The sequence below is a fragment of the Tachyglossus aculeatus genome, chromosome 2 (assembly GCF_015852505.1).
Source record: "Tachyglossus aculeatus isolate mTacAcu1 chromosome 2, mTacAcu1.pri, whole genome shotgun sequence".
NCBI classification, from domain to species: domain Eukaryota; kingdom Metazoa; phylum Chordata; class Mammalia; order Monotremata; family Tachyglossidae; genus Tachyglossus; species Tachyglossus aculeatus.
In genome coordinates this window covers 75,684,784-75,825,521 of record NC_052067.1, presented here as the reverse complement: position 1 = coordinate 75,825,521, position 140,738 = coordinate 75,684,784, and the positions used below count along the sequence as shown (strand labels likewise).

At 42.2% G+C, this 140,738-nt stretch overlaps 2 protein-coding genes across 2 annotated transcripts; both read left to right on the top strand.

Moving 5' to 3' along the window:
* Window positions 1-16,331: 16,331 nt before the first annotated feature.
* On the top strand, window positions 16,332-18,380 carry GJE1 (gap junction protein epsilon 1). The gene is made up of 3 exons (XM_038759911.1): window positions 16,332-16,370; window positions 17,150-17,332; window positions 17,985-18,380. The coding sequence occupies exons 1-3, from the start codon at window positions 16,332-16,334 to the stop codon at window positions 18,378-18,380; spliced, it is 618 nt and encodes a 205-aa protein (XP_038615839.1).
* Window positions 18,381-36,920: 18,540 nt separating this feature from the next.
* VTA1 (vesicle trafficking 1) lies at window positions 36,921-138,382 on the top strand. Its single transcript, XM_038770523.1, has 8 exons — window positions 36,921-37,038; window positions 70,248-70,342; window positions 75,003-75,130; window positions 75,799-75,874; window positions 83,518-83,629; window positions 99,680-99,847; window positions 120,529-120,609; window positions 134,889-138,382. Exons 1-8 carry the CDS (start codon window positions 36,927-36,929, stop codon window positions 135,032-135,034), a joined length of 918 nt encoding a protein of 305 aa, XP_038626451.1. The 5' UTR covers window positions 36,921-36,926; the 3' UTR covers window positions 135,035-138,382.
* Window positions 138,383-140,738: the final 2,356 nt, after the last annotated feature.

The window sequence follows — 140,738 nt, the reverse complement described above, 5'->3', positions numbered from 1 at the left end:
AAAATGTAGAGACATTTTATTTTAATGGATAACTATCATGACTCTTATTTCAATGGTGAGCCTCATGCTTAACCAAAGAAACACTAGAATTTGCCCCTCCTTGTTGTTTCTCTGCAGCAGGAAACTGGCGGAGCGTCACCCGACAATGAATGTCTTTCAGGAGAAGAAAATGCAACAAGTTTTCAAATCCAGTGAATGAGACAAAGTTATGATCATTTGGGGACAAACTGGGTTCATTTTTCAGAATTTTTCAGTCATGATTCAACAAAGGGACGCGCAAGTTGGAAATTCACTGTACGGTAGGGATGGAATAAATCTCAGAAATCATTTAATGTGACTGCAGCGCTCCCCGCAAGGGGGACAGCAAGCTCACCCAGTCATTAAGCTGACATCCTTATTACAGACCTCTAGAATAAATCTGTCTGCACAAAGGATTTGACAGTTTAGCTTCCTGTGGTTCTCAGGCGCCACCTTCAGAATATTGGTCACATTTCTCAGTAAAAGACAAAAAAAGGTTTTCCAAGTATTTAAGAGATCAGAGAATCACAACAGAATAGCTCAGTGTGTTACATTTTTGTGCAGATGGATTTAACGGGTCTATAGAATTTTTTACTTAGATAAATTCTGTAGTTAGATAATGCTGTCCACCCAATCGTAGGCAGGTTAAACTACTTAATTCCAAAAATCCTATCAGAACTTACCTTACTGTAAGACTAGGTTTGATAATAATAATAGTAATTATAATGATGGCATTTGTTAACTGTTCTAAGCGCTGGGGAGGATACAAGGTGATCAGGTTGTCCCACTGGGTGCTCACAGTCTTAATCCCCATTTTACAGACAAGGTAATTTAGGCCCAGAGAAGTTAAGTCTCCCCCTCGTCCCCCTCTCCATCCCCCCATCATACCTCCTTCCCTTCCCCACAGCACCTGTATATACGTATATATGTTTGTACGTATTCATTACTCTATTTATTTATTTTACTTGTACATATCTATTCTATTTATTTTATTTTGTTAGTATGTTTGGTTTTGTTCTCTGTCTCCCCCTTTTAGACTGTGAGCCCACTGTTGGGTAGGTACTGTCTCTATATGTTGCCAATTTGTATTTCCCAAGTGCTTAGTACAGTGCTCTGCACACAGTAAGCGCTCAATAACTACGATTGATTGATTGATTGATTAAGTGACTTGCCCAAGGTCACACAGCTGACAATTGGCAGAGCCGGCATTTGAACCCATGACTTCTGACTCCCAAGCCCATGCTCTTTCCACTGAGCCATGCTGCTTCTCTATGTGTTGCCAACTTGTACTTCCCAAGCGCTTAGTACAGTGCTCTGCACACAGTAAGTGCTCAATAAATATGATTGATTGATTGATTGATAATGGAAAGAACCTGGGACCAGAGTCAGACGACCTGGGTTCTAGTCCTGGATCTGACAGTTGCCTGCTGTGCCACCTTGGGCAAGTCACTATGCTCGTTTGTGCCTCAGTTTCTTCATCTGTAAATGGGGATTCAATGCCTGTTCTCCCTCCTACCTAGACCTTGAGCCTCATTTGTGACAAGGACTGTGTCCCATTCAACTAACTTGTCTCTACCCCTGTACTTAGAACAGTGCTTGATACATAGAGCTTAACAAATATTAACAATATTTCTAAACTTTATGAGAAAATTATCTTATTGGAACAGATTTGGATATTAATAAAAAATCTGTGAAGTTGGAAGACTAATTTTCTCTACACTCTCTTCTAACCTCTAACTAAATTTTAGCCTCACAAAAATTGCACCACTTCCTTTCTGAAACTCATATTCATGAAAGATTTCATGAAAGGATCCCTTTCCTTGAACTGGATTTAAAAGCATATTTTTTTCATTAATTACATGTGGAAGTTTCAGAAATTCTTAGAAACACATGAATCACTGGTACGGATTGAACACATACTGTGTGCAGAGAACTGTAATTAGAGTTTGGGAGACACAATCCCTGCCCTCAAGGAGCTTACAATCTTCATGAGCGTGGCTCATGAAGCAGCGTGGCCCCATGGAAAGAGCCCGGGCTTGGGAGTCAGAGGTCATGAGTTCTAATCCCAGCTCCACCACTTGTCAGCTATGTGACTTTGGGCAAGTTACTTCACTTCTCTGGGCCTCAGTTTCCTCACCTGTAAAATGGGGATTAAGACTGTAAGCCCCACGTGGGACAACCTGATTACCTTGCATCCCCCCCAGCACTTAGAATAGTGCTTGGCACATAGTAAGTGCTTAGCAAATACCATCCTTATTATTACAACCTAGTGGGGGAAAGTATACAAAAATGTAATGTCATAAATTGTGACAGGCAATTTCATTTAACCAGCCCTTTGTTTGCCGTAGTGAAGAGTAATTATAGCTTTTAACAAGCACAACAGCATTTCTTGGACTGAAACCACAAGAAGTTGATCATTAGAAATCATTAGCAGTCCCCACCTTGGCCTTCAAACATTCCAGATCATTTGGTCAAGTGATCAGTTCTCTACCTCTGATCCCCTAGGCTGGTGTACAACCAATGGCATCGGGACAGAGTCGTGTTTATTGTTATGTGCATATTATTTTATGCATACTTATATATAGAAAATCACCTTTTTCTACATAACTCTGGGAATGGGGATTTCCAAAACCTCCCAAAGGCATAGTAATGGTATTTGTTGAGCATCTACTGAGTGCAGTGCATTGTACAAGATGCTTGGGAAACAGAACAGAAGCACAAGGCCTGCTTCCCACCCACAGGGAGTTTATTCTCTAATGAGGGAGACAAACAGAAATATTCACAGACAGTAACAACTTTCGCTATTTGATTATTTTAGCACACTTTATGCCACCCAGAGCTCTCTCCTTCAGTAACTTAAGCTCATTTCTTCCTGTTCTCCTCTGTGGAAATGAAGAACTGGTTAGCATCCTGCTCTTATAAAGACCCTTCATATACTTGAAGACAGTTAAGGCCTCACTCAACCTTCCCTTCCCTAGGCTGAAAACCCCCAATTCCTTTAATCTTACCTTAAAAGAGCTACGGCCAATGTTCCTACAATGCAGGGATGGGTTTTGGCATGATTCTGCATTAAGGAAAATGCATCTTTAGTATTCACCCCATGTCTTGCATTGAACAGATGGCCGCAATCATTTCTTCTGACATAGTGTCGTTCTGTACCCAGACAGATGCGCACTGTCAGAAAAACGTTCCTTAATTCTATCTAAAGCACATCATGAAAACACATTTCTGGCAAAACAAACTGCATAGTTTCACCCCATTAATCTTAATTAAAATTAATTTAATTTATAATTTATTTATCTGTGAACCCCTCCACAACCTTTTAAAATGTGATGATCAAAATGGGACACAATAATCTCAAGAATCTGACCTATGGAAAGAATATTGGAAGGATTGTTTCCTGAGTCTTGTTCCTTTAGATCCATTCCATTCATTGCTTTTCAATCTTTTTCACAGTCTTCTCCTCTGGCTCCCACCCTCCAAATGCTACTTATAATCCCCTGAGTTGAGTTTAATAGCAAGGTTACACGCTTGTGAGACAGGGAGAATGGTGGTGTTGTCTATAATGATGGGAAAGTCACGGGGAGAGCAGGTTCTGGATAGGAAGATGAGGAGTTCTGTTTTGGGAGAGTACAATGTAAGAGAATTGGGTTGTGGACGGGGAATGTGTCTGTTTATTGTTGTATTGTATGCTCTCAGGCACTTAGTACAATGCTGTAAGTGCTCAATAAATATGAATGAATGAATTGGTAAATGTTCCCTGACCACAAGGAGCTTACAGTCTAGAGGGAGAGACAGACATTAATATAAATAATGTAAAATATATAATTTAAAGATATGTACATAAATGGTGTGGAGTTTGGGGACGGGGTGAATAACAAATATCCAAGGGTCATAGATCTGAGTGTGTATATGACACAGAAGGGATAGGGAGCTAGAGAAAAGCGCTTAGAATGGTGTTTTGCACATAGTAAGTGCTTAATAAATGCCGTCAAAGAAAGAGGACTTAATCGGGGATGGCCTCTTGCACATAGTAAGCACTTAATAAATGCCATCAAAGAAAGAGGACTTAATCGGGGATGGCCTCTTGGCGGGGATGTGATTTTAATAAGGCTTAGAAGGTGGGAAGAGTTATCATCTGGTAAAAATGGAGTGGGAGGGAGTTCCAGACCAGAGGTAGAACATGGGCAAGAAGTTGGTGGTGAGATAGATGAGCTCAAAGTACAGCGAGAAAACTGGCACAAGAAGAGGTGCACAGCCTAAGCTATAATAGGAAATCAGTGAGATAAAGTAGGAGGGAAACAGCATGACCTAATAGATCGAGCATGGACCTGGGAGACAGAAGGACCTGGGTTCTAATCCCAGCTCAGCCAATTGTCTGCTGTATGACCTTGGGCAAGTTACTCAACTTCTCTGTACCTCAGTTACCTCATCTGTAAAATAAAGATTAAGACTGTGAGGTCTATGTAGGACAACCTGATTATCTTGTATCTACAGATACAGAGCCTGGTACATAGTAAGCACTTAAATGCCATAAAATAAAAGGAGGGAGCAAGCTGATTAAGTGCTTTAAAACCAATGGTAAGGAGTTTCTGTTTAATGCAAAGGTGGGTAGGAAACCACGGAAAGTTCTTGATGTGTGGGGAAACATGGACCGAACATTCTTAAGAAAGAGATCCAAGCAACACAATGGAGATTGGACTGGACTGGGGAGAGACAGGCGGAAGGGAGTTCAGTGTGAGGAGGTGGATTGCAGTTGTTAAGGTGGGATATGGTGTTGTAAAGGTAAAACCAAAAGGATTTGGAGACACTGAATATGTTCAATGAGAAAAGTGAGTCGAGGATAGTGCCAAGGTTAGGGGCTTGTGAGATCGGGAGGAGAATGGTACTGTCAACAGTGATGAGAAAGGCAAGGGAAGGAGAGAGTCTGGGTGTGGATATGAGGAGTTCTGCCTTGGACATGTTAAGTTTGAAGTGTCTTGAAGAGATGTCCTGAAGGGAGATGTCCAAAGACTGAAAGGTCGGGGCTAGAGAGATAGATTTGTGAGTCATCCACATAGCAATGGTATTTGTAGCCATGGGAATGAATGAATTCTACAAGGGAGTGAGTGTAGATGGAGATAGAAGGGGACCCAGAACTGAGCCTTGAGGAACTCCCACTTATCAGAGGTTGGGAGGCAGAACCTGCCAAAGAGAAGGGGAAGGAGTAATAATAAATAATGATGGCATTTGTTAAGCGCTTACTATGTGCCAGGCACTGTTCTAAGAGCTGGAGGGGATACAAGGTAATCAGGTTGTCCCACATGGGGCACACAGTCTTTATTCCCATTTTACAGATGAGGGAACTGAGGCCCAGAGAAGTGAAGTGACTTGCCCAAAGTCACACAGCTGACAAGTGGCGGAACCGGGATTAGAACCCATGACCTCTGAGTAGTCAGAGAGATAGGAAGAGAACCAGAAGAGGACACTTTTGCTGAAGTCTAGTTTGCAAAATGTTTCAAGGAGAAGGGGGTGGTCCACAATATTGAAGGCAGCTGAGATAGAGAGGAAGATTAGGATGCAGTAGATGATATCAGATTTGATTAAAAAGATGGTCACCAATAATAATAATACTATGATAGCATTTATTAAGTGCTTACTATATGCAAAGCACCATTCTAAGCGCTGGGGAGGTTACAAGGTGATCAGGTTGTCCCACGGGGGGCTCACAGTCTTCATTCCCATTTTTACAGTTGAGGTAACTGATGCCCAGAGAAGTTGAGTTTCTTGCCCAAAGTCACACAGCTGACAAGTGGCAGAGCCGGGATTTGACCCCATGACCTCTGACTCCAAAGCCCGGGCTCTTTCCACTGAGCCACGCTGCTTCTCCAATGACCACTGGTGACAGAGAGAGCAGTTTCCATGGAGGGAAGCTGGGGGGAAACAATATTGGATTGTACTCTCCCAAATGGTTAGTACAGTGCTCTGCACACAGTAAGTGCTCAATAAATATGACTGAATGAATGAATTAGAAGCGCTTGGGGGTCAAGGAGTGAATTGGAGAAGTGGAGGCAGTTGGGAAAAAACTTGCTCAGTGGTATAAAGGAGCTGGAGCAAAAACTGGAGGGTGTTTTGGGGTCCAAGGAGAGGGTTTTTTTTTCAGTGTAGAGGATATATGAGCATGTTTGAAAGGAATGGGGAAGAAGCTTTTGAAAAGCAAATGGTTGAAGATAACATTCAGGGAGAGGGATTCCCTCTGCAAGTGGGTGTCTGAGGATTGAGCAAAGGGGAGGGTCATCCCCCCAGTCTCACCCACTGAAGACCTGTGACTGCCTAGTGGGATCAGACCCCCCCACCCCTTTCCCTCTTCCCACCATGAATCCCAGGGCCTAGGACTGAATCGTGGGAGCAAACAATGACACCCTCATTCCCCGCCATCCTTGCCCATGGGATTTGCAACTGCATGAGGAAGGAATCACTTCCATCCCTCTGCACACGTGGACCCAAACCCCAACCAAAGAAGCTGGACAGAAACTCACCAAGAAGATAACAACATGCCAATGGTCACCCACCAACAACTAACAACTTGATAGCCCTTGCCCATTTACTCCAGAAAGACGATTTTAATGACTCGATGTATGGATCTGAAAGCTGGAAAATGAAAAAACGGGATAGAAAGAACATCAATTCTTTAGAAATGTGATGTTGGAGAAGGCTTTTGTGAATACTATCTACTGCCCGAAAAACAAACAAATGGATTTTAGAGCAAATTAAACCAAAGTGGTTTTTGGAAGGCCAAATGACTTGACATAGATTAGCATATTTTGGACACATAATCAGGAGGACTAATTCCCTGGAGAAGACACTAATGCTAGGAAAAGTCCAGGGAAAATGTGGAAGAGACAGACCAGCAGCTAGATGGATAAATACCATGACAACGCTAACGGAAGAACCTTTAGAAAGGTTGCGGATTATGGCAGAGGACAGGACGTTCTGGAGAAAGTACATCCATGGATTAGGTATGAATCGGAAATGACTAAATGGCACTTAATAATAATAAATCACAGCTCAGATCTTGTGGATTCGCAGGGTGCTGCTGAGTCGCAACCTACTAGAATGATCATTGACCACTGGACTGTATGTATCAACTGCTACAACTCCAGACTTTCTTTCACTTACTATTAAGTGCCTAGTATGTGTCAAGCACTGTTCTGAACCCTGGGGTAATTGCAAGTTAATCAGGTCCTACACAGGGATCACAGTTTAAGTAGGAAGGAGAACAGGTATTGAATGCCCATTTTTACAGATGAGGGCCGAGCGTTGTTGGTAGAAATTCCGACATCTCTCCGTCCTTGTCCACCTTAAATTAATTCTTACCAGCTTCAATTCAGCCCTCTCCTCTGCCCAACGACAATGCTTCTCCTTCCTAACTCACACCCACTGCCCCCTCCAGCTCTGTGAGAGATTTAGCTACCTCATTAAACCTCCGGTCCCCTCGCCCTCTCCATCTTTCCCCTAATGACCTGGCCACATACTTCATCACCAAAATTGAAGCTATCAAGCATGATCTTCCTAAAATCTCCCCACCTCCTCTTCAAACCCCCACCTCTTCCTTTGTTCTCTTCGACTCTCCCTATATTCTCTGCAATAACTCAAGAAGAGATCTCTTGCCTCCTCTCTACACCAAGCCCCTCCACCTGTACATCTGACCCACCCCTTTATACTTGTTTAAACTATTCGCTCCTTCTCTCCTTCCCTCCTTGACTGCCATCTTCAACCATTCACTTTCCAAAAGCTTCTTTCCACTGCTTTCAAACATGCTTATGTATCCCATATCCTCCCAATCTGTCTCATACCATTCTCCTCCAAATTTCTTGAGAGAGTTGTTTACACCTGCTGTCTCAACTTCTCTTCCTATTCTCTTCTTGTTACCCTCTAACCTGGCTTCTGCCCCCCTCACTCCATGGAAACAGCCCTCTCAGGTCACACAGCAGACAAGTGGAATAGCCAGGATTAGAACTCGGGTCCTATGACCCCCAGCCCCATCTCTTTCTACTAGACCACAATGTTTCTCAAACCACTGGAGGTTTTTAAAAATGGGGGGTTGTTAAACTGAGTTATTTTTAGAAAAATGATCCAGGTAGCAGAGTGAAGAATGAACTGGAGTGGGGAGAGACAGAAGGGAGGGAGGTCAGCAAGAAGGCTGATGCAGTAATAAAAGTGGGATAAGATAGGTGCTTGGATCAGCATTGTATTAGTTTGGATGGAGAGGAAAAGGAAGAATTTAATGATGTTGTGAAGGTATAAAGGAAAGGATCTGGTGACAAATTGAATACGTGGGTTGAATGAGAAATGAGTCAAGGATAATGCTAAGGTTATGGGTTTATGAGATAGAGAGGGTGGTGGTGCTGTCTACAGTGAAAGATAGGGGAAGAACAGGGCTTGGATAGGAAGATGAGAAATTCTGTATTGAACATGCTAAATTTGAGGTGTCAGGAAGACCTTCAAGTAGAGATGTCCTGAAGGCAAGAGGAAATGTCAAATTGCAGAGAAGGAGAGAGGTCAGGACTGGAGAGGTATATTTGGATATCATCCCGTCAATAGTTGTTAGTTGATAATTGAAACCATGGAAATGAATGATTTCTCCAAAGGAGTGAGAGTAGATGGAGAATAATTGTGTTTATACACCTTAGTATTTCTGACTTTGATTAATTCATACATTTATTCATCTATTTATCCTTTCATACTTTTGCTATCAATGAAAGACCACACAACAGACACACAACAAGGTCACACAGGTGACAAGTGGTGGAGCAGGGATTAGAACAGAGACAAAAAGACCTGGGTTCTAATTCCAGCTCCACTATTCATTCATTCATTCAATCATATTTATTGAGTGCTTGCTGTGTGCAGAGCTCTGTACTAAGTGCTTGGGAAGTACAAGTTGGCAACATATAGAGACAGTCCTTACCCAACAGCGGGCTCACAGTCCAGAAGAAAATAACAATGGCATTTATTAAGTGCTTACTATGTGCAAAACACTGTTCTAAATGCTAGGGAGGTTACAAGGTGATGAGGTTGTCCCAGGGGGGGCTCACAGTCTTCATCCCTATTTTACAGATGAGGGAATTGAGGCCCAGAGAATTTAAGTGATTTGCCCAAAGTTACACAGCTGACAATTACTTGTCTGCAGTGTGACCTTGGGCAAGTCATTTCACTTCTCTGTGCCTCAGTTACCTCATCTGTAAAAAGGGGATTGAGACTGTGAGCCCTATGCAGGATGCGGTCTGTATCCAACCTGATTAGTGTGTATCTACCCCAGCGCTTAGTACAGTGCCTGGCACAGAGTAAGCACTTAAAAAGTACCATTAAATTTTAAAAAAAGAAACAAAAGCTATCAACAACAAAACACCTGCAGCATTAACTGGTGGCTTATATTAGGCCTCCTCATTAGACTGAACACAGAATCCATGTCCTGGTCTCTTTTTCAATTTACTTGCCCAAATACCTAGTACACACAGTAGGTGTGTAATGAATAATTCTCTTGACTGATTGACTGAATTTTCCAAAGATTATCAGCTTGTGAGGAAACGCCCATTGTACATTTTTGGAAAAATGTTTGCAGAACATTGCAGATTGCATGATGCATTCCGAAAGCTCGTTCTGGTCCAGGCCACAGCCTTCACTGCAGGGATGGCAGAAGACAATTTTCTTTCATTTCCTGTGGGTAAGTAATCTCATGAGAGAAGAGAAAGCCCTACTCATACCAAATGATTAGTCGTACCATCATCAAACCTGCCACTATTAGTTTATAGGCCCGGTGGTTGAAGATACTGGATCTGTGATACAGGTTTTTCTGTGAAGAATGACTCAGGGGTCTGTGCGGTTTTAATCATCAATCTATGTTATTGCTGAAGCTTCATTCCAGCATCTGCTCTCCTCCCTGCCTGAGCTGGAAGTACAGTTGGAATTCCTGTAGATATGGCTTGATACGCCTCTGTAAAGGTCTCTTTAATAAGCTACTGCCATGAAAATTCCAGAGGTTGTAAGTCATTCTGGGTGATGGAGACCTTGAAATGAAGAGAAACTTAGCAAGCTGGTGATTTTCTCCAAGCTTACAAAGATATTTAAGTACGGTAAATTATGAACCCAGCTAGCTCTCCAGACTGCTTTATCTCAAAGACATTTATCCCAACTATCCTTCACAATAGGATCATAAAATGCAGGCAAGTGGCAAAACACCCAGGTTTCCTGACTCCTGGTTCTGTTGTTCTTTCCAATGGGCCGTGCACTTGCTATGCTAGAAATCAACTAAAAGAAAATGGACCACCCAGGTTCCTGCATTGCTATACTGTACTCTCCTAAGCACTTAATACAGTACTGTGTACACAGTGAGTGCTCAATAAATATGACTGATTGATTGTGATTAATTGATTGAATCAATCAATCAGTGGTATTTATTGAGTGATTATTATGTGCAAATCAATGTTCTAAGCACTTGGTAGAGTACAATATAACAAAGCCAATAGACACACCGATTTGACAGCATAAGACAAAAAAAGACACATTCCCTGCATATAATAATAATGGCATTTATTAAGTGCTTATAATTTGCAAAGCACTGTTCTAAGCGCTGGGGGGATACAAGGTGATCGGGTTGTCCCATGTGGGGCTCACAGTCTTAATCCCCATTTTACAGATGAGGTCACTGAGGCCCAGAGAAGTGAAGTGACTTGTCCAAAGTCACACAGCTGACAACTGGTGGAGCCAGGATTTGAACCCATGACCTCTGACTCCAAAGCCCGGGCTGTTTCCACCGAGCCATGCTGCTTCTCATATGTTAACAGGAATCAACTATACCATGCCAAATTCAAGGTTTAAGAAATCAAGAAAAACACCTGATTACGGTCTTTCGTAACTTAATTACCGCATTCAAATCCACACAGAAGTAATGAGAATACTAGAGTTTAGGTTAGCTTGATAAAGAGCCTTTTAAAATTCTGAATCTGCATCCAGTGGACCTGGGACAGATCTTTGGGGCTGCAAGCGTTTTCATTGGTGTAAAGGAACCCAAAGGTCTTGCTGAGGAGGAAGACGGAGAGGAGAGAGAGGGAGAGAGGGAGGAGAGGAGGGAGAGGGAGAAGGAGAGAGAGAGGGAGAGAAGGGAAGAGGGGAGGGAGAGGGAAACAGTGGGAGAGGGAGAAGGAGAGAGAGGGAGAGGAGGAAGAAGGAGAAGGAGAGGAGGGAGAGGGAGAAGGAGAGAGAAGGCAAGGAAGAAAGGGGAGAGGAGGGAGAGGGAGAAGGAGAGAGAGAGGAGGGAGAGGAGGGAGAGGGAGAAGGAGAGAGGAGGGAGAGGGAGAAGGAGAGAGAGAGGAGGGAGAGGGAGGAGAGAGAGAGGAGGGAGAGGAAGAAAGAGAGAGAGAGGGAGAGGGAGGAGAGAGAGAGGAGGGAGAGGAGGAAGAGGGAGAAAGAGAGAGAGGGCAAGGAAGAAAGAGGGAGAGGAGGGAGGGGGAGAAGGAGAGAGAGAGGAGGGAGAGGAGGGAGAGGGAGAAGGAGAGAGAGAGGAGGGAGAGGAGGGAGAGGGAGAAGGAGAGAGAGGAGGGAGAGGAGGGAGAGGGAGAAGGAGAGAGAGAGGAGGGAGAGGAGGGAGGGGGAGAAGGAGAGAGAGAGGAGGGAGAGGAGGGAGAGGGAGAAGGAGAGAGAGAGGAGGGAGAGGAGGGAGAGGGAGAAGGAGAGAGAGAGGAGGGAGAGGGAGGAGAGAGAGGAGGGAGAGGGAGAAGGAGAGAGAGAGGAGGGAGAGGGAGGAGGGAGAGGAGGGAGAGGAGGGAGAGGGAGAAGGAGAGGGCAGGGAAGAAAGAGGGAGAGGAGGGAGAAGGAGAAGAAGAGAGGAGGGAGAGGGAGAGAAGGGAAGAGGAGAGGGAGAGGGAAACTGGGAGATGGAGAAGGAGAGAGAGGGAGAGGAGGAAGAAGGAGAAGAAGAGGAGGGAGAAGGAGAGAGAGAGAGGAGGGAGAGGGAGAAGGAGAGAGAGGGAGAGAAGGGAAGAGGAGAGGGAGATGGAAACTGGGAGATGGAGAAGGAGAGAGAGGGCAAGGGAGAAAAAGGGAGGGAGAGGAGGGAGAGGGAGAAGAGAGAGGGAAAGAAGGGAGAGGGAGAAGGAGAGAGGGGGAGAGAAGGGAGAAAAAGGAGAAGGAGGAGAGAGGGAAAGGAGGGAGAGGGAGAAGGAGATAGAGGGAGAAAAGGAGAAGGAGGAGAGAGAGGGAAAGGAGGGAGAGGAGGGAGAAGGAGAGGGAGGAGGGTGATGATGGTGGTATTTGTTAAGCGCTTACTACGTGCCGAGAGAGAGAGGTCAGTTCTCCTGGAATCAGGCGTGGGAAGGGGCTATGGGGGAGGGGAGCGGGGGAGAGGCCACGTGGTGAGCCGGGAGCTAGGAAGGGACGGGAGGGATGCGACGGGGGCAGGGTGGTTGCAGGCCGAGCAGAGTGAGCCCCCATCGGCCCTTCCCCCCGCGCCCTGTCCCCGCCCGGCCCTGGGGGTCGCAGTGCCTGTGCCCAGGTGGTCCTGCCCACCTCCTCGCCTGGTGCGCACCCGCCCTCCCCTGGTAATGGGGGGCTAGGGGGAAGGGGCTGGGGGGCTAGTGGGGGGCTCTTTGGCTCGCCTCCTTCTGGGCTGTTCCCCAGGAGGCAAGGCAGAAGGGAGGAAGAAGAAGAAGAATAATCACAATGACATTTGTTAGGCGCTTACTATGTGCCAAGCACTGTTCTAAACACTGGGGTAGATACAAGGTAATCAGGTTGTCCCACGTGGGGCTCATAGTCTTAATCCTCATTTTCCAGATGAGGTCACCGAGGCACAGAGAATAATAATAACGATGATGATATTTGTGAAACGCTTACTGTGTGCCAAGCACCGTGACCTGCCCAAAGTCACACAGCTGATAAGTGGTGGAGTCAATCAATCAATCGTATTGACTGAGCGCTTACTGTGTGCAGAGTACTGTACTAAGCGTTTGGGAAGTACAAGCTGGCAACATATAGAGACGGTCCCTACCCAACAGTGGGCTCACAGTCTAGAAGGGGGAGATTAGTCGGGATTAGAACCCACGACCTCTGACTCCCAAGCCCGGGCTCTTTCCACTATGATGGTATTTGTTAAACGCTTACTATGTGCCAGGCATTGTTCTAAGCGCTGGGGGAGATACAAGGTTATCAGGTTGTCTCACGTGGGGCTCACAGTCTTCATCCCCATTTTACAGATGAGGTAACTGAGGCACAAAGAAGTGAAGTGACTTGCCCAAAGTCACACCAGTTGACAAATGGTAGAGTGGGATTAGAACCCACGACCTCTGAATCCCAAACCCGTGCTCTTACCACTATGACGGTATTAAGCACTTACTTTGTGCCAAGCACTGTTCTGAGCACTGGGGGAATTACAAGGTGATCAGGTTGCCCCACGTGGGACTCACAGTCTTAACCCCCATTTTGCAGATGAGGTCACTGAGGCACAGAGAAGTTAAGTGACTCACCCAAGGTCACACAGGTGACAAGTGGTGGAGTCAGAATTAGAACCCACGACCTCTGACTCCCAAGCCCGGGCTCTTTCCAATAAGCCATCGGATTCGAGGAAAGTCGATTCGCAACGGGGTACGCTCCCTTTCCCTGGGGGGGAAGGGATGAAGCCGTCTGGGATTCATTCCATTCATTCAATCAATCGTATTTATTGAGTGCTTACTGTGTGCAGAGCACTGTACTAAGCGCTTGGGAAGTACTAGTTGGCAACATATAGAGATGTTCCCTACCCAACAGCTGGCTCACAACCTAGAAGGGGGAGACAAACAAAACAAAACGCATTAACAAAATAAAATAAATAGAACAGTAAATATGTACAAGTAAAATAAATAGAGAAATAAACAAATAAATAGTCAACTGTGTGACTTTGGGCAAGTCACTTCATTCATTCAATTGTATTTATTGAGTGCTTACTGTGTGCAGAGCACTGTACCAAGTGCTTGGGAAGTACAAGTCGGCAACATATAGAGACGGTCCCTACCCAACAGCGGGCTCACAGTCTAGAAGGGGAAGACAGACAACAAAACGAAACACGTTAACAAAATACAATAAATAGAATAGTAAATATGTACAAGTAAAATAAATAGAGTAACAAATAAATAAATAAATAAATAGAGTCAGCTGTGTGACTTTGGGCAAGTCATTTCACTTCTCTGGGCCTCAGTTCCTTCATCTGGAAAATGGGGATGAATACTGTGAGCCCCCCGTGGGACAACCTGATCACCTAGTTACCTCCCCAGCGCTTAGAGCAGTGCTTTGTGTCTCTATATATTGCCAACTTGTACTTCCCAAGCGCTTAGTCCAGTGCTCTGCACACAGTAAGCACTCAATAAATACGATTGATTGATAGTAAGCTATTAATAAATGTCATCATCATTAAATACCATTATTATTATTATTATTATTATTATTATTGTACACCCTGAGATTTTTCAGTTTTCAGAGAAGACCACCCCCTCCACCTTTTCCCCTGCCATCCAGGGCCCAAGGGGGCTGCTTTCTGTTTTGTTTTGTTGTCTGTCTCCCCCTTCCAGACAGTGAGCCCGCTGTTGGGTAGGGACCGTCTCCAAATGCTGCCAACTTGCACTTCCCAAGTGATCTCTCTCTCTCTCTCTTTCTCTCTCTCTCTCTCTCTCTCTCTCTCTCTCTCGTATTTATTGAGCACTTACTGTGTGCAAAGCACTGTACTAAGTGCTTGGGAAGTACAAGTCGGCAGCAAATAGAGACGGTCCCTACCCAACAATGGGCTCACAGTCTAAACAGACAACAAAACAGAACAAGTAGTCAGGCAGCGTCTCCCAATTGCTCAGTACAGTGCTCTGTGCAGAGCAGAGTAAGCGCTCAATAAATACAGCTGATTGATCGATTGATTGACCCACCTCTGGGCTCCGGCTCTGGTGTTTCCTCCCCTTATTAATAATAATAATAATATTGGCATTTATTAAGTGCTTACTACAGGCCAGGCACTATACTAAGCACTGGGGGGAAGCAGCATGGCATAGTAGATAGAGCACAGGCCTGGCAGTCCGAAGGTCATGGGTCCCAGCTCTGCCACTTGTCTGTTGTGTGGCCTTGGGCAAGTCACTTAACTTCTCTGGGCCTCAGTTCCCTCATCTGTAAAGTGGAGATTAAGACTGTGAGCCCCACGTAGGACAGGGACCGTATCCAACCCTATTTGCTGGTATCCACCCCAGCATTTAGAATATTGCCTGGCACATAGTAAGTGCTTAACAAATACCACAATAATTACTTAATGTGGGACAGGGACTGTGTCCAACCGATCTGCTTGTATCCACTCCAGTACTTAGTACAGTGCCTGGTACACAGTAAGCACTCAACAAATACCATCATTGCTATCATTATTATTATTACAAGCAAATCGGGGTGGATACAGCCCCTGTCCTACGTGGGGCTCACAGTCTTAATTCTCACTCTATGGACGAGGGAACTGAGGCCCAGAGAAGTCGTGACTTTTTTATGGCATTTATTAAGCGCTTACTATGTGCAAAGCACTGTTCTAAGCACTGGGGCGGTTACAAGGTGAGCAGGTTGTCCCACGAGGGCTCACAGTCTTCATCCCCGTTTTACAGATGAGGTAACTGAGGCACAGAGAAGTTAAGCTACTTGCCCAAAGTCACACAGCTGACAATTGGCAGAGCCGGGATTTGAACCCATGACCTCTGACTCCAAAGCCCGTGGTCTTTCCACTGAGCCTTGTCCGAGGTCACACAGCAGGCCAGTGGCAGAGCCGGGATTCTCGTCCAGAGTGAGACGCAGAGCAAGGGCGGGGTGCGTCTCCGAAGACCCTGAGGATTAATTCAATAATGAATCATTCAACTGTATTTATTGAGCACTTACTGTTTGCAGAGGATGATTGCTTGTATCTGCTTGTATCGATCTGCTTGTGTCCACTCCAGCACTTAGTACAGTGCCTGGCACATAAATGCTTAACAATCATATTTATTGACTGCTTACTGTGTGCAAAGGATGATGGCAGGCCTCCAGGATGGGGTGGGAGGGGGACGGTTGTCCTGCTGTCCAGGCACATTTAGGGATTATGAGGCCGACCATGTGCCCTGGCTTTTTGTGGTGGCTGTTTTTTTTTTGTCCTGAGACTGGAAAGTTGATAGATGATTGTGGAGTGACAAGTGTTTTCTGCTGCAAGGGTCAGGAGAGAACAACAGTTTGTGTCTGGAGACCAGCAAATTGGCAAGGAAGGGCGGGTACTGATGCATAGTGGTACTAGGATAACTAACACCTCCCAGGATATGTCTCTAAATTACATCAAGAATTTCTATGAAGGATGTGTGAGTATCTTAGGGGTTGTCTCTATTTGTTGCCAAATTGTACTTTCCAAGCACTTAGTACAGTGCTCTGCATGCAGTAAGCGCTCAATAAATACGATTGAATGAAATAACGGAATACGATGAGTGGGCCGATCCGTGAATTTTATCGTATACATGAGTGAAGCCTTTTCTTCTTATATGGAGAATCAGTTATCTTAAAGATCCCCAAATCGTCCCATTTATTAATCTATGTGCCTAAGTGTTTTTTAATTGAACACGGAGATGAAATGGATATTTGAAGCTAGTTTGTTGTCTTGTAGCGTTAGAAACTAATCTAATTCCACGACAAAAATAGAAAGCTAGCAGTGGATTTCATATGTTAATAAAATAATAATTTAAAGCATAATGTACTCATGAAATGAAGATGGAATGGCTGTGTTTGGATAATTTAGAAGTTTGTTCTTGCTGATTTGGAAATGGAAATGGGGAATAATGGAGGGGTTTTTTAGGCTTTAGTTTGAAAAAAAAGTACTAATTGGATCATTGCCAGGGAACCCAGTGTTCATATCACAATAAAATACAATTCAAGGAAATGTCAATAATTTTAAAGTTATTTAAAACTGTGACTGTTTATCCTCTCTGCATATTACACTTTTTAAAGAGGGAAAGGGGGACTAAAGAAAGTATTTGAGTGGTAAACATTAAATATTTTGGTATGGCAACAATATTCTGTATGCTAATAAATGTTTTCCTGCTTTACATGCTGTCTGTCAAATTAAATCTTCCCGAAACTGTCACAGCTCAGACCACCTACAGTGATCGGTCAATTCCATACACTTTTCTTTGGATCAGTTCGAATGTTCTTCCTCGGGGTACTAGGCTTTGCAGTCTATGGGAATGAAGCCTTGCATTTCAGCTGTGATCCTGACAAGAGGGAAATCAATCTCTTCTGTTACAACCAGTTCAGACCAATAACTCCTCAGGTAAATCCTTTTTTCCCTTTTTTTCTTTTAAACCGCAATGAGGCCAAGAAAGAACCAGAAGCAGTAATGCATGTGATTTAAAATAAAGAAAATGCTCTACTGAATTATCTAGATATTATTTAGCTTTTTAAAAATATTTGGAGTTTAAGCAATTTTATCTAGCCTCCCAATAATTTTGTAGGCAATCCTAATCTGGGCAGAGAATAAGGTTGAAGCAATTTTTTGAAAAGGCATTGTGTAAATTATTTTATATTATAAACGTAAGATAAAGTTACATGCAAATATAGTGTGTGTTTCTTTGAAAGTCTGCCTGTTTCCTGTCTTTTAAAATTAACTGAGGACTACAAATTAAATGCGGCTGGGCACATAGTAAGCTCTTAACAAACACCATTATTATTATCAAAGTTGATTGATTTCAATATTTTCTTCTATAGTACCGAATCTTTGAGTTGCTTTATGACATTTACTTTAAAGGAAGATCCAATTAACTCCTACTAACTAGGGATAGATGAAGATAGGAGTGGAAAGACAAGGGAATGTCAAAAAAAATTGGACAATATTAAAAATATTATCCTCTCCTTGGAAACTCTGTGGAACAATATCAATGTTATTATGGGTGAATTTAGACTAAAAGTTGTTTCTAACATTTTAGGTATTCTGGGCTTTACAGCTAGTGACTGTTCTAGTTCCTGGAGCTGTGTTCCATCTCTGTGCTGCATGTAAAAGCATCGATCAAGAAAACATCCTTCAAAGGCCCATCTACACTGTCTTTTATATCGTTTCTGTTCTGTTGAGGATTATCCTCGAGGTAGTAGCATTTTGGCTTCAAAGTCATCTCTTTGGTTTTCAAGTAAAACCCCTTTATCAGTGTGACACTGGGTCACTTGACAAAACATTTAAGCTCACTAGATGTGTGGTACCAGCACACTTTGAAAAGACCATCTTCCTTATCGCTATGTACACTTTTACTGTGATTACTGTGTTACTGTGTGTGGCAGAAGTCTTTGAGATTTTATGTAGAAGGTTAAGCTTCTTAAGCAGACCATGACAGAAAGTTTGTTGATTATCACTATACTACGTCTCTCATTTTGACTGTTTAAGGGAAATCATATTTTGAAACAAAGATATACTTGGGTCCATAACTTTCAGGAGATACTTATCCTATGTGAATAGTTTATGTCTTTCTAATGCCAATAATTTGTGATGTAGCAATTCCTCTGAATGTAAAGATAAAGGACTTTCTGAGCTGGGACCCCATTCATTCATTCATTCATTCAATCGTATTTATTGAGTGCTTACTGTGTGCAGAGCACTGTACTAAGTGCTTGGGAAATACAAGTTGGCAACATATTGAGACGGTCCCTACCCAACCATGGGCTCACAGTCTAGAAGGGGGAGACAGACAACAAAACAAAGATGTGGTCAGGTGTCAAGCCATCAGAATAAATAGAATTAAAGTTAGATGCACATCATTGACAAAAATAATAGTAAATATGTACAAGTAAAATAAATAGAGTAATAAATCTGTACAAACATATATACAGGTGCTGTGGTGAGGGGAAGGAGGTAGGGACCTCATGTTAAATACGGACAAAATCCCATTGTGGACCTCCTTGGGAAATATATTTATTTTAATATCATACTAGACTGTGGGCTGACGAGGAAGGTGCTAACCATAGTTTTCCTTCCATTTGGTCTTTATATTTTTTTTTTCCCAGCCCATATGGCCTCCACAGCTGCTTCTCCAGTATACAGTGTCTGGTGTGATTGAATCCACAATTTGCTAAAAACAACCAGTTGTATTTATCGGGTGCCTACTGAATGTTAAGCAGTTGGGGGAGATCAACAGTAGCAAAACTCAAGGTTCCCCATCTTCAAGGAGTTTGCAATTTACAAGTATTGAAAGCAAGAGAAAGTAATAGTAACATTTACTGAATACCCATTTGATGCAGTACATATACTAGGCACTTGGCAAGTACAGAATAACAAAGTGACACATTCCCTACCTCAGAGAGCTTATACTCTAATGGGGAGACAAACATACAAATATTTACAAAAGTGATCAATTACATGAGTCCACAAACACATGTAAGTACAAAATATGTAAATAAGGAAGAATAGAGATTTAGCAAGGAGTAGTGTAACTTTTTCAGGATGAAATAGCTGAATAAATAACTGAATGTGTGAACGAATGAATAAATAACTACAAACATTAGTGTGCTAAGGAGAGAAACAATATAAGAGTGGGGGTTGGATTGACATGATTCATGTGTTCTGAATTAATCGAGGAAAACTTCTTGGAGGAGGTGGAATTTTAGGAACATGGGGAGAGCAAGAGGTCTGTGGATTTGGAGAGGGAGTTCCAGGCTGGGAGAAAACATGAGAGTTCAGAAACAGAAGAGTCAAGCATGAGGTTCACTGAGGGTGGGAAAAACAAAGTGCCAGCGGGGGTGTAGTGTATTAAGAGAACAGATAATTATGATGGATAAAACTAATGGAGAGCCTTAAAGTCTTAAAATCAATGCTAGATGAGATTGAAGATGGGTACCATTGGATCATTTAAAGAAGTGGAGAGATATGTGCGATCAGTGCTTCAAATAGATGAGTCACGCAGCAGCATGAAGGATGATCTGAAACATAGAGAAGCAGGGGGGTAGGGAGACCACTGAGGAGGCTGGAATACTATTTTTTTAAATGGTATATTTTAGGCACTTACTGATTGTCAGGCACTGTACTAAGAGAGCGGGGAAGATAGAAGCTAATCAGGTTGGACACAGTCCATGACCCATGCGGACTCACAGTCTTAATCCCCATTTTGCAGATGAAGTAATTGAGGCATAGAGAAGTTAAGTGACTTGCCCAGAGTCACAGAGCAGACAGGAGCTGGGACTAGAATCCAGGTCCTCTAAATCCCAGGCCCATGCTCTTTCCACGAGACCACACTGTATCTAGTATCTAGTACCTGTTAACTAGTATTTGTTAGCTAGGAAGTTATGGTATCTTTAAATGAAAAGGAACAGTCTTCATAAGCTAAGCCCTCTTCTTAGTTTTAAATCATAGATCATTAACTTTAATTTGTTTTTGTCTGACTGTACAGCACAATTACATGTCTATGTTAGAACTGGAGAGGCCTTATCTGCTCTATGGAGAATTGAAATGGGGTAATAGGAAAGAGGGAAGAAATATTTTAAAGACGTAATGAAACAAAATTGATTTGATGTAGCTGCAGAAGCTGGATGGTCAGCAGAAGCTGACCACACAATCACAGAGTCAGGATAACAGTCTAGAAGCAGAAGCTTTGGGAAGACCATGACACCAAATGAGATAAACAGAAATGCTGTCAGGCACTGTTGGTAACAAATGCAACAGTGCAACATTCACTCAGTAGTAGGTGTTGAATGTCTAAAGTGTACAAAGCATTGCACACAGTTCTTAAAAGAGTTCAATAAGAGGACAAGACAGTCTCTGTCCTTTAGAAATTTATAATCTAATGAGGAAGGTAGGAAAACATAAAATATATGCCTCCCCTTGGAAGCAGGAGGAAGCATATAGATATAGTCTGCATGCAAAAGCATTAAAAATGAAGGAACAAACAACAACAAAATACATGGATAAATGCATAAATAAACAAGTATGCAAATCAGTACAAGCAGGTTGAGGGATGGGGCTCTCTGTCCTGGTGGGAGGTTGGAGAGAGAGGGTCCTGTTTTCCATCTCCACCAGGCCACCTACCTCCCGCACAGCCACTGGGAACCTTAGTACTTCGGTGGAGTGAGAAATCAGAGCCGCATGCTCTCCCTATAATGACCAATTTAAAGACTTAGAAATTGGAATGTCAATCACATTCAAATTTTCAAAATTAAATGCTTTTCCTTTCTGCAATGTGAAACCTAAGATAAATTGTGTATTACCCATCCCCTCTGAACTGTGTTCAAGTTACCATACCAACAAGTTTGAATTGGTAAATAAGGGTAGCTTCTGATAAACGTTTTGTGACATTATGACTTTTCTCAAAGATGCTAATATTTCTCAATGTTATGAGTAAAGACATTTTGTTAGCAAAACAATCAGATCATTTGCCTGGAATTTTCAACACAGGCTGGAAAACATCTCGATTTATTGGTTGCTTTAATAGCATACGCATGTGCTGGTATCCAACTGTGCATTTTTTGTTATACTCTTCAAATATCCATCCAACCATCTACTTACTTAGGAATGTGCCTTTCCAATTAAATCACTCATCTCAGGTATGATTTCAATTTTCTGTACAAAAATAGGTCTTGTTTCAGTGCTTGTCATGAAGGGTAATTTGACTGTTCACATTAAATACAGCCCTGCTTAACTTTGTTGGGTTATATTGGATAGAAGAACTCTTGTTTCCTGTATGGAAAAATGACAATAAAAAATTTTAATTTGGTGTTTTCCCATTTTGCAATTTTCAAGCTAACCAAGAGTTATCTACTCTTGCTACTAAGTCACCAATGATCTTCCCTTTGATTTCCTGCTCAATCATCCCTTTGATCAAACTGCTATGATCAACTTCATACAACTAGTTTATAGTTACAGATCTTGCATTTCATTATTGCCCATCCTTCTTCTACCTGTCTGTCTAAATACAGAGTAAGCTACCACCGAGTGGTAATGCTTAATTATTATATTTTGTGTAACGTTTAGCAGATTGATGCTCTGGGTCTGGAGAGCATCCTCTGCAAGAAAGCATATCGATCAATGTTATTTTTTTGAGTGCTTACTGTATGCACAGCACTGTACTAAGCACTTGGGTCAGTACAGTACAACAGACCTAGTAGGCATGTTTCCCGTCCACCAGGAGTTTAAAATCTAGAAGGGGAGACAGACATTAAAATAAATTATGGATGTATACATAAGCACTAAGGGGCTGAAGGCAGGGTGAATATCAAGCATGTATTTCCATTTCCATCATCATCATCATCATCATCAATCGTATTTATTGAGCACTTACTGTGTGCAGAGCACTGTACTAAGCGCTTGGGAAGTACAAGTTGACAACATATAGAGACAGTCCCTACCCAACAGTGGGCTCACAGTCTAAAACCATTTCCAGTTTCCAGTTTCCTCACACAAATAATGGCACCTTGAATTTTATATTTAGATTGACTTATTCATATTAATATTGGCATTAATATTAATATTGCTTTCTGTGTGCCATGGACTGTACTAAATGCTGGGGTAGATAAAAAATAATCAGGTTGGACACAGTCTCTATCCCACAGAGGGTTCACAGTTTAAGTAGGAAGGAGTAGGATTTAATTCCCCTTTTGTAGAAAAAGAAACAGAGTAGTTAAGTGTTTTGTCCAAGGTCACATAGCAGACAAGTGGAGGAGCAGGATTAGAACCCAGGTCTTCTTGATTCCCAGACCCGTGTTCTTCTCATGATGCCACACTGCTTCCTAGAATTGAGGGCTGAATAGAAGGAGGAAGTTGGATAGAATGAGTGGTGTCGCCTCTTGATATTCAAAATGGCCCCTACCTTTATTGATTGTGATGTGCCACTTTTCCCCGCTCAGATTTCTGATTATCTTCACACACAAATGAAAAATTCAAATTTGTTTACACTACCGCAAATAGTGTACTGCCTAGTAAAATAATACTTTGCATTTTATAGTTTTCATAAATGCTCATTTATGCCCATCAGTAGTAGTAACTAATAGTAGTAACTAATTAATTAGTAGTAGTACTAATAACATCATGACTGATTTTTCTTGCCAAGCATTTCTTGCCAATGCTTCTCTAGCATCCATAAATCGAAATGATTCAAATATCATTTTCAGACTAAATTCATGTGAATTTAATAGTTTGATACATTTAAAAATAAATTAATATGTGATTAAATAAAGTTTTAGGTGTTCATTCAGAGTGTTCCTAATTTAGATTTGCATGATATTTGTGTTCTATTTCCTGCTAAACAACCCTATCTAATTATTTTCATTCATTATAAATTAGAAGCAGTGTGGCTCAGTGGAAAGAACCTGGGCTTCGAGGTCATGGGTTCAAACCCCGGCTCCGCCACCTGTCAGCTGTGTGACTTTGGGCAAGTCACTTAACTTCTCGGGGCCTCAGTTACCTCATCTGTAAAATGGGGGTTAAGACTGTGAGCCCCCCGTGGGACAACCTGATCACCTTGTAACCTCCCCAGCGCTTAGAACAGTGCTTTGCACATAGTAAGCGCTTAATAAAATGCTATCATTATTATTGTTATTATTATTATTCTCTGAGCCTCAGTTACCTCATCTGTAAAATGGGGATTAACACTGTGAGCCCTATGTGGAACAACCTGATCACCTCGTATCCCCCCAGCGCTTAGATCAGTGCTTGGCATATAGTATGCACTTAACAAATGCCATCAGTATCATTATTATTATTATTTTCTAAGCCTCAGTTCCCTCATCTGTAAAATGGGGTTAACACTGTGAGCCCCATGTGGAACAATCTGATCATCTCATATCCTCCCAGCGCTTAGAACAATGCTTGGCACGTAGTACGTGCTTAACAAATGCCATCATTATTGTCGTCGGACGACACGGTCTCTTCTGCTGCTCTCTGCAGTGCAGGCCTCTTCTTCTCCCACTCCCCCAGACTCACTGGAAAAGGAGGAGGTGTCGGTTTCCTTCTCGCCCCCCAATGTCGCTTTCGCACTATCCCTCCTCCCCCTTCCCTTTCCTTCCCCTCCTTTGAAGCCCACATTATTCGCCTCTACCACCCCCTCCAGATTCTTGTAGCCGTCATCTACCGCCCTCCGGGCCCCACTTCCAACTTCTTTAACGACTTTGACCCCTTCCTCACATTCCTTCTCTCCTTCTCCATGCCCACTCTGATCCTTGGAGACTTCAATATCCACATGGATATCCCTAACGACTCCTCTGCCGCCCGCCTTCTATCTCTCCTTGACGCTGCCAACCTCTTCCTCCACCCCACCTCACCCACTCACCAACTTGGTCATACCCTCGACCTCATCATCTCCTACCGCTGCACTGTGTCCACCCTCACCAACTCTGTGATCCCTCTCTCTGATCATAATCTTCTCACCTGCCTCCTCACTCACACTCCTTTCCCCTGTAAATCCGTATTACTCCCTCACAGAGATCTCCGCTCTCTGGACCCCACCCATCTTTCGGAACGCCTCACACCCCACCTCGCCGCCCTCTCCTCTCTACCCAGTCTTGATGATCAGATTACTGCTCTCAACTCTACCCTTTCTACTCAGCTAGACTCGCTCGCTCCCCTTTCCCTTCGCCGCTCTCGCACCACTAACCCACAGCCCTGGATCACTGCCACTGTCCTCCTCCTTCGCTCTTATGCTCGAGCTGCCGAACGCTGCTGGCGAAAGTCTAAACACCATGCCAACCTCGTTCACTTCAAGTTTATCCTTTCCTGCCTTAACTCAGCCCTCTCTTCTGCCAGACAAAACTATTTCTCCTCCCTTATTGACACCCATGCCCATCACCCCCGCCAGCTCTTCCTTACATTCAACTCCCTTCTCAGGCCCCCGGTTCCTCCCCCTCCTCCTTCCCTCACCCCCAACGATCTGGCCTCCTACTTCATTAACAAAATTAAATCCATCAGGTCCGACCTCCCCAAAGTCTCTTCCCCCCTTTCTCCAACCCCCCGGCTCTCAACATTCTCTGCTACTCTCCCATCCTTCCCAGTGGTATCCTCAGAGGAACTCTCCTCCCTCCTCTCAAGTGCTACTCCGGCCACCTGTGCTTCTGACCCCATTCCCTCTCATCTTATGAAATCTCTCGCTCCATCCCTTCTCCCCTCCTTAACTTCCATCTTCAACCGCTCACTCTCCACTGGTTCCTTCCCCTCTGCCTTCAAACATGCCCATGTCTCTCCCATCCTAAAAAAACCCTCTCTTGACCCCACCTCACCTTCTAGTTATCGTCCCATATCCCTCCTACCATTCCTTTCCAAACTCCTTGAACGAGTTGTCTACACGCGCTGCCTAGAATTCCTCAACAACAACTCTCTCCTCGACCCCCTCCAGTCTGGCTTCCGTCCCCTTCATTCCACGGAAACTGCGCTCTCAAAGGTCACCAATGACCTCCTGCTTGCCAAATCCAACGGCTCATACTCTGTCCTAATCCTCCTCGACCTCTCAGCTGCCTTTGACACTGTGGACCACCCCCTTCTCCTCAACACGTTATCTGACCTTGGCTTCACAGACTCCGTCCTCTCCTGGTTCTCCTCTTATCTCTCCGGTCGTTCTTTCTCAGTCTCTTTTGCAGGCTCCTCCTCCCCCTCCCATCCTCTTACTGTGGGAGTTCCCCAAGGTTCAGTGCTTGGTCCCCTTCTGTTCTCAATCTACACGCACTCCCTTGGTGACCTCATTCGCTCCCACGGCTTCAACTATCACCTCTACGCTGATGACACCCAGATCTACATCTCTGCCCCTGCTCTCTCCCCCTCCCTCCAGGCTCGCATCTCCTCCTGCCTTCAGGACATCTCCATCTGGATGTCCGCCCGCCACCTAAAGCTCAACATGTCGAAGACTGAGCTCCTTGTCTTCCCTCCCAAACCTTGTCCTCTCCCTGACTTTCCCATCTCTGTTGACGGCACTACCATCCTTCCTGTCTCACAAGCCCGCAACCTTGGTGTCATCCTCGACTCCGCTCTCTCATTCACCCCTCACATCCAAGCTGTCACCAAAACCTGCCGGTCTCAGCTCCGCAACATTGCCACGATTCGCCCTTGCCTCTCCATCCAAACTGCTACCCTGCTCGTTCAAGCTCTCATCCTATCCCGTCTGGACTACTGCACTAGCCTTCTCTCTGATCTCCCATCCTCGTGTCTCTCTCCACTTCAATCCATACTTCATGCTGCTGCCCGGATTATCTTTGTCCAGAAACGCTCTGGACATATCACTCCCCTCCTCAAAAACCTCCAATGGCTACCGATCAATCTGCGCATCAGGCAGAAACTCCTCACCCTGGGCTTCAAGGCTCTCCATCACCTCGCCCCCTCCTACCTCACCTCCCTTCTCTCCTTCTACTGCCCAGCCCGCACCCTCCGCTCCTCCACCGCTGATCTCCTCACCGTACCTCGCTCTCGCCTGTCCCGCCATCGACCCCCGGCCCACGTCATCCCCCGGGCCTGGAATGCCCTCCCTCTGCCCATCCGCCAAGCTAGCTCTCTTCCTCCCTTCAAGGCCCTGCTGAGAGCTCACCTCCTCCAGGAGGCCTTCCCAGATTGAGCCCCTTCTTTCTTCTCCCCCTCGTCCCCCTCTCCATCCCCCCGCCTTACCGCCTTCCCCTCCCCACAGCACCTGTATATATGTATATATGGTTGTACATATTTATTACTCTGTTTATTTATTTATTTATTTATTTTACTTGTACATTTCTATCCTACTTATTTTATTTTGTTGGTATGTTTGGTTCTGTTCTCTGTCTCCCCCTTTTAGACTGTGAGCCCACTATCGGGTAGGGACTGTCTCTATGTGATGCCAATTTGTATTTCCCAAGCGCTTAGTACAGTGCTCTGCACATAGTAAGCGCTCAATAAATACGATTGATTGATTGATTGATTGATTGATTATTATTACTTTCTGAGCCTCAGTTACCTCATCTGTAAAATGGGGATTAACACTGTGAGCCCCATGTGGAACAATCTGATCATCTCACATCCTCCCAGCGCTTAGAACAGTGCTTGGCACATAGCACGTGCTTAACAAATGCCATCAGTATTATTATCATTATTTTCTGAGCCTCAGTTACCTCATCTGTAAAATGGGGATTAACACTGTGAGCCCCATGTGGAACAATCTGATCATCTCACATCCTCCCAGCGCTTAGAACAGTGCTTGGCACATAGCACGGGCTTAACAAATGCCATCAGTATTATTATCATTATTTTCTGAGCCTCAGTTACCTCATCTGTAAAATGGGGATTAACACTGTGAGCCCCATGTGGAACAACCTGATCACCTCGTATCCCCCCAGCGCTTAGAACAGTGCTTGGCACATAGTACGTGCTTAACAAATGCCATCAGTATTATTATTATTATTTTCTGAGCCTCAGTTCCCTCATCTGTAAAATGGGGATTAACACTGTGAGCCCCATGTGGAACAACCTGATCACCTCGTTTCCCCCCAGCGCTTAGAACAGTGATTGGCACATAGTACGTGCTTAACAAATGCCATTATTATTATTATTATTATTATTATTATTATTATTATTCTCTGAGCCTCAGCTACCTCATCTGTAAAATGGGCAGTAACACTGTGAGCCCCATGTGGAACAATCTGATCACCTTGTATCCCCCCAGCGCTTAGAACAGTGCTTGGCACATAGTATGTGCTTAACAAATGCCATTATTATTATTTTTATTATTATGATTCTCTGAACTTGTTACCTCATCTGTAAAAAGGGGATTAACACTGTGAGCCCCATGTGGAACAACCTGATCGTCTTGTATCCCCCCTCAGTGCTTAGAACAGTCCTTCGCACATAGTAAGCGCTTAACAAGTGCCATCATTATTATTATTATTACTATTATCAGCACATAGAACAGTGCTTCGCACATAGTAAGTGCTTAACAAGTGCCATTATTATTATTATTATTACTATTATCAGCGCTTAGAACAGTGCTTCGCACATAGTAAGCGCTTAACAAGTCCCACCATCATTATTATTATTACTATCAGCGCATAAAACAGTGCTTCGCACATAGCAAGCGCCTAACAAGTGCCATCATTATTATTACTATTACTATTATCAGCGCTTAGAACAGTGCTCCGCACATAGTAAGCGCTTAACAAGTGCCATCATTATTATGATTACTATCAGCGCTTAGAACAGTGCTTCGCACATGGTAAGCGCTTAACAACTGCCATGATTATTATTATTGCTATCAGCACTTAAAACAGTGCTTCGCACATAGTAAGCGCTTAACAAGTGCCATTATTATTATTATTATTATTACTATTACCAGCGCTTAGAACAGTGCTTCGCACATAGTAAGCGCTTAACAAGTGCCATCATTATCATGATTACTATCAGCGCTTAAAACAGTGCTTCGCACATAGTAAGCGCCTAACAAGTGCCATCATTATTACTATTATTACTATTACCAGCGCTTAGAACGGTGCTTCGCACATAGTAAGCGCTTAACAAGTGCCATCATTATTATTATTACTTTCAGCGCTTAGAACGGTGCTTCGCACATAGTAAGCCCTTAACAAGTGCCATCATTATTATTATTACTATCAGCGCTTAGAACAGTGCTTCGCACATAGTAAGCGCTTAACAAGTGCCATTATTATTATTATTACTATTACCAGCGCTTAAAACAGTGCTTCGCACATAGTAAGCTCTTAACAAGTGCCATTATTATTATTATTATTATTATTATTATTATTATTATTACTATTACCAGCGCTTAGAACGGTGCTTCGCACATAGTAAGCACTTAAGTGCCATTATTATTATTATTACTATCAGCGCTTAGAACAGTGCTTCGCACATAGTAAGCGCTTAATAAGTGCCATTATTATTATTACTATTACCAGCGCTTAGAACAGTGCTTCGCACATAGTAAGCACTTAACAAGTGCCATCATTATTATTATTACTATTACCAGCGCTTAGAACAGTGCTTCGCACATAGTAAGCGCTTAACAAGTGCCATTATTATTATTATTACTATTACCAGCGCTTAAAACAGTGCTTCGCACATAGTAAGCTCTTAACAAGTGCCATTATTATTATTATTATTATTATTATTATTATTATTACTATTACCAGCGCTTAGAACAGTGCTTCGCACATAGTAAGCGCTTAACAAGTGCCATTATTATTACTATTACCAGCGCTTAGAACAGTGCTTCGCACATAGTAAGCGCTTAACAAGTGCCATTATTATTATTATTACTATTACCAGCGCTTAAAACAGTGCTTCGCACATAGTAAGCTCTTAACAAGTGCCATTATTATTATTATTATTATTATTATTATTATTACTATTACCAGCGCTTAGAACGGTGCTTCGCACATAGTAAGCACTTAACAAGTGCCATTATTATTATTATTACTATCAGCGCTTAGAACAGTGCTTCGCACATAGTAAGCGCTTAATAAGTGCCATTATTATTATTATTACTATTACCAGCGCTTAGAACAGTGCTTCGCACATAGTAAGCACTTAACAAGTGCCATTATTATTATTATTACTATCAGCGCTTAGAACAGTGCTTCGCACATAGTAAGCGCTTAACAAGTGCCATTATTATTATTATTACTATTACCAGCGCTTAAAACAGTGCTTCGCACATAGTAAGCTCTTAACAAGTGCCATTATTATTATTATTATTATTATTATTATTATTATTACTATTACCAGCGCTTAGAACAGTGCTTCGCACATAGTAAGCACTTAACAAGTGCCATTATTATTATTATTATTACTATCAGCGCTTAGAACAGTGCTTCGCACATAGTAAGCGCTTAATAAGTGCCATCATTATTATTATTACTATCAGCGCTTAGAACAGTGCTTCGCACATAGTAAGCGCTTAACAAGTGCCATTATTATTACTATTACCAGCGCTTAGAACAGTGCTTCGCACATAGTAAGCGCTTAACAAGTGCCATTATTATTATTATTACTATTACCAGCGCTTAAAACAGTGCTTCGCACATAGTAAGCTCTTAACAAGTGCCGTTATTATTATTATTATTATTATTATTATTATTACTATTACCAGCGCTTAGAACGGTGCTTCGCACATAGTAAGCGCTTAACAAGTGCCATTATTATTACTATTACCAGCGCTTAGAACAGTGCTTCGCACATAGTAAGCGCTTAACAAGTGCCATTATTATTATTATTACTATTACCAGCGCTTAAAACAGTGCTTCGCACATAGTAAGCTCTTAACAAGTGCCATTATTATTATTATTATTATTATTATTATTATTATTACTATTACCAGCGCTTAGAACGGTGCTTCGCACATAGTAAGCACTTAACAAGTGCCATTATTATTATTATTACTATCAGCGCTTAGAACAGTGCTTCGCACATAGTAAGCGCTTAATAAGTGCCATTATTATTATTATTACTATTACCAGCGCTTAGAACGGTGCTTCGCACATAGTAGGCACTTAACAAGTGCCATTATTATTATTATTACTATCAGCGCTTAGAACAGTGCTTCGCACATAGTAAGCGCTTAATAAGTGCCATTATTATTATTATTACTATTACCAGCGCTTAGAACAGTGCTTCGCACATAGTAAGCGCTTAACAAGTGCCATTATTATTACTATTACCAGCGCTTAGAACAGTGCTTCGCACATAGTAAGCGCTTAACAAGTGCCATTATTATTATTATTACTATTACCAGCGCTTAAAACAGTGCTTCGCACATAGTAAGCTCTTAACAAGTGCCATTATTATTATTATTATTATTATTATTATTATTATTATTACTATTACCAGCGCTTAGAACGGTGCTTCGCACATAGTAAGCACTTAACAAGTGCCATTATTATTATTATTACTATCAGCGCTTAGAACAGTGCTTCGCACATAGTAAGCGCTTAATAAGTGCCATCATTATTATTATTACTATCAGCGCTTAGAACAGTGCTTCGCACATAGTAAGCGCTTAACAAGTGCCATTATTATTACTATTACCAGCGCTTAGAACAGTGCTTCGCACATAGTAAGCGCTTAACAAGTGCCATTATTATTATTATTACTATTACCAGCGCTTAAAACAGTGCTTCGCACATAGTAAGCTCTTAACAAGTGCCGTTATTATTATTATTATTATTATTATTATTATTACTATTACCAGCGCTTAGAACGGTGCTTCGCACATAGTAAGCGCTTAACAAGTGCCATTATTATTACTATTACCAGCGCTTAGAACAGTGCTTCGCACATAGTAAGCGCTTAACAAGTGCCATTATTATTATTATTACTATTACCAGCGCTTAAAACAGTGCTTCGCACATAGTAAGCTCTTAACAAGTGCCATTATTATTATTATTATTATTATTATTATTATTATTATTATTACTATTACCAGCGCTTAGAACGGTGCTTCGCACATAGTAAGCACTTAACAAGTGCCATTATTATTATTATTACTATCAGCGCTTAGAACAGTGCTTCGCACATAGTAAGCGCTTAATAAGTGCCATTATTATTATTATTACTATTACCAGCGCTTAGAACGGTGCTTCGCACATAGTAAGCACTTAACAAGTGCCATCATTATTATTATTACTATCAGCGCTTAGAACAGTGCTTCGCACATAGTAAGCGCTTAATAAGTGCCATTATTATTATTATTACTATTACCAGCGCTTAGAACAGTGCTTCGCACATAGTAAGCGCTTAACAAGTGCCATTATTATTACTATTACCAGCGCTTAGAACAGTGCTTCGCACATAGTAAGCGCTTAACAAGTGCCATTATTATTATTATTACTATTACCAGCGCTTAAAACAGTGCTTCGCACATAGTAAGCTCTTAACAAGTGCCATTATTATTATTATTATTATTATTATTATTATTACTATTACCAGCGCTTAGAACGGTGCTTCGCACATAGTAAGCACTTAACAAGTGCCATCATTATTATTATTACTATCAGCGCTTAGAACAGTGCTTCGCACATAGTAAGCACTTAATAAGTGCCATTATTATTATTATTACTATTACCAGCGCTTAGAACAGTGCTTCGCACATAGTAAGCGCTTAAGTGCCATCATTATTATTACCATCAGTGCTTAGAACAGTGCTTCACACATAGTAAGCGCTTAACAAGTGCCATTATTATTATTATTTTTATTATTACTATTACCAGCGCTTAGAACAGTGCTTTTCACGTAGTAAGCGCTAAAGTGCCATCATCATTATTATCATTATTATTATCAGCGCTTAGAACAGTGCTTCGCACATAGTAAGCGCTTAACAAGTGCCATCATCATTATTATTACTATTACCAGCGCTTAGAACAGTGCTTCGCACATAGTAAGCCCTTAACAAGTGCCATCATTATTATTATTACTATCAGCGCTTAGAACAGTGCTTCGCACATAGTAAGCGCTTAATCAATCCATCAATCGTATTTATTGAGCGCTTACTGTGCGCAGAGCACTGTACTAAGCGCCTGGGAAGTCCAAGTTGGCAACATATAGAGACGGTCCCTACCCCGCAGTGGGCTCACAGTCTAGAAGACTGTCTAGACTGTCTAGAAGCGCTTAATAAGTGCCATCATTATGAGCCCACTGTTGGGTAGGGACTGTCTCTATATGTTGCCAACTTGCACTTCCCAAGCGCTTAGTACAGTGCTCTGCACACAGTAAGTGCTCAATAAATACGATTGATTGATTGATTGATTATTACTATCAGTGCTTTGCACATAGTAAGCGCTTAATAAATGTCATTATTATTATAGTAAGCGCCTAAGAAATGCCATTATTTATTTCTAGACTGTGAGCCCACTGTTGGGTAGGGACCGTCTCTATATGTTGCCAACTTGTACTTCCCAAGCGCTTAGTACAGTGCTCTGCACACAGTAAGCGCTCAATAAATACGATTGATTGATTGACTGATTATTACTATCAGTGCTCTGCACATAGTAAGCGCTTAGTAAATGTCATTATTATTATAGTAAGCACCTAATAAATGCTATTATTTATTTCTAGACTGTGAGCCCACCGTTGGTTAGGGACTGTCTCTATATGTTGCCAACTTGTATTTCCCAAGCACTTAGTACAGTGCTCTGCACACAGTAAGCGCCCAATAAATATGATTGATTGATTGATTATTACTATCAGTGCTTTGCACCTAGTAAGCGCTTAATAAATGTCGTTATTATTATAGTAAGCGCCTAATAAATGCTATTATATATTTCTAGACTGTGAGCCCACTGTTGGGTAGGGACTGTCTCTATATGTTGCCAACTTGTACTTCCCAAGCGCTTAGTACAGTGCTCTGCACATAGTAAGCACTCAATAAATATGATTGATTGATTGATTGATTATTACTATCAGTGCTTTGCACATAGTAAGCGCTTAATAAATGTCATTATTATTATAGTAAGCACCTAAGAAATGCCATTATTTATTTCTAGACTGTGAGCCCACTGTTGGGTAGGGACCGTCTCTACATGTTTCCAACTTGTACTTCCCAAGAGCTTAGTACAGTGCTCTGCACACAGTAAGCGCCCAATAAATATGATTGATTAATTGATTATTACTATCAGTGCTTCGCACATAGTAAGCGCTTAATACATGTCATTATTATTATAGTAATTGCCTAATAAAAGCTATTATTAATTTCTAGACTGTGAGCCCACTGTTGGGTAGGGACCGTCTCTATATGTTGCCAACTTGTACTTCCCAAGCGCTTAGTACAGTGCTCTGCACACAGTAAGTGCTCAATAAATACGATTGATTGATTATTACTATCAGTGCTTTGCACATAGTAGGCGCTTAATAAATGTCATTATTATTATAGTAAGCGCTTAATAAATGCTATTAATTATTTCTACACTGTGAGCCCACTGTTGGGTAGGGACCGTCTCTATATGTTGCCAACTTGTACTTCCCAAGTGCTTAGTACAGTGCTCTGCACACAGTAAGCGCTCAATAAATACGATTGATTGATTGATGGATTGATTATTACTATCAGTGCTTTGCACATAGTAAGCGCTTCACATAGTAAGCGCTTAATAAATGTCGTTATTATTATAGTAAGCGCCTAATAAATTATATTATTTATTTCTAGACTGAGAGCCCACTGTTGGGTAGGGACTGTCTCTGTATGTTGCCAACTTGTACTTCCCAAGCACTTAGTACAGTGCTCTGCACACAGTAAGTGCTCAATAACTACGATTGATTGATTGATTGATTGATTATTACTATCACTTAGTACAGTGCTCTGCACACAGTAAGCGCTCAATAAATACGATTGGTTGATTGATTATTATTATTATTATTATGAATGAATGAATGAATGGATGGAAGGATGGTTGGATGGATGGATGGATGGATGAGTGGATGGATGGATGGATGGATGGATGAATGGATGGATAGGGAAGCAGCGTGGCTCAGTGGAAAGAGCACGGGCTTTGGATTCAGAGGTCATGGGTTCGAATCCTGCCTCCGCCACATGTCTGCTGTGTGACCTTGGGCTAGTCACTTAACTTCTCTGAGGCTCAGTTACCTCATCTGTAAAATGGGGATGAAGACTGTGAGCCCCAACGTGGGACAACTTGATGATGATGATGGTATTTGTTAAGCGCTTACCATGTGCAAAGCACTGTTCTAAGCTCTGGGGAGTTTACAAGATGATCAGGTTGTCCCACAGGGGGCTCACAGTTTGAATCCCCATTTTACAGATGAGGTAACTGAGGCCCAGAGAAGTTAAGTGACTTGGCCAAAGTCACACAGCTGACAGTTGGCGGAGCCGGGATTTGAACCCATGACTTCAGACTCCAAAGCCCGGGCTCTTTCCCCTGAGCCACGCTGCTTCTCAACTTGATCAACTTGTATCTCCCCCCAGCGCTTAGAACAGTGCCCCGCACATAGTAAGCGCTTAATAAATGCCATTATTATTGTTATGGATAGATGGATGGAAGGATGGGCCCACGTCATCCCCCAGGCCTGGAATGCCCTCCCTCTGCCCATCCGCCAAGCTAGCTCTCTTCCTCCCTTCAAGGCCCTACTGAGAGCTCACCTCCTCCAGGAGGCCTTCCCAGACTGACCCCTTTCCTTCCTCTCCCCCTCGTCCCCCTCTCCATCCCCCCATCTTACCTCCTTCCCTTCCCCACAGCACCTGTATATATGTATATATGTTTGTACATATTTATTACTCTATTTATTTATCTATTTATTTTACTTGTACATATCTATTCTATTTATTTTAATTTGTTAGTATGTTTGTTTTTTTTCTCTGTCTCCCCCTTCTAGACTGTGAGCCCACTGTTGGGTAGGGACCGTCTCTATATGTTGCCAACTTGTACTTCCCAAGCGCTTAGTACAGTGCTTTGCGCACAGTAAGCGCTCAATAAATACGATTGATTGATTGGTAGGGACTGTCTCTATATGTTGCCAACTTGTACTTTCCAAGCGCTTAATTAATCAATCAATCAATCAATCGTATTTATGGAGCGCTTACTGTGTGCTGAGCAGAGCAGCAGAGCAGGGAGAGGAAAGAGCTTAGTACAGTGCTCTGCACACAGTAAGCGCTCAATAAATATGCACTGTTGGGTAGGGACTGTCTCTATATGTTGCCAACTTGTACTTCCCAAGCGCCTAGTACAGTGCTCTGCACACAGTAAGCGCTCAATAAATACGATTGATTGATTGATTGATTGATAGGGACTGTCTCTATATGTTGCCAACTTGTACTTCCCAAGCGCTTAATCAATCAATCAATCAATCAATCGTATTTATGGAGCGCTTACTGTGTACTTTCCAAGCGCTTAATTAATCAATCAATCAATCAATCGTATTTATGGAGCGCTTACTGTGTACTTTCCAAGCGCTTAATTAATCAATCAATCAATCAATCGTATCTATTGAGCGGTTATTGTGTGCTGAGTAGAGCAGCAGAGCAGGGAGAGGACAGAGCTTAGTACAGTGCTCTGCACACAGTAAGCGCTCAATAAATACGATTGACTGATTAATTGATTGATAGGGACTGTCTCTACATGTTGCCAACTTTACTTTCCAAGCGCTTAATCAATCAATCAATCAATCAATCAATCGTATTTATGGAGCGCTTACTGTGTACTTTCCAAGCGCTTAATCAATCAATCAATCAATCAATCAATCGCATTTATGGAGCGCTTACTGTGTACTTTCCAAGCGCTTAATTAATCAATCAACCAATCAATCGTATCTATTGAGCGCTTACTGTGTGCTGAGCAGGGCAGCGGAGCAGGGAGAGGACAGAGCTTAGTCCAGTGCTCCGCACACAGTAAGCGCTCAATAAATACGATTGATTGATTGATTGATTGATTAAGTGCTTGGGAAGTACAAGTGGGCTCACAGTCTAGAAGGGGGAGACAGAGAACAAAACCAAACACATTAACAAAATAAAATAAATAGAATAGATATGTACAAGTAAAATAAATAGAGTAATAAATATGTACAAACATATATACATATATACAGGTGCTGTGGGGAAGGGAAGGAGGTAAGATGGGGGGGATTGATTGATTGACTGATTATTATGAATGAATGGATGGATGAATGAATGAATGAATGAATGAATGAGGAAAAAGGATCCCAGGGGAGACACGTGGGAAACCTCTTCCCGCCCGCGTACGCTAGGGGGCGCTGTGGCTACAGCGGCGTTGTCGTGCCTGTCGGCGCCGCGCGCATGCGCACGCGCACGCTCTAGCGTCAGCCCACGCGCGCCCCCTCCTCCCTGACGTCATCACGTTCTCGGGCGTTTCTCCGGAGCCGCGCGCCCCGCTCCCGAAGGAAAGCGGTTGGCGGGGGCGCGCGGCTGCGTGCGCATGCGCGCGCGCCCCTTCCGGCGGAAGCGGAAGTGTGGCGGCGGTGGCGGTGGCGGCGTCGCGCGGGGATGGCGGCCCTGTCCCCCCTGCCTCCCCTGCCCCCGCAGTTCAGGAGCCTCCAGCACCATCTGAGGACGGGCCAGGAGCACGACAAGAGGGAGCCCGTCGTGGCCTATTACTGTGAGTCGTTCCCCCCCCAACCCCCGCCATTGCCCGGGACCGAGACCGGGGTCGTTCATGCCTTCCTATTGGTTGAGCGCTTACCTCAGTCATCCATCCATTCATTCATTCATTCGACCGTATTTATTGAGGGCTTCATTCGTTCGATCGTATTTGTTGAGCGCTTACCTCATTCGTCCATTCATTCATTCATTCGACCGTATTTATTGAGGGCTTCCTTCATTCATTCGATCGTATTCGTTGAGCGCTTACCTCATTCGTTCATTCATTCACTCATTCGACCGTATTTATTGAGGGCTTCATTCATTCGATCGTATTTGTTGAGCTCTTACCTCATTCGTTCATTCATTCATTCGACCGTATTTATTGAGGGCTTCATTCGTTCGATCGTATTGGTTGAGCGCTTACCTCAGTCATCCATTCATTCATTCATTCGACCGTATTTATTGACGGCTTCATTCATTCGATCGTATTTGATGAGTGTTTACCTCATTCGTCCATTCATTCATTCGTCCATTCATTCATTCATTCGACCGTATTTATTGAGGGCTTCATTCATTCGATCGTGTTTGTTGAGCGCTTACCTCATTCGTCCATTCATTCATTCATTCATTCGACCGTATTTATTGAGGGCTTCATTCGTTCGATCGTATTGGTTGAGCGCTTACCTCATTCGTCCATTCATTCATTCATTCGACCGTATTTATTGAGGGCTTCATTCGTTCGATCGTATTTGTTGAGCTCTTACCTCATTCATTCATTCATTCATTCGACCGTATTTATTGAGGGCTTCATTCGTTCGATCGTATTGGTTGAGCGCTTACCTCAGTCATCCATTCATTCATTCATTCGACCGTATTTATTGAGGGCTTCATTCATTCGATCGTATTTGATGAGTGTTTACCTCATTCGTCCATTCATTCATTCATTCGACCGTATTTATTGAGGGCTTCATTCGTTCGATCGTGTTTGTTGAGCGCTTACCTCAGTCGTCCATTCATTCATTCATTCGACAGTATTTATTGAGGGCTTCATTCATTCGATCGTATTGGTTGAGCGCTTACCTCAGTCATCCATTCATTCATTCATTCGACCGTATTTATTGAGGGCTTCATTCGTTCGATCGTGTTTGAGCGCTTACCTCATTCGTCCATTCATTCATTCATTCGACAGTATTTATTGAGGGCTTCATTCATTCGATCGTATTTGATGAGTGTTTACCTCATTCGTCCATTCATTCATTCATTCGACCGTATTTATTGAGGGCTTCATTCATTCGATCGTGTTTGTTGAGCGCTTACCTCATTCGTCCATTCATTCATTCATTCGACCGTATTTATTGAGGGCTTCATTCATTCGATCGTGTTTGTTGAGCGCTTACCTCATTCGTCCATTCATTCATTCATTCGACCGTATTTATTGAGGGTTTCCTTCATTCATTCGACCGTACTTGTTGAGCGCTTACTTCATCCGTTCATTCGATCGTATTTGTTGAGCGCTCACTTCATTCGATCGTATTTGTTGAGCGCCTCTTCATCCGTTCATTCGATCGTATTTGTTGAGCGCTTCTTCATTCATTCATTCGATCGTATTTGCTGAGCGCTTCTTCATTCATTCATTCGATCGTATTTGTTGAGGGGTTACTTCACTCATTCATTCGACCGTATTTACTGAGGGCTTACTTCACTCATTCATTCGACCGTATTTATTGAGGGCTTCATTCATTCGGTCGTATTGGTTGAGCGCTTACCTCATTCATTCATTCGACCGTATTTATTGAGCGCTTCATTCGTTCATTCGATCGGATTTGTTGAGCGCTCACTTCATTCGATTGCATTTGAGCGCTTCTTTATTCATTCATTCATTCGATCGTATTTATTGAGGGCTTCATCTGTTCATTCGATCGTATTTGTTGAGCGCTTCTTCATTCATTCATTCGATTGTATTTATTGAGGGCTTCCTTCCTTCATTCGACCGTATTTGTTGAGCGCTTACTTCATTCGTTCATTCGATCGTATTTGTTGAGCGCTCCCGTCATTCATTCGATCGTATTTGTTGAGCGCTTCTTCATTCATTCATTTGATCGTGTTTATTGAGGGCTTACTTCATTCGATCGTATTTGTTGAGGGCTTACTTCACTCATTCATTCGATCGTATTTGTTGAGGGCTTACTTCATTCATTCATTCGATCGCATTTGTTGAGGGCTTACTTCATTCATTCGATCGTATTTGTTGAGTGCTTACTTCATTCGTTCATTCGACCGTATTTGTTGAGCGCTCACTTCATTCGATCGTATTTGAGCGCTTCTTCATTCATTCATTCATTCATTCGATCGTATTTATTGAGGGCTTACTTCATTCGATCGTATTTGTTGAGTGCTTACCTCATTCATTCGATCGTATTTGTTGAGGGCTTACTTCATTCATTCGATCGTATTTGTTGAGGGCTTGCTTCATTCATTCATTCAATCGTATTTGTTGAGCGCTTACCTCATTCATTCATTCATTCATTCGACCGTATTTATTGAGGGCTTACTTCATTCGATCATATTTGTTGAGGGCTTACTTCATTCATTCAATCGTATTTGTTGAACTTTTTATTTATTCATACTATCATATTTGTTGAGCGCTTACTTCATTTGATCGTATTTATTGAGCGCTCACTTCATTCATTCGATCATATTTGTTGAGCACTTCATTCATTCATTCGATCGTATTTATTGAGGGCTTACTTCATTTGTTCATTCGATCGTATTTGTTGAGGGCTTACTTCATTCATTCACCTGATCGTGTTTGTTGAGCGCCCACTTTATTCATTCGTTCGTATTTGTTGAGCGCTTCTTCATTCATTCATTCATTCGATCGTATTTATTGAGGCTTACTTCATTCGATCGTATTAAGCGCTTCATTCGTTCATACGATCGTATTTATTGAGCACTTCATTTGATGGTATTTGATGAGTGCTTCTTCATTCATTTATTGGATCGTATTGAGCGCTTACTTCATTCGATCGTATTTGTTCAGCGCTTCATTCATTCATTCGATCGTATTTGTTGAGCGCTTACTTCATTCATTCAATCGTATTCGTTGAGCTTTTTATTCATTCATACTATCATATTTGTTGAGCGCTTACTTCATTCGATGGTATTGAGCGCTTCATTCATCGTATTTGTTGAGCGCTTCATTCATTCATTCGATCGTATTCATTGAGGGCTTACTTCATTCGTTCATTCGATCGTATTTGTTGAGGGCTTACTTCATTCATTCACCTGATCATTTTTGTTGAGCGCCCACTTCATTCATTCGGTCGTATTTGTTGAGCGCTTCTTCATTCATTCATTCATTTGATCGTATTTATTTAGGGCTTACTTCAATCGATCGTATTTGTTGAGCGCTTACTTCATTCATTCATACGATCGTATTTATTGAGCACTTCATTCATTTGATGGTATTTGATGAGCACTTCTTCATTCATTTATTCGATCGTATTGAGCGCTTACTTCATTCGATCGTATTTGTTCAGCGCTTCATTCGATCGGATTTGTTGAGCGCTTACTTCATACGATCGTATTTATTGAGCACTTCATTTGGTATTTGAGCGCTTTTTCATTCATTTATTCGATCGTATTGAGCACTTCATTCATTCGATCGTATTTGTTGAGCGCTTCATTCATTCAATCGTATTTGTTGAGCTTTTTATCATTCATACTATCATATTTGTTGAGCACTTCATTCGATCGTATTTATTGAGCACTCTCTTCATTCATTCTATCGTATTTGTTGAGTACTTCATTCCTTCATTCGGTCGTATTTATTGAGGGCTTACTTCATTCGTTCATTCGATCGTATTTGTTGAGGGCTTACTTCATTCATTCACCTGATTGTGTTTGTTGAGCGCCCACTTTATTCATTCGTTCGTATTTGTTGAGCGCTTCTTCATTCATTCATTCATTCGATCGTATTTATTGAGGGCTTACTTCATTCGATCGTATTTGAGCGCTTCATTCATTCATACGATCGTATTTATTGAGCACTTCATTTGATGGTATTTGAGCGCTTCTTCATTCATTTATTCGATCGTATTGAGCGCTTACTTCATTCGATCGTATTTGTTCAGCGCTTCATTCATTCATTCGATCGTATTTGTTGAGTGCTTACTTCATTCATTCAATCGTATTTGAGCTTTTTATTCATTCATACTATCATATTTGTTGAGCGCTTACTTCATTCGATCGTATTGAGCGCTTACTTCATTCGATCGTATTTGTTGAGGGCTTACTTCATTCATTCACCTGATCGTGTTTGTTGAGCGCCCACTTTATTCATTCGTTCATATTTGTTGAGCGCTTCTTCATTCATTCATTCATTCGATCGTATTTATTGAGGGCTTACTTCATTCGATCGTATTTGAGCGCTTCATTCATTCATATGATCGTATTTATTGAGCACTTCATTTGATGGTATTTGAGCGCTTCTTCATTCATTTATTCGATCGTATTGAGCGTTTACTTCATTCGATCGTATTTGTTCAGCGCTTCATTCATTCATTCGATCGTATTTGTTGAGCGCTTACTTCATTCATTCAATCGTATTTGTTGAGCTTTTTATTCATTCATACTATCATATTTGTTGAGCGCTTACTTCATTCGATCGTATTTGTTGAGCGCTTCTTCATTCATTCATTCGATCGTATTTATTGAGGGCTTACTTCATTCGTTCATTCGATCGTATTTGTTGAGGGCTTACTTCATTCGTTCATTCGATCGTATTTGTTGAGGGCTTACTTCATTCATTCACCTGATCATATTTGTTGAGCGCCCACTTCATTCAGTCGTATTTGTTGAGCGCTTCTTCATTCATTCATTCATTCGATCGTATTTATTGAGGGCTTATTTCAATCGATCGTATTTGTTGAGCGCTTACTTCATTCATTCATTCATACGATCATATTTATTGAGCACTTCATTCATTTGATGGTATTTGATGAGCACTTCTTCATTCATTTATTCGATCGTATTGAGCGCTTACTTCATTCGATCATATTTGTTCAGCGCTTCAGTCATTCATTCATTCGATCGTATTTGTTGAGCGCTTACTTCATTCATTCAGTCGTATTTGTTGAGCTTTTTATTCATTCATACTATCATATTTGAGCGTTTACTTCATTCGATCATATTTATTGAGCGCTTACTTCATTCATTCGATCGTATTTGTGAGCGCTTCTTCATTCGATCGTATTTATTGAGGGCTTACTTCATTCGTTCATTCGATCGTATTTGTTGAGGGCTTACTTCATTCATTCACTCGATCGTATTTGTTGAGCGCCGACTTCATTCGGTCGTATTTGATGAGCGCTTCTTCATCCATTCATTCGATCGTATTTATTGAGGGCTTACTTCATTCGATCGTATTTGTGAGCGCTTCTTCATTCGATCGTATTTATTGAGGGCTTACTTCATTCGTTCATTCGATCGTATTTGTTGAGGGCTTACTTCATTCATTCACTCGATCGTATTTGTTGAGCGCCGACTTCATTCGGTCGTATTTGATGAGCGCTTCTTCATCCATTCATTCGATCGTATTTATTGAGGGCTTACTTCATTCGATCGTATTTGTTGAGCGCTTACTTCATTCATACGATCGTATTTATTGAGCACTTCATTCATCTGATGGTATTTGATGAGCACTTCATTCATTTATTCGATCGTATTGAGCGCTTAGAGCATTGTACTGAGCACTTGGGAGAGTATAATTTCTTTTTTCTTTCTTTCAGTCGTGCTTGTTGAGCACTTACTCTATGCCGAACGCTGTATTTGTTAAGCACTGTACAGAGCACTGGGGTAGATACAAGATAAGTAGGTCAGACACAGTCCCTAGCCCTCTTAGGGCTCACAGTCTAAGTAGGAAAGAGAATAGCTCCTGGCTTCATCACTTGTCTGCTGCGTGACCTTGGTCAAGTCACTTAACTTCTCTGTTCCTCAGTTACCTCATCTGTCAAATGGGGATCGAGACTGTGAGCCCCACATGGGACAGGGACTGTGTCCAACCCAATTTGCTTGTATCCACCCCAGCGCCTAGTACAGTGCCAGGCATAAAGTAAGCGCTTAACAAATACCATAATCGTATTGTAATTCAATTGAGGTGGCAGATACGTTCTGTGCCCACAGTGACCTACTGTCTAGAGGGGGAAGGGAGACAAGCCAACTAGCATTAATTATATTTATAATTTCATGCTAATGAACCTTAAAATTAATTGTATTTATCGAGCACTTATTGTAAGCAAAACACTGTACTACGCATTTGGGAAGAAAAATATAATAAAGTTGGTAGACACAGTTCCTGTCCAAAACGTATAATTAAAAAAAATTTTCAAAATCTATTGTATTTTTCATTCAAATGGGTACTGTCTGGATGTGAAACTGTCTTCATCTCATCATTGACCAACTCAGTTAATGGAAATTGGAGGCATTAATCAATCAAATCATATTTATTGAGCGCTTAGTGTGTGCAGAGCACTGTACTAAGCGCTTGGGAAGTACAAGTTGGCAACATATAGAGACAGTCCCTATCCAACAGTGGGCTCATAGTCTAGAAGGGGGAGACAGAGAACAAAACCAAACATATTAACAAAATAAAATAAATAGAGTAGATATGTACAAGTAAAATAAATAAATAAATAGAGTAATAAATATGTACAAACATATATACATATATACAGGTGCTGTGGGGAAGGGAAGGAGGTAAGACGGGGGATGGAGGGAGGGCGATGGGGAGAGGAAGGAGGGGGCTCAGTCTGGGAAGGCGTCCTGGAGGAGGTGAGCTCTGTAGGGCCTTGAAGGGAGGAAGAGAGCTAGCTTGGCGGATGGACAGAGGGAGGGCATTCCAGGCCCGGGAGATGACATGGGCCGGGGGACGATGGCGGGACAGGTGAGAACGAGGTACGGTGAGGAGATTAGCAGCAGAGGAGTGGAGGGTGCAGGGTGGGCTGTAGAAGGAGAGAAGGGAGGTGAGGTAGGAGCGGGCGAGGTGATGGACAGCCTTGAAAAGCTCAGGGTGAGGAGTTTCTGCCTGATGCACAGATTGATTGGTAGCCACTGGAGATTTTTGAGGAGGGGAATAACATGCCCAGAGCGTTTCTGGACAAAGACAATCTGGGCAGCAGCATGAAGTATGGATTGAAGTGGGGAGAGACACGAGGATGGGAGATCAGAGAGAAGGCTGGTGCAGTAGTCCAGACGGGATAGGATGAGAGCTTGAACGAGCAGGGTAGCAGTTTGGATGGAGAGGAAAGGGCGAATCGTGGCAATGTTGCGGAGCTGAGACCGGCAGGTTTTGGTGATGGCTTGGATGTGAGGGGTGAATGAGAGAGCGGAGTCAAGGATGACACCAAGGTTGCGGGCTTTTGAGACTGGAAGAACGGTAGTGCCATCAACAGTGGTGGGAAAGTCAGGGAGAGGGCAGGGTTTGGGAGGGAAGACAAGGAGTTCAGTCTTGGACAGGTTGAGTTTTAGGCATTTTTTATGCAGGATTGTCCAGAGTGACAGCAAAGTTCTCACAAAGTGCTGTAGACTCTGAAGTGAGAAGATTGAGACTGCAGGAAAAGCTGTTTACTTCGGCATAGATCCCAGTACATTCTAGCTGGAAGATTTTCTCCTTTCCATCCCTAGGTACTGGCCTCTTTGGGCCAGGAGGAATCAATCAATCGTACTGCTTCCAGGAGGAAGCAGTGTGGTCTAGTGGAAAGAGCAAGGGTCTGAGAATCAGAGGACCTCGGTTCTAATCTAGACTCTAGCACTCATCTGCTTGGGCAAATCACTTAAATTCTCTGTGCCTCAGTTACTTCATGTAAAATTGGGATACAGTCCTGAACTCTCTCCTAATTAGGATTGTGAGCCCCTGTAGGACCTGATTTATCTTGTATGTAACCTAGTGCATAGCAAGCTACTTGGCACATAGTAAGTGCTTAACAAATACCATAATCATTATTATTCTGAGGAGGGGTCATGCTCCTTGTTACCTCTGATTCCCACAAATGCTCAATGCTTTGCCTAAATCCCAGCAAGATTTGGGGGCAAAAAACACATGCAAAGCTTTAAAGTTCAGCTAAGTACAGGCCCCACACTTTTCAGATTAGGTCTGGCCTTATAATGTTAACTTCTCCATTGTTCTAGGTCACTGATGGTTCTGGCAATTGAAGGTAAGGTTATTTTAGGAAAAACTTGTTTCACGTGGTAGACAGTGACTGGCGATTAAAGAGAGGGGAAGGATATGGTGAGGTAGGCCCATGCAGGGAAATAGTTTTGTTGCATCAAGGACAGCTTGAACAAACATTTGGAAATAAGATGTGGACTAAGCTTCAAAGGCTGCAAAAGGTGGGGTCTCAGCAGGAATGAAGGATGCTGCTTAGAGTGTACTGGGAATTAAGGGCTGATTATGGGGAGCTGGCAATTGTAGATTAAATTTGATCTGACAGGTGATGGACAGCCGTTGGGAGGATGTGAGCAGTTAAGAGATGTGGTTAAAGCTATGCTTCTATAGTTTTAGGCAGTTTCAGATCCTGGGTATAGAAAGCACTGGATGGATCGCTTCTAAAGAGATCACAAGACAACTGCATTAAAGAGTTCCTTATAAAAAAAGTTTACTAATTTCTTTAATGGGAGAATAAGATGATTTAGTGGGAATATTGCCCACTACACAATTATCGCTCAATTTTCTGGACTCAGACCAGAAAATTGAAAAAGGAAGCTACTATTCATAGCAAAGGGGGTGGATTTTGGGTTCCACTTCCTCCAATTGAGCAGTGAGCTTGAGCCAAGAGGCTCAGACTTTGGTGTGGCCATCATGGTGCTGAGCAAATCGGATTATTTCAAGTCCTGCTCTCTGTGCAAACCCCCCCAAAGCCATGACTAGTTGTGAAGACTGGAAAACCGTTGGTGTGGGTGGCACACCAATCATGGCAGGAAAAGTCCAAATAATCCACAAACTCTGTGAACCTAGGACTTAGAGTGGACCAAATTGTAGTACTGTTAGTAACAAAATGTTCTCTGCCAATTTTGTTTTATTGTACATGATTTGCATGTCATCCTTGAAAAGCTGCTCATTTTGGAGGGATTGGGTTTGCCGGCAGTAGAGGAGCTCGGAATGCAGTGAAATCAGGGGAATTACGGAGAAAGGAATGAAGAAAGATTATGGAGCAAAGTTTAGAAGACCATTAACCAAAATTTGGAAAAATTGATCAAAACTTGCATATTCATTGTATTTATTGAGCGCTTACTTGTGTGCAGAGCACTTGTTGCATATTAAACACTAAACAAAGGAAATGGCTGTAGTACAATTTAGGTCATGATTTTGGTGATGAAAAATTGACTATTTTGAGTTCCAGTGACTATTTAAGCTTGCCTCAGTTGTGACAGCAGTATATAGAAATGTATCCGAGTCCTTTCTATTTTTCTCCTGATTCCCTGTTCAAACAGCAGTCCTTGAGGATCAGACTTCATTTGAGAAGCTTGAGATACATTGACAAAGAAACCAGAATGTTCCTAGTAATGCTGTAGATTCATTGCCGGGATTTAAGATATGCTTCAAAAAACAGGAAAGACATCCTTTAGTTTCTGTTTTCCTCACATCACTGAAAAAACTGGATGCAAAGAAGATATTGGTGATTGAACTTTTTTAAGGCATAATATTAAGGAAAGTAATGGAACATTTATCATTATTATTAGTAGTAGTAATAATAGTGATATTTGTTAAGACTTACGATATCAATCACTGTACTAAGTGCTGGAGTAGATACAAGAAAATCAGGCCCTACACTTGGCTCAAAGGCTAGGTAGGAGGTAGAATAGGTATTGTCTCCATTTTGCAGGTGAGGGAACTCAGGCACAGAGAAATGAAGTGACTTCCCCAAGGTCACACAGCAGTAAAGTGGTGGAGACAGGGTTATAACCCAGGTCCTCTAACTCCCAAGCACGTGCTCTTTCCAACTGGCCTTGTTGTTTCTTAATATCTTCTATAGCCAGAAGAGTGTTTTGTAGCCCCTCAATTCATTTATGTGTACACTAAAGCCTAAAAGCATAAATACGAATTATGAAGAGCTTTTCTGAATTAGCAGTTTTTAAAAAATCTGTCTTGTTATTCAAGTTTAAGTATCTGTTCAATCCTTTTTAAAATTTGAACACTAAAGAAGAATCCCATTCATTAAAATTCTTTATACAAATACTGTACATAAATTGAATATGTGTGGAGGGAAAGAGGACCTGGGCCCACCTGTAGTTGCCACACCAAACTCAGCAACACCTCAGTTAGAGACTGGGAACGAGGATAGGGCTGGCAGCATTACCTGCGTACCAAGGACAAAAGGCAGACACAGAAACACACAGGAATCGGACTCAGTAACAGATGAGGTTTTTAAAAATAATCAAAGGAACAGCAGGCAAAAGTCACCGCTTCCCTACTTCAGGGGCCAGGTACAGCTTTCTGCTTGCTCTCCATCATTTACCTGTACCTTGCTCATCCCAGCCTGACCTGAACGTCTAGGTCATGGAGACCTTCAGAACTTTTAGAACAATGGAAAATTGCAAAAGTAAGCCTTCAGCATGTTCTTCTCCATAGCATCCACTCATCACCACATCCCCATTGTCTCCCACTGCAGCCCCAAACCACACACTTCCCGTACAATGCCTGTCAACAACTCACTCTTATCCAACCTAACCTTATCCCTCTCATCCTTCCCTCCGCACCGTGCAACCCGATAACACTAGATGCGGTTTGTGAAAACTCTGCTACACTGAGGCCAAAATTCCCCTTTGATCTTGACCTGTTCCTCACCATCACTGAAATCTGGTTCATTCTGGGTAATATTGTGTTCCCTGTTGCCCTCCGCCAAGGGGTCCTCACTTTCTCCCACTCTCCCCTAACTCATTGAAACAATCAATGACTTCTTCCCCATTGCCTTCAAACATGCCCACATCTTCCCCAACTTAAAAAAAATCCCTCCCTTGAACCCACAACCCCCTCCGGTTATCTCCCCATCTCAATCCTACCCTTTCTCTCCAAACTCCTTGAGCGAGTCATCTACACTCACTGCCTCGAATTCCCTTCCTCCAGCTCTCTCCTGGACTCCCTCCAATCTGGTTTCCACCCCTCATTCCACTGAAACCACCATCTCAGAGGTCACCAATGATCTCCTTGCCAAATCAAATGACTCCTACTCCTTCCTGATCTTTCTCGACCACTAAGCTGCTTTTGACACCGTGGACCATCCCCTTCTCAGTACGTTATCCAACTTGGGCTTCACTGACTCCGCTCTCTCCTGGGTCTCCTTCACAGGCTCCCCCTCCCCTAACTGTAGGGGGTCCCTCAAGGTTCAGTTCTTGGTCTCTTTCTATTCTCTATCTACACTTCTTCCCTTGGAGAACTCATTCTTTTATCATCTCTCTGTGGATGACACCCAAATCTGTATCTCCTCTCCTGTTCTCTCTCCCTCCCTCCCTCCAGGCTCATATCTCCTCCTGCCTTCAGGACATCTCTGCTTGGATGACCTCCCGCCACCCAAAACTAAACATGTCCAAGACAGAGCTCCTTATCTTCCCTCCCAAGCCCTGTCCTCTCCCAAACTTTGTGAACGGCACTGTGGATGGCACAACCATCCTTCTTGTCTCACAAGCCTTGGTGTTAATCTTGACTCCACTCTCTCATTCACCCCACGTATCCAAACCGTCACCAAATCCTGCTGGTCTCACCTTCACAACATGGCCAGGATCCACCCTTTCCTCTCCATCCAAACTGCTTCCACGTTAGTACAATCACTCATCCTGTCCCTGTATTACTGCATCAGCCTCCTTTCTGACCTCCCAACCTCCTGCCTCTCCCCACTTTAGTGCATGCTTCACTCTGCTGCCCAGATTATCTTTCTACATTTAGGGCATGCCACCTTCCTCCTCAAAAATCTCCAGGGGTTGCCTATCAACCTCCATGTCTAGCAAAAACGCCTCACTATTGGCTTTAAAGCTCTCCATCATCTTGATCCTTCTTACCTCACCTCACTTCTCTCCGTCTACATACCAAGCCACACAGTCCGTTCCCGTGGTGCTGACCTTCTCACTTTGCCTCCGTCTTGCCTGTCTCGCCGCCGACCCCTGGCCCACGACCTATCTCTGGCCTGGTACACCCTCCCTCCTCAAATCTGCCAATCACTCTTTCCCCCTTCCAAGCCCTATTGAAGGCACACCTCTTCCAAGAGGCCTTCCCAGACTAAGCCCCCTTTTCCTCAGCTCTCCCTCCCTTTCACATCACCTCAACTCTCTCTTTTTGCTCTCCCTGCCCTCCCCACAACACTTATATAAATATGTGTGTGTCTGTAATTCTATTTATATTGATGCTTCTTTACTTGTTTTGATTTCTGTCTTCCCCCCTCTAGGCTGTAAGCCCATTGTGGGCAGGGATTGTCTCTATTGCTGAATTGTACTTTCCAAGTGCTTGGTACAGTGGTCTACACACAGTAAGCATGTAATAAATATGATTGAATGAATGAATCGATGGTATTGAGTGCTCACCGTGTTCAGAGCATTGCACTAGGTGCTTGGGAGAGTACAGTACAACTGAGTTGGTAGATATGGTCCCTGCCCACAAGAAACTTACAGACAAGAGGCACCCACTCCAATTTAATAATAGTAATAATAACTGTGGTATTTGTTAAGCTCTTACTATGTACCAGGCACTGTTCTAAGCACTGGGGTAGAAACAAGATAATTGGGTTGGGCACAGTCCCTGTTCCATACGGGGCTCACTGTCTTAATCCCCATTTTACAGATGGAGGGAACTGAGGCACACAGAAGTGAAGTGACTTGCCCAAGGTCACACAGCAGACAAGTGGCAGGCCGGGATTTTACCAGTACAATTTCTAGTTGCAAGCATTTACTGCTACCCATTTCCTCTCCTCCCTACCATCTTACACCTATTACATACGGTAATGCTTGGTTGAGTACAGGGTAATGCTTGGTTGAGTACAGTATAGTGAGCAGTCATGATCCTTGCCCTCAAGGAGCTTACAGTGTAGCGGTAGTTGCAGATAGATTGGGGAAGGAATTGTGCTTTTGTATACACACACACACACACACACACACACACACACACACACACACACACACACACACACAATTGTGTGTGTGTGTGTGTGTGTGTGTGTGTGTGTGTGTGTGTGTTGTAGTGTTTAAGGGTATGAAGGATATATACAGAAATTCCAAGGGGGCTTGTCAGGTACCTAAGTGACTCATTAGTTCTGAAGTGGTACTTGCAGGGAATATAACATGAGGAGAACAGAGTTAAGATGCCCCTTCAGAATGGTTTCAAAGCTGGGACTTTGTGCCTGTGGTCTGGCAGATTTGACGTAGGAGGGAGTTTTCACTAGGATAAAGTCCTGAGCAAGAAGAAGTCAGAGGTGGGAGAAATGAGAATGAGGTGTGTGAGTAGGTTAAAGTGAGAGGAATGGAGAACATGGGCTGGATGAAATCTGAGAAGAGACTGGATAAATGGGATGACTGTATGGGGTGGAGGGAAATTGAAAGTTTTAGGGGAGTGGGGAAACAAGTGGAGAATAAGTTAGAAAAATGATTCAGGCATGGTTCAGAGCAAGGTGACTGGAGACCGGAGTCTGGAGGCAACATAAGTAGGCTGTTGTAGTAATCAAACCAGGATATGGCAGGACTGACCAGTATGGTGGCCATTTAAATAGGAGGGGAAGGAATCTGGGAATGAGAGCAGCATAGCGTAGTGGAAAGAGGATGAGCCTGGGAATCAGGAGACCTGGTTTTTAATCATGGCTCTGTGACATGCCTGCTGTATAATATTGGGCAAGTCGCTTAATTACCTTGTGCTTTAGTTTCCTGATCTATAAAATGGGAGCCCGTCCCGTTTTAAGACTCTAAGGTCCTTGTGGGCAGGGAACATGTCTCCCTACTCTGTTATATTGTACTCTCCCAAGTCCATAGTACATAATAAAGATCATTGATGTGAAGGAAAACCTGGCAGATTTAGTAACGGACTGTATATGGACATTGAAAGAGGGAGGAGTCGAGGATAATGCCATTTCTAACCTCATCAGATCCAAATACACCACACCATCACACACCCCTAACCTTGCCATCTCATCCACATCCTCCCACCCAGCAAAACTGGGCACGGGTACTGGGTGAGAGAAGGTGGTTGGCTCACCTTAAATCGTCAGTGGTGCTGCAACAATTGCTCAAAGCACATATCCTGCTGATGGCAAGGCTCACATTTCTTCTTTTAGCCATTGGTGTCAAAACAGTGCTCATCCAAATGGCCAGGGGCCAGGAAAAATGCACTATGGTATTTTCATGGATTGAGTGTGCCAGGGATGCTCTCCCAAGGACACTAACTCATGAATGCCATCTCACTGTTGGCAGCAAAAGCTTTGAATAGAAGGAAAACTACAGCTCTGGGTACAGTAGACACGTATTAGCAAACTACATTGGTTATTGCAGTGTGGAGATTCTCTGCTTCTACAGTGTTTTTTCGAAAGTCTAAATGAAATTTGTGCATTATCAGAAAATGTACAGTCTTGATGATGTACAGACTTGATTATCATGGCGGAGAAGCAGCGTGGCTCAGTGAAAAGAGCCCAGGCTTGGGAATCAGACGTCATGGGTTCTAATCCCGGCTCCACCACTTCTTAGCTATGTGACTTTGGGCAAGTCACTTAACTTCTCTGGACCTCAGTTCCCTCATCTATAAAATGGGGATTAAGACTGTGAGCCCCCCGTGGGACAACCTGATCACCTTGTAACCTCCCCAGTGCTTAGAACAGTGCTTTGCACATAGTAAGCACTTAATAAATGCTATCATTATTATTATCATCATCTTCACTATATCTTAGGTAATGTCACTGTCACCACCCAAAGATTTCCTTTAGGCCACAAAGAGCCAGACATAGGTGGAGATAGCTGTAGATGGAACAAAACAGAGAAACTGAGGTGTTCACAATAGCAAATGGCTGCAAGCATGTTTCAATACTGTGAACTTTCAAGGGTTCCTGCTAGTTTTATTAGCTCAGTGATAAAGAGGGGGAAGCTGCCAAAATATTGCTCTAGCTATATTCAACCATTGTAAAATTTTCCAGCTGAAGATCCATTACCAGAGGAAATTGGAAATTTACTTTTGGTTTGAAAAGATGTTATTCGTTTAACAAGTAGTGCCATTTTCAGCATCATTACTTTCATTATTACTGTTTTATGTCTGTATCTCTCAGGCCATGAAAGGCATTGAAAAGGATTGTGTAGTATTTTTAGGATCTTTCAATAATAGACATTATTCAGGAAGTACTTAAAATGAATCATAATTGTCAACCTTCATAATAATACCCTAGCTTTAATTTTCCTGTGTGCTCATTTGTTTTCCCATCTGGCCACTTTTCAACTATGCTTGATAACAGGATAAGCAAAGTGTAACTAGTGTAGTTTTTCCTTTTCAGAGTGTTGTAAGTAAAATGTGTTGACACCTTGTTTCCAGAATCAGGAATTTCAAGTAGCAGTATGCTGTTAAATGAAGCGGAAGAATCAACAATGTTGACAGTTGAAAAACTCATGCCAGTACAAAAGTTTTATGAAACTTTCCAGTGAGGAATTGAAATGTAACCTAAACATTAATTTTTATCAGAATTAAAATTCTTCAAGAAATCGATATGCCTAAGCATGCTTCTTGAACCATGACAATAAACAGTTACCATATTAGTGATTAGAAAGATGTAAGTTTTATGGTGTGAACCAATATGACTTTAAGGTAGGTGTTTAATCTTTCCACACCGTGGATTCTTTACTGAGCTTTTCCTATTTGCGTTACCTTGAGTAGTTTTAAATTATGTCCTCTAATTTGATATTTCCTGTGCCTTTCTGGAGGAGAATTATCTCTCCCTGGTTGTCACAGACCAAGCTGGTCCTTTTTTTTTAATGGTATTTAGGTGTTTACTGTGTGTCTAAGCTCTGGGGTAGGTACAAGTTAATGAGGTTGGACATAGTCCCTGTCCCTCACGGGGCTTAAAGTCCAAGTAGGTGGGAGAATAGGTATTTAAAAGTTAAGTGACTTGCTCAGGGTCACACAGCAAGCAGTTGGCAGAGCCAGGCTTAGAACCCAGGACCTCTGACCTCAGGCCTGTGCACTTTCCACTAGACCACACTGAACGCTTGACTTCCAAAAATCCCCAGCAGCATTTGAAGATCTATCACTGTGTGTTTACAGGCTCTCTTCACCTGATGTTACTTCTAGGTAATTTGGAATGGGCTATAGTAAACTGACTTGCTCATGCTTTTTTGGTATTTATTTTAATGCTATTAACTCAAGTTTTGAACCCTTTTAAACATAAATTTCATTGGTTTAATATTCTAGTATAATTGAAGTGGTAAAAAAAAAACCCTCAAAATGTCCTAATTTTATAAGTTTTTATGGGCTAATTCCAAAGCACTTCTTTGCATATATGGGGTCAAAAGTCATGTTAGTTTATTATTATAATAGTATTTAAGTGCTTACTATGTGCCAAGCACTGTTCTAAGCACTGGGGTGGGATACAAGGTAATCAGGTTGTCCCACATGGGGCTCACAGTCTTAATCCCCATTTTACCAATGAGGGAATTGAGGCTCAGAGAAGTTAGATGACTTCCCCAAAGTCACACAGCTGATAAGTGGCGGGGCCGGGATTAGAACCCATGACCTCAGACTCCCAAGCCTTTGATCTTTCCACTGATCCACGGTGCTTTATTCTGATACTGTAGCAATTCTTTTCCATTCTGTGGAAGAACTTTTCCATTGATAATACTGTTCTGGCTGTTTTCTTTAGTACTCAAACAGAATCTTTTCATTTCTATCGATTTCTGATTGTGGGCAGGAATGTGTTTATATTGTAATTTCCCAAGCACAAGCTCTGCACATACCTCTCAGTTAGTTCCATTGATGATGACTGATGATGGTTTCTGTGCCCTCTATGTTGAAAATACTAGCACTCTGTAGTAGCTCCACACTTTCTTTGATACATGACTGTTCTTAGAGCTTAGACATGGATTTCTATCGTACACAAGATTTCTTGCCCCTCTTGTATGGAAGAAATGTTTCCCTTCAGAAAGTTTGTAAACAATATAGCACAAATAATTAATCTGGATTGGTTGGGTCAGATCAGGGATGACTCGGGTGGGGGCTCATAGGAGGGAAATGCTGCTCTTCTTCATTCCCTTTACCCAGCCCTGTCATTCTCCCCCGTGATTTTGTGGGTTCTGGGTATGAGAGACACCATGGTGGGAGAGGGGTTTTTGGGTTTTTTGTTTTTTTCATGGAACAAAGTTGCACATTTGGAATCTGGGAATGGGGTTTGGGTGGTTGAGTAAGTATGGGTGGACCAAGAGGGCAGGGGGTGATGGACAAACTAAAATGAAATGTAAGAAAAAATCAAGCGTGCATTGCCACTGAATCTCCATGTCATCCACCCCTGAGACTTCAGCCAACAGACCCTACTTGTCTCTGACTGCTCTTTGGCAGATTTCAGTTATTAATGGGACACATTTAGTGCATTCTCTAATCATCTTGGTAGTTTTGAATGACATGAACACCTACATAATAGTGTTTGAATGGAGCAAATAATTTATTTTTATTTCCTGGCCTACTCCGGGAGTCAGTCGATGAATCAATAATATATATGGAGTGCCTACTGTCTGGAGGGCACTTCATCAAATTGTTGGAAGTATACAAGTGAGGTAAAAGACATAATCCCAACCTTCAAGGAACTTACAAACTAGCAACAGTTACAGTCACAAAATTATTAATAGTTAGAAAACGGATGGAAAAATGGATGTGATTAAGCGTGTAAATCTTTATTTTCAAAATGTTATGGGAAGCAGTGAATACATACATTTCGCTGAGATGATAGTAGGGAGGATATGATCTGAGGAGAAGAAAATTAGGAAGTGCCTCCAAGAGGAGGAAGGATTTCGGAGGACTTTAAAACTGGACATAGATATGAGAGTAATGGATTTTCTGGAAGAGGGAATTCCGGGCAGCAGGAAGGTGACTATAGGGCCCAAAGCCAGAGAGGTGAGAACAAGAGACTGTTCGCTTGGCAAGAGGGAGAGGAGTATAGCAGGTACAGAGGGCAGATACAGTAATGTAATTGGGAGAAGGCAAAAGTCTGAATCAGAGTATTGGAAAGATGGGATGGATGTGATACGTATTATGGAGGAAGAATTGGTAGCATTCAACAGTGAACCTAACAGGAAGGTTAAAAGTCTATATTATTAGTATTATTCTTAAGGAGTCATAGGTGATGCCACAGTTGCAGGCTTGCAGATGAGAGAATTGAGGTACCAGAGAACTTAAGTGACTTCCCCAGGGTCACACAACAGGCAAGTGGTGGAGCCAGAATGAGAACCCAGGTCCTCTGACACTTGTCTGCTGTTCAAGTCACTTAATTACTCTGCACCTCAGTTCCCTCTTTCTACTAGGCCTCGCTGCTGTTCCTTGAACATATGCAGAGAAGCAGCATGGCCTAGTGGAAGGAGCACAGGCTTGGGAGTCAGAGGCCCTGGGTTCTAATCCCAGTTGTATCACGTACCTGCTGTGTGCCTTTAGGCATGTCACAACTTCTGTGGGCCTCAGTTCCCTCATCTGCACAATGGAAATGCAATCAATACCTGTCCTCTCTGCTACTTTAACTGTGAGCCTCATGTGGGGCTTGATTAGCTTGTATCGATTCCAGTGTTTAGTACAGTGTTTTGCATATAGGAAGCACTTAACAAATACCACAGTTATTGCTTTTATTATATTTTCTGTCCAGATGTACCACAGAAGACCATGAGTGTTGGAACCATAATCATAAAATTTAAAGTAGGGTGGTTAAACCATACTTGTAACAACTTGCACTTCCCAAGCGCTTAGTACAGTGCTCTGCACACAGTAAGCGCTCAATAAATATGATTGAATGAATGCACAACTTATACCTTATCAACTCTATTGAACTCTCCCAAATGCTTAGTACAGTGCTCGGCCCACAGTAAGCACTCAATAAATCGGATTGATTGATTTGTTTTATAATTTTTAAGATCATAAATTGACTTCTGACTTAAAACCTTGTAGGTTATAGGCATCACATTGTTCACTATAGAGTTGGTTAATTATTAAGAGTACGTTGAGGGTAAACCGGTCAACCCTGATGTTACCCATTATGGTAGCTTTCTTATACCAGTAATGGCATATGTATTGTGTGTTAGAAATATCAATCAATCAATCGTATTTATTGAGTGCTTACTGCGTGCAGAGCACTGTAGTAAGTGCTTGGGAAGTACAAGTTGGCAACATATAGAGACAGTCCCTAGCCAACAGTGGGCTTACAGTCTAAAAATATCCATAAAGCATAAAGCATACGAGAAAAGCTAAATGGAAATGTTTAATAATAAGTTTGGTTCGAGAAAGTAAAATATTTCAGAAGTGGACATTTCTTTCAGGTTTTATTCAAATACCTTAATTTAAGAAGTACCCTCTAGAGGGCAACATTGTCAAATTAATGATGTTTAGTTTCTAATTAGGTTTTAGCTATTCAAGTAATTTTTAAAATGGTCTTGTATCATTTTATTAGGTGATGAATGTGGTATGTAAAGCAGCATTTTATTTCAGTAAAATTGAATTTTCCTCCTTTTATTTTTAGGAGTGTAGTGAGACAAGAGATTTAACGAATCATAGCACATCTTGGGTTCCTTCCCCTTCCTTTCAGTACATTAGGAAAGTGCTTACTGCTGATGCCAATTTCACTTTAAAAATATGCATATACTTAAAGGAAATCCGTGCTTCAGCCATGCAGTTTTCTTCAGTAGTTAATTGTCTGGCACGGAGAATGAAGGGAATTGATAAGATTTATTTTTATTTAGCCATGGGAGAGGAACCCAGGTGATTGTTTTGAAGAAAACAATCCTAAACTTTTTATCTTACTTTCTGATAGATAATGAAACCAGCATTTAAAGAAATTCAGGTGCTGAAGTTATTGTAGATATACCTAAGTAGCTTGTCTGTGGTTTGGGAGGTTGAAAAACCTGTAGTAGGAATGAATTGGGATGCCCCACAGAATTAAATATACTTTTTTAACACTTTCCTCTTGACTTAGTAAATTATGATTGTTACTGATTTTATTATATCCTGTTTATGACCCTCCTAGTATACTCTATTTGTCATGCCTTTTGGTAAGTTATACTATTTGGTGTGATAATAGAAATCAACAAGCTACCTATTTCCAGGTTTTTTGGTTGACTGTCAAACACTAATGAATTTCTAGTGTTGTACAGAAACAACATTGCAATTGGATAGTTTGTAGATCATTTTGAACTACCTTAGGGGGTAGTGGCACTTGAGCTCCCACTTGAGCTGATACTTCTGATAATAATTATTTTCATCAAAATTATAAAACATTTGTGTGCTTTCTCCATGTGAGACCCTTTATTGATGCTCTGTTTTTCTCAAGACAGGAATGCTTACCAAAATTATAAAACATACGTTTGCTTTCTCCATGTGAGACCATTTATTAGATAATAATAATAATAATGATGGGATTTGTTAAGCGCTTACTATGTGCAAAGCACTGTTCTAAGCACTGGGGAGGTTACAGAGTGATCAAGTTGTCCCACAGGGGGCTCACAGTATTAGTCCCCATTTTACAGATGAGGTAACTGAGGTACAGAGAAGTTAAGTGACTTGCCCAAAGTCACACAGCTGACAGTTGGCTGAGCCTGGATTTGAACCCATGATGATGTGATTTTCTCAAAACAATAAGATCCTTAGAGGTCTTCAATGTAAGTTGTGGGAAACAGAACACGTAGAATAATGCAAGTGGGTAAACTTAAACTTTATTTCTTTTTTGTGGTATTTGTTAAGCGCTATGTGCCGGGTACTGTTCTAAGTGATGGGATAGATACTAGCTAATTAGATTAGAGACAGTTCATGTCCCACGTAGGGCTCACAGACAGATGAGGTAACTGAGGCACAGGGAAGTTAAGTGACTTACCCAAAAACACACAGCAGACAAGTGGTGGAGCCGGGATAAGAACTCAGGTCCTTATGACTCCCGGGCCTGGGCTCTGTCCACTAGACCACATTGCTTCTCATATACATGTTTGTGTATATGTTTATATTACAACTATTTCTTATAAACTCATGATACATATAAGGTCTGTGAACCCCTAGTTGAGTAGGGACCATCTCTATATGTTGCCGATTTGTACTTTCCAAGCACTTAGTACAGTCCTCTGCACTCAGTAAGCGCTCAGTAAATACAATTGAATGAATAAGGTGAATGTCGGGTTAGGAATGGGGAAAAAGGAGACAGAATTAGGTAAGGTGGGATGGTGACTTGAAGCTTTGGAAAATAAATGGCACTACGAATAGAAGGTAAAGATAAAATCGTTTGGTAAGTTAAAGTATGATTCAGGGGAATTATTCTGTTTCTACAATTTTGGGTAAAATAAATTTACATTTGCAATTTTTCAGAGTTCTATTGTATATACGTATATTTGACATATAAATATATGTATAAGTATATTGTATATAAAACAAACCTGAAATTTAGCTGGCAGATCTATCCTAAACTTTATGCATCTGCATGACCAATATGTCTTAGCTCATACTACTCATTTCCAGCAGTGTAAACAATATAAATGGTTAAAGAACATTGAGCATCACCATTCCACATTGGTATACATAGAAAGTTAAGGCAGACTTGCTTAATTTAGGAAATCAAACTCCAGTGTCATTCTAAAACTTAACCATGTCCAAATACCAGTTGTGAGTTGAGAGCTCTAAGTTTGACCAAGATGATGACTCTCTTAGAAAGTAAGGTAATGACCATGAGTACCAATACAGATTCTTTTCAGATTGGGGGAAAGGAAATTTCCCAAACAAAAAACATACATTCCAGGTACTTGTCAACATACGTGTTGATTCTGTTAATGTCAGTGGAGATAAGCTAATTCATCTAATAAAATGTGCTAAATTGGTCTGGCAGTAGTGGCAGAATTAGGATGGCTTTGTAAATTGAGTAAAGTCCATTTCAACCCCAGAAATGTTAAGAAAAACACAAAAATGTTTAAAGTGGTTATTTGAATGGGGAAGGCTTGGGTTTATCTCTGTTGTTCAGAAAATCATTTTTGGGAAATTAGGCAAAGCCCCCAAATCCAGGCCAGTTATTCTGTAATGATGGGAGAAAATATGGGGAGACTATTACAGAAATGGGAGAGTATTTGGGAAATGGTTTGAAGTTGATAAGGGACGGGAGTACTGCTAGGACAAGAACAGGAAGTTTAGCTTGACCAGAAACATAATGTGAAGTGTAATGAGGTTTGGATTTCTATAATTCAACTTTTGCACTGTCCCTCCAGTGGTAGTAGTCATAGTGGTAGTAACTGATTTACTGAGCATCTGTTTGGTACAGTCCACTATATAATAATTATGATATTTGTTAAGCACTTACTAGGTGCCAAGCATTGTTCTAAGCACTGGAAGAGATATATAGGTAATCAAGTTGTCCCATGAGGGGCTCACAGTCTTAATCCCCATTTTACCGATGAGGTAACTGAAGCACAGAGAAGTTAAGTGGCATGCCCAGGGTCACCCAGCAGTCAGGTGGCAGAGCTGGAATTAGAACCCATGTCTTCTGAATCCCACGCCTGTGCTCTTTCCGCTGAACCACGCTGCTTCAGGAAGTACAGAATATAGAAGTGTCATATTCCCTGCCCACAAGGAGTTTACACTAATGGACAGGAGAACATTAAAAAAAACCCTACAACTAGAATGTGAGGATGTATATAGATAATTCATATTTGCTAAGTGAAACACTTGGCTAGATATCCGGACTCCTGCTCGCTTTGCTTTCTCCTTCCTTCTTCCTTCCTCTCTCCTTTCCCATCTCCTTCCCTCCTCCTTTCCTTTCTCCTTCCCTTCTCCTTCCCTCCTCCTTTCGATCTCCTTTCCTCCTCCTTTCCCATCTCCTTTCCTCCTCCTTTCCCATCTCCTTTCCTCCTTTCCCATCTCTTTTAGACAGTGAGCCCACTGTTGGGTAGGGACTGTCTCTATATGTTGCCAACTTGTACCTCCCAAGCGCTTAGTACAGTGCTCTGCACACAATAAGCACTCAATAAATACGATTGATGATGATGATGATGATGATATACCATTGCTGTATGCTCAAGGTCTTGATGCTTCAAATAAATGAATGTAAGACATATCCTCCAGAGGGCAATATTATAAAATTTATGCCATGACTGGTTTCTGATGGGATTTTAGCTGTTCAAATAATTTTAAAAATGATATTGCCCATTTTATATATGATGAATGTAGTATGTTTTATTCACCCCTAAAACATGGGGTTTTCATTCTTTCAAATTAAGGAAAATCAATACTGTGAACGTTCAATGTCCAGTGCCACATGTTTGTATGAGCATTTGCACAAGAAATGATCTCAGACAGCATGCATCCTGTATTGAGAGACAAAGCTCACATTGTAATCTGAGCTTTTTCTAAATTTTTAAAGCTCAATTTCAGATGTGCTCCTCCCCTGTACCCCCGCCCCTAGATGGAAAGCTCCTTTTGAACCATTGATTCATTCAGTCAGTCATATTCATTGAGCACTTACTGTGTGCAGAGCACTTTACTAAAAGCTTGGAAAGTACACAACAACATGCTCACTGTCTAGAAGGGAACAACAAAACAAAACAAATAGGCATCAATAGAATCAAAATAAATAAATAGAATTAAAGATATATGCACATCATTAATAAAATAGAATAATAAATGTGTACCTGTCTACGAACTCTTTTGTATTGAACCCTCCCAAACATGTAGTACAGTGCTGTGCACACAGTAAGAATTCAACAAATACCATTAACTGGATGAATGGGTTAGGTGGGGTTTTTTTGTATTCATTCTTTCAAGTGTATTTATTGAGTGCTTTCTGTATGCAGAGCATTGTGATAAGTGCTTGGGAAAGTACATTACAACAATAAACAGTGACATTCCGGGCTCACAATGAGCTTGGAGTCTAGAGACATCAATACAAATAAATAAAATTACAAGTGTTGTGGGGCTGGGGAGGGGGAGAACAAAGGGAGCAAATCAATTGATGCAGAAAGAAGTAGAAGAAAAAGAAATGTTTATGCCCGAACTGCCTCATATCAAATTGAACTTAATCCAAGTCATTTAGTTCTTTTTCAAACACTTAATCATTTAGTCTGTGTATATAAGTATACGTTGTATATCAGAATGATTCATTTATATTAATGTCTTTACCCCATGACTGTAAGCTCATTGTGGGCAAGGATTGTCTCTACCAACTCTCTTGTACTCGCCCAAGCACTTTAGAACAGTGCTCTGCATTCATTCATTCATTCAGATTAATTGAGCAATTTACTGTGTGCAGAGCACTGTACTAAGCACTTGGGAAGTTCAAAGTGGCAACATATAGAGACGGTCCCTACCCAACATGGGCTCACAGACCAACTAAGCCCTCAATAAATACAGTTGATTAATTGATTTACCACCTGGTAATCATAAAAGCAAGCACTTACAGGAGGAATTTCAGGAGAAAATATTTGCAAAATATATTTCTTGATCTGAATATGTTGTTTTCTGCTGTGTTATTTCTTCAAGTATTACTTCAAGCTTATCCTAGTTGAGCAAGTATTTTGTCATTTAGTTTAGTATTCATTTGGGGGCTAATTTTAATCATGCTTCTGTTTTAGCAAGTGACATCCTGAGATACCTGTAGTAAAGTGTTTTTTTTTTCTTGAAAGAAACAGGTTAATGAAGTTATAGTCAGCTACATCTCAATAACAGTTCAACACATTCTTACATTTAACAATACAAGCTGAAGCATAATTCTTATGTGGTGCTTTTAAAACTGCTCTTTTTACTAAATTAGAGGTGCAAACCATTTGTTAAGCTATAGAGTGATGGAAAAACCATGGTTTAACCTTGAAGTCTTTCAGCCTTGGATAGATTCCAATCTTTCAATTAAAGTATGGCTGCATAATGATATCCTTGTAATGAAAAGGCTATACATGCAGTCAGGAAATATGAGCAATAAAACTTCTCACTAACAACTGCATTTGAATTTAGGTACCAGTCATTTGTATTGAGAGGCTGCTTACAGGAGGATTTTTGTTTGCATGTACCTTGGGGAAACTTGTAATAATGGGGACATAAAAATACAGAACATTCAGTTTCCACCTCAAGAACTTAAAAAAATATTGTAAGCAGTAATGAAAATTAGATGAGAATAACATATTGGTAAAAAAAAACCCCATATAATTGCATAAATTGGGATTCTGGTAGTATTCTGTAATCTCTTGGAAAGATTCATCTTCTGACCATAACTAGTAAAGTACACCATAGTTTTGGAATAATGACAGCAGAAGTAATGACATTTATTAGGCACTTAAAATATGTGAAGCATTGCAGTAAACACTACAGAGAAATTCAGGTACAATTTGAACACGATCTCTGGCCCGAAGAGCACTCATAGTCTAGAGCAGGGGAGAACAGAATACAAGTATGCCATTGTTCTGCTAACTCTTTTGTACTTTCCTTAGGGCTTAGTACGGTGCTCTCTACAGAGTAAGGTCTCGATAAGTGCTACCGATCGATTGGGAAAGCAGCATGATCTAGTGGATAGAGCCCAGGCCTGAGAGTCAGAAGGACCTGGGTTCTAATCCTACCTCCGCCATTTGTCTGCTGTGTGACCTTGGGCAAGTCACTTCCCTGTGCCTCACTTACCTCATCTGTAAAATGGGGTTTAAGACTGTGAACCCTGTGTGGGACATAGACTGTGTCCAACCTGGCCAGCAGAGCTTAATACAGTGCCTGGCAGATGATAATTGCTTAACAAATACCATAAAAAAAAAGAATCATGACAAACTCAACAAAAGTAACATGAGCAAAAACAAGAGTTGTAGTATGAGACTACTTACAGAGGTTAGCTTTTTCACTCTTTGTTACTCCAGGCAAGGTCAGTGTTAGGGTAAACTGTCACAACAATCCTATTTGTTTAATTTTGTAAAGGTAGGAATGGAGCCGTGTTGGTGAGTAACATGGACAATTCTGAGAGCTTTGTAACCTCATTCCCTTCATTCTCCATTTTTTTTCTTTCAGCATTTTAATAAGCTATAATAGGCAGGACATTAGGGATGCTCAGTGTTAAGCAACAAAAGATGAACACCGTCCTTAGGGTTCCTAAATTACTCTAGTAGCAAGTTGTATGTTTTGTCTGGATCCATTGTAAAGTTGTAAAGTGTTAGCGTGACTATTGACAGCCTTCACAAATTCATGGGAGACCAAAGGTAACATCACCAGGTATGCTGGGTACTCTGCTTAACATAGTTTATTCTTTCATTCACTCAGTCGTATTTATTGAGTGCTTGTTGTGTTCAGAGCACTGTACTAAGTGCTTGGAAAGTACAGTTCGGCAACGGAGACAATCCCTACCCAACAATGGGCTCATAGTGTAGAAGGGGGGAGACAGACAACAAGCAAAACGAGTAGACAGGCATCAATAGCTTCAGTATAAATAAATAGAATTATAGCTATATGCACATCAGTAAAATAAATGGAATAATAAATATGTGCATATATACCCAAGTGCTGTGGGGCGGGGAGGGGGGTAGAACAGAGGGAGGGAGTAGGGGCGATGGGGAGGGGAGGAGGAGCAGAGGAAAAGGGAGGCTCAGTCTGGGAAGGCCTCCTGGAGGAGGTGAGCTCTCAGTAGGGCTTTGAAGGGGGGAAGTGTTGGTAGATGTGAGGAGGGAAGGCGTTCCAGACCAGAGGTAGGACATACAAAGAAGAAATCGTTTAAAGAAGTTGCAGTCTCTCACAAATTGCACACAACCTAGCAAAAACAATTAATAAATAGGATGAAGAAATGGCGAAATAAAGTATTCGAAGCAATATGTACAAAAGTGCAACAGGAAGAAGTGAGTAGAGAATTTGGTGTTGAAGTGCGGAGCTGATATTGTACTATCCCAAGTGCTTAGTACAGTGCTATGCATATAGCACTCAATAAATATAATTGGCTGACAGATATGATATACTGGTAGTGAGAAGAAGAAAAAATTACCATTTGATAAGGTGGGACTTCAGAATATTTTGAAGATGGGTAGAAGAATAATAATAATTATGGTATTAAGCGCTTACTATGAGCCCAAGCACTGTTCTAAGCGCTGGGATAGATACGTGGTAATGAGATTGTCCCATGTGGGACTCTCAGTCTTAACCCCTATTTTACAGATGAGGTAACTGAGGCACAGAGAAGTTAAGTGGATCACACAGTAGACAAGTGGCAGAGCCGGGATTCATTCATTCATTCAATCGTATTTATTGAGCGCTAGCTATGTGCAGAGCACTGTTATTAATGCACTTGGAAAGTACAATTCAGCAACAGAGACAATCCCTACCCAAGGGGTTCACAGTCTTAGAACCCACGTCCTCTTACTTCTAAGCCCGTGCTCTTTCCACTAAACCACACTGCTTGTCTGTGGTCTGGTGGATTTGAAGTGGGAGGGAGTTAAAGACAATAGGAAGACTGTAAGCCCAGAGTTGGAGGTGAGGAAATACAGAATGAGCTATGGTGGAGAGGTCAACTAGAGATTTAGTGCCAAATGGGTTTTAGAAGAAGAAAGCACAAGTAAAATGGAGAGAGTTAATTGAGTGCCTTAAATGTAATGAATGGTCAAGAGTTTCTGTTTGATGTGAACTTGAATGGATAACCGTCGCAAGCTTTAAGAACAAATGTTAAATGGCATTTTAGAATGATGACCTTAGCAGTAGAACAAAGATGGGCTGGAGGTAGGGAGATCAGTCCTCAGTCAATCTGGTTTTTGAGTAGTGGACCAAGATGGTGAGTGACTAGTTTGTAAACTCCTCCCCTAGACTGTAAGCTCCTTTTGGCCGGGGATCGTGTCTAACAATCCTGTTGTACTGTACTTTCTCTAGTTCCTGGTATGGTGCTCTACAACACAGTACGCTTGCAGTTAATACCATTGACTGATCGTCTCATCGGTCATCATTTTGGGAACTGGAAATTAACAATTACTTTGAAGTCATAGGGAAACTTATTCCACCGTGCACCCATATTTTTGAGGAGCATAGTGCAGTTGGATCTTGGGGGTATGCCTTACATATGAGAGGGACAAAGTCATAAAAAATTAGGTGTCCTGAAGCATTTTACCTAGAAATATGAATAATTAAGGGTAATAAATCCTATTCCTGACATTTTTACCCGTAGCAAAGAGCTATTTCTTGTAGCACTCTTAATGTTCTCTTATGTCGTCCTGTTCAGCTAATGTGCAAGAAGTCCTTGGATTTATGATACAATTCTTTCCCTAAAGGAAGGTTTTTATTTGAAACACATTATCCCATAGCAGTTTTGTAAATTTAGGTTACATCCCTGAGCCATTAAGCAGACAACATTGTTTCACAAAATGACTGACGGAGAAATCGAAATAAATCATGGTGTAGTGGAAAGAGTTTGGGCTTTGGAGTCCAAGGACCTGAGTTCTTGCTCCACCACTTGCCTGCTGTGTTGTCTCTGGCAAGTCACTTAACTTCTCTGTATCTCAACTGCAGAATGGGGACTCAAGACCTGTTCTCCTTCCTACTTAGACTTGGAGCCCCATGTGAGACAGGAACTCTGACCCGATTAACTTGTGTTTACTCCAGTACTTAGAACAATATTTGACACATAGATAGCATTTAACAAATGCCATTTTAAGAAACAAAAAAATTCTGGTGTATTACTCTGACACAAGAAGTGTGTGAACATCGTGTGTGGGGCGTGTTGGTGCCTACCTCACATCACCAGAGCTGAACTAATGAAGTCAAAGCAGGCTAAATATATAAATTTTCTATATTATTCCTTTCCCCCACCCCAACAGTGAAATTGTGGGCTGGACTTTGGACTCAGGTGGTTGGCAGGGATGAATTCCTTGCATAGGTTCTTGGAATTTTTGTTATGAAGCTGAGGCTTATCCATTGTTTTTGATGGGAAAATCCATCATCATAATATAAAGACATCTGTGCATGGAAGATTGGAATGCAATAGATCAAGGAGTATCTGGTCTAGTCTGATGTATGGTGTTTCTTAAGATCTTTTCCAGCTCTTAGTGGCTTTGCAGAATTTATCAACCTCATTCGACATCTCATTTGAAGTTGTATGCAGTAATATCCCCAACCAGTACTTATTGAACAGCTTACCCTGTGTGTGACGAGATTAGACACTGACATGATTTAATCTCTACTGTTTCAAATAGATTATGCCTTTAGCCGTCATTTCACCTGTACTGTTTAACTGAGTTCAGAGCTCTCCATTAGATTTTTGAGGCTAGGGACAATGACTTTTACTTTTATTGCATGCTAATGATACTCTGTATAATGGTGTGTGCACAGTCATTCAGTAAATACTAATGGAGAAATTCACATAATTTTGAAGTGCTATCATTATACATTACCAAAGTTATCTTAATTTGTGGATTGCAAGCCCTAGTAATTTATTAATTCTGGCAATCTAATATAATACATCTTGGCAACACTTGGAAAAAGTGAATAGTTGAAAGGCTGAAAGATCAGCTTTCATTTTAAATGACTTTCTCTGTTTGAAAACAGAACATTTTCTTTGTAAGAGCTGCAGTATTGGTTTACAATTGCAAATGCTCTTGACTTTTAAAAGTAATTAATATTTAGTAAAAGCTTTCATTAATGCACCGTACGCCAAATGCAGATGTTTTAAATTAGGTTCAGATGAAATGTTCTAAATTTTGGACTAAATTTTCATAATTTCTGTGAAAATAACCTAAGAAGTAGATAGATTTTTAGTTTGTAATTTTTTTCAAAAAACTTTAAAAATGGAGCCCTAAATGGTACTATGTTTTGGAGGAAATTTTTAGGCCCTTAACTAGATGCATTTGACAAACCAGCGTGGCTTAGTGGAAAGAACACGGACTTGGGAGTCAGTCAGTCAATCAATCAATCGTATTTATTGAGCGCTTACTGTGTGCAGAGCACTGTACTAAGCGCTTGGGAAGTACAAGTTGGCAACATATAGAGACGGTCCCTACCCAACAGTGGGCTCACAGTCTAGAAGGGGGAGACAGAGCAAAATCAAACATATTAACAAAATAAAATAAATAGAATAGATACCTACAAGTAAAATAGAGTAATAAATATGTACAAGCCTATATACATATATACAGGTGCTGTGGGGAAGGGAAGGAGGTAAGGCGGGGGGATGGAGGGGAGAGGAGGGGAAAAGGAAGGAGGGGGCTCAGTCTGGGTAGGCCTCCTGGAGGAGGTGAGCTCTCAGTAGGGCCCAGAAGGGAGGAAGAGAGCTAGCTTGGTGGACGGGCAGAGGGAGGGCATTCCAGGCCAGGGGGGTGACATGGGCCGGGGGTCGACGGCGGAACAGGCGAGAACGAGGCAGGGGGAGGAGATTAGCGGCAGAGGAGTGGAGGGTACGGGCTGGGCTGTAGAAGGAGAGAAGGGAGGTGAGGTGATGGACAGCCTTGAAGCCGAGGGTGAGGAGTTTTTGCCTGATGCGAAGGTTGGTTGGTAGCCACTGGAGAATTTTGAGGAGGGGAGTAGTTGACAGAGCCGGGACTAGAACTCAGGTCCTCTTATTCCCAGACCCAAGCTGTTTTCACTGGGCCATGCGACTTCTCAGTTAGAATTTCGGCAGGTTAGAAGTTGTACAGCAGGTAGAGATGGTGAGATCGATCATGTGGTCAAGTCGGTGAGTGGGTGAGGTGGGGTGGAGCAGGATGCCAGTGGAGTTGGAGGGAAAGAAAATGGGCAGCCTAAAGATGATCGAGAACAGTCATGTGGATGTTGAAGTCCCCAAAGGGTCAGTGTAGGTAGGGACAGAAAAAGAAGGAAACTGAGAGGTACAGGAATGGTTCAGAAAGTTAGAGGTGGGATCTGGAGGTGGGGTAAATAACGGCAACGAGTAACTAGAGTGGCAGATGATGTGGTCTACAAAGGTAGGAAAAGAAAGGGATTGGGGATGGGATTGTACAATAGTGACTTTGGGGAACAAGGAGGCCAACTCCTCCCATTTCCCAGTGAGAATTGGGGAGTGGGAGATGATGAGGCCCCCTTGGTAGTTTGGAGGGTGGGCTAAAATGAAATGCTAGATAAAGTTAGAAATTATTTGTCAGTTTCTTTTGGTCACAGTCATCCTTCCCAGACCTGAATTAATTGGTTTTTTTGATGACTTCATTTAAGCTTAAAATGGTTTTCACAAAAAATCTACATAGTTTCCTTTTTCTTGGCACTTAGACTGTTGTGTACTCTATATGCAGACTCTCCAGTTGTTTCTGATGAAAATTACAATGGAATTTTTGGCCTTTTCACATATATCAGGATGAAAATTTACTTAGATTTTTAGGTCCCCTACTGAGAGCTCACCTTCTCCAGGAGGCCTTCTCAGACTGAGCCCCCTTTTTCCTCTCCTCCTCCCTATCCCCACCGCCCTACCTCCTTCCCCTCCCCACATCACCTGGATATATTTGAACAGATTTATTACTCTATTTTACCTGTACATATATACTATTCTATTTATTTTGTTAATGATGTGCATATAGCTTTAATTCTATTTGTTCTGACGATTTTTGACACCGTATACATGTTTTGTTTTGTTGTCTGTCTCCCCCTTCTAGACTGTGGGCCTGTTGTTGGGTAGGGACCATCTCTATGTGTTGCCGACTTGTACTTTCCAAGCGCTTAGTACAGTGCTCTGCACACAGTAAGTGCTCAATAAATACGATTGAATGAATGAATGAATATAGTTATTTTAAGCCTTATGTGAAGTAGATTGGTGATTGTAAGTGTTATTATTCTAGTCCTAAACTGGAAAATGTTTACATTTTCAATATCAAATTTATAATGTGCATTCTTAGCTGGGAAGGAGGGAGGGAAAGGAAGGAAAAGAAAGAAGACAGAAAAGCAGAGTTCACCTTTTGGAAGTTCTCATCCTAACTACCAACCCAGAGTAGAGGTAGGAGGGTTAGCAACTGAAGCCTAGCAAAGACTGGCATGTCTCCTGCTATGCCATCTCCTGCTCTTTATTGGACAGAATGAGTGCACTTGAGCTTCTCCCAGACATTTCTGGTAGAATGGTATCCCTGTAGCACTGGTGGCCATGACAACTTCTGTCTGGAACAGTAGCCAGATTCCCATCTGTCTTGTGTCTGCCTCATTCATTCATTGTCGTATTTATTGAGCGCTTACTGTGTGCAGAGCACTGTACTAAGCACTTGGGAAGTACAAGTTTGAAGTACAAACAGGTACAAGCCTCATACCATATAGCACACTGGGAAGTGAATTTGTCGTTTACTTCCAGGCACAGTGGAACAAGCAACAAAAAGCAACAGGAAAGAAGATGGTTCCGAATTACTGGGTGATAAAAGCAAACAGATACAAAATGATGAAGAGGGCAATAACTGAAGTGCAGATAAAAAGTGAAAGCCAGGACCTTAAGCTATCTGTAAATGTTTTGTGGGTTTCAGCTAGTTACAGTTTGTTGTGATTCTGAACTAAGGTCTCAATTCCTTCTGTCGATATTCCTTGATTTTTCTCTTATCCTTTTTGTGGATGCCAACTTTTCTTTAGGGCATGGGGTGGGTTGAACAGAGTGTTCAGAATGGGTTTGGCAATGGGGGAGAGAGAAGAGGAAGAATGAAAACCCTTGCAAAATTTATCTCCACTCCCCATGACTCCTCTAAAATTTAAATCCATTTTAAATCTTCTTGCAGCCCTGCTTGGATTATGTCTTCATAGCCCCCAGTCGTTTAAATCATCACCTTTGGAAACCTTCATGTTAAATTTTAGCTAAGGTGCTTATGAAAATTCCACACTGGGACCTTGATTATCCCTACAGTTTAGTAGTTTCAGTTTAAGAAATGACATTTTTTGAAATATTTTTATGATTCGTTTCTCCTAATTTAGACTTTTACTATAGAAGTGAGCCCACTGTTGGGTAGGGACTGTCTCTATATGTTGCCAATTTGTACTTCCCAAGCGCTTAGTACAGTGCTCTGCACATAGTAAGCGCTCAATAAATACGATTGATGATGATGATGATGACGATGAAATGAAAATGCCCATTGCTCACAATGTTTTCTTCTCTTTTGCAGGTCGATTATATGCTATGCAAACAGGAATGAAGCTTGACAGTAAAACTCCAGAATGCCGCAAGTTTTTATCAAAACTTATGGATCAGCTAGAAGCTGTAAGTTCAAAACTGGTGCCTCATTTCAATTGATATTTAAAGCGCTATTTAGATGTAAACAACTTTAGTGTGAATCATTTGAAGATATTTTATGTCTTTGAGCCAGAATAGGAAGAAATAATCAACTGTGTCCTCTAGAACTGAGATACCTTAAACTTTTTTTCCTTCTGGGGCTTCCTAGAGGAGAGAAAAAAAAATAATCAGATACACTGCAAACATTCTCATATCCTGAAAGCCGTCTTATTTCTAAAAATATTACAAAAGGCAGAAAGTTCACTGTAGCTAGAATTTAAGTTCATTTTCTAATGTGAGCCTTCCTATAAGGAAATTAGTGTTAATGTTATTCACGCTTTCCAAAAATAAAATCTGAAGAAACTTAACTAAACACTAGATCCATTCTAAAACATTATTTTTTAGACATTCTAGAACAATGTTATTTCAAGGTTTCTCTCATAAACTTTGGGATCCATAATGGGGATGAACACACAACTTTTTTTCCTCTTCCAGGGGTAGTAGAAACCAGGTTCTTGTGCTAGAAAGAAGAGAAAGCCCTGGAAAATCATTGTTATCTCAGGTGCAGGGTTGAAAGGAATGTGGCGGATAGAGCTGGAGACAAGTGAATGGCTCAGTTATTCTTCCAAAGAAAATAGGTGCAAGCAATCAATCAGTGATATTTGAATGCTTACTGTGTGTAGAGTAGTGATTTTAAGCACTTGGGACAGTAGTCACTCAGTCTTGTCAGTGGTATTTATTGTGTACAGAGCACTGTACTAAGCGCTTGGGAGAGTACAGTAAAATAAAGATATATTTCCTGCCCACAGCGAGCTTGCAGTCTAGAGGGGGAGAACAGTTTAATAGAGTTGGGCGAAATTTTCCCTTCCCACAAGGAGCTTACAGTCTAGAGAGGGAGACAGCCATTAAAATAAATTACAGATCTGCACATAGGTGCTGAGGTTGGAGTAAATAAAGGGTACAGATCCAAGTGTAAGGATGATGCAGAAGGGAGAGGGAATAAGGGAAAATGAGGGCTGATTTGAGGAAGGCCCTTTGGAAGAGATCTTATTTTAATAAGGCTCTGAGGTGCGGAGAGTGATTGTCCAATGCGAAATGGGAGAGGCAGCAGATGGTCGAGGGGTTGTTGGTGAGATAGACAAGTTAGAGCAGTAAGGAAGCCTAAAGGAAAAGGAAAATGAGTGGTCATGCCACGACTTTTTCCTCTATTCCATGCTTAGCAGTTGTTGCCGATAAACGCAGTAGGAGTCCTGACTTAGTTGACATTTTTGATGAGTTGATTCCTGTCCAGGTCAAGAACAGGACCAAAGAACAATGACAGGGAGAACCAGGAAGGATGGGGACTTGCTGGGAGAAACCAGTAAAGCAGGGTTGAATGGGTTGCTACTTCTCTCAGAGCACCTTCAGCCTAAGGAGGAGAGTCCTTTTCTTCCTAGCCTTCTGTCACTGAGCATCAGAGCAGTGGTGATATCTATCAGTCACTCCAAGATCGAAGCTTTTTAAAAAAAATTCAGCCTAAGGCCTAGGTCCAGTTCCAGGCAAGGCCCTCTATGACTGTGCAAGTTGAAAAGTAATAAATTAAAATAAGGACAAATGCATGCAGCTGCGCTTTGAACTTAATACATGCCAAGTCTAGCTGAAAGTGAAGTTTTATGTTTCTTCAGTAATGGAACTTTACTAGTGGCTAATGCCTTTCTGGTAAAATAAGAAAAAAGAGCATCATTTTAATAGACGATTATACATTTTAATGTAAAAATCTAATGCCAAAAGGTACACTTCCAAAAGTTCCAACAGTTTGGTACTGTCTTGATAATGAACCAACAGCCATGTTTATGTGGTGGACAGAGCTAAGGATTGTGTGTGTAGTATGAAAAGTTGGTATGGACTGTGCTTTTGGCTTGCGTCTGTATGCTTTTTGCTTGACTGCCAGGCTTTCAGTGTTGCAGATGTCTAGCCTATGAGATTTCATTTTATGCATATACACCCTCTGAAAAAACAGTAGTATTCTAGGATTCAAAGCTTCCTTTCAAAGTCTTTTGGCAATATAGAAACTGTAAGCTAGTGTCATGTGTAGTTATTTCTGTTTTTTGTTCTATAGGGATAGCCCAAGATTTCCTTAAATTCAAACAGTAAGTCTATTCAGAAGACCTAAATCCACCTGTTGTAGCTGGAGCAGTGTTATTTATTTTAGTGATTTTATTAGGAAACCTGAGGCTTCCTGCAACATCTTTGAAAAGAGGTCTTTGAATTACTCTGCAGTGCTCAAACTATGCATTCCAACACATCTTCAGGCCTCTAAGCCATTTGAGGTAAAACTGAAATTCCTTTTTCACTAGAGCCTCACCTAAAATTAAGGCTAAAGAAAATGCTTTCTTTATATGTAGAAAAACCACATATTTACCACTAAGTTGTAATGATAATTTGACATGTACGTTGTAAGTTCAAAGTGCAGGCAACTAATGCTATTTGATATCTTGAAGTTTTTGTACATTTTACTTCTGAAGTTATTAAGAAACAAGCTCTTGCGTATATATATACACAAAAAGGCTTTCTGCCCGCACATGGAATCGGTATAAGGGGTCAGCAGAAAGAGAGAGACAGAGAGCAACAGAGAGAGAAAATGAAATGTGTTAGTGGGCTCATTACTGTGCGCAAACAGAAAGGAGGAGAGGCAACTATGTGGGCAAAAGGTCTGAGATTTAAAACCAAACTCCAAGTAAAGTAAAGAAACTACATTAGTCAGAAAACACTTCAGAGGACAAAATCATATCTGAATAAAAACCTTGTTACAGAGAAAAAGCCCTTAAAAGACCAGTCTGATGAGGAACTGGTAGCCACTTTGGAAAGGAAGTGAGATGAAAAGCAATTGTCAGGACACCGACAGTACCCATCAAGGCCATGGACTGGAAACTGTGGCCACTCGTGACTGTGAACTGGAAACTGTCTCCAGTGTGGACCAGGGACTGGAAACTGCTGGGTCTGCAGACTGCAGACCAGAAGCTGCCGTGACGAGGGACTAGAGGCTGAAAAATGCTGCCACGGGGGACTTGAATCTATCACCACTGTAGACAAGGAACTGAGAACTGCCACCATTCAGGACTGGATGCTAACACTATTTGGAATTGGGAACTGGAAACGGCCACCACTCAGGACGGCGGGTGCCATCACAGACCCAGGGACTGGAAACTGCCTCCACTCAGGACCGGGTACTGAAAGCTGCTGCCACTTGGAATGGAAGACTGAAAACCGCCGCCACTCGAGATCAGGGGCTGGAAACTGCCTCCACTGAGGAGTGGAGACTGGAGATTGCCACCATTTGGAACTGAGACTGGAAGCTACTCCCACTCGAGTCTGGAAGCTACCCCTCGAGACCAGCAAGTCAGTCAGACAGTCATATTTATTGAGCCCTTACCGTGTGCAGAGCATTGTACAAAGGACTTGGGAGAGTACGATACAATGATAAACAGATATGTTCCCTGCCCACAATGTGCTTACAGTAAAGGGGGCGACAGACATTAATATAAATAAATTACAGATATATACATAAGTGCTATGGGGCTGGGAGGGGGGTGAATAAAGGGAGCAAGTCAGGGTGATGCAGAAGGGAGTGGGGAAAAAAGGAAAGGAGGGCTTAGTCAGGGAAGGCCTCTTGGAGGAGATGGGCTCTCATTAAGGCTTTGAAGCGGGGAAGAGTTATTGTCTGTCGGATATGAGGAGGAAGGGCGTTTCAGGCCAGGGGCAGGACATGGGTGAGAGGTTGGTTGTGAGATGATGGAGATTGAGGTACAGTGAGAAGGTTAGCATTAGTATGCAGGCTGGAATATAGGACCAGCAACTGTAAGCTGTGGCCCCCAGGACTAGAGCTTGGAAACAGCCTCCATTCAAGTCGAGGACTGGAAACCATCACCACTCTGAACCGGAGACCTGGAAGCTGCTGTCACTTCAGACCAAGACTGGAAATTGGTGCCACTCAGGCCCAGGACTGGAAGCTGACTGGAAACTGAAAACTGTCATCACTTGGAACTGGAGACTAGAAGTTACTCACATTCAGGACCAGGGACTGGAAACGATCACCACTGGGGACGGAGGACCGTAAGCTGGAGCAGCCAGGACCGGAAATTGGAAGTGCCCTTTGTTAGAGCCATTGGACTAGAAACTACCACCACTTGGACCGGTAACTGGAAACCGCTACCTCTCGAGGCCAGAGACTGTAAGCTGTGGCCTCCTAGACTGGAGCCTGGATGCTGCTGCCGCTTGGGACATGTGGCCTTTGAGCACTGGAGCGTAGAAACTGGAAATTACTCCCACTTGGGATCGGGCCTGGAAAGTACCCCCAGTAGGGACCGGGGACTGTAAACCTATATCACCCCTATTCTGTCGCCTCATCCCCTTCCTTTCATACCTGCCTAAATTCCTCAAATGGTTGAGGAATGGTTGCTGCCTCTACTTCCACTCCTCCACCTCCCTTCTTGACTCACTACAGTCTGATTTCTGCCCCTTCATTCCACTGAAGCCTCTCTTTTCCAATATCCCAGTAATCTACTTCTTCTGTCTTAATCCTCTTTGACTTCTAGGCTGCCTTGGACACTGTGAACCACTGTTATCCCAGAAACACTAACTTAAAATAGTTACTTTTGCTTTATTTCAGCTTAAGAAGCAGTTGGGTGACAATGAAGCTATCACTCAGGAAATAGTTGGTTGTGCCCATTTGGAGACTTACGCTCTGAAGATGTTTCTGTATGCGGACAATGAAGATCGAGCTGGAAGATTTCATAAGTAAGTGAAAAGTCAAAGAAAAGTTACTTTATTTTATTTTGTAAGTTTGATTTTTTTTCGTTTGTCTTTGGGAGACAAGTATCCTTCTTATTAATGGACAGTAATTTCACATGTTAAAATGGATTCATCCCAAATACAGTATGTATCATTTTTATTAACATTTCCATATCATTTTCCCATGATAATAACGGTCCTTTCAAGGGAGTTTTGAAAACTACTGTTACGTTTATCAGAGCAATAGTTGAATTGCAAACCTTGGCATAGATTATCTCTTCTAAAGTAAAATGCTGTACCTAACAATTTTTACTAGCTGATTTTAGATTTTGTCATACAATCAAATTTGAAACCTTTATAGGAAATGTGTTCTGCCCTGGAAAAAATATATTTTACGTGACATTTGAATCTGTTTATTTTACTTTCCTAAGCACTTAGTAAAATGTTGTGCACACAGTAAGCACACATTGACATAAATGCCATTGATTGATTAATGAATTGCTATCATGTACATTTAAACTCTATCTTATCTGTACTCTAATTTTTGGGAAGGTGGAAGGCCTATATTTCAAAATTATTTTAATCAATTCAAATTTTAATATATTTTTGACATATTGCCCACTTAATCATTAACTTGTCAAGTTAAAAGCCAAATTAATGTTTGTTTCTTGCAGAAATATGATCAAGTCTTTCTATACTGCAAGTCTTCTAATAGATGTCTTAACAGTTTTTGGGGAACTCAGTGATGAAGTAAGTGTATGCCTATACAAAAAGTATGTTATTGCCGTGCCTTTTGGATTCGTTTTTCCGTTAGTTCATCTCTGTGTGTGTTATACGATAATGTGCCTCTTACAGAGGATTCAGAGGCATTAGTTCTGGGATGCTGATGACAGTGTTTAGTTACATGAAGGGAGTTCCAGGTTCGGGTTAGAAATTAACCTTAATCATCTATAGGTGTAGTGGTAGATTATGGCACTCTATTTTTAATTGATTCATAACCATTTTTGTCTTGTGTGTTCACTTCTTGAGTAGTCTCAAAATAGAGCATTCTTCTGCTTATGTTAAAGGTTTTCAATTTTATTTTATTTTTTTACTTTTATGTTTATATTGACTTGTTTCTCGGGGTAACTGGAAATTTATTTAATGTCATTTTTGACACACCGTACTGCGTTGTCGAACGTTGTTGCACAAAATAGGTTGAAAGGCAAATGGAGATTAATCTCTATTCTTCTGGAGTGACAGGATATATTCCAATTCCTCCTTGATTTCCCCAATCAAAATATCATCTCTACGCTGATGACACCCAAATCTACATCTCTGCCCCTGCTCTCTCTCCCTCCCTCCAGGCTCGCATCTCCTCCTGCCTTCAGGACATCTCCATCTGGATGTCTGCCCGCCATCTAAAACTCAGCATGTCCAAGACTGAACTCCTTATCTTCCCTCCCAAACCCTGCCCTCTCCCTGACTTTCCCATATTTTTGCACTACCGTCCTTCCCGTCTCACAAGCCCGCAACCTTGGTGTCATCCTCGACTCCACTCTCTCGTTCACCCCTCACATCCAATCCATCACTGAAACCTGCCGGTCTCAGCTCCGCAACATTGCCAAGATCCGCCCTTTCCTCTCCATCCAAACCGCTACCCTGCTCGTTCAGTCTCTCATCCTATCCCAACTGGATTACTGCATCAGCCTCCTCTCCGATCTCCCATCCTCCTGTCTCTCCGCACTTCAATCCATACTTCACGCCGCTGCCCGGATTGTCTTTGTGCAGAAACGCTCTGGACTGTTACTCCCCTCCTCAAAAATCTCCAGTGGCTACCAATCAACCTACGCATCAGGCAAAAACTCCTCACCCTCAGCTTCAAGGCTGTCCATCACCTTGCCCCCTCCTACCTCACCTCCCTTCTCTCCTTCTCCAGCCCAGCCCGCACCCTCCGCTCCTCTGCCGCTAATCTACTCACCGTGCCTCATTCTTGCCTGTCCCGCTGTCGACCCCCGGCCCACGCCATCCCCCTGGCCTGGGATGCCCTCCCTCCGCACATCTGCCAAGCTAGCTCTCTTCCTTCAAAGCCCTACTGAGAGATCACCTCCTCCAGGAGGCCTTCCCAGACTGAGCCTCCTCCTTCCTCTCCCCTTCCTCCCCATCCCCCCCGGCTTTCCTCCTTCCCCTCCCCACAGCACCTGTATATATGTATATATGTTTGTACGTATTTATTACTCTATTTTATTTGTACATATTTATTCTATTTATTTTATTTTGTTAATTTGTTTTGTTGTCTGTTTCCCCCTTCTAGACTGTGAGTCTGCTGTTGGGTAGGGACCATCTCTATATGTTGCCAACTTGTACTTCCCAAGCGCTTAGTACAGTGCTCTGCACACAGTAAGTGCTCAATAAATATGATTGAATGAATGAGTGAATGAATGAATATGTACTGTCTACTCTGTAGACCAGCATCTGGATTCATATTTTCGCCTGAACTTTCACCATGAAAACAGGCAAAGTGCAGAAGCCTCTTATAAAAACAAAGTAAAATGAAACAAGAGTTGAGATGCCTCCATCCATTTGCTTCCACATCTTCCTGTTCCCACCTGTAGCTCCAAAGAGTTAAAAGGAAGGAAAACAATATATGTGAGAGGAAGAAGATAGGAAACTAGGCGGTGGAGGAAGGAAAAAGAAAGGTCAGGATAAAGAAAATTAGAGAAGTGAGGAAAAAAAATATTTGAAGGAAATGAAGAAGGAAAGTTATTGTGGGCAAAAATCTATAGCGATTATTTGAATACTAGACAAAAGGAATCTGAGGGTCTTTTTAGTTAACTCTTCATTTCTGGCTTCCTCTTACTGAATTTTACAGACATAAAATTAGGATTCAGAAAGGTGAAATGAAAGTGCCATTTGTCTAAAGGATTTTAGAAATTACATATTTCCCAAATGTGTGACACCATTTTTGCATAAAATGGTAAAATTTTAATATTTGCCTGTTAGGATAGCAAATGATCATTTTTTCTCTGTATATTTTTTCAAATGTAATTGTTTAATGGAAGAACTGTTTTTGATTCTATAGTTATAAAGAATGTTCTATCAGTTAGTTGATTTATGCTCACATGGCAGACTTTCGAAAGTTTTGCAAACTTTCGAGCTGAAGACAAATTCTTGACAGTTTTTTAAGATGCTGGTAAATCTTTGTATTTAAAATAGTTTGCTCAAGTTCGTATCCAAAAATCAACCAATGCTGGCTTATTTTAGTAAGCAATCATGAGCACCAGTTGTCTGATTCGTGGTCGTATTGCAGTTAGGGAATAAGAGTGCTAGCATGCACTGTGAATAAGGCCTTCTACCTTTAAACCACCCACAGTTGCCCCTTCCCTTCACCATCAGGCCTAACATTTTGCCATATTGTAGGTAGTGGGAAGAGACCACGAGAACATGTCTTCCGAACCTGTAGAAAGTTAGGAAATCCATGGCTGTGGCTCCAGTGACTGTTGGACTCCCAACAGAACAGAACATTATCATGCAAGTAATATTTATCGAGCACCCCTTTAGTGCAGTTCACTGTACTAGTTGCTTGGGAAATAGAGAATAAACAATTGACAGGTTCCCTAAATGGGGATAAACATAAAAATATTTACAGCTGGAGTGGTCAAACTAGATAGTGGATAAAACATAAGCATGAATTTTGAGAGTGGGTATAAATAAGTTCATAAATACTAGGGATGGTTTGATGAGTTTATACGGAAAGTTAGGGAAGGCTTGTTGGAGGAGGTGGGGTTTTAAGGTGGGTTGAGCTGCTGACTGTTGGATTGAGGGAGAGATGGCGTTCCAAGCTGGGAAATAGCATGAGTGAAGAGGTGGAGGCCAGAGAAATTAGAGCGAGATAAATTTAGAAGGTTGGCTTGGCGTGAAGACAACAAGTTGCAGGGTTGCAGGTGAAGGGCAGATGGTAAGGTGCGTTGAGTAGGTGGGTAGCTTTGGAACCATGGTGAGGAAGTTTTTCAGTGATGAAAAGAGGAAGGCTGTGAGGGTTTTCAGGAGAGATGTGGGCCATGGGCAAGGTTTTGGAAGTTGAAGAAAATAAAAGGAGGTCACTCAATAAATGAAACAAGTTACTGGCGAAAAAGAAGAGATATTCAATTTCTGAGGCCCACCACTGGCTCTAGGGGCTATCTACTTTCCATAATTTTCCATCGAAGCCAATTATTTTCATCGATCCAGCACACATTTCTGGGAAAACAAGAAGGCCAAAGGTGAGAGTTGAAAGTATTCTTGCAGTTTCTGTTTCCCAGAAACAGACATCAGATTACCCAAAGGAAGGTCAGAGTTTCAAAAATATTGACCTCTCACAAACTTCCTCTTACTGTGTTTTTTCATATGTGATGTCTTGTTTCCAAGGAGAGGAAGCTGGAAAATCTGCCAGTGAGAGAGTTAAAACTTCTGTTTATCATTTTCAGAAGATTCTTGCTAAACACTAGTTCAAATGATAATAATTATGGTATTTATTAAGCACTTACTATGTACCAAGCACTGTACTAATCACTGGAGTAGATACAAGGTAATCAGTTTAAACATAGTAACTGTTCTTCGTGGGGCCCACAGTCCAAGTCGGAGGGAATCGAGCCGGGAGTTATCGTTACCCACCCCCCACCCCCCCCCGAAAAAAAGGGCACAACTTGAAATTAAAAGAAGATAATGTTGCTTTCCTTGTTCTATTGAAGAATCAGTTTATGCTCACTTATGAAAAGAGCACATTTTATGTTTTTTTTTTATTTCATTAAGAAACTACTAATGAAGTGACTGGACCAATTTTGTGAGTAATCTCTAAGTGCCACACTTGGTGCATTATTTTAAAATCATCATACTGGCAGCAGCCCTGGGAGGTTATCTAGTTACTGCCCAATTCCACAGAAGTAAAACCTTGCCCCAGGGGACCAGAAGGCATCCCAAAGGGCCAGACTGCAAGGCTTCTGAGCTCCCGCTTCTCTAGAGTTCTTAGGTTCCCAAGGGCAACTGGAATACTAGAATCATCCCAATCTTCCCGCTTGACGCCGCTGTAGCAAATCCTAGTCCCTGCAGCATTGAAGGGCAGGTAGACGCAGACCCTCCTCATTGTTAGACTCATTCATTCATTCAATCATATTTATTGAGTGCTTAGTGTGTGCAGAGCACTGTACTAAGCTCTTGGGAAGTACAAGTTGGCAACATATAGAGACGGTCCCTACCCAACAGCGGGCTCACAGTCTAGAAGGGGGAGACAGACAACAAAACAAAACATATTAACAAAATAAATAGAATAAATATGCACAAGTAAAATAGAGTAATAAATGTGTACAAACATATATACATATATATAGGTGCCGTGGGGAGGGGAAGGAGGTAAGGTGGGGGATGGGGAGGAGGAGAGGATAAAGGGGGGCTCAGAAGATCTCAGATAGGATGAAGAATTAGAATTAGTGGGCCTCATGTAAGCTTCAACATTTGTTGCTCAGCAAATGTAAAGTTGGTGTGTCCAGTATATTAAAAATAAAAAAGTTGTTTTGGACATTGCCTTACTGCTTCTGTTCAAGAGTTAAAGGTTGAAAAGCATTTTTATCTTAAAAATTGTTTACTGAACCATCTTATGAATTTCATACTACCTATCACATTGTTTAATTCATTTCCTCTACATTTGGCTTCTGAAATTAAGCACTTCCTCTTAGAGTTCCTGAACCCACTAAATTGTCTCCTACCTTTGTATGTGATCATGAAGTTCTTTGTATTTTTCCACCCCAAGCCATATCCCCATGTTTACTTGAGATGGAGATTAACCAAGTTCAAACTTGAGGGTTTTTTTATGCTGACAGATCATTCAAGGAAATCAAAACTGTAATCAAGTTCTAGTAGTCAGGAATATAGAGTAAACTAGCTATACTGAAGATTTTGTACCTTCTGTTTTTCAGGCTGTGGAAGTAGGGACATTTGCAACTGCTGAATAGAATATGCTTTGATTGATGGTCCAAGTCTCTGGATTTCCTGAGGTGCCACACATACAACTAGAATAAACCCAGAGCCTTGATTCACAGACCCAGCTCCCCATTCTTACCCTCTTCCCAACACGTGCATTTGTCTAGCAGTCAATCAACTAGCCAATCAATGGTAATTATTGAGCATTTCCAATTCAACAGACTTGGAAGATACGTTCCCTGCCCACAACAAGGTTATTCATTCATTCAGTCGTATTGAGCGCTTACTGTGTGCAGAGCACTGTACTAAGCGCTTGGGAAGTACAAGTCGGCAACATATAGAGACGGTCCCTACCCAACAACAGGCTCAGAGTCTAGAAAGGGGAGACAGAGAACAAAACAAATCAGGTCTTCTGATTGCCAGGCCCCGGACACTTATACAATAAAATAGTTCGATATTTCAATGACTTCCGTAACAATACTCTCTTTGAAAACACCTATCAAAGGCTTCTCTTTGAGGTAAATATTTTGACAAGATAATACTAGGGAGGGTTGCCAACTTTTCAATTTGAGGATGGGAAGTGTGGGTTTAAAATTGATGCACCAGAAACACAAGGCATTGATGGGGTGGGGAGAGGAGGAGGAAGAAGGAGAAGGGATGGGAGGTGAGGAGAAGGAAGAGGAGAAGGAGGAGTGGAAGGCCAGGATGAGGAAATGCTTTTCTTTTTTTTTTTTAACTTTTAAAATCTACAGCCAAAATAAACCAAAGAACAAAAATGAAAACCTAAATCCAAAGGTCTAAAAAGTTGTGGGATGATAGATGAAACAGACAACTTAAATGGTGATGGTGAAGGAAGTAGTTAAAAGGGATTTTCATGTAAAAAGTATTTAATTTGTTTTTATGAAAAACAATAAAGCCCACAAAATCAAATAGGATGCTACTTCCAATTCCTTGTGGGCAGAGATTGTGCCAACTCCTATTGCGTGGTCTTGTGGAGAGAGCCCAGTCTTGGGAGTCTGAAGGACCCCCCTTTTAGACTGTGAGCCCACTGTTGGGTAGGGACTGTCTCTATATGTTGCCAACTTGTACTTCCAAAGCGCTTAGTACAGTACTCTGCACACAGTAAGCGCTCAATAAATACGATTGATTGATTGATTGATTGATTGATTGGCTTCTAATCCCAGCTCCACCACATTCCTGCTGGGTGACCTTGGGCAAGTTACTTCACCTCACTGGGCCCCAGTTTCCTCAGTTGTAAAATGTGGATTTAGACTGCGAGCTCCATGTGGGACAGGGACCGTGTCCAATCTGAGTTGCTTGTATCCACCCCAGAACTTTGTACAGTGCCTGGCACACAGTAAGCACTTAATAAATACCACGATTATTATTATCATTATACTTAGTTCAGTTCTCTGCACATAGTAAATACTCAGTAAATACTATCGATTGACTACTGCACCTGTCAGACCCAGCCTTTCCAAAATTAATGCAGATTATATTTTTGACTTCAGGATGCGTGCATATTTATTACATAACCCTTTTAAAGCTGCATTTCTCCAGAGAGTGGGTTAAAACTGAGCTACTTAACATTGAGTATTTCTTAACAAGGACGACAGTGTGTTACGGTGGCAGAATAGACACGTTCAGAGCCTACTTCTTACAGTCTTACAGGGGGAGACAGCTTCCCTGAAAGCCCTCTCTATCCACAAGGGAGAATGATGATGAAGGAAGATTGCATTGGTGGTGTAAATCCTTGAGGTACCCAATTCACAGTGAGTGGCAATGTACCAGACGTTTACTATTTAAAGTGTTCAAGCCATCAGCTCTTAATAGAAGTGTCTCCTTGCTCTTTAAGGGGAAAATACAATTCTCTTGTCTTCCAACTACCTGAAATGGTTTTTTTTCCTTTATAGCTTGTCATAGTTTTTACATTCTGTTCCAATCGCACTTTGTGCAATACATGTATGATTTATTGAAGATATTATTTCAGTACTTCCAAATTTTCTATTTAATTTTGCAGCACAGCAGCACGTGATCTGATCTTTTTTCCTCCAACTCAAATTGCCCATGCCCATATGTACCAGGGTTGTTGGAGCAGGATTCCTTGAACTTTGTCCCTTCACATCATGTCACTGGTAGCCAGACAGGAGATGTAGGTGAAGATAAATACTGATTATCTGAATTAGGTGACTGCGTGATCGTTTATTGGTTTAATGTTGCAGAGGACTTCTGGGAGAAACTGTCCAGAACTACCGGGAAATTTGCGACTGATTCGGAATAGGGGACTCCAGCCAAGCCTCTTCCTCCTTGTGATCATATGTGGAAAAGCAAAATTGGCTTAATGCTTGTTTTAATGTATATTCCGTAAAATTTACAGAAAATCAAATGATTTCTTTGACTAGAAAATATTGGAAACGCTCTCATTTTTAGTGAGCCATACTCTATGTGTCTCTCTTCAGAATGTTAAACACAGAAAGTATGCCAGGTGGAAGGCAACCTATATTCATAACTGTCTGAAGAATGGAGAGACTCCTCAAGCTGGACCTATTGGAATGGAAGGAGAAGGTTCCGGTATGTATTTGTTTTTTCCAAATGAATCACACAGTTAACCCTCAATCATTTAAGCTGTTTTATCCAAGATTGCTTGAGCCCCCAGCCATACTTTGCTAGTCCATCAGAGCTGGAGCCATTTCAGAGGGATTTATCAAAGCCCAGAGTCTTTAGGGAATCAGTAATTGATCAGGAAAATTCTCTAGGTGAATGACAAGAAGAAACCTAATATTGAAAGATGAATATGCTCTAATATGAACTACTGTGTTCACAGTTTGGTCATCTCTTCTAAGGAAATGACTATCAATCAACGGCATTTATTAAGCACTTACTGTGTGCAGACCACTCTACTAAGCACTTGGGTGAGTACAGTACAGCTGAGTTGGTAGGCGTTAATTATTTATCAATATATTAATACATAAATTTGAATATTAATTGATTGCATTTATTGAGCATTTAGTGTCTGCAGAGCACTGTATTAAGCTCTCAGGAGAGAACAAATTAACAGAGTTGTTAGGAACTTCCAGACTAGAAAGGGACATTCACGTAAGTGCTGAGGGGCTGAGGGTGGGGTGAATATCAAGTGTTTAAAGGGTAAAGTGATGCAGAAGGGAGGAAGAGTTGCCAAAAGGAGAGCTTAATTGGGGAAGTCCTCTTCGAGGAGATGTAACCTTAATAAGACTGCAGACTGTAAGCCTGTTGTGGGCAGGGAATGTGCCTACCAATACTGTTATATTGTACTCGCCCAAGCACTTAAGACAGTGCTCTGCCCAAAGTAAGTGCTCAGTAAATACGATTTATTGATTAATATGGCCTTGAAGGTGGGGAGAGTGGTGTGGCCTATATGGAGTGGAAGGGAGTTCCAGGCCAGCGGGTAGACGTGGGAAAGGTGTTGGTGGTGATGTAGATGAGATGGAGGCACATTGAGCAAACTGGCGTGAAAAGAGATGGGGATTCAGGGAACAGGAGATTTGAGAAGGGATTTAAATACCCGAAGCAGCTCGTGGGGGCAGTGGGTATGGGACTCAGGATGGAGAAGTATTGTTGAGAAGAGGAGGGAGCAGAATTATGGCTGGTGAAAATGAATTTTAAGATAGATGAGATCAGCCGGGTTTCTGGACCTCTGCCAGCAACACTCAGCAGTTTGAGCCCAAGCGTGGAGAAAGCGGACTGAGGAAGTGATCGTGATTGTGGGTTAATTGTACGAGGTTACTGGAGGGACAGGGGAGAGAGGGAGCTGAGTTCAGTGGAAGGGGCTGTGTTGAGCGCTTCGATTTTTGCACCAAGAGATGGTAGTTTGGGTATGGAGATCAAATGGGGCTGATCGCTCTAGAATATTGGCTGGGGTCAAAGACTGCAGATCTCTGTTGGGGAACAGGACAGATCTGCGGTGAGTGGATGGGTAGGAGGTTGTGGTCTGATAAAGGGATTTCCAAGCCTCCAGTGGAAGTGCTTACTTAGACTATGAGCTCCACGTGGGACAGGGACTGTGTCCAATCTAATTATATTGTTATCTACCCCAGCGCTTAGTACAGTACCTAACACATAGTAAGCGCCTAACAACTACCCTTTAAAAAACTATTCCTTAGCCAATCCCTCTTTTGTGGGTTACTCCAATTCTAAAGCATGTCAGGGGACAGTTGTATATGGAGGACTCCCCAGGGGAAAATATTTATGGAAGTACAGGATGTAAGGCTAGTAGTTGGGATTTCAAACTAGAGAACCTTCACAATTCCCTTATCTCTAGACCGTAAGCTCATTGTGGGAAGGGAATGTGTCCATTTTAGTACAGCGCTCTGCACACAGTAAACACTCAATAAATACAATTGAATGAATGAATTCCTAACTTATCACTTTTTAAATTATCCTCATCTTTTGACTGTAAGCTCGCTGAGGGCAGGAATATTTCTGCCAACTCTTTTGTACTCGCAAGTGCGTAGTACAATGCTGTGCACACAGTAAGCACTCACGAAATACCATTGATGATGATAGTGGTGATGCAGTACCTACACCTCTACATGCATCTCTCTGCCCATCTCTATTTCCCATAGCATTTAAAGCCTGGCAGCATTGTATCCCACTGCTTTTCTTTCATCCGCTACATCTCATAGACATTAATTACATCAAGGCCCACACTAAATGCCTCTTATTCCAGTCATCTCCTTAGAGTTATAGGTTTTGACCATTAGTGCAAAAACAATTATATATTTTGGCTTTGATTTTACAAATTTCCATATTTGCTGCATTTCATGTTGATGGTCATTTAATTTGCCCTCATTTTAACTTCCTTCAGACCTCTCCAGCATACTCCCTTTGTTGATCCACCTGTTTTCCAGGGAATATATCAAACTAAGCTTCATGTTTTTCCCCAGTTATTAGTTGTATGCTCATTTTTTTACTCACTAATAATCCACTCCGCCTGAGTGGTTTTTTTGGTGCCATCTGTGATTTTGCTTGTATCAATTTTCAGGGTCGAGCTGACATTTAAAAATTTTTTTTTTTAAATCTGGAGTTCCTATATCGTGACCTTGGGCAGGTCACTTAACTTCTCTGAACCTTAAGTTCCTGATCTGTAAAATAGGGAGTAAATTCTTGTTCTCCCTTCCACCTAGACTGTGAGCCCCAGTGTAGGACAGGGACTATATCCAATCTGATTATCTTATATCTACCACAGAATTTAGCACAGTGGTTGGCATATAGTGAGCCTTTAACAAATTCTACAGTTATTTTCATGAATATTCCCCTCCCCACATCCCTGATTGCAGTTTCCATTAAAGGGAAGGTTGATAATTTGAGTCTCTGGATTTCATTATTTTTATCCAAATATCATTAAATGCCCATCTGGCGAAATGTACCCTATGCCAAGCACGTTAAATATATCTAGTCCCTTCTTGCTCTGAGGATAACCCATACAGGTTATATGAAAATTATAAAAATGGATTTGCACATCTGCACTGTGTTAAACACATATACTGACTATATTTGTTACACAGAGTAGCAAAAGTAAGTGTGTCCTGTGGTGAGTGAATGATGACGGTAAAATCATTGTAACATTATCAAAATTTATTTAGCACTGTTCTGATGCCACCATCCTAAACACTGTAGGGAATTAACCAGAAAGGGTAAGGTCTGATCCCTGCGCTCTAGGAACTTATCTAATATGAAATCAATTGATCATATTTATTAAGCTTACTTTGCCGAGCATTTTGCTAAATGCTTGGCAAAGTACAGTGTAACCGAGTTGATATTCACATTCTCTGCCCACAACAAGCTTACAGCCTAGAGTGGGAGACAGATTAATATAAATAAATTACAGATATATTTACAAATGTTCTGGGGCTGAGGGAGGGGTGAATAAAGGGAGCAAATCCAAGTGCAAGAGTAACACAGAAGTGAGTGGGGAAAAGAGGAAATAAAGGGAGGTCAGGGAAGGCCTCTTGGAAAAGATATGCCTTTATTAAGGCTTTGAAGGTGGGGAAAGTAAGATGAGGCAAGGTGATTGCTTTAAAGCCAACGATCAGGATTTTTTGTTTGATGCAGAAATGTATGGGCAACCAGTGGAGGTTCTTGAGGAGTGGGAAAACATGGACTGCATGTTTTTGAGAAAAATGACCCTAGAAGGAGAGTGAAATGTGGCCGGGAGAGGGGAGAGACAGGAGGCGGGGAGGACAGCAAGGAGGCTGTTACAGTAATAGAGGCAGGATAGGATAAGTGCTTGGATAAATCTGTAAACAGTTTGGATGGAAAGGAAAGTGTGGATTTTAACGATGTCGTGAAGGTGGAACCGGCAGGATTTAGTAATAAATTGAATTTGTGGGTTGAGTGAGAAAGATGAGTCGATAGTGCCAAGGTTATTTAGGCTTGTGAGAGAGGAAGGATGATGGGGCTGTCTACAGTGACGGAAAAGTCAGGAGGAGGACAGGGTTTTGTGGGAAGATGAGGAGTTCTGTTTTGGGCATGTTAAGTTTGAGGTGTTGGAGGGACATCCAAGTAGAGATGTCTTGAAGGCAGGAGAAAATGTTAGACTGCAGAGGAGGAGAGGGATCAGGACTGGAGATGTAGATTTGGGAATCATCCTCATAGAGATGGTAGTCGAAGCCATGGAAGCAATTAAGGTTTCCGTGGGAGTAGGTGTAGGTGGAAAATAGGAACCCAATACTGAACCCTGAGGGACTCCCAGATTTAGGGGATGGGAGAGAGAAGGAGCCGTAGAAGAGACTGAGAATGAGCAACCAAAGTGATAGGAGGAGAACCAGGAGAGGTCAGTGTCAGTGAAGCCAATGTTGGATAATGTTTCCAGGAGAAGGGAATGGTCAGCGGTGTCGAAGGCAGCTGAGAGGTCGAGGGGGAGTAGGATGGAGTAGAGGCCATTGGATTCGGCAAGAAGGAGATCATTTGTGACCTTTGAGAGGGCAGTTTCTGTGGAGTGAAGGGGACAGAAGCCAGATTGGAGAGGGTCAAGGAGAGAATTGGAGGAGAGGAATTTGAGACAGTGGGTGTAGACAACTCGCTCAAGGAGTTTGGAGAGGAATGGGAGGAGGGAAATGGGACATTAGCTGGAGGGAGCTGTGGGGTCAAGGGAGGGTTTTTTTAGAATAGGGGAGACGAGCATGTTTGAAAGCAGAGGTGAAGAATCCGTTGGAGAGGAAATAGTCGATGATGGCAGTCAGGAATGGAAGGGAGGGGGCAAGTGTTTTGATAAGGTGCAAAGGGATGTGGATGGATGCAGTTTGAAGGGGTGGATTTTGAGAAAAGGCAGATCTCTGAAGATACTGCTGGGAAGATGGGGGAGTTGAAGAAGTTGAGGAAAAATGACAGTCATAAGATCATTAAATTAGACAAGTTCAAGTGCCAGAAAAATTAAAAATACAAATAAAGAAATATGTACGTTCAAGTTTTATAGAAAAAGGGACATGGGTTCTGGGGCTTTTAAAAAGAATGACATCGTATATATGTTTATTATATTCTCTCTCCCCTCTACACTTTAAGCTTGTTGTTGGCAGAAACATGACTATTCAACTCTGTTGTATTGTACTCTCTCAAGTGCTTAGTACAGCGCTGTGCATACACTAAGCGCTCAATGAGTGCCATCGATGATGATGACATGAACAGAATGATGTTTAAGGGGCACAGGGGGGACGGGGAAAATAATGGATAGAGGAAGTGTTTTGACAAAGCAATTAATCAACCATATTTATTGAGCACTTGCTGTGTCCAAAACATTGTACTAAGTGCTTGGAAGAATGCAGTGTAACACGTTTCTTGCCCAAAGACATTCTGGATGGAAACAGTTGTGTTTGCAGTGGCAGGTACATAAGAACGTCTTGTGTAGGAAAGAGTGAACATGTTTTCTTGTTAGGGACAGGAAAGGCTGGAGGTAGTTCTAGAAAGAATGGTGGCAAGACAGCATTGAGGGACATTGAGAAGGAGATAAGACGGAGGCCACAGAAGGGAGGTGACTGAGGGAGAGATTTTATAAGTGTTACCTTGCAAATAGTAGCATTAAGCTCCTGAATTCTTCAGAATATACAGAGGTTAAATAGTTGGGGTTGAATTCTGTTTTGGAAATCAGGAAAATTGGAAGAAACTCAATTATATTGAAGATGAAAAGTCTTTTAAATAATTGCTTATACATCCTGTAAATTTTTTCATTCCTTACCTGCCACCAAGGTAAATTGATTTTATGTTAAAACTATAGAAACGAATGCATTTTTCTTCCTTTAAAAATAAATGAGATACGAAATTAAATAAACAAAATTAGTGCATTTAAACTTGAAAAAGTCAACCGTTCAAATCAGGAAATTCCAAAGATAAGGAAGGCTTCCTACAACAGTGCTAAAGGCAGAACGTAGCACACACGTATTGTTTCCTATTTCAGTCTTGTAGTTTTCAAATATTAGTTTATTTTGTTAACTTCATACCATTGAAATGTGATACAGATTACACTTTACATGGATATTGCCTGACCCCGAATTGTTCAAAGTTTGAATCCTGGTGTTCAGTCACTCTCATTTTAGTATTTCAGAACTATAATGAAAGGCTCAGCTCCCAAATTAGGAGGCAGTAGAGCTACAGTTGGGGTTTAGACAAAGGGTGTTCAGTATACCTGCTTGGGATCACCGACGTCTCAGGGAAGAGAACATTCCTATTCACCAATCCCTGAACGAGGATTACTTAGAATCTGAACCTGGTGGTGAGAAGAGGGGAGGAAAGGAAGTGGGTGCTGTAGGACCTAGCTTTGGGGAGCTCCAAACTACCTCAAGAGCCTTACCAAGGTCCTCACTGTCCCCTCCTTAAATATTCACTCCAGGTTGCCAGAAACCTCGGATGTCTGGCCAGGGATTTGTCCCTGAAGGATTTGGAGCCAGTTTAGCAATCTTCAGCCTGTCAGACCTTCCTCAGTCTCTCTTCTTCCAGCTTTTCCGTGCATTCACCCCACTCCAGAGATCAGGTCCCACCCTCATCTTCCTTTGCTTAACTTGGCTATTCTAATTGAACAATTTTATAGATTATGTACCTAGGTGCTGTGGGGCTGTTTGGTTTTGTTCTCTGTCTCCCCCTTTTAGACTGTGAGCCCACTGTTGGGTAGGGACTGTCTCTATGTGTTGCCAATTTGTACTTCCCAAGCGCTTAGTACAGTGCTCTGCACATAGTAAGCGCTCAATAAATACGATTGATGATGATGATGATGATGATTCAGTCAGTCGTATTTATTGAGTGCTTACTGTGTGCAGAGAACTGTACTAAGTGGGCCGACCCCCAGCCCACGTCATCCCCCTGGCCTGAAATGCCCTCCCTCCGCACATCCGCCAAGCTAGCTCCCCGGCTCCGCCACATGTCTGCTGTGTGACCTTGGGCAAGTCACTTCACTTCTCTCAGCCTCAGTTCCCTCATCTGTAAAATGGGGATTAAGACTGTGAACCCCGGCGTGGGATAACCTGATCATCTTGTATCCCCCCAGTGCTTAGAACAGTGCTTTGCACATAGTAAGCGCTTAACAAGTGCCATCATCATCATCATCTTCCTCCCTTCAAGGCCCTACTGAGAGCTCACTTCCTCCACGAGGCCTTCCCAGACTGAGCCCCCTCCTTCCTCTCCCCCTCCTCCCCCCTCCATCCCCCCCGCCTTACCTCCTTCCCTTCCCCACAGCACCTGTATATATGCATATATGTTTGTACATATTTATTACTCTATTTTACTTGTACATATTCTATTTATTTTATTTTGTTAATGTGTTTTGTTTTGTTCTCTGTCTCCCCCTTCTAGACTGTGAGCCCACTGTTGGGTAGGGACCGTCTCTATATGTTGCCAACTTGTACTTCCCAAGCGCTTAGTACAGTGCTCTGCACACAGTAAGCGCTCAATAAATATGATTGAATGAATGAATGAATGAATACTTGGAAAGTACAATTCAGCAACAAATAGAGACAGTCCGTACCCAACAACGGGCTCGCATGTGTACTTGGTGTTCTCCCAGCCCAATTCTTTTTATAGACTTGATGCTACCTCTGTAGAGATCAGGCCAATTTCCTTATTATTGCAGTATGGCCACAATGACCGTAAGTGACACCCTTCTGCATCATCCATGCAGCTGGACCTGTATCCTTTGGGGCACTTGGTATTCACCCCACCCTCAGCCCCACAGCACCTAGGTGCATAATCTATAAAACTGTTCAATTATATTAATGTCTGTCTCCTGCTCTAGATGCCTTGTGAGCAGGGGACACTTCTACCTACTCTGTTGTAGTGAATTCTCCCAAGAGCTTAGTACAGTGCTGTCGGGACTGTCTCTATATGTTGCCAGCTTGTACTTCCCAAGTGCTTAGTACAGTGCTCTGCACACAGTAAGCGCTCAGTAAATACGATTGATGATGATGATGATGCTGTCTGCACACAGGAAGCACTCAGTAAATACCATTGAGTGATTGATTGATTCATCATTGTGGCTGACTGTCTCATGAGGTATGTCTTCCCAAAGTCTTAAATACAATTTGTTAGGTCCATTCTAGGACCAACCCTCACATTGATGAGTCTTATAGGTACAGTAATAATAATGGCATTTATTAAGCGCTTTTTATGTGCAAAGCACTGTTCTAAGCGCTGGAGAGGTTCAAGGTGATCAGGTTGTCCCGGGGGGGGCTCACAGTCTTAATCCCCATTTTACAGGTGAGGTAATTGAGGCCCAGAAAAGTTGTTAAGTGACTTGCCCAAAGCCACACAATACTAGACCACGCTGCTTCTCGAGTAGCTAGGCCTTGTAGTCTAGCACTGTAGGTCCCACGGCAGCAAATTATCGTCGAGGGGCCGACCTCTCTAGGAAGGAATCTTCATCAACGCTTAGTATACCAACGGGGACGATTGTTCAATCTGGTTTTCGGGTAAATGGCAGAAGCCCTGGGGAGCGGGACGAGAATCATTTGTTTAAATTCGTATCTGGCCATGGATAAATGATTTTGAGGTCAAGGGAATGAATCTGTGAAGCTGGAGTAACAGGAATAAAAATCAGCAAATGCCCAACTTGTACTTCCCAAGCGCTTAGTACAGTGCTCTGAACACAGTAAGTGCTCAATAAATATGATTGAATGAATGAATGAATTATAGGATTATAATTTAAGGAGTCTTATGAAATTAATTTAGGGTGTTTAGTATCACAAAAAATAAAAAATTGAAATTCATATTGTCATTTTTAATTGATCAGATTTTAAAAATTCCATTTTCGTGCCAAGATGTAGCACAAAATGAAATGCATAAATTTTTAAGATATATCAGTGGATTAAGCATCATAATACTAATTCATTTGATGATTCTTTTAGCCTATAAAGTATGATATTATGAGATTCAGAATTAATTTGCCTCCATAATGGTATGTTTTCAGTTATAGAATTCTGCTGTCCTTGTACACAGGGAATGTGAACAACCAATTTTAAGTGTGTACTGTAGTGCTCTGTGCAAAGTAAGCACTCAATAAATACCATTAATTGATTTATTATACAAAAATTGGTGTAGAATAATAGTGCTAAATGTAAACCGGATTACGTGTTAATCGGATTAATAGGCTAAGCTATTTACAGTAATGTTCAGAGATACCCACGTAGGTAGTCCTTGATAAAAACAGGCTGCTTTCTTTCCATTGTTAACAAATACTGGTCTCTTAGAAGAAAATAAAGTGTATCTGATGTATACATAAAGGCCATCAGGTGTCACTACTGCTCAACATAAATATATCTTGTAGACTTTTATCTGGTAAATAGTGGAATGATCGCGTATAATAGTTGATTATATATTTCGTTATATGTTCAGTTGTTTATATGTTCATGTTTACTTGATAAAGAAGTTAGCTTTGATGTACAGTCTAGTGCAACACCCTGGCCACTCCTTAAATGCAAGGTACGTTATTAGATGCCGTGGAGCTTTATATTGTTTAGAAAAACACAGTCCAGCTCAGAACAGCTTGTTTTAGGAAGAAAATCAGACAGATTAGGGAATGAAAGAATGGAAATTGTATAGGCCATTTAGTACCCTACAGTCCATTATTGTTGCGATGTACCAAATAAAATCAAATGATTTAAAGGAGGTATTGTGCTTCCTTATGTACCGAACTTTAATGCCCGGGAGATATTGGCACTGGCATATCTGCCCCATAAATAAATACAAAAGCCTGTAATACTTGTCAAACTCATATTGTTGGCAGTGTTAGAAGAAGGGAAAAGAGTTCTGGTATTATAAAAACACAGTAACAAGGAGGCAAAGTGGTAACGTTCTGTAGTTCATAATGAAGATAGCATCAGCTCTGTTAATGGTACACATTTGATTTGCTGTTAGCAAGTGCATAAAATATTCCTTGGATAATATCATTAGGGAATGGAGTTTTGAAAATATGCATCTTGAAACAGCAGACTTTAAGCTCCCTTCTAGACAATAAGTTGTTTTTTTTTTAATGGTCTTTTTAAGAGCTCGCTTTGTGCCAGGCACTGTACTAAGCGCTGGGGTAGATATAAACTAATCAGCTTGGTCACAACTCGTGTCCCACCTGGGGCTTACAGTCTTAGTCCCCTTTATTACAGGTGAGGTAACTGAGGCATAGAGAAGTTGTGACTCTACCCGAGGTCACACAGTAGACAAGTTGGGGAGCCGGGATTAGAATCCAGGTCCTCTAACTCTAAAGCCTATGCTTCTCCCACTATCAATCAATCAATCAATCATGTTTATTGAGCACTTACTGTGTGCAGAGCACTGTACTAAGCGCTTGGGAAGTACAAGTTGGCAACATATAGAGACAGTCCCTGCCCAACAGTGGGCTCACATTCTAAAAGGGGGAGAGCACTAGGCCATGCTGATAACCAGCTTTTTTGTATTATACTTTCCCAAGCACTTAGTACAGTGCTCTGAACTCAGGAGGAGCTCAGTAATAATAATAATGATGGTATTTAAGTGCTTACTATGTGCAAAGCACTGCTCTAAGCGATGGGAATAAATACCATTGATTGATTGATAGTTCTCACCAAGCTCCAAAATCTCATTATATAAATGAACAAGTTAGTATTTCTGGATGGCTCAAAGATGCTATCAGAATGTGAGGGCCCTTCAGTCGATAGCGTCAGATCATCATCATCAATCGTATTTATTGAGCGCTCACTATGTGCAGAGCACTGTACTAAGCACTTGGGAAGTACAAATTGGCAACATGTAGAGATGGTCCCTACCCAACAGTGGGCTCACAGTTTAAAAGGGGGAGACAGAGAACAAAACCAAACATACTAACAAAATAAAATAAATAGAATAGATATGTACAAGTAAAATAAATTAGAGTAATAAGTATGTACAAACATATATACATAAATACAGGTGCTGTGGGGAAGGGAAGGAGGTAAGATGGGGGGATGGAGAGGGGGACGAGGGGGAGAGGAAGGAAGGGGCTCAGACTGGGAAGGCCTCCGGGAGGAGGTGAGCTCTCAGTAGGGCCTTGGTCAGATAAGACCATTTTGTCTAGAGTGAGCCAGGTTTTGGTGATGGGGAGGAATAATGACTGGGTTGGAACATGTTGAGAATGAAGGGGCATGTGACCATGAGGAAGCAGGGGCTAAACATGCTGCATTTAGATAGGGATGTGAGATAGGTGACGGTGAGTTGGTTGGGAGTGAGATGGTGGGCTGCATTTCTGGGAATGAGTGGTTTGGGGTGGCAGTGTGACAAGAAGGACAAGAGTATGGTGAGAAGCGGACGGAGTAAGGGAAATCATGGTTCAAATCCTGAAACCTCAGAGACCCCAGTTTCCCGTCCCTGGTCCGAGTGACCGCAGCTCTCGGTTCCTGGAGTAGAAGTATTTGTATACAGCAGCACTTGGTACAGTGCACTCTACTAGACATTTGGAAAATGCTGCATCAGTAAGTGGTCTGTTCACTGCCCTGGAGGAGCTTGCACTTTAATGGGGAAAACAAGCTTATACTGTGAGCCCACTGTTGGATAGGGACTGTCTCTATATGTTGCCAACTTGTACTTCCCAAGCGCTTAGTACAGTGCTCTGCACACAGTAAGCGCTCAATAAATACGATTGATGATGATGATGAAGCTTAGAAAATATTTATAGAAATGAATTTACAGTTTCTGTAGTCACGACAGGTACCGGTCTGCAGTTTCCCAACATCTTTAAGATCATGAGGTACCCTTTTGGTAATGAGTTTGAAGCAGTGGAAACTCACAGCGAGGTTACAAGGCCAGAGTCTGAGAAGCAGCATGTCCTAATGTGTTGCCAACTTGTGCTTCCCAAGCGCTTAGTACAGTGCTCTGCACACAGTAAGCGCTCAATAAATACGATTGATTGATTGATTGATTGATAGAGCACAGGCCTGGGGATCAGAAGGACCCAAGTTATAATCCAGGTTTGCAACATGTCTGCTGGGTGACCTTGGGCAAGTCACTTAACTTCTGTGTGCCTCAGTTACCTCATCTGGAAAATGGGGATTAAGACTGTGAGCCCCATGTAGGACAACCTGATTACTTTGTACCTCCCCCAGTGCTTAGAACAGTGCTTGGCACATAGTAAGCGCTTAACAAATACCAAAATTATAATTGTTATTATTGTTATTAGATGTGTTTCCTGCTCACAACGAGCCTAGAGCCTACAGGATTATATGGTTCTCTTTTATGTTGTCTGGTTCCACATATGGAAAGTTGAAGATCAGAGAGGCTCTGTGTGGTCCAAGGTCCAGACAGGGAGTGTGTGCAGATATACCGATCTCAAAAGTAGTAATCTTGGGCTTCTTTGGAAGGAGGCTAGGAGTCTTTGCAGAGAAGCAAGTGTTCGAAACAGGCCATGGAAAGAAGATGCCGTCATTATTCTTAATCACCTGCCTCTGAAAATTCAGAATATATTAATGTCAAATGAGATGAAAGGTTAGAATGCAGAATTTAGCCTCTGGTACAAGATAAAGTTAAAAAATAGCAGCTATGTATTTCTTAACACCAGAAAACAGTGTGGCCTAGTGGAAAGACCATGGGCCTGGGAATCAGAGGACCTAGTCTGTAATCCCAACTCCACCATTTACTTGTTGTAGGGCCTTGGACAAGTCACTTAACTTTTGTGCTTCAGTTACCTCATCTGGAAGATGGGGATTAAAACTGAGCCCAAGTGGGACAGGGACTACGTCCAAACCGAGATCAGTGCTTTGCACATAGTAAGCACTTAATAAACGCCATTATTAGTGGTATTATCTCAGATCTACCCCAGTGCTTAGTGCTGCCTGGCACAGGGTAAATTCTTGACAAATACCATTTAACAAACAAAAAAATGAACCCACCAGGGTTTCTCCCCTACCAAATTGTAAGCTCCTCTTGGGAGTAATGATAATGATGATATTTAAGTGCTTACTATGTGCAAATCACTGTTCGAGTAGGAATTGTGTAGCTGTTGCACTCTCCCAAGTCTTATACAGTGGTCCAGAGCACAGTAGATGTTCAGTAAGTGTAATTGATTGATTACAGTATATTTTACTGACAATGAGGAATCAACAATTTGAACCTGGTAGTTTACAAGGAGGCCTGATTTCCCTTCCTTTGCTCTTCTCCTTCTCATCTCTCTCTCCACCACCTCCCTGGTGCCATTGTCTTGTTTGTCTATTTAATCTTTCCGATTTCCCCTTGTTGCTGCCTCTTTCTCTGTGTCCTTCCCTATGCCTCTTTGTGTCCACCCACTTCTTTCTCTCCCCGTCCCTTTTTCCAAGCTTATCCAAGCCTTAGGAGACATGTGAACCACTTTGATCTTGAAGGGTCCTTTTCAGAGAAGAACCAGTCAGGGACAGCTCCGTCAGGAGCAGGAATAAGCCCAGGTTCCAAGGGTGCAAGATGTAGGGCACAGAGGTGTTGTTCTGCCACTCACAAGACGTACCACCAATGAATCAGATCTCAACAAAGTCACAAATGGAATAATTATTTGTTGCCTTGTGACCCACGGAAGCAAACACAAATTGTTTACCCTTAGGAAAAACCAACTCCAAATGTTATTTTTGTCTTATGAGAATAGTCAAAAATTTAAAGAAAGAAACATTAAAAATGGATACTCAAAAATGTGCCATCAAGGCTTCACGTAAAGGACACCTAGTCATCTGAAAATGTAAACCATCTAAGGTTTAAATATCTAAAAATGTTCTTTCTAGACATGTGCCAGCAGTATTAGAATTAGACACCATGCTGAAAAGGACAGAAAAAAGAGGAAAATTGTGGGGAAATTATTTCTTAAAAACCTGGAGGTTCCATTTCTGTTCCTAGATTCTCTGTTAGCTCTGTGTGACTGTGGCTCACTAACCTCATTCTGCTTTAGTTTCTTCCTTTTTGAAATGAAAACAACTGCCTTCCTTCAGCAAAACTGGCCTTAATTGGCATGTATTTGATAGAAAATCAATAGTTCACATATGGGGAGGAAAAAGGAAAGTGTAATAAATTGTAAATTCTAATAGTTGAAGTGTGGTACTCTTTGCAACCTCCAGGCACTTAAATGAAGACTGTAATTTGTCTACAAAGACCAAATGAATCTTAAATATTCCAGGTTTTTTTTTCTTGTATCTGAAGTTAGTTTTTGTGATTCCATGATGGAAAAGAGGAGGGGGTTAAAGAGTTTTAACCTCCTCACTGTACCTCGTTCTCGCCTGTCCCGCCGTCGACCCCCGGCCCACGTCCTCCCCCTGGCCTGGAATGCCCTCCCTCTGCCCATCTGCCAAGCTTGCTCTTTTCCTCCCTTCAAAGCCCGACTGAGAGCTCACCTCCTCCAAGAGGCCTTCCCAGACTGAGCCCCCTTTTACCTCTCCTCCACCCCATCCCCCCTGCCCTACTTCCTTCCCCTCCCCACAGCACCTGTATATGTATGTTTGTACAGATTTATTACTCTATTTTACTTGTACATATTTACTATTCTATTTATTTTGTTAACAATGTACATTTAGCTTTAATTCTATTTGTTCTGACGACTTGAAACCTGTCCACATGTTTTGTTGTCTGTCTCCCCCTTCTAGACTGTGAGCCTGTTGTTGGGGAGGGACTGTCTCTATGTGTTGCCAACTTGTACTTCCCAAGCGCTTAGTACAGTGCTTTGCAAACAGTAAACACTCAATAAATACAACTGAATGAATGAATTAAATGAAATGTAATGTAAATATTTTGAAAATACAAGATGTGAATGAATTAGAGATCAGAGAGCTCTGAGAAGAATCATCAGTCATTAATATTTTGTTTGTTTTTCACTGTATATATATAACAACATACTGATCTTTTCCTCTAGAATGAGACATTTTAGACTACTGGTTGAATTTTTAATTTAGTTCATTGTGAGTGTTGAGCCAAGTACTCAGCAATAATCCATTTATTTCAAAGTGAATCATCTTGAAACATATTTGCGAGATCTCTGCCTAATAAATACAGTCGGTTCTCATCCCTGCTTATAATTTATGTAGATGAACTTTTGTATGTGATTTTTTTTTCTTTTTGGATTCTAAAACCATAATTTGGGTGTATTCTGTAATTGCTTACCTCAGGCATTTAAGTATATTGAATAAAATAGGAGTTGGCTGCGTGTTCCTTTTACTTGTCCTCTCTGAAACTTTATGGATCTAAATGATTTTTCATGGTTTGCTGCCTGTATAATAGCTAATCATGGTGTCAGTTTATAAAGGAGCATTGTTACTGGTCTCAAAGATTACACCAAAGATTGTCACCTTTTAACTTCAAGCCTTTCCTTCCTTGTACTTATTTCTAACTTGTTTTTCTAATTGCCTTACAATGTTGGCTTCCTTACAGTTTTTAGTAATTATTAAACCTTAAAAGACATTTCTTGTAATTAAAGGAGAAATGTCTTATTCTAACCTCAAAAAACTGTATTCACTACGAAAATAGAAAATTAATCAGGTGTACTTTCTCCTGATGGCCTGTGTCAACAGCATGGCACTAATAAAAAAGAAAGAATAATCAGCAGTGTTCTTGTTATTTTACTCTCAGTGATTATAGAGCAAAACCTATTTCTTTCCTCAGCCTAAATAGAGCATTGATGAATTCAAGGTGGTTCATTTCAGGGCATTTAAGGCATTAAATGAAGTGTGATTTTATGTTCAGTTTTCAAAAAAAACTATGATTCTGTTGGATTGAAAATAAAAAGGTTGTTTTTTTTTAATTCCAAAATTGATGTTTTTGGAAAGTGCTTTAAAAAATTTCAAGTATATAGGCAGAGTTTCCAGGAAGGTGTTTTTTTTTAAGAAGTGGGTTTAAAAAACAAAACAAAACGAAACGTGGACAATCTACTGTAAAGGTGATAAGGTTCACTGTAGAATGTAAGGTCACTGTGGGCAGGGAATGTGTCTGCCAACTCTGTTATATTGTACTTTCCCAACTCTTAGTTCAGTGCTCTGCACGCAGTAAGCAGGCAGTAAATGTAGTTGATTGATTATGAAGGCAAAGCTTAAAATTGTCATCACCAAATACACTCTTCACTGGCTTTAATTTGAGGTATCTTCAGTCGGTATCGTAATGAGACTTTAGTTTTAATAGTATCGTAAAATTAAAATGCATTTGCACTCATTTTTATTTCAGACGATGAAAGTGAAGACGTAGGCACAGCCTCGCTACCCGCTCAGCCTCAGCCCTCATCTTCTTCCTATGATCCAGGCAGTATGCCATCAAGTCATTTCACTGGCATACAGATTCCTCCAGGTGCACATGCCCCAGCAAACACTCCAGCTGAAGTGCCTCACAACACAGGTACAAAATTAAAATGCCCCAAAGAATGTAGTTGTCTTTGTTGTAAGGTAATGCAATCAAGCTTTTAGTCCGATGGATGGGTTAATGCCTGAAATACTGAATCACAAGTAATGCAAGACAATGGAATGGGTGAGAAAGCTGAAAGTCACTTTGGGGTGAGTTTTCATAGGTGTCATTCAGTGCCAGTAGTCTGTGAGGCTCTATATCATCATCATCATCAATCGTATTTATTGAGCGCTTACTGTGTGCAGAGCACTGTACTAAGCGCTTGGGAAGTACAAATTGATCCAAAGGTGACTGCAGAGACAAATTTGGAAAGTCCACAGGCCGCGCGGAACAGTTTAACACTGCAGGATCTCCCTCTAGGCCGCAAGCTCGTTGTGGACAGGGAGTACATCTGTTCTATTGCCATACTGTACAATCAATCAGTCAATCGTATTTATTGAGCACTTACTGGGTGCAGAGCACTGTACTAAGTGCTTCCTTCCAGCACATGAGAACTGAGCCAGTTCTGAACATTGGAAGTCTTGTTATTGGAAATGCTAGCCAAATTCATCCCTTATTAATCATTACTTCTGTTAATCATCATCATCAATCGTATTTATTGAGCGCTTACTGTGTGCAGAGCACTGTACTAAGCGCTTGGGAAGTACAAGTTGGCAACATATAGAGACAGTCCCTACCCAACAGTGGGCTCACAGTCTAGAAGGGGGAGACAGAGAACAAAACCAAACATATTAACAAAATAAAATAAATAGAATAGATATGTACAGGTAAAATAAATAAATAGAGTAATAAATATGTACAAACATATATACATATATACAGGTGCTATGGGGAAGGGAAGGAGGTAAGATGGGGGGATGGAGAGGGAGAGGAGGGGGAGAATTAATTAATTAGAATTAGTTAATCTCTCCTACCATGTGGATGCAGCATTTATAATGAAATTATACAGGCTGAGATGGTATACCTAGTGTCAGAAATTTGGTTAGTGTTCTACCTTCAAACTTCTTCTGTTCAGTGAGATTTTTTTTCCACCCTTGGAAATTTGATCAAAAGATACTCTTTGCCAAAAGACGTTTCTAGCCCATTTGGGAAACTTTAACCCTGCGGTCTCTGGTTTTACCTGAAGCCCCCTTCCTCCCAGCCAGACACTTATCTGGGCCTCAGTTACCTCATCTGTAAAATGGGGATGACAACTGTGAGCCCCATGCGGGACAACCTGATCACCTTGTATCCCCCCAGTGCTTAGAACAGTGCTTTGCACATAGTAAGCGCTTAACAAATGCCATTATTATTATTATTATTATTATTCTCTGTGCCTCAGCTACCTCATCTGTAAAATGGGGATGAAGCCTGTGAACCCCCCGTGGGACAACCCGATCACCTTGTAACCACCCCAGCGCTTATAACAGTGCATTGCACATAGTAAGCACTTAAACGCCATCATCATCATCATCATAGAATCCAGGTCTCCTGGGCTGTTGTCCCATGTACCCTCCGCTTGGTCACGGAGTTTTCTCAGCATTCTGCAACCATCAAAAAGAACTGCATGAGTGCTTATTGTAATAATTGTGTAAATATCATTATTTTGAATTCTGGCAGTATCCATTGCCAGTTGCTTCTTCCCTGTAGTTATAAACACATCATAAAGATGATGATACATAAAAATAACTGCTGTAAACAACAAAAAAAGCAGATATGTGTCAGGTTTATAAAGGTGTTTGTTTTAAGTTAGCCATTCAAAATGGGTTCCAAAAATATATGAGTCTGCAGATATTTTCACCAACCCCACAGTGCCAGTGGTATTTCTTCCACACTTAGTAATGTCCACATTTTCACATTTCTAAAGTGATCACCACTCTAAGGGAACACAAGTGTGTGCTTGCGGCCAAGCTTCACCTAAGAATTCATCTATTAAGAAGCACCGTAGCCTAGTGAAAAGAGCTCAGGCCTAGGAGTCAGACCTGGATTCTAATCCTGGCTCTGCCACTTGTGTGCTTCATGACCTTGGGCAAGTCATTTCACTTCTCTGGGCCTCAGTTACCTCATCTGTAAAATTGGGATTAAGACTGTGAGCCCACTGTTGGGTAGGGACTGTCTCTATATGTTGCCAACTTGTACTTCCCAAGCGCTTAGTACAGTGCTCTGCACACAGTAAGCGCTCAATAAGTACGATTGATGATGATGACTGTGAGCCCCATGTGGGGACAGGGACTGTGGGCAATCTGATTAGCTAGTGCTGGAATGTAATAAGAATTTAACAAATTGTTATTATCTATAAAAATATAATCCTTCTCAGAAAACTAAACCCAAAGATAATTAAGCGGTGACAGCTTATACTCAGTTTCACTTAACCTGGCATCCTTTTAGCATCTTTTTTTTTTTACAGACTATTGACATGAGTCCATTTTCATGGCTACTTCTGAAATAGAAAATTGTCTGTAGCCTGTTTAAATTGCTGGAGGAACTGCTTTGCCCGGGCAGGTTTAGGCTTGGTCAGCTCATCAATTAGAAATTCCTTTCAGGATGCCAGTATCGCAAGAAATATACCCCAGATTTTGAAGCTTCTTGACATTGTAACCAATTTTGACTTAATTTTGTGGGTACACTCCCATGCCCCATTGAAAATGCTCAGTTCTTCATAAAAAGTGTGGTGACTTTTCATTAGTGAAAGAGCCTTTTTGTTTTTCTCCTTTGGCTAGGGGCAAAAAGTCTGTTACAAGCCTGTACTTTCTTCATGGGAATTTACACTACAGCAACAAAAAAGAGAGTGAATTTTGATGGCAGTTTTTTTCCCCCACTTGAGTAAAAAGCTGTGTCGTAATTGACAAAAACGTGAAGTGACTTTTGTTTATAAGTAGAGCAGATGTTTCCCCTCTTTCTCATTTTAAGAATGATTTACTTTCTCTCATATAAAAGTTCAGGATGCATTTTTATCAAAGGGAAATCCTTGAGATATCTGAAAAGAATAGAGTAGTAATATAAGGTTTCTTCTTCCACCACAAACGAAAAATGTTTGTGAGGGTAAAGAGATGTTAGACTATTTAAACAACTTTGCCACTCTGGTTGGTACTACAAGCCTACCTTAGAACTATCAGGAATTTAACAAGTTCTTTTTTAAAAAAAATCTGTATCTTTTATAAAAAAAAAAATGCTTTGGCACTTGCTACACCCTGAAAAAAAACTTAAGAAGGAAGCTCTCAACAGACTTTGCTTTATATGAAGCAGTAAATTTGTCAGCACAGACCACCTGCAATCAAGACCAAAGGCTTTGCTTGAAAGGGGGAACATAAATCAAGTAGTGACCCCAGATAACATATGCCTTCCCACTAATTGGCAGATTACTGTTTGGCACCGAGACAGGCTTTCATTTTGCAGGAATTTTGAATTTTTGTTTTTTGTTTTTTGTTTTTTTTTTTCATTTTGAGTCAAAGAGAAAATGTTTAAAGTGAATGCTCATCATTATTTTTTCATACCATTCTTTTAAAGAGCTTTGTATTTTTTTAATGGTACTTGTTAAGCACTCACTATGTGCCCTGCGCTGAACTAAGCACTGGGGTAGACGCAAGCTAATCCGCTTGGACACAGTCCATGTCCCAAGTGAGACTCACAGCTTTATTTCCCATTTTACAGATGAGGAAACTGAGGCACAGAGAAGCTAAGTATGGCATTTACCGAAGTTGTGTAAAAATCTAGTAGACTGCTATGAAGATTACAGTTATTACTTCGTAGCCACAGAATCACAGTTCAATATTGTAGCACCTATTTTTTAAAAGATATAATTTCCATTTTGTTAAATTTGCCAAATTTAATACATTTTCAGATCACTATCATTCTGAGTTTTTGAAATGTTGAAAGTTGTTAAAATAATAATAATAATAATAATAATAATAATAATGGCATTTGTTAAGCGCTTACTATGTGCCAAGCACTGTTCTAAGCACTGGGGATGTACAAGGTAATCAGGTTGTCCCACTTGCGGCTCAGTCTTCATCCCATTTTACAGATGAGGTAACTGAGGCACAGAGAAGTTAAGTGACTTGCCCAAAGTCACACAGCTGACAAGTGACAGAGCCAGGATTTGAACCCACGACCTCTGGCTCCCAAGCCCGTGCTCTTTCCACTGAGCCACGCTGCTTCTCTAAAAACCCATCAGGACAGTACGGAGCATGTAATGCTGTGAGTTTAAAAAGAGTGAAACCAATTTCTCAAAAGTTTGTATTCAAAAATATTGAACTATTTTTACGTTTTGTTGTTTCAGTGGCCCATCTCCTTAGTGCCTTGTGGGAAAGCCTTTAGTACAGTGCTCTGCACAGAGTAAGCGCTCAATAAATATGATTGATTGATCTACTGAAGAGTTGAGCTCAAAGTGGGGGAGAAATAGAGATGTTTGATAAATGTGAAAGAATAGGGAGCACATGAAAGCAAGGCTAAACTATGTTAAAAATGACATAGCAGGTTTTGGCTCTTTTGGAGCCCCTTAAATATAGAACTTTGCCCTGCATTGGGATTGACTCCTAATTATTTTTGATTGCATAGGCAGAATGAGATGAGAGATTTTTTTTTCCCCTTGAGTGGAAGACACAACAGGCTCGCCTTATTGATAGAAAGCCCATATTGTCAGAAGGAAGGTCAGTTTTCAGGGGTTGGGCCTGCCACTTAACTGTCAGGCAACACATGAAGAAGAAACAGAATTACAACCTTTGCAATGAACAGATTGGGGGTTGAGGTCAGCCCTTGGGCACACCCACCTCAGTCCCTCTGTGATGGCACTTACTACCTTCTTGAACAATTTGACCTGGAGAGTACTAGAATGGCAATCTAGGTCAGTAATAATAATAATAATGATAATAATAATAATAATAATAATGATAATGGCATTTGTTAAGTGCTTACTATGTGCAAAGCACTGTTCTAAGCGCTGGGGGGGATACAGGGTGATCAGGTTGTCCCACGTGGGGCTCACAGTCTTCATCCCCATTTTACAGATGACGTAACTGAGGCTCAGAGAAGTTAACTGACTTGCCCAAGGTCACACAGCGGACCTGGGAGTCACAAGGCTTGCTGCCCTTTGTCTGCTGCATAGGTTTAGGGCACGGGCCAGGGAGTCACAAGGTTTGCTACCATTTGTCTGCTGCATAGGGTTAGGGCACGGGCCAGGGAGTCACAAGGTTTGCTGCCATTTGTCTGCTGCATAGGGTTAGGGCACGGGCCAGGGAGTCACAAGGTTTGCTGCCATTTGTCTCATCCCCCTTGCCTGGAATGCCCTCCCTCTGCCCATCCACCAAGCTAGCTCTCTTCCTCCCTTCGGGGCCCTACTGAGAGCTCACCTCCTCTAGGAGGCCTTCCCAGACTGAGCCCCCTCCTTCCTCTCCCCCTCGTCCCCCTCTCCATCCCCCCGTCTTGCCTCCTTCCCTTCCCCACAGCACCTGTATATATGTATATATGTTTGTACATATTTATTACTCTATTTATTTTACTTGTACATATCTATTCTATTTATTTTATTTTGTTAATATGTTTGGTTTTGTTCTCTGTCTACCCCTTCTAGACTGTGAGCCCACTGTTGGGTAGGGACTGTCTCTATATGTTGCCAACTTGTACTTCCCAAGCGCTTAGTACAGTGCTCTGCACACAGTAAGCGCTCAATAAATGCGATTGATTGATTGATTGGCTTCATAGGGTTAAGGCACGGGCCAGGGAGTCACAAGGTTTGCTGCCGTTTGTCTCATCCCCCTGGCCTGGAATGCCCTCCCTTTGCCCATCGACCAAGCTAGCTCTCTTCCTCCCTTCTGGGCCCTACTGAGAGCTCACCTCCTCCAGGAGGCCTTCCCAGACTGAGCCCCCTCCTTCCTCTCCCCCTCGCCCCCCTCTCCATCCCTGCGTCTTGCCTCCTTCCCTTCCCCACAGCACCTCTATATATGTATATATGTTTGTACATATTTATTACTCTATTTATTTTACTTGTACATATCTATTCTATTTATTTTATTTTGTTAATATGTTTGGTTTTGTTCTCTGTCTACATCTTCTAGACTGTGAGCCCACTGTTGGGTAGGGACTGTCTCTATATGTTGCGAACTTGTACTTCCCAAGCGCTTAGTACAGTGCTCTGCACACAGTAAGTGCTCAATAAATACGATTGATTGATTGATTGGCTGCATAGGGTTAGGGCACGGGCCAGGGAGTCACAAGGTTTGCTGCCGTTTGTCTGCTGCATAGGGTTAGGGCACGGGCCAGGGAGTCACAAGGTTTGCTACCATTTGTCTCTTCCCCTTGGCCTGGAATGCCCTCCCTCTGCCCATCCACCAAGCTAGCTCTCTTCCTCCCTTCGGGGCCCTACTGAGAGCTCACCTCCTCCAGGAGGCCTTCCCAGACTGAGCCGCCTCCTTCCTCTCCCCCTTGTCCCCCTCTCCATCCCCCCATCTTGCCTCCTTCCCTTCCCCACAGCACCTGTATATATGTGTGTATGTTTGTACATATTTATCACTCTATTTTACTTGTACATATCTATTCTATTTATTTTATTTTGTTAATACGTTTAGTTTTGTTCTCTGTCTACCCCTTCTAGTCTGTGAGTCCACCGTTGGGTAGGGACTGTCTCTATATTTTGCCAACTTGTACTTCCCAAGCGCTTAGTACAGTGCTGTGCACACAGTAAGCGCTCAATAAATACGATTGATTGATTGATTGGCTGCATAGGGTTAGGGCACGGGCCAGGAAGTCACAAGGTTTGCTGCCATTTGTCTGCTGCACAGGGTTAGGGCACGGACCATGGAGTCACAAGGTTTGCTGCCATTTGTCTCATCCCCCTGGCCTGGAATGCCCTCGCTCTGCCCATCCATCAAGTTAGCTCTCTTCCTCCCTTCGGGGCCCTACTGAGAGCTCACCTCCTCCAGGAGGCCTTCCCAGATTGAGCCCCCTCCTTCCTCTCCCCCTCGTCCCCCTCTCCATCCCCCCGTCTTGCCTCCGTCCCTTCCCCACAGCACCTGTTTATATGTGTATATGTTTGTACATATTTATTACTCTATTTATTTTACTTGTACATATCTATTCTATTTATTTTATTTTGTTAATATGTTTGGTTTTGTTCTATGTCTACCCCTTCTAGACTGTGAGCCCACTGTTGGGTAGGGACTGTCTCTATATGTTGCGAACTTGTACTTCCCAAGCGCTTAGTACAGTGCTCTGCACACAGTAAGCGCTCAATAAATACGATTGATTGATTGATTGGCTGCATAGGGTTAGGGCACAGGCCAGGGAGTCACAAGGTTTGCTGCCATTTGTCTCATCCCCCTGGCCTGGAATGCCCTCCCTCTGCCCATCCACCAAGCTAGCTCTCTTCCTCCCTTCGGGGCCCTACTGAGAGCTCACCTCCTCCAGGAGGCCTTCCCAGACTGAGCCCCCTCCTTCCTCTCCCCGTCGTCCCCCTCTCCATCCCCCCGTCTTGCCTCCTTCCCTTCCCCACAGCACCTGTATATATGTGTGTATGTTTGTACATATTTATCACTCTATTTTATTTGTACATATCTATTCTATTTATTTTATTTTGTTAATACGTTTAGTTTTTTTCTCTGTCTACCCCTTCTAGTCTGTGAGTCCACTGTTGGGTAGGAACTGTCTCTATATGTTGCCAACTTGTACTTCCCAAGTGCTTAGTACAGTGCTCTGCACACAGTAAGCGCTCAATAAATACGATTGATTGATTGATTGGCTGCATAGGGTTAGGGCACGGGCCTGGAAGTCACAAGGTTTGCTGCCATTTGTCTGCTGCATAGGGTTAGGGCACGGACCATGGAGTCACAAGGTTTGCTGCCATTTGTCTCATCCCCCTGGCCTGGAATGCCCTCCCTCTGCCCATCCACCAAGCTAGCTCTCTTCCTCCCTTCTGGGCCCTACTGAGAGCTCACCTCCTCCAGGAGGCCTTCCCAGACTGAGCCCCATCCTTCCTCGCCCCCCTCTCCATCCCCCGTCTTGCCTCCTTCCCTTCCCCACAGCACCTGTATATATGTATATATGTTCGTACATACTTATTACTCTGTTTTACTTGTATATATCTATTCTATTTATTTTATTTTGTTAATATGTTTGGTTTTGTTCTCTGTCTACCCCTTCTAGACTGTGAACCCACTATTAGGTAGGGACTGTCTCTATATGTTGCCAACTTGTACTTCCCAAGTGCCTAGTACAGTCCTCGGCACACAGTAAGCGCTAGATAAATACGATTGATTGATTGATTGATAGCATAGGGTGAGGGCACGGGCCTGGGAGTCACAAGGTTTGCTGCCATTTGTCTGCTGCATAGGGTTAGGGCACGGGCCTGGGAGTCACAAGGTTTGCTGCCATTTGTCTCATCCCCCTGGCCTGGAATGCCCTCCCTCTGCCCATCCACCAGGCTAGCTCTCTGCCTCCCTTCGGGGCCCTACTGAGAGCTCACCTCCTCCAGGAGGCCTTCCCAGACTGAGCTCCCTCCTTCCTCTCCCCCTCGCCCCCCTCTCCATCCCCACGTCTTGCCTCCTTCCCTTCCCCACAGCACCTGTATATATGTATATATGTTTGTACATATTTATTTATTTATTTTACTTGTACATATCTATTCTATTTATTTTATTTTGTTAATATGTTTGGTTCTGTTCTCTGTCTACCCCTTCTAGACTATGAGCCCACTGTTGGGTAGGAACTGTCTCTATATGTTGCCAACTTGTACTTCCCAAGTGCTTAGTACACTGCTTGGCACACAGTAAGCGCTCAATAAATACGATTGATTGATTGCATAGGGTTAGGGCACGAGCTTGGGAGTCACAAGGTTTGCTGCCATTTGTCTGCTGCATAGGGTTAGAGCACGGGCCTGGGAGTCACAAGGTTTGTTGCCATTTGTCTGCTGCATAGGGTTAGGGCACGGGCCAGGGAGTCACAAGGTTTGCTGCCATTTGTCTCATCCCCCTGGCCTGGAATGCCCTCCCTCTGCCCATCCACCAAGCTAGCTCTCTTCCTCCATTCGGGGCCCTACTGAGAGCTCACTTCCTCCGGGAGGCCTTCCCAGACTGAGCCCCCTCCTTCCTTTCCCCCTCGTCCCCCTCTCCATCCCCCCGTCTTGCCTCCTTCCCTTCCCCACAGCACCTGTATACATATATATATGTTTGTACATATTTATTACTCTATTTTACTTGTACATATCTATTCTGTTTATTTTATTTTGTTAATATGTTTGGTTTTGTTCTCTGTCTACCCCTTCTAGACTGTGAGCCCACTGTTGGGTAGGGACTGTCTCTATATTTTGCCAACTTGTACTTCCCAAGCACTTAGTACAGTGCCCTACACACAGTAAGCGCTCAATAAATACTATTGATTGATTGATTGATTGCATAGGGTTAGGGCACGGGCCAGGGAGTCACAAGGTTTGCTGCCATTTGTCTGCTGCATAGGGTTAGGTCACGGGCCAGGGAGTCACAAGGTTTGCTGCCATTTGTCTCATCCCCCTGGCCTGGAATGCCCTCCCTCTGCCCATCCACCAAGCTAGCTCTCTTCCTCCCTTCGGGGCCCTACTGAGAGCTCACCTCCTCCAGGAGGCCTTCCCAAACTGAGCCCCCTCCTTCCTCTCCCCCTCGTCCCAATCTCCGTCCCCCTGTCTTGCCTCCTTCCCTTCCCCACAGCACCTGTATACATGTGTATATGTTTGTACATATTTATTACTCTGTTTTACTTGTACGTATCTATTCTATTTATTTTATTTTGTTAATATGTTTGGTTTTGTTCTCTGTCTACCCCTTCTAGACTGTGAGCCCACAGACAGGGTAGGGACTGTCTCTGTATGTTGCCAACTTGTACTTCCCAAGCGCTTAGTACAGTGCTCGGCACACAGTAAGCGCTCAATAAATACGATTGCTTGATTGATTAATTGCATAGGGTTAGGGCACGGGCCAGGGAGTCACAAGGTTTGCTACCATTTGTCTTCTGCATAGGGTTAGGGCACGGGCCGGGGAGTCACAACGTTTGCTGCCATTTGTCTGCTGCATAGGGCTAGGGCACGGGCCAGGGAGTCACAAGGTTTGCTACCATTTGTCTCTTCCCCTTGGCCTGGAATGCCCTCCCTCTGCCCATCCACCAAGCTAGCTCTCTTCCTCCCTTCGGGGCCCTACTGAGAGCTCACCTCCTCCAGAAGGCCTTCCCAGACTGAGCCCCCTCCTTCCTCTCCCCCTCGTCCCCCTCTCCATCCCCCCATCTTGCCTCCTTCCCTTCCCCACAGCACCTGTATATATGTGTGTATGTTTGTACATATTTATCACTCTATTTTACTTGTACAAATCTATTCTATTTATTTTATTTTGTTAATACGTTTAGTTTTGTTCTCTGTCTACCCCTTCTAGTCTGTGAGTCCACTGTTGGGTAGGGACTGTCTCTATATTTTGCCAACTTGTACTTCCCAAGCGCTTAGTACAGTGCTGTGCACACAGTAAGTGCTCAATAAATACGATTGATTGATTGATTGATTGGCTGCATAGGGTTAGGGCACGGGCCAGGAAGTCACAAGGTTTGCTGCCATTTGTCTGCTACATAGGGTTAGGGCACGGACCATGGAGTCACAAGGTTTGCTGCCATTTGTCTCATCCCCCTGGCCTGGAATGCCCTCCCTCTGCCCATCCACCAAGCTAGCTCTCTTCCTCCCTTCGGGGCCCTACTGAGAGCTCACCTCCTCCAGGAGGCCTTCCCAGACTGAGCCCCATCCTTTCTCTCCCCCTCGCCCCCCTCTCCATCCCCCCGTCTTGCCTCCTTCCCTTCCCCACAGCACCTGTATATATGTATATATGTTTGTACATAGTTATTACTCTATTTTACTTGTACATATCTATTCTATTTCTTTTATTTTGTTAATATGTTTGGTTTTGTTCTCTGTCTACCCCTTCTAGACTGTGAGCCCACTGTTGGGTAGGGACTGTCTCTATATGTTGCCAACTTGTACTTCCCAAGTGCCTAGTACAGTGCTCGGCACACAGTAAGCGCTAAATAAATACGATTGATTGATTGATTGATAGCATAGGGTGAGGGCACGGGCCTGGGAGTCACAAGGTTTGCTGCCATTTGTCTGCTGCATAGGGTTAGGGCACGGGCCAGGGAGTCACAAGTTTTGCTGCCATTTCTCTCATCCTCCTGGCCTGGAATGCCCTCCCTCTGCCCATCCACCAAGCTAGCTCTCTGCCTCCCTTCGGGGCCCTACTGAGAGCTCACCTCCTCCAGGAGGCCTTCCCAGACTGAGCTCCCTCCTTCCTCTCCGCCTCGCCCCCCTCTCCATCCCCGCGTCTTGCCTCCTTCTCTTCCCCACAGCACCTGTATACATGTATATATGTTTGTACATATTTATTACTCATTTATTTTACTTGTACATATCTATTCTATTTCTTTTATTTTGTTAATATGTTTGGTTTTGTTCTCTGTCTACCCCTTCTAGACTGTGAGCCCACTGTTGGGTTGGGACTGTCTCTATATGTTACCAACTTGTACTTCCCAAGCGCTTAGTACAGTGTTCGGCACACAGTAAGCACTAAATAAATACGATTGATTGATTGATTGCATAGGGTTAGGGCACGGGCCTGGGAGTCACAAGGTTTGCTGCCATTAGTCTGCTGCATAGGGTTAGGGCATGGGCCTGGGAGTCACAAGGTTTGCTGCCATTTGTCTCATCCCCCTGGCCTGGAATGCCCTCCCTCTGCCCATCCACCAAGCTAGCTCTCTGCCTCCCTTCGGGGCCCTACTGAGAGCTCACCTCCTCTAGGAGGCCTTCCCAGGCTGAGCCCCCTCCTTCCTCTCCCCCTCGTCCCACTCTCCATCCCCCCGTCTTGCCTCCTTCCCTTCCCCACAGCACCTGTAGGTATGTGTATATGTTTGTATATATTTATCACTGTATTCATTTTACTTGTACATATCTATTCTATTTATTTTATTTTGTTAATATGTTTGGTTTTGTTCTCTGTCTACCCCTTCTAAACTGTGAGCCCACTGTTGGGTAGGGACTGTCTCTATATGTTGCCAACTTGTACTTCCCAAGTGCCTAGTACAGTGCTCTGAACACAGTAAGCGCTAAATAAATACGATTGATTGATTGATTGCATAGGGTTAGGGCACGGGCCAGGGAGTCACAAGGTTTGCTGCCATTTATCTGCTGCATAGGGTTAGGGCACGGGCCAGGGAGTCACAAGGTTTGCTGCCATTTGTCTCATCCCCCTGGCCTGGAATGCCCTCCCTCTACCCATCCACCAAGCTAGCTCTCTTCCTCCCTTCGGGCCCCTACTGAGAGCTCACCTCCTCCGGGAGGCTTTCCCAGACTGAGCCCCCTCCTTCCTCTCCCCCTCGTCCCACTCTCCATCCCCCAGTCTTGCCTCCTTCCTTTCCCCACAGCACCTGTATGTATGTGTATATGTTTGTACATATTTATCACTGTATTTATTTTACTTGTACATATCTATTCTATTTATTTTATTTTGTTAATAAGTTTGGTTTTGTTCTCTGTCTACCCCTTCTAGACTGTGAGCCCACTGTTGGGTAGGGACTTTCCCTATATGTTGCCAACTTGTACTTCCCCAGTGCCTAGTACAGTGCTCAGCACACAGTGAGCGCTAAATAAATACGATTGATTGATTGATTGCATAGGGTTAGGGCACGGGCCAGGGAGTCACAAGGTTTGCTGCCATTTGTCTGCTGCATAGGGTTAGGGCACGGGCCAGGGAGTCACAAGGTTTGCTGCCATTTGTCTCATCCCCCTGGCCTGGAATGCCCTCCCTCTGCCCATCCACCAAACTAGCTCTCTTCCTCCCTTGGAGGCCCTACTGAGAGCTCACCTCCTACGGGAGGCCTTCCCAGACTGAGCCCCCTCCTTCCTCTCCCCCTCGTCCCCCTCTCCATCCCCCCGTCTTGCCTCCTTCCCTTCCCCACAGCACCTGTATATATGTGTATATGTTTGTACATATTTATCACTCTATTTTACTTGTACATATCTATTCTATTTATTTTATTTTGTTAATATGTTTAGTTTTGTTCTCTGTCTACCCTTTCTAGACTGTGAGCCCACTTTTGGGTAGGGACTGTCTCTATATGTTGCCAACTTGTACTTCCCAAGCGCTTAGTACAGTGCTCTGCACACAGTAAGCGCTCAATAAATACGATTGATTGATTGACAGCATAGGGTTAGGGCACGGGCCAGGGAGTCACAATGTTTGCTGCCATTTGTCTGCTGCATAGGGTTAGGGCACGGACCAGGGAGTCACAAGGTTTGCTGCCATTTGTCTCATCCCCCTGGCCTGGAATGCCCTCCCTCTGCCCATCCACCAAGCTAGCTCTCTTCCTCCCTTCGGGGCCCTACTGAGAGCTCACCTCCTCCAGGAGGCCTTCCCAGACTGAGCCCCCTCCTTCCTCTCCCCCTCCCCCCTCTCCATCCCCGCGTCTTGCCTCCTTCCCTTCCCCACAGCACCTATATATATATATATATATATATATATATATATATATATGTTTGTACATATTTATTACTCTATTTTACTTGTACATATCTATTCTATTTATTTTATTTTGTTAATATGTTTGGTTTTGTTCTCTGTCTACCCCTTCTAGACTGTGAGCCCACTGTTGGGTAGGGACTGTCTCTATATGTTGCCAACTTGTACATCCCAAGCTTAGTTCAGTGCTCCGCACACAGTAAGCGCTCAATAAATACGATTGATTGATTGATTGGCTGCATAGGGTTAGGGCACGGGCCAGGGAGTCACAAGGTTTGCTGCCATTTGTCTGCTGCATAGGGTTAGGGCACGGGCCAGGGAGTCACAAGGTTTGCTGCCATTTGTCTCATCCCCCTGGCCTGGAATGCCCTCCCTCTACCCATCCACCAAGCTAGCTCTCTTCCTCCTTTCGGGGCCCTACTGAGAGCTCACCTCCTCCAGGAGGCCTTCCCAGACTGAGCCCCCTCCTTCCTCTCCCCCTCGTCCCCCTCTCCATCCCCCCCTCTTGCCTCCTTCACTTCCCCACAGCACCCGTATATATGTGCAAATGTACATATTTATCACTCTATTTGTTTTACTTGTACATATCTATTCTATTTATTTTATTTTGTTAATATGTTTAGTTTTGTTCTCTGTCTACCCGTTCTAGACTGTGAGCCCACTGTTGGGTAGGGACTGTCTCTATATGTTGCCAACTTGTACTTCCCAAGCACATAGTACAGTGTCCTGCACACAGTAAGCGCTCAATAAATGTGATTGATTGATTGGCTGCATAGGGTTAGGGCACAGGCCAGGGAGTCACAAGGTTTGCTGCCATTTGTCTGCTGCATAGGGTTAGGGCACGGGCCAGGGAGTCACAGGGATTGCTGCCATTTGTCTCATTCCTCTGGCCTGGAATGCCCTCCCTCTGCCCATCCACCAAGCTAGCTCTCTTCCTCCCTTCGGGCCCCTACTGAGAGCTCACCTCCTCCGGGAGGCTTTCCCAGACTGAGCCCCCTCCTTCCTCTCCCCCTCGTCCCACTCTCCATCCCCCTGTCTTGCCTCCTTCCCTTCCCCACAGCACCTGTATGTATGTGTATATGTTTGTACATATTTATCACTGTACTTATTTTACTTGTACATATCTATTCTATTTATTTTATTTTGTTAATAAGTTTGGTTTTGTTCTCTGTCTACCCCTTCTAGACTGTGAGCCCACTGTTGGGTAGGGACAGTCTCTATATGTTGCTAACTTGTACTTCCCAAGCGCTTAGTACAGTGCTCTGCACACAGTAAGCGCTCAGTAAATACGATTGATTGATTGATTGATTGATTGCATAGGGTTAGGGCACGGGCCAGGGAGTCACAAGGTTTGCTGCCATTTGTCTGCTGCATAGGGTTAGGGCACGCGCATGGGAGTCACAAGGTTTGCTGCCATTTGTCTGCTGCATAGGGTTAGGGCACGGGCCTGGGAGTCACAAGGTTTGCTGCCATTTGTCTCATCCCCCTGGCCTGTAATGCCCTCCCTCTGCCCATCCACCAAGCTAGCTCTCTTCCTCCCTTCAGGGCCCTACTGAGAGCTCACCTCCTCCGGGAGGCCTTCCCAGACTGAGCCCCTTCCTTCCTCTCCCCCTCGTCCCCCTCTCCATCCCCCCGTCTTGCCTCCTTCCCTTCCCCACAGCACCTGTATATATGTGTATATGTTTGTACATATTTATCACTCTATTTTACTTGTACATATCTATTCAATTTATTTTATTTTGTTAATATGTTTAGTTTTGTTCTCTGTCTACCCCTTCTAGACTGTGAGCCCACTGTTGAGTAGGGACTGTCTCTATATGTTGCCAACTTGTACTTCCCAAGGGCTTAGTACAGTGCTCTGCACACAGTAAGCACTCAATAAATACGATTGATTGATTGATTGGCTGCATAGGGTTAGGGCACGGGCCAGGGAGTCACAATGTTTGCTGCCATTTGTCTGCTGCATAGGGTTAGGGCACGGACCAGGGAGTCACAAGGTTTGCTGCCATTGTCTCATCCCCCTGGCCTGGAATGCCCTCCCTCTACCCATCCACCAAGCTAGCTCTCTTCCTCCCTTCTGGGCCCTACTGAGAGCTCACCTCCTCCAGGAGGCCTTCCCAGACTGAGCCCTCCCTTCCTCTCCCCCTCGCCCCCCTCTCCATCCCCGCGTCTTGCCTCCTTCCCTTCCCCACAGCACCTGTATATATGTATATGTTTGTACATATTTATTACTCTATTTATTTTACTTGTACATATCTATTCTATTTATTTTATTTTGTTAATATGTTTGGTTTTGTTCTCTGTCTCCCCCTTCTAGACTGTGAGCCCACTGTTGGGTAGGGACTGTCTCTATATGTTACCAACTTGTACATCCCAAGCACTTAGTACAGTGCTCAGCACACAGTAAGCGCTCAATAAATACGATTGATTGATTGATTGCATAGGGTTAGGGCACGGGCCTGGGAGTCACAAGGTTTGCTTCCATTTGGCTGTTGCATTGGGTTAGGGCACAGGCCTGGGAGTCACAAGGTTTGCTGCCATTTGTCTGCTGCATAGGGTCAGGGCACGGGCCTGGGAGTCACAAGGTTTGCTGCCATTTGTCTGCTGCATAGGGTTAGGGCACGGGCCAGGGAGTCACAAGGTTTGCTGCCATTTGTCTCATCCCCCTGGCCTGGAATGCCCTCCCTCTTCCCATCCACCAAGCTAGCTCTCTTCCTTCCTTCGGGGCCCTACTGAGAGCTCACCTCCTACAGGAGGCCTTCCCTGACTGAGCCCCCTCCTTCCTCTCCCCCTCGTCCCAATCTCCATCCCCCCATCTTGCCTCCTTCCCTTCCCCACAGCACCTGTATGTATGTGTATATGTTTGTACATATTTATTACTCTATTTTACTTGTACGTATCTATTCTATTTATTTTGTTAATATGTTTGGTTTTATTCTCTGTCTACCCCTTCTAGACTGTGAGCCCACTGTTGGGTAGGGACTGTCTCTATATGTTGCTAACTTGTACTTCCCAAGTGCTTAGTACAGTGCTCTGCACACAGTAAGCGCTCAGTAAATGCGATTGATTGATTGATTGATTGATTGCATAGGGTTAGGGCACGGGCCAGGGAGTCACAAGGTTTGCTGCCATTTGTCTCATCCCCCTGGCCTGGAATTCCCTCCCTCTGCCCATCCACCAAGCTAGCTCTCTGCCTCCCTTCAGGGCCCTACTGAGAGCTCACCTCCTCCAGGAGGCCTTCCCAAATTGAGCCCCCTCTTTGCTCACCCCCTCGTCCCCCTCTCCATCCCCCTGTCTTGCCTCCGTCCCTTCCCCACAGCACCTGTATATATGTGTATATGTTTGTACATATTTATTACTCTATTCATTTTACTTGTACATATCTATTCTATTTATTTTATTTTGTTAATATGTTTGGTTTTGTTCTCTGTCTACCCCTTCTAGACTGTGAGCCCACTGTTGGGTAGGGACTGTCTCTATATGTTGCCAACTTGTACTTCCCAAGTGCTTAGTACACTGCTCGGTACACAGTAAGCGCTCAATAAATACGATTGATTGATTGCATAGGATTAGGGCACGGGCTTGGGAGTCACAAGGTTTGCTGCCATTTGTCTGCTGCATAGGGTTAGAGATTGGGCCTGGGAGTCACAAGGTCTGCTGCCATTTGTCTCATCCCCTTGGCCTGGAATGCCCTCCCTCTGCCCATCCACCAAGCTAGCTCTCTTCCTCCCTTCGGGGCCCTACTGAGAGCTCACCTCCTCCGGGAGGCCTTCCCAGACTGAGCCCCCTCCTTCCTCTCCCCCTCGTCCCCCTCTCCATCCCCCCGTCTTGCCTCCTTCCCTTCCCCACAGCACCTGTGTACATGTATATATGTTTGTACATATTTATTACTCTATTTTACTTGTACATATCTATTCTATTTATTTTATTTTGTTAATATGTTTGGTTTTGTTCTCTGTCTACCCCTTCTAGACTTTGAGCCCACTGTTGGGTAGGGACTGTCTCTATATGTTGCCAACTTGTACTTCCCAAGTGCCTAGTACAGTGCTCGACACACAGTAAGCACTCAATAAATACGATTGATTGATTGATTGGCTGCATAGGGTTAGGGCACGGGCCTGGGAGTCACAAGGTTTGCTGCCATTTGTCTGCTGCATAGGGTTAGGGCACGGGCCAGGGAATCACAAGGTTTGCTGCCATTTGTCTCATCCCCCTGGCCTGGAATGCCCTCCCTCTGCCCATCCACCAAGCTAGCTCTCTTCCTCCCTTCTGGGCCCTACTGAGAGCTCACCTCCTCCAGGAGGCCTTCCCAGACTGAGCCCCCTCCTTCCTCTCCCCCTCGTCCCCCTCTCCATCCCCCAGTCTTGCCTCCTTCCCTTCCCCACAGCACCTGTATACATGTATGTATGTTTGTACATATTTATTACTCTATTTTACTTGTACATATCTATTCTATTTATTTTATTTTGTTAATATGTTTGGTTTTGTTCTCTGTCTACCCCTTCTAGACTGTGAGCCCACTGTTGGGTAAGGACTGTCTCTATATGTTACCAACCTGTACTTCCCAAGGGCTTAGTACAGTGCTCGGCACACAGTAGGCGCTCAATAAATACGATTGATTGATTGATTGATTGATCGATTGATTGATGTGGCGGAGCTGGGATTCCAGTACCCATGGAATGTTGTCCTTCTCTTAATTGCAGCCAGTCAGTAGTATTTATTGAGCGCCTACTGTGTGCAGAACACTCTACAAAGCGCTGGGGAGACTGCAATATAATAGACACATTCCCTGCCTGCAGCAAGCTTACAATCTATCGGGGGAGACGGAAGTAAATATAAATTAATTACAGATACTCATTCAGTCTTAAATATTGAGCACCTACTCTTTGCAGAGCACTTTGCATTAAGCACTTGGGAGAGTACAATACAGCAGCGTTGGCTCAGTGGAAAGAGCACGGGCTTGGGAGTCAGCGGTCATGGGTTCTAATCCCGGCTTCGCCACATGTAGGCTGTGTGACCTTGGTCAAGTCACTTAACTTTTCTAAGCCTCAGTTCCCTCATCTGTAAAATGGGGATTAAGACTGTGAGCCCCACATGGGAAAACCTGATCACCTTGTATCCCCCGGGTGCTTAGAACAGTGCTTTGCACGTAGTAAGTGCTTAACAAATGCCATCATCATTATTATTATTATTATTACATAAGTGCTGGGGGGATGAATAAAGGGAGCAAGTCAGGGCAATGCAGAAGGGAGTTGAAGAAAAGGAAAAGGTTTTTCCTTTTTGTTTTTCTTCTTTGGCTAGGGGCAAAAAGTCTGTTGCAAGCATGTACTTTCTTCATGGGAATTTACAGTACAGCAACAAAAAAGAGAGTGAATTTTGATGGCAGGGGGAAGACCTCTTGGAGGAGGTGCTGCGGGTGGGAAACTTCTGCTGCATGACATCTGAGACTTGGCAGCTAGCCATGCTCTTGTTTTCCATAGAGCGATTACCAGAACAAAATCTACAGCCACGTTTGGAGATCATACGCTTCGAATCTTGCCTGTGGCCCCAGGTTCATATTTAGTGAACTATACACAGATATATCAGTAACTTGCTTCAGGTTTTGGGGAAGATAGTCACCAGCTGTTTTCCATACCCAGAGAGCAGCAAGTCAAGAAAATGAGCTTGCCTTTCTCAGAGATTTTTAATAAAGTTGGAGGAGGCTCCTGAAGAATCTGTAGCATCGCCAACCTTTGAATTGTTTAAGAATGACTTAAATGGCCTTTTCACATGCAGCGTTTATGCATGCTCCTGCCTGGAATCCGCACGAGTACAGTATTGTATGGCACACCGAGTCTCTCTCAGAATCGTGGAGCTGTTGACAGCAATCTAGTGCATTCCACTTTTGCCAGCAAGGGTTTGGGGACAAGTTTCTTAGGCAAGGGGCAGCCTAGTTGGACGTAGCTAGCCAAAAAAAGAAGAGAACTCAGTCAGTGTGGAAAACAATGAGGAAAAATTGATATGTGGGCATTTCAAATCAATAGACTGAACACTGACCATGCTTGACCTAGTTTAACTTATCAACTCCATGGTTCTTGGTTTGCTTTCCCAATCTGTGCTGAGCTCTGTAGTCTACCTTTTCCTTATTCCAATCCTTACTAAGACACCAGTCCATAAAACTACCTTCATTTGGGTAAGTTGATTTGCATCCACCCTGTCCATGTTCTTTTCCATAACCTCCAGCCCCGACCCACCAGGACAATTTGGGACGAGGGCAGCTGGAAAGTTCTGTAACTTCCAAATGCTGATAGGATGATATTCAGGAAGGGCTTACTATGTGCCAAGCCTGGGGTAGATATTAAATAATAAATCAGACACAGCCCCTGTCCCACCCAGGTCCTACAGTCTAAGAGGAAGATAAAACATCTGCTTTTCCCCATTTTGCAGATGAGGAAAGTGAGACTCTGAGAAGTTGGGCAGTCTTCTCAAGGTCACACAGCAGGCAAGGGGTGGAGTCTCCTGACTCCCAATCCCGTGTCCCTTGCACTGGTTGTAGCCAATAATTTTTTTAAAAAAAGTAAGTCAGGTGGTGCTTCTGACGGCCTAATGAGCAATAATTATCTGAGTAGCATTTTAGAGTGTTTTTGTGTAGAGAAAGAATATTACTTAATCAGTGAGGTGTTTGCAGCCAATAACTCCTACCTTCAAAGTCTTCATGATAAGTCAACTCCTTTGAGTCATTCTTTAATCTTCCAACTTCCTGGTCAGGACACACCATTATCTGCCTGGGCATATATAGAATATCTGTGTATTTTTTATTTAATTTTTAAATGTTTGCAGTTGATTTTTATTCATAGAACCTATCGCATATCTATGTACCTTGTACAGGGCAGGATATCCTATTGTTACTATTAGATTACAAGTTCCCCAAAAGCTGGGACCATGTCATTTTTTTACTTGTATGTTACGAATGCTAGATTGAGATATCTGCACCTAGTAGGCATTCCATAAATGTTGCTGAGGATAGCAATAAGTCCTCACTACAAATTTTCCTGGAATATCTTTGCATTGATGCTGTTAATAAGTAATTAGGGTCACCAGGGTATGATTAAGTAATGTTATGTAATTCTTGGGTGAGCACATAATTGTTTCCTAAGTATATAATTAAAGGGTGTAACAATTTAAGGTGCACTTGTGTTTCTGATTTTTCAGGTGTAGCAAGCAGTACCATCCAACCTACTCCACAGAATATTCCTCCTGTTGACCCATCTCTTTTCAATGCTCTATCTCTAGGTAAGACCAATTCGCTGAGTTCATTTTAATTCACCAGATGTATTTGCTTTGTTTTCTATCTTTACTGCAAAGAGAAAACTAGAAACAAGAAGATTGATTGTGACTCACAATTTATTTTTTCTCCAATAATTCATAATTTTCCAAATCAACCTATTTCCAATTTGATTGTAAAATTCCTTACTCAGCAGCAGGACTACCTTGCACTCCATAAGTGCCTACGAGAAAATCAGCTGGTCTGATAGGACTGGAGCCTACCTCATACAAGACATTCCCAAGTTTCAGCCATCCGGAAAATTGTGAGGTCCCCATAAAGTCTGTTTTCTGCCAGGTAGTGCACAGTATATAATTTGCCTGGGACAGCCAGCATGGAAGATGCTGGGAAACAGGGAGAGGTAAGCAGCCAAGACTACCCTTTCTTTGCTACTGCCTTTTCCTCCATTGCCAACGAGTTCTTTTCTGAACCAGAGGTCCTGCTCTTGTAGTAATAGTATTTATTAGGCACTTATTGGGCACAGAGCACTGGGAAAGAGTATACAAGTGAAAGTAAGATATGGACCCTGTCCCATCAGGGGTTAACATTCTGGCTGGTTCTTAAAGGTGTCTGGGATAGAGGATATTGTGGTCTCCTGAGAGACAGGGGCCATGCCTAATTCCTGCATTTCTTTTCTTTCCCAGCACTTAGTACCGTGCTCTGTACACAATAAGCACTTAATAAATACTATTACTACTATTAAAGGAGAAGCATGTAGGGAAGCTGGTCTCAAGATCCCTAGCAGAAAAAGTGGAACAGTTGCAGAAACTCTAGTCTGTGATTTATTTATTTTTTATTTATTAACATCTGTCTCCCCCACCCACCCTAAGACTGTAATCTCGTTGTGGGCAGGGAATGTGACTGTTTATTGTTCTACTGCACTATCCCAAGTGCTTAGTACAGTGATCTGCTCAATATATATGATTGAATGAATAGCCTGGAGAAGAGATGCTGGATACAGTGGAGAAGGAAACAGGGGGGAGGGAAGAGAGGAGGTGGCAAACGAAGGCTGTCTCTTTTCTCTGCTCCAATCGTTCAGTAATGTTTATTAAGCACCTGCTGCGTGCTAAGGATTTGGGAGAGTGCAATAGAATTAGTCCAGAGTAAAGGCAGTGTTTAAGTTTAAGAGTCAGAGAGGTTGATGGGAAAATTAGGTTGAGTAGAGAGGATTTGGAAGGGAAGAGAAGGTGGCGACTGATGTCCGGTTAGAGATGTCCTAGAGGGAGGAGAAAATGTGAGATTGCAGAAAGGGAGGGAAATTGAGGTTAGCTGGGTAGATTTGGAAGTCATCTGCATCGAGGTGGTAGTTCATGGGAGCAGATCAAGAGCACCCCCCAAAGAATGAGTGTAAATTGAGACGAGAAGGCGATGCAGAACCGAGCCTTTAGCGACCTCCACAGTTAATTAGCGAGAGGCAGAAGAAGATCCAGTGACAGAGAAGGAATGGCCAGAAAGGTATGAGGAGAACCAGGAGAAAAACTGCCAAAAAAGGCCAAAGTATAGCGTGTCTAGAAGATTCTTCCGTAGTGTCGAAGGCAGATGTGAGATTTAGGAGGATTGAGATGGAGTAAAGGCTGTTAGATTTGGCAAGAAGGAGGACTTTGGTGACTTTGGATGGAGCAGTCCCAGTGGAGTGACTAGCCAAAAACTAGATGGTAGGGAGTCAAGAGTAAAAATATAGTAATGATAATTGTGGTTTTTGTTAAGCACTTACATCATGGGTTCAAATCCTGGCTCTGCCACATGTCTGCTGTGTGACCTTGGGCAATTAACTTCTCTGAGCCTGTTACCTCATCTGTAAAATGAGGATTAAGATTGTGAGCCCCCATGGGACAACCTGATCGCCTTATATTCCCCCCAGCACTTAGAACAGTGCTTTGCACATAGTAAGCGCTTAACAAACGCCATTATTATTATTATTATTAGTTACAAACCAAAGTATCCAATTTGTCCCAGTAAGCTTGTCCTCTAGACTGCAGATTTGTTGTGGGCAGAGAACGTGTCTACTCTTGTATTTTGTACTCTCCCAAGTGCTTAGTACAGTACTGTGCACACAGTAGGCTATTAATAAATATGATTGATCAGCACATTTTATAAATGGCTTTCTTCATCCTTTTTTTCTTCTCAGAGCCCTGGGATTACAGTGCTAATACTATGTGTTATTTCCGATAGGGTATGTAATAGTATTTATTAAGGGCTCATTGTGTGCACAGTATTACCAAGTGCCGGGAAAAATGATGCAGCTCGAAATTAGACACAGTCCCCGACCCTCAGGGGATTCACTATCTAAAAATAAAAAGGGGGAGAGGGGACTGGCAACGGTACATAAAGGAGAGATGAAACAGAATGCTAAGGCAGCATAAAGACAGAAACAAAGCTCAGTAGGGAGCTATGGCTAAAGGAGGAGAGTTTCAGGCTGCTCGTGTCCCGTAGTCCACAGTCACAACTGCGGCCAGAGTGACTGCTACAGCAGCGGCTGCCCCAATCTTCCCAAAGTTTTGAAGGGGTAGGTCCAGGCTGTGCCTGTTTTTCTGTGCCCCGCCAGAGTGGTAGGGGTTGGGGGTCAGGATGGAGGTTCCTTGGTGTGGCAGAGACAAGCAAGTGTGGAATATCAGGGAGGTAGCATGGTGGTCAGGTAAAAGAGGATGCCGAGGGCTCCGAGAGCCATGTCGGAGAGACGACGGGTACCCGAAGGAGACTAGAGAAGCAGCGTGGCTCAGTGGAAAGAGCCCGGGCTTTGGAGTCAGATGTCATGGGTTCAACTCCCGGCTCCGCCAATTGGCAGCTGTGTGACTTTGGGCAAGTCACTTCACTTCTCTGGGCCTCAGTTATCTCATCTGTAAAATGGGGATTAAGACTGTGAGCCCCCGTGGTCTGATCACCTTGTAACCTCCCCAGCGCTTAGAACAGTGCTGTGCACATAGTAAGCGCTCAATAAATGCCATCATTATTATTATTATTATAAGCAGCAGTGGCTTAAGTCCATTCAAGCGGCGTACAGTGCACAGGGCATGCTGGGAGCAGGGCTAAGAATTACTATTATTATTATAATGGCATTTATTAAGTGCTTACTATGTGCAAAGCACTGTTCTAAGCGCTGGGGAGGTTACAAGGTGATCAGGTTGTCCCACGGGGGGCTCACAGTCTTAATCCCCATTTTCCAGATGAGGTAACTGAGGCCCAGAGAAGTGAAGTGACCTGCCCAAAGTCACACAGCTGACAATTGGCAGAGCTGGGATTCGAACCCCTGACCTCTGACTCCAAAGCCCGGGCTCTTTCCACTGAGCCACGCTGCTTCTCTAAGAGACTTGCCATAGAGAGGCAGCGGGCACCAGGAGGAATCAGTCACTCAAGTAATGGTATTTATTGAGCACTAAGTGCCTGCAGAGCTCTGTCCTAAGCACTTGGGAAAGTACTATACAATAAGTTGAGTACTATACTATACTATAAGTTGGTAGACATGATCCCTGCCCACAGTGAGCTTACAGTCTTCACCTGAGAAGGGGGAGAGAATAAGTGGGGGCTACAAAAGCCCCTGGCTGGGTGGCACGGGGCTAGAGCCCAGAGGAATGGCAGGAAGGAGGGTGGCCCTTGCTGGGACCCAGGCTGTCTCATCAGTGGTATTTATTGAGCACTTATTATGTGCAGAGCACAAGAGTTGGCAGACACATTCCCCACCCAAAACAAGTTTACATTCTAGAGGGGGAGATGGGCGTTAATATGAATAAATAAGTAATGTATGATTTCAGATATGTACACAAGCGCTGTGGGGTTGAGGGTGGGGTGAATGTCAAATGCCCCAAAATCCCAGATCCAAGGAAGCTGGTGGGAATGTCCAGGATGCAGTTAGCAGCAGCCAAGTCCACACAGGCAGTCTGCAGCTGAACATCTTTGCTCACGCTAGTCAATTAAAATATTGTGGATAGTTGTTAAGCACTTTCTTTGTGCCAAACACCATTCTGAGCCCTGGGGTAGATGTAAGAATTAGGTCAGATGCAGTCCCTATCCCAGTTGGGGCTTGCCGCCTAAGTAGGAGGGAGAACAGGTCTCGATTTCCCATTTAACAGTTGAGGAGAGAGCCACAGAAAAGTTAGGTAGTGTGTCTAAGGTCTCACAGCAGGCAAGTGGCAACGCCAAGACTAGAACCCAGGTCCTCTGACTCTCATGCTCGTGCTCTTTCCAGTAGTCCAAACTGATTACCGATATTCCTTTGCAGTTGTTTTAGCTAAAGTTGTCCTCTGCTTGTAGTGTGTCCTGACAAAAGATAGTGAAAAGTGGTTCCAGATATTATACACAACAGATGTGGTGTTAGCTTCCAGAAAAAGCAGAATATGTTTCAGAGCTAGTTCATATCTTAGCCACCTTCTTTTTAAATTACACTGAGGTAATAATAATAACAATAATTCTGGTATTTAAGCACTTCCTCTGAGTCAAACATCAAGAAGCAGCATGGCTCAGTGAAAAGAGCATGGGCTCGGGAGTCAGAGGTCATGGGTTCTAATCTCAGCTCTGCCACTTAGCTGTGTGACTTTGGGCGTGTTGCCTAACTTCTCTGTTCCTCAGTTACCTCATCTGGAAAATGGGGATTAAGACTGTGAGCCCGATGTGGGACAATCTGATGACCTTGTATCTCCCCCAGCGCTTAGAACATTGCTTGGCACATAGGAAGCACTTAACAAAGACCAAAATTATTATTACTAAACACTGGAATAGATTCAGTATAGTTAAGTTGGACACAGTTCCTGTTCCACATGGGACTGACAGTCTAAGAGGGAGAGTAGGTGTTTAAACTATATTTTACAGTTAAGGAACAGGTTTTCAGGTCCCATTTCATAGATGAGGCAACTGAGCCATTGGAAAGTTATGTGACTTTCATAAGGTTACACAGCAGGTAAGTGTCAAAGTTAAGATTAGAACTCAGGTCCCCTGGCTCCCATGCCCATGCTCTTTCCACTGGATCATTTTGAATGATCCTGAAGAGGATGATCCTGGAGTATCCAGCCTGAGGTTTGTCTGCTTGATCCTGATAGATCAGGATCTATCCTGATAGAATATCCTGGTAGAATATTCCATTATTCGTTATCCTAGAAGAGTGATTTTGGTAGAGACTGTCTTGGTTCACCTCTGAAAATATGTCCAAAATTTTGGGATTGTAGCATGAAGTGGAGGATATTTTTTAAGTAGACAGTGTGAAGTAGATTATGCATTGTATAATTGCCATTAACCATTATACTGCCAACAGTGGTCATTGAGTTTTGTGTTTTAAATCCATGGTTTGTCATGCTCACATCACTCTTATTCAGAAGAGGAAAAAAGAAAATTCACTTTAGAGTTAAGGACAGGAGATTCAGATGTGTAACAAGCACAGATTATATATATATATATATATTTTTTTTTTAAACCATCGTGAGTGGCTCATCAGACCATTAAAACCCCTTTTGGTGCTCACATATTTTACATTCAAACTAATAACTATCATGATGGAGTTTCCTGCCCAGGATGACAGATGTGTCTTGGTCCTGGGATTTCAGGTCTGAGAAACTGTGCAAAGGAATTGATTCTAGTGATAATGTTCCTACTGGGGCACATAGTGCAGCCCATTACATAGGGCACACAAAGACTTCATTTTTAAAAAAAGCAGGACTCATATAAGGATGAAGTAATCATGCCATGATGCCGATGCTGCATCAGAGTGCCACAATCCAGCAGGCAATTGCCTTAGTAATAGTAATAATAATAAAAATAATGATGGCATTTATTAAGTGCTTAGTATGTGCAAAGCACTGTTCTAAGTGCTGGGGAGGTTACAAGGTGATCAGGTTGTCCCACGTGGGGCTCAAGTCTTAATCCCCTTTTTACAGATGAGGGAACTGAGGCCCAGAGAAGTGAAGTGACTTGCCCAAAGTCACACAGCTGACAAGTGGCGGAACCGGGATTTGAACCCATGACCTCTGACTCCAAAGCCCGTGCTCTTTCCACTGAGCCACGCTGCTTCTCTAGCTGCTGTGGTAGCCACCACCTGCATTAGCAAACTGCTTTTCAGGATTCCTGCTGAGTTATTAATAATAATGATAAAAAATAATAATAATTGTGTTATCTGTTAAGTGCCGGGGTAGATACAAAGTAAGTAGATTAGACACAGTCTCTGTCCCACATAGTCCAATGGGGAGGGAGAGCAGGTATTTTATTCCAATTTTACAGTTGAGGTAACTGAGCCACAGAGAAGTTATGTGACTTGCCCAAGATCACACAAGAGGCAAGTGGCGGAGTGGAGATTCGAATCCAGGTCCCTTGACCCCCAGGCCCAAGCTCTATCAACTCTTCCTTGCAGAATGCCCTTGTTCGTTCTTCAGTCTAAAACTGTCATCACTGAGTGCATAGCCCCAGCATCCATTCCCATACTTGCAGAGTCGGGACCAGAATTCAGATTTCCCAATTCCCAGAGTTAGGCTCTTTCAGTGACTTCAAACAAAGTGGAGCATTTATCTAGGCATAATTAAGTTGTGGTGAACTGAGGTTTCATTTTCTTAAATGTTCTAATTTTAGGAAAGAGGAAGTTAGAAGGGGTTAAAGTAACGTATGAAAACTTCCCAGAATTGCAAGGCAAAGATGAGAAATTCGTTTTCCATATTTCTATACTTATATCTTTCAAGATACTAATCTTGCATTTATCTGCCAGCTGGAAGCTGCAGTTCAGGTGGTCTAATGATAACAGTTGGAATTGATTTCCTCAGTACTGAGCTGTGTGCAGTTTTGTTTCCTGAAAATATCCCATGGGGTAGTTATAACTTTTATTCACTCGTCAAATGTAGAAAGTTTGACATTCTGTATTACTGTCCTAGCGGTCCACCATGAAGTATTGTTTCGCATTAAAGAATTGGTGGTGTGTTATTCAATTCGTTGGTTCACGCCTGAAGGGTAAATTAATAGCTAGTTCAATATAATTGGCAGGCATTCAAGATATAAAATAAAAAAAACACTTAAAAGTTATTTATAATTGAAAAAGAAATAATGTAAGTCTGGGACCTGGGGGGAACTCTGTTACAGTGTACTCTTCCAAGCACTTAGTACAGTGCTGTCCATACAGTAAGCGCTCAACAAGAAGGATGGATTAATTCAATCAATCACTTCAATCTTACCAAGTCCTGTTGGTTTAACCTTCACATCATAACTAAAATCTGTCCTTTCTTCTCCATCCAGACCACGTTATTCCAAGCACTTAACATATCCCACCTTGACTACTTCATCAGCATCATTGCTGACCATCCTGCCTCCTGTCTTTCCCCTCTCCAGTCCATACTTTGCTCTGCTGTCCAGATCATTTTTCTTCTAAACCGCTCAGTCCGTATTTCCCCACTCCTCAAGAACCTCCAGTGGTTGTCCTGTATATATGTATATATGTTTGTACATATTTATTACTCTATTCATTTATTTATTTATTTTACTTGTACACATCTATTCTATTTATTTTATTTTGTTAGTATGTTTGGTTTTGTTCTCTGTCTCCCCCTTCTAGACTGTGAGCCCACTGTTGGGTAGGGACTGTCTCTATATGTTGCCAACTTGTACTTCCCAAGCGCTTAGTACAGTGCTCTGCACACAGTAAGCACTCAATAAATACGATTTATTGATTGATTGTCCATCTACCTCCATATCACAACTCAGCCTCCACACTTCACTCCTCTAATGCCACCCTATTGGGTATGATCTATTTCGTCACCGACCTCTTGCCCAAGTCCTGCCTCTGACCTGGAACTCCCCCAGTCTTCACATCTGGCAGATGATTACTCTCCCCACCTTCAAAGCCATATTGAAAGTACATCTCCTCCAAGGTGCCTTCCCCGACTAAGCCTTCATTTCCTCTTCTCCCATGCCCTTCTGTGTTGCCCTTGCACTTGAATTTGCACCCTTTATTCATCCATCCTTCAGCCCCACATCACTTATGTGAATATCTGTTATTTATATTAATGTCTCTATCCCCTTCTGGACTATAAGCTCGTTGTGGGCAGGGAACGTGTCTACTAACTCTGTCCTATTATATGCTCCCAAGCCCTTAGTACAGTCCTCTGCACACAGGAATCACTCAATAAATGCAATAGCGTGATTGGATGGAGGGTGGGCGATCCTGTGGCAGAAATGGAACTAGCTCCTCTACCCCTCCATTCATTCAGTCAATAAATACGATTGAATGAATGAATGAATGCAGTGGTATTTGGGGCAAATCACTTAAACACTCTTTGCTTTTGTTTCTTTACATGTAAAGTAGGGATAAAAATGTGTGCCTTTCCTTACCTCACGGGGTTGTTGCAAGGACAAAAACACGTTACGTGAAAGCACTGTTAATAAGCAAAGTGCATAAGCAGGAAGATCCGCAGGCTACCTATTGAAAAAGATAAGCTTTCGCATCTTCGGTATTCCATTATGATGTTTTAAGATTTGTCACTTAAGAAGCAGCACTAAGTTCTTTACTCATATAAGTCTATTTATAAATAAGGTCCTAAATTATTTTGACATTGAAAGCCGCCCACATGTTTTTAATAGCATTCACAAAGAGATTCGGATTCGTTTGCACACACAGTCTTTTAAGTGATTTTTGAATTGGTATATTAAAATTGATTAATAGGTGAAGCAGGGAAATTACTGGATTTAAAACATAGTGGATAGAGCACGGGCCTGAGTCAGAAGATCAAACGGTTCTAATCCCGGCTCCGCCACTTGTCTACTGTGTGACCTTGGGGAAGTCACTTCACTTCTCTGTGCCTCAGTCACCTGTTCTGTAAAAATGGGCAGCGAGACTGTGAGCCCCATGTGGGACAGGGACCGTGTCCAGCCTGATTTGCTTGTATCCATCCCAGCTCTTAGTATAGTGGCTGGCACATAGTAAGTGATTAAAAATTACCATAATTATTATTATTGTTATTATTATTGTTATTATTATTATGCTACTTGATTGTCGCATTAATATGACAACTGGACAGATGAAAATATTAATATAGATATGCCATCACCTTAAGACAATACCAGGGACTTTATGGAATGAATAATAGAGGTGACAAAAATTTCGAAAGGTCATCAAGTCCATTCCCCTGCTTCCGGACTGCTGATCTTTAGAGATGGGGATTCCAGTGATGGCTCTTGCAATTAAGGAACTCTTTTGTCTGCTAATCCGACTCCCATTTTCATATGATCCGCCCTTGAAAATGGAACCACTCCTTAAAAGAATCTCATACATGCTTGATGCCACTCATTTAAACTGTCCCAGATTACTAGTTAAATCCAAAATGGTGACTCTGTGCTTGAGTCAAGTTTTACAGTTCCTAGTCTCGATTTCCAAGTTTAATCAAATGCATGAGCAAAAAAAGCAGAGAATTTTGATCAATCTAGGAAGTGAACCTGAAAAAAACAGGAGGGGTGAAACAAAGAGGACAGAGGAAAGGATGCTGACGACCCAAGGATCCAGTGTAAAGGTGGTGTGACCCCAGGTGGTTTGTGCGCAGTTGCTTTTCTTGTTCAGTCTGCCGTTGAACCGAATGTCCTCTCTTTCTCTGTACCAAATCCACCCTGCTTCCTGCCAGTAAAATCCTCTGCTAAAGAGCCCGAAAGCACTGCCAAAAGATTCAGGAATGATACAACATGGTACACCTAGTCATAAAAATCCGGAAAACAAATGGCATGAATGGACAGTGACAATTTTGTGGTTTACTTTGTGTGCTATAACAAGTGGCGCTCTCCCCAGAGAGAAAGTGATGATGTTTTATAATATCTCGTTACAACTTCTGCTGTCATTCAAAATCTGAACTACCTGAGGGTTCTGCTTAACTTGGATCCCAGTCATCCAAGGCTGTGGATCCCAGGGAGGCGGGGGAAGGGGAGAATTTCTGCGTGCGTGTGTCCGTGTGTATGAGAACAGAGGTTTGCAGGAGGGCAATAAGCAGAGGTGGCTAAGTGGTCCCCAGGCTTGGACTTCCAGCCCGAAGCCAATTGCCAGGACCTGGGAAAAGTTCTTCAGACCATCTTGCTCCACCTTTGGGTTTTGTTCTGCGTGTTCTTCGGCAGTCCAGTTTTCCCCTGAACCAAGGCTTGGCACCATCCAATCCTACCCTTCTCCGGGTTGTGGTTCCATAGCCCTTAACAATAACTACGGTACTGAGAGAAGCCGTGTGGCTTAATGGAAAGAGCCCGGGCTTGGGAGTCAGAGGTCGGGGGGGTTCTAATCCCACCTCTGCCACTTAGCAGCTGTGTGACCTTAGGCAAGTCACTGAACTTCTCTGGACCTCAGTGACCTCATTTGTAAAATGGGGATTAAAACTGTAAGCCCTATGTGGGACAACCTGATTACCTTACATCAACCCCCGCGCTTAGGCCAGTGCTTCACATGCGCTTAGTAGAGTGCTCTGCACACAGTAAGCGCTCAATAAATACGATTGATTGATTGATTCACACATAGTAAGCGCTTAACCAATGCTATTATTATTATTATTGTTAAGCACTATGTGCCAATCACTGTTCTAAGCGCTAGGATAAATAAATATAATTGAATGGATAATTCCTCCTTTACTCCAGAGCCTTTGGATCCCTCCCCACAGCACCTGTATATATGTTTGTACATATTTATTACTCTGTTTTACTTGTACGTATTTACTAGTCTATATATTTTATTTTGTTAATATATTTTATTTTGTTGTCTGTCTCCCCCTTCTAGACTGTGAGCCCGTTGTTGGGTAGGGACCATCTCTATATGTTGCCAACTTGTACTTCCCAAGCGCTTAGTACAGTGCTCTGCACACAGTAAGCACTTAATAAATACAATTGAATAAATGAATGAATGAATAGGATAGGTACAAGTCAATCAGGTTGGACACCTGACGCTCTCTTGCTCCCTTCAAGGCCCTGCTGAGAGCTCGCCTCCTCCAGGAGGCCTTCCCAGACTGAGTCCCTTCCTTCCTCTCCCCCTCGTCCCCCTCTCCATCCTCCCCATCTTACCTCCTTCCCTTCCCCACAGCACCTGTATATATGTATATATGTTTGTACATATTTATTACTCTATCTATTTATTTTACTTGTACATATCTATTGTATTTATTTTATTTTGATAGTATGTTTGGTTTTGTTCTCTGTCTCCCCCTTTTAGACTGTGAGCCCACTGCTGGGTAGGGACTGTCTCTATATGTTGCCAATTTGTACTTCCCAATTGCTTAGTACAGTGCTCTGCACACAGTAAGCGCTCAATAAATACAATTGATGACGCTGATGACACAGTGCCTGACCCACGTGGGGCTCACAGTGTAAGAGGGCAGGAGTAGGATTTATTCCCCATTTTGCAGGTGAGGTTGTTGAGGCACAGAGAAGATAAGTGACCTGTCCAAGGTCGCAAAGCAGGCATTAGAACACAGGTCCTCTGACCCCCAAGCCCGGGCTCTTTCCATTAAGCCACACTCCTTCTTTCAGTAACTGCTTTTCTCTTAACAGCCAATATGGACATGAGCCAGGCCAGTTTGTACATGGCAGTAACTCCCCAGGGCTTTCCTTGCCCTGCTGGCCCATACATGAATGATCGAGTGTGCGATGAGTTGTACACCTATTTATGGTTCCAGAGTAGGCAGAACAAAGTCAAATCGAATTAACATTATTTTTGAACCACTGATTCCTTCCTTTCCTGTAGTGACTCTTTTGTCCATATTGAACCACCCTTGCTCTCAAGCTGTTGTTTAAGGTATCTTTGAGTGTGCATGGTGGACGTTAATTTTGACTTAAAAATGAATTTTCTCTAATGAATCTTTAAACAGATATTATTTTTGGATCATCATAGAAGCTTTCAGAATAGGTATAGGGCAATCTTTTATCTTTTTTTATCCATTTTAGTTTTTCTAAATTGCATAACCAAAATCAACTGTTTTTTAGAAAAAGAGATACTGAACTACAAGTATTTTAGTCCTTTTAGTATTTTATAAATGTCCGCAAATAACAAAACTAAAAAGCAGCGTTTACCTTTTTTGGAAGATAAACTTGACACAAATTTGCAAAAGAGTTTCATGCCACTGAGCTAACAGGATAGTATCTGAAGTCAGGGTAGTAATAAATACAGAGATATGCCAGCAAAACACTGCTAGGACTGGTACTGTAAAAATAAGATTAGATTGGTGAATTTGTGCTTCCTTCCAGTAAATCAGTTAATTTCAGACCAGTACCCTGGTTGTTTTCTAAAGAATGACTTACTCGTTTCTCTTGGCATTGCAATACTCTACACAAATTGTGCTAAAAGCACTAAGTGTTTAGTGTGAACTTGGGCTTGATTTTTTTCAGAATCACCCAGTTTGATAACATTACACACCCTAGATTATTTGAATCTCTTGAAATATGTCACATAGCTTACAGATGTTGGCTAAACATTCAAACAAATCCCTGGTTGATTTGGTTTTGAACTAAATTGCTGAGTAGTGATTTTTCAGGTATACCAGGTGACTGGGGCCAAGGTATTAAAAATGCAAAGCCTATAATAAAGTAATTGTCAATAGAAGAGGCGTGGAGTTGACAGCAGTGAGAACTAGCTTTTCTTGAAGATGATTAAAAAAGATGCAAACTTAATGGCCATAAGGTTGCAAAGTTTTCTTCGCTACATTAAAAAAAGCTGTAAATCCAGCAGTGATAATCAAGTAGTTTGTCATCTGTGCCCCTGCTTATGTATTTATGGATTAAACCATGAAATTGAATTCATTTTCTATTTTAATTTATGATCAAGCTATAAGATCTGTCCAAGACATATGTGGCTACAACTGTAGGATGTAGATATTTTGCAAGTATCATTGTTTAACCACTGGTTTGAAATAGTTGTTTGGTGTTTATTTCTTTAAGGTTTTATGAAAACAGTTCTGATAAGGGAAGGTGATTACGCAGGGGTTTCAATGTAGTTTAACTCAGTGCCTGGAAAATTCTGTGGTGATTCTGTTGCGTAGAGCACTTTATATTCTTGAACGAAAAAATGAACCAATAAACTCCGGACGCAGGAGAACATGAGAGAATGACAGCCATGTACTTTTTTATCTAATGTATAAGCACACTTTTTTTCTCCATTAAGCTTATTTTGCAAAATATATTTTTCATTTCCTCAAAATTATGGAACCACACCTAGGGAGAAAAATGGCAGAGTAATCAAAATATTAGTCATATTTCATTTAAACTAAAGATTATCATTTAAACGAGCCTCTAGAGATAATAAAAAGGTACAGATTCACCTAAGATCTGAAAACACTCTAGGTTAATATGAAATTGAACACTTTATAAAAATCACTCTGCTTAAATCCTGAATTTTTCACGCTGTTCATAAAGAAGTAAAAGTAAATCATGGCATATTATGGATGGAAAAAAGTTGGAACCTGTTCAATATATGGTACATATGTTAGTGTTGTCACATATGGGATAGACTTAGACTTAAAATACATGCGAAGAAATATTCCAAACCTAATTTTGATTATATAAGAAAGATAATCCCTTCATTTTTATAGTTGCAGAAGATTTCGATCAGTTTATTAAAACTCCTTTACAGCTTAAAAAGAATGAGCACTCCTGTTCAAAGGATCTGTTGCGTGGTATCCTTTTTAAATCAGACATCGTACAAAATTCTTTCTAATGTATAATTGTACCAGTGCTTAGAACAGTGCTCTGCACATAGTAAGCGCTTAACAAATGCCATCATTATTATCATATTTTAAGTATATTAAAGAATTGTAATGAGAAAGAAATCTCCTCAGTAATTCTACAGAAAAAGATCCACAGAATAAAATTGAAACAGAAGAGTAAATCAAGTTATTTCTAATGAGGAAAGATAATATTTTGCTATTTGCACATAATATCTAATACATGGAATGGTTCGTTTCTGTATTTTGGTTTCTAGTAGTAGAATTATACTCTTGTTTAATTGTGGAGGCTGAATGGTTTACTCTGTGTGAATTGTTCCATGCAAAGACCTCAGCAATTCTAGTACAAATATAGAAGCTACTGTCCTAATTTACTACAGGATGTAACACTGTTGAAGTTAATTCTGTGCCATACATATGAAGGGAGACTCATACTCTTAAAAGGTACTCTGCATAGTAGAAATATCTGTGTTTAGATTTAGTTTTTATTAAGCACATCATAAGACCCTGTTATATGTATAAAACTCTGGGGTGACAGCTTTATTGTACTACCTAGTTGCATTACAGTCCTGTGAATTTTAATTCAGTGTATCATCTTTATTCTGTTTTTGTAGGGGATGTCCGTCTAACCCCGGAGGACTTTGCCCGAGCCCAAAAATACTGCAAATTTGCAGGGAGTGCCTTGCAGTATGAAGACGTAAGCACTGCTGTGCAGAATCTACAGAAAGCCCTCAAGTTACTGACTACTGGCAGAGAATGAAGCCATTGTCCATGCATTTTTGGCCTAAAGAACTAACAGTCCATTACTCCATATTCAGCCTTTTAGGAACACAGTCATAAGGAAGGCTTCAGTTCCACTGACATAACAATGAAATCTGTGTCTGGGTATAAGAGTCCTGTTGCCGTATTAATCAGCAGCCTCAGCCAGTTTTCATTTTACACTTAGTGGAGTCAGTAATGTTTGGGAAGAGTGACTGTTAGTGGGATATTCAAAATGCATATTGGAGTCAGCATAGAACAGTGAGAATGAGTGCTTAACTAAAACGGATTTATCTTGAAAGGGTAATGATAATTCAGTTTTCATACTGGGCTACAAAGCATAGTCATCTTTCGAAAGCACTGGCTTTACTTCCTAATTTAAATAGTAACTTTGACAAAGGTTGTAAAAATCAAAGTCATTTGTACATTAGAAACCATACTTAAGCTATTATTTAAGATTCTGCAGAAAGCTAGGATGGATAAGTCATCAGTAGTAGAATCCTTGGAAGATCATTTTTAAAAACTCAATTTGTTTCATTGTTGAATGAGAATAAATTAAAGTTAGTTCATTTTTCAAGAAGGGAGTAATAGAAAACTGAATGGAATCAGTCTTCTGTATTAAAGTAGTAATTTTGGTTTTCAGCGGCTTGAAACGCAACTTGAAATTCTGGGTGAAATGTATGGGGTTTTTTTGTTTATTTCCCCCTGACTTTGCTTAGACAGTTTGACTTTATAAACCTGGGGAATGAGAAAAGGGCATTGTTACTAATGCCTGGGAACTTCGCACTTTGAATAAGATGCTCTTTTACTTAAGTTGGATTCTGAAGATTTTTCTATTACCCAAAACTTCCTGTTTGAATGATTTAGTAGATTGACTTTGTTTTGGGGAATTGTGGCATAATCAGTTGTGATATCTGCATCCATACTATATAAAAAATAAAAGCAAAGTACTCCTCCTTTAACTAGAATTACCTGTTACATGAACAAAATATCAGTTTCCTAACACCTAGTTAATTAGCCATTTTTAGCCAAAATAGGCTTGCTGCATTCAAATTGTAAATTAAATGATTAATCACTGTGTAATTAGTACCTAAAGGTAGGGGATTCTTCATGAAAACTTGTGATGTACCTGACATGTCCTGGTAAGACTGCATGATTTCCCTACAACCTGTTTGAAAGAGTGGGTGAATCATTTACCAAACATCTGTAAGCATTTTCATGGAGTAAGTCTTGAGAAAACAAGTCAGTTCCTACTTTTTCCTGTGTAGTTCTAATCCCAATGTCTACAAAGTTTGCCTGTATAGAGTACATTTTGCATATTTAGAATAAACAATTCCAAGGCATTCCCCAAAACTTCCTGTGATTCTGGCCCTAGGTTTCCACTTGTTACTGTATTACAAAAAATAACTGATGTTTTAGGTTTCATAAAAAAGCTCCTCAAATCGCCCCCAAAATTGAATTGCTCCCTATTCAGCAGCCTATTTAAACACACCGGTGCTTGGACAACCACAGACCGCTGGGAAAACCCTCTAGAATTATTCACTGCGTTTGGGGAAATGAAAATGCTTTTCTGCATTGCGAGATATAGTCATGAGGCAATTTGTAACTTGAAAAAGTTAGTTTTCAAAAAATACTAGTGTGTGAATCTTTTTTTAACTCCTTCAAACATTGTAGAATGGTATGATGCTCTAAAAAATGACATGGCAGTCATTTCGTAAGATGCTATTTACCCAACAGGAAGGTGACTTGTAAAGGGAGAACTGTAGTTCAATCCTGGTAAGTGTGAAGAAAGTTATGTACTTGTAGGTTATGCAAAGTTGTCCCAGAATGCAGTACAATCAATCGCAGTGATGTCCAGCAGTGCACAGGAGAAAGATTCATTCATTCCAAAAGAAACTGAAGCAGGCTGTATTTCAATATTAACAAAGTTCTCTTTAAAAAATTCTTAAGAGGTTCGGAAAAATCTGCTAGTGAATCCTTGCAGACAAAAACTTAAATAGGCAATACTAATGATACCCACTTTTAAGGTTACTTTGTATTCTAATTCTGGCATCCGTAATTCTAAGTAAAATGTTAACATCTTTATTGATCATAACAAACTATAATTATAAAGTGTAGATTTTAGTAAAATGAGTTCATCCAGGAAAAAAATTCTACTGGAATGCAGTTTGCACAAGCGCATATCTACAGATTTATTCTCTAGACTGTAAACTTGTGAGCAGGGAACATTCTGTTGACTCTCCTGTATTATACTCTCCCAAGCACTTAGTACAGTGCTCTACACATATTAAGCAGTCAGTAAATACCATTGATGATTAATAATTTTGCTAACCATACAGAAGTGAGAACAGTCACTCCTGGAGTGAAACGTTGTATTTCTTTAAAGGCACAATGTCAGTAGCCCAACAATTTAAAAAAAAAAAAAATTCATCCACATCATCTTAAAACTTTAGGTTCGTCATTTGGCGAGCATCAATCGCTGCCCGTAGGGAGACGCAATTAAGACAACTCATCAATGTCCTTCACACCCAGAGATGGGGCTCCATTTCCTTCGTATTTCCCGACAGACTTTCCAGGAAACCAAGTCCACATCCTACGTCAGGAACTGGTTTCAGGAGCCAAATTTCCTTGGGCCCCTAACAATTGTGGGACCACCCTGAAATAGAAGCTTGCTCCGCTGACAATGGCTATTTTTACCATAGACAGGTAACTAACTAAAGGTATATGAGAGATTGGGCCCCTTCACAATTGCCTTCACTCAGCTACGGAGACAAAATTATTATTTTCACCTAGAAGAGGGTAGGTGTGGGTCTTAAAAAAGAGGTACAGAGGAAAGTTTAGCTTCCCCATAGGTGGGTGGGACTCTCATAAAGGGTTTACTGCTCTTAATTGTTCTTAATGCTGTCTGACTCATTAACCAGTTAACAATAGGGGATTTGCTACTAGTTCTTTTTGCCTCCTTCACCCCTGATTTAAAAAGCGTTGGGTCCATGTGCAGACAGGGTGATTTTTCTTCTTGTAAACGTTGTAACTTGGGCATTCTTCCCGAGTAGCCCGATTGACATAACCAGATTGACAGCTGATACCCAGGGATGCACCAGCCTGCCTAGAACCTGGAGACTGCCCTAAATCACCCGTGGCAATAACATTGTAGAAGGAAGGGTTGAGGAGCTGGAAATTGGAAAGTCCAGAAATGCAGCCTGTCGAGTAGAAGAGCAACGGGCTGTCGTCAAGGCCTCACGGTAGGAAATAGTTTTCTCTGCTGCCATTTGCTTGGAGTTCAGTGTTTATGTGGTGGTATGTAGATTTAAGGCAAAAATAAATTTCCTATTGGAAAATTTGTTTCAAACACTGCTGTTTCCATGCATCTATAGCCCCTACATGGCCTTCTTCACTGAACAGTACTATGGTTCTAAAGATGAAGAGATCATAAATTCTTCAAAGACAGTTCCTCTAAAAACAAACCAGTATGGGAAATATAGGTGAAATACAAATTTGAACCAATGAGACCTTGTGGATTTATTCCATTGATGTTTATTTGTTAGGTTTTATATGAACCTTGTTATGGTGACCAAGGTAAGCTAATAATGACAATGGTATATATTGAGGGCTTACTATGTACTGAGTGTCACAGGTTTTTTTTTAGTGTTACTTAAGTGCTTACTATGTTCCAGGCACTAAACTAAGTGCAGGGGTCCTGTTGGACACAGTCCGTGTCCCACATGGAGCTCACAGTCTTAATCCCCATTTTACAGATGAGGTAACTGAGGCACACGGAAATGAAGTGACTTGTCCAAGGTCACACAGCAGACAAGTGGGAGAGTTAAGATTAGAACCCAGGTCCTCTCACTCTCAGGCCTGTGCTTTTTCCACAAGGCCAGGCTGCTTCTCTACTTATTACCCGAGTAGTAACTTCAGACCTCAGAAGAGTTGGATCATTTGCATTTAAAACCTTATATGAAAAAAAAAGCCATTTCTACCTGACTGATGAAGGTACCATTTGAACAAATGGGCATGCCCTAAAAACTTGATGTTCTATCTTTGCAGTTTGACAGAGCTATATATATATCTATATCTGTCTATATATATATATATATATATATATCTATAGATATAGATATAAGCAAATGCTCTCCTGTCAGGGGGTAGTATTTATTTTTAAACTGTGTGTGTGCATAGTATTTATTTTTAAACTATAAGTGTGTGTGCATATATACACATATATATATATATGCACATATATATATATATGCACACACACTTATAGTTTAAAAATAAGTACTATGCACATATATATACATATGCACACACACTTATAGTTTAAAAATAAATACTATGCACATATATATATACGTATGCACACACACTTATAATTTAAAAATAAATACTACCCCCTGACATGACAGCATTTGCTTATACAGATTAAGCATCAATAGTGGTGGTGCAGATAGATGGGTGAAGGGATAGATTGCTGTGAAGCATTCTGGAAAACCTGATCCTCTGATCATTCTCAAATTGGGCACGTGGGAAGTAAGATCCCATGCCTCTATTACATTCATTTCTCCGTGAAGAAAATGTTTAAACTTGAAGACTGCATTTAGACCCACCTCATTATGTAAATTTTCAGTATTGTTTGGTGGCTCAAAATACCTGTCCTTCCAGTCTGGGAAACTTCCTCAGATCTGGATTCCCTTTCCACTTAATCCTTTAAAATAGGATGGCAAACAAAAATAGAAGATTTACAAGCCCACTTTTTCTTTTACCAACTTGCCCTTTGCCTGGGCATAGAGCAAAAAGTCAACCTGCAGTCCTGTTTTACCTGTTATCCTGTCAATCAATCAATTGTATTTATTGAGCGCTTACTGTGTGCAGAGCACTGTACTAAGCGCTTGGGAAGTGCAAGTTGGCAACACATAGAGACAATCCCTACCCAACAGTGGGCTCACAGTCTAGAAGTCCTAGGAAATAACTGCTGGGTTAGTAATGCTGTTTGGGTTTTGCATCCAGTCCAGCTCCTCTAGCTCCAAACCACCTTGCCAGAGGGGCATCAGAGCCATCTTCTCCTTAATTTTCTGCCTCTAATCTATCCCACCCAAGAGCACAGGCAGCAGCTAAACTCTACCGTTTTGGGCAGGGAACAGTTCACCAACTCTTGTACTCTACCAAGCGTGGAGTAAGCGCTCAATAAATACCAGTGATAATTGATGATGTCCCTTCTGAACCCACTCACATTCTTCTGAGAACACCAGGCACCAATAGCTGTCACACAACTTGCTCCACATCGAGTGTAGGTGGAGCGTGAGCCCGTTGTTGGGTAGGGACCGCCTCTATATGTTGCCGACTTGAATTTCCCAAGCGCTTAGTACAGTGCTCTGCACACAGTAAGCGCTCAATAAATACGATTGAATGAATGAATGAATGAAAGAGCAAGGCACACCCCAAAACAGCTGTGGAGGCCAGGGCAGTGGTGGGTCACATCACAGTCAGGAACAAGATTACGTATCTTCAGTGATATAACTAGGGTGGGGTGTCTATATACTCATTTCTGTGTGCCTATGGAATATGTGCATGTTGTGGGTGTGGGCACACAAAAACGAGGGAATTTGGGGATTTCTTTTCCATCAAGGATTTTAGGGGAACTAAAGTACCTTCAAGGTACCTGTGCTTAAGCATCTTAATAGTACTACACTGATACAGAAACGCTT

Excerpts from the sequence above, each read along its gene's own strand:
- GJE1 (XM_038759911.1), top strand. The coding sequence starts at position 16,332 with ATGTCTCTAAATTACATCAAGAATTTCTATGAAGGATGT. Across the intron at positions 16,371-17,149 it reads AGAATTTCTATGAAGGATGT|CTCAGACCACCTACAGTGAT; the intron begins GTGAGTATCTTA and ends AAACTGTCACAG. Across the intron at positions 17,333-17,984 it reads TCAGACCAATAACTCCTCAG|GTATTCTGGGCTTTACAGCT; the intron begins GTAAATCCTTTT and ends CTAACATTTTAG.
- VTA1 (XM_038770523.1), top strand. The coding sequence starts at position 36,927 with ATGGCGGCCCTGTCCCCCCTGCCTCCCCTGCCCCCGCAGTTCAGGAGC. Across the intron at positions 75,131-75,798 it reads CGAGCTGGAAGATTTCATAA|AAATATGATCAAGTCTTTCT; the intron begins GTAAGTGAAAAG and ends TGTTTCTTGCAG. Across the intron at positions 99,848-120,528 it reads TGAAGTGCCTCACAACACAG|GTGTAGCAAGCAGTACCATC; the intron begins GTACAAAATTAA and ends CTGATTTTTCAG.